This window comes from Eleutherodactylus coqui, chromosome 5 (assembly GCF_035609145.1).
Source record: "Eleutherodactylus coqui strain aEleCoq1 chromosome 5, aEleCoq1.hap1, whole genome shotgun sequence".
NCBI classification, from domain to species: Eukaryota; Metazoa; Chordata; class Amphibia; order Anura; family Eleutherodactylidae; genus Eleutherodactylus; species Eleutherodactylus coqui.
The window spans coordinates 120,928,245-121,072,423 of NC_089841.1; the positions used below are offsets into that span (position 1 = coordinate 120,928,245).

Here is a 144,179-nt window from a genome sequence, read left to right on the forward strand (position 1 = left end):
TTTATCCATAAACACCCAGACGGGAAATACAGTACACGCCCCGGGGGAGATACTAGAGACCTTCAGAACATTCTATGCTAAGCTCTACAACATCCCGCGCCCAGGGGAATCTGGTTCAGTTACCCAAGCCAACGACATCAACCACTACTTACAACAAAACATCTCCAAAACCATCCTACCCGAGGTAGCCGAAACACTCGAGGAGGACTTCACACACGCAGAACTAACCCAGGTTATGAAGGACCAGAAAGTAGGGAAAAGCCCCGGACCGGACGGGTTTACCCCGAGGTTTTATAAAAAATGCGGTGGCCAGATAGCAGAACTCATGCTAGCGGCCTTCAACGCGGTATCCCGGGGCTCCCCCTTCCCCCCTCAGGCACTACAAGCCCATATAGTGGTTATCCTGAAACCAGGAAAGGACCCCTTATCGTGTAATAGTTACAGGCCCATCTCTCTCATCAACAACGACCTCAAAATTTTCTCCAAGATTCTAGCTAATAGACTAAATCCACACATCCCTCAACTGATCCACACGGATCAGGTGGGCTTCGTCCCGGGCAGGGAGGCACGGGATAACACAATTAAAACCTCTTCTCTGATCAACATCGCTCATAGATCAGCTGTCCCCCTGTGCCTGCTTGCTGTGGACGCAGAAAAGGCCTTCGATAGGGTAAACTGGAGCTTCATGGAGGAGACGCTGAGAGGGGTGGGCCTGGGACCGAGAATCCTCTCCTGGATTATGGCCTTATATAGTTCCCCTTCCGCCCGTATCAGAATCAACGGAATATTATCAGACTCATTCGAGATCAGGAACGGAACCAGACAGGGCTGCCCCCTATCTCCGACCCTATACATTATAGTAATGGAACCTTTAGCTGAAGCCCTACGAAATAACCCCGACATACAGGGCGTAAAAGACGGAGACAGAGACCAAAGCTGTCCATCTTCGCGGACGACTTGCTGCTATACGTTTCAAACCCCCGGATCAGTCTGCCAGGAATTCTTAGGGAGCTGTCCAGATTTGGGAAGCTCAGTAATTTTAAAATGAACGCACAAAAGTCCGAAATCCTTAATATTACCCTACCATCTTTGGAAATGGACGCATTGAGAGATGCCTTCCCCTTCCAATGGAAAACGAGTTCCTTGACATATTTAGGGATACAAATCCCAGCTAAATCCTCCCTGACGTACGAACTGAACTATAGCCCCTTATTGGTAAAACTGGAGTCGGAGTTAGAGGGGTGGTCCAGACTGCAACTCTCCTGGTTTGGAAGAATCAACGCATTAAAAATGACCATCTTACCTAGAATCCTGTATGTTTTCCAGACAGTCCCCTGGGACCTCCCAAGACAGTTCTTCACTCGCCTACAGAAACTCATGGGCAGATTTGTCTGGAAAAACTCCCCCCCCTAGAATAAGCTACAAGATTCTGACCCGGCCTAGATCCTTGGGAGGGGCAGGACTGCCAGATCTCGAACTATATCATAGGGCGGCGATAGGTAGCTGTATCCTGGATACAATACATCGCACCGGCGAGAAATCTTGGGTGGCCATCGAGTTGGGTCAAAACCACTTCGATCTGTGCGGGGCTTTCTGGATCCCGGGTAGGGTAGACTGGAAAAAGGAAGGAGCCACACCCCTCGCCCTAAGCCTGATCCAAGCCTGGGCCCGCCTCACGAGAGGAGGACAAGTAGTAACGATCCCTGGCCCTCTGACACCCCTGGTAGGGAACCCGCAAATCCCTGCCACAAGATCTAATTCAAATCTGGCTTTTATGCCAAGCAGCCCGACCCCACGGGTCCGGGAGATCGTAGATGCGAATGGGATATGTCCCTTGAACGAGCTGAGGGAGGGACCTGGATCAAGGCCAGGAGACTGGATGCAGTACTTCCAGGTGAGAGATTATATTAGGACTCTTAGGGCCCCCGAGTCACTCACGGCAGAGCTCACCCCATTTGAGAAAATATATGTCGACAGCACCCCCCCAACACATGTGGTATCTCTGCTGTATGGGTTGTTGATCAATGAGCGGGCGAAAGGAGTCCGACTGAGATGGGAATCGAAGTGGGAGGAGGAACTGGGAGGCCGGCTCTCCGAAGAACTCTGGACCAAATCCTATACCCTCTCACACAAATTGTCAATATCGGCTAAAGCCCAGGAATTAAATTACAAAATAGTAACTCAATGGTACAGGACCCCGGACAAGCTTCACAGAATCTTCCCGGAAATACCAAACGAGTGCTGGAGGTGCCATTCAGAGGTAGGCACTATGTATCACATATGGTGGAGCTGCCCGATGGTTGCTCCCTTGTGGGGTGATGTGGCCAGACTGTACGGAGCGGTGAGTAGATCCCCCCTAGACCTGTCCCCCGAGATCGCCCTCCTCTCTATGTTACCAGGCTCTTTATCTCACGCCAAAAAAGGGTTACTGAGACACTTCATCATGGCTATGAGACATACCATAGCCCAACACTGGAGATGAGAGGGGGCGATGCCGAGGGTGACCTGGGTGAATGCCCTGGAATCTATTAAATACATGGAGGAACTTGCGAGATCGGACCGAGACCCGAGCCAGACAACAGATGACACACATAGAGCATGGAACGCATGGATAGACTTCAGGGGTTCGCCCGCGTTCTCCAGGTGGCTCGAAGAGGGGGTGACTTAGGAGACGAGGACGGAACCCCCCTCAGTGGACTGATGGACGGAACTTAGCCTCAGCTTTGACCTTAGGCCAGGCCTGGTACTAGGGGTAACCTTAACATAGTGTTTAGCACTTACCATAATGACACCTTAACCACAACATCTACACGAGAGAGATGTGGAAGCCCAGCACCCTACCCACTACCCAAGCCCAACATAGCTAACATCCCATCCCCCCCCCCCCCCCCCTATTCCCTGGCTTCCTTTAAGCCCCCCTCTCAACCTGCTCTAATCCACTTTCACATTCTATTCTATAACCTTCTTTATACAGTTTTTTAATTTTTCCACGCGTGCTAGGATAGCCCAATACAACAACTAAAATTTATTATGATTCTGATCTAAACTAAAGAGGGCTTTATATTCCTCCCCTCGGGAGGCCCAGCCGAGGGGGATGCAGGGCGGATCGCCCACCCGCCTGGCGGGCCTCCTCGCGCCTGATCCTCTGGAGGGGTACACTTAAAGTTAGTTGGTTTCATAGTTGAAGGTTTTATTGACCGTTTAGTTATCTGTTGGAAATTAGCAAACAATGTGTTTTTGTATCATTGCAAGATAAACACCCAACATTATTGTACGTAAACCTGCCAGCAAAGGAGATACAAGCACGTAACCTGTTACATGTAAAGTTAAGCGAATAAACATATTTTTGAAATAAATGGTAACACAACTCCTCTAATCTTTCCCCAGCCAGTCACTTGAACTTCTATGCTATATTAGGCATCCTTCCCCCAAGGAGGATGCCTAAGCAATTCGCCTCATACCTGTGTCATTCCTCCCTTCTGTGCTTTCTGACCTCAGCTCTGTTTCTGGACTCTGCTTTGTTTGCTGCCTGCCCTGAATGACAGCCCTGGACCTTGTTTATGCACCTATGCTGCCAGCCCTGACTCAAGCCTGTCTCATCACTATGCCTCTGTTTAGACCTGCAGGTACCGCGTCTTGGCCCAATGCAGCATGCAGCATCAGCTGCTACACAACCTGTGACTATCTGTACATGTAATGGCCTGAGGACCCCGTATCAAAGCTAGTAACCCACCTGGAAGGGTCAAGCTTAAAACCAGGGTTCTCCAGGTGCTGCCACCTCAGTTATTCCAAAGCCAAACCGGTGTGTTAGGGTGGAAACAGATTTGCCTGTCTGACACCCTTTCTATCAGCTGTTCAGCGCATGTCAGTACCTCCATCTAATTTGCAGCAAATTTGCAAGAAGTTTTCCTGTCCGCATGGGCTAATATTTTGCAGAACGACGTCATCATCTAGGCAGGGGAATCTATGCAACGTCAAATTGCTGCAGTTCTGAAGGCTAAAAGAAATAATATTTATTTATGTAGCACCAACATATTCCAATGCGCTACTAGATGGGTGTCTGTAATAAAGTGGACATTCAGAATATGAAGTAGTCAAGTGTTCTGAGAAATAATGGACTCTTTGCCACTTTTTAAACAGTTTTCATTATTCAAAAACGTACATTTTTTACTTTTTCCAACGTTTTCAATATATTTATGGTCAAATTTCCATGTTTTTCTGACTCTTCCAGTCCGCACTGCATTCCAATGCCAAAAGCCATAGTGATGTTGTAAAACATTAAAGGTGTTGTAGCAAGATAGTCTTTTATCACCTAGGATAGGTAATAAAGGTCTGATCAGTGGTGATCTCACCACTGAGACTTCCACCGATTCCAAAAACGTGTGTCCCATTTCCCCCATTCTCCTTTTTGCGGACTCAGTGCACCCACTGCAGTGAGGAGGAGATTTGAATGGAGCAATAATCATGCATGCGCATTATTGCTCGATTCATTTTAGTGGGGCTGATGGAGATAGTCAAGTGTTTTCTGCACAGCCATTTCCATCAGCTCTATTGAAATGAATGCAGCATCTGCATTTATGGTCAAATTTCCATGTTTTTCTGACTCTTCCAGTCCGCACTGCATTCCAATGCCAAAAGCCATAGTGATGTTGTAAAACATTAAAGGTGTTGTAGCAAGATAGTCTTTTATCAGCCTGTGCACCATTATACCGGATGTCACTGCATGTGGGAGAAGCAACCCCCTAGTGACAAGAAGAAGGGGACATGGGACCCTGGTTCTTGGGATCGGAACCTCCCCTGATCAGACTTTTGTCACCTATCCTTTGGATAGGTCATAAGGGTCTATCTTTGAACATCCCCTTTAAATCACTAATAGCAAAACTACAGTCATTTAGCAACACAACCACTTCACATGATGTCGCTATGGATGCAACATTACTGTGGCCTAGTTATTTTATCAGAGAATATGACAAAGAAGATAGTTTCATGGACATTTTTCCCTACATTTTGCAGATTACCAAAAATTTTATGAACCCAAAAAAGGCACAATATATTTAATATGGGCTCTATTGTTCAGAGCTCCAAATCATTCAGCTTCTAATGCTGGTTGCAGGCATCCAGAATCTGATCATTTAGCTCATTGTTTCCCAAAGGGGATGTTATGGAACGCCAGTGTTCAGTGGCTGGGCGTCTGGGGTTCTGCAAACTGGTTCCCAATAATGGAGTTTGGTATTTGTTAAGTTGAGACAAGGCTGCATCATCATCTTTAGAAATCCAACCTCCCTAAATCTCTAAGTGCTCCCTTATTGCCATTTACAGACCGATGTAATAACACATTATTCATAGGGTCAACATTAGAGATGAGCGAGTATACTCGCTAAGGCACATTACTCGAGCGAGTAGTGCCTTAGCCGAGTATCTCCCCGCTGGTCTCTAAAGATTCGGGGGCCGGCGCGGGTGACAGGTGAGTTGCGGCGGGGAGCAGGGGGGGAGAAAGGGAGAGAGAGATCTCCCCTCCGTTTCTCCCTGCTCTCCCCCGCCGCTCCCCGCCCCCCGCCAGCTCCCGAATCTTTACAGACGAGCGGGGAGATACTCAGCTAAGGCACTACTCGCTCGAGTAATGTGCCTTAGTGAGTATACTCGCTCATCTCTAGTCAACATGTATATTAGCTGGTCAGCCAAAAACCAACTCCTGTGATGATAATTACAGAGGCCACATCATCATGGCGTTGTCTCTCTGGAGATTACACAGGATTAGAAATGGTGCAAGAGATGCTACTAGTGGTGGTGGAGGAATAATGAGGAATTCTAAAAGTAGGTATAATGACAAAATAAAGAAATTCATGTTTTCCTTATTGATTGCAGAATAATAAAACATAATGCAGCATCTGAGGAGCGGGCCCTAGCCTAGGAGACAGCGCAGATGAGTTGTAGGCCTTGTCACTACTGTCTCCCACCCAGGGGGTAGCCAGGGTCACGTCCACCAGGGCCAAGGGCGGGCTATTAAAATAGAGGGTAACTGGGAACTAGGTAACCTAAGTTCTTTCTTAGTGTTGTCACGGGTGACATCACCGTTCTTCCTCCGCGGCAAATGTGACCGATGAATAATAAGGGATCCACATATGTAGAGTCCCACCGGGAACGGTCAGTGATACCGGTTTACTAAAAGTCCAATTAGTGCATTACAAATTTGGCAGCTGAGTACAAGTTGCACCGCTCCGCATGAGAGGGCAGGAGTGGCGCAGTCAAAGTTATCTGCGGGGTCCCAGACACGTATTTCTACTTTCCTTTGTCTTTCTCCTTCTCTCTCCCTGTTCACACTCATGATTGCAGGAAAGACGGCAGGCGCTGGACTCTGCGAAACATCTTTCTTTCACAGGGGCTTGCAGCTACCCCAGGGTCTCCTGGGATAAGAGATAACCAGAGGAGATGGGTTATACCTTTCGGCTTCTTCCATTTTCACTTCTACAGCACAGGGGAATGCTGCGTACAGCGCTTCAAAGACACCGAAAGATATTCCAAGTGTCCTGGCTCTCAGAATGGTTCTGACTAAACAAGGCCAAGAAGTGACTTGCTTGCTAAATGACTAAGGCCCCCTGTCTACGGCCAAGGCGGGGGAGAAGGGGAGAGCACTGACAGGTCTTCACGGTGAGCCTTATAGATAGGCTCACCACGGAGAATTGCGGCAATCGCAGCATGCAGCGATTTAAATCCTGCGAGCAGAGAATCGCTATAATTCTCCGCTCGTGGATGCCGGTGCTGCGCTTTCCATAGCAACCCTATGGAAAGATTTACAGAACGTGATAAGCAGCCTTAGACCAAACTCTCTTGCACTCACATTCTGCAAACATTAATATAAAGCATGGTCAGGTAACCACCAACTCCCAACACAAAACGATACATTGCTAGACATCTCACATACCAGACAGTTAAGGCCGCCTGCAGACGGCCGGTTCGGATCCCGCTGCGAGAATTCTTGCAGCAGGACCGGACCCAAGCCTCTGCAGGGACCAGTATGGCACTCACCTGCTCCCGTGGCTCCGGCTCTATGATGTGACATTTCTGTGTGGGGCTCTGAGATTTTGCGCGGACAAATCGCAGCCTTCTGCATAGGATTGCGGAATTTCCGCCTGTGTGCAGGGGGCCTAACACTTTCAGCTCTGCAGAGGTGCACCACATATACTTCATGCATACAGAAATTGATTACAACATAAATGCACATGACAAACATGAAAGACATTTTGAAGTGGCCTATGGCTCTGGGCCACTACATTAACATTTCAGACTCATTTCAAAGCTTTTTTTGTAAAACGAGAAAACCCCTTTAATGTTAAATTAGAAAAATAAAAACAACATATAATGTGATCACAATTTTTAAAGGCCAAATATTATATAACACTGTGTACTGTTTGAATATCTAAAAAGTAGGTGAATATTCTAATGAAGAATAACATTTTTGTGTATTGATCGTGTTCATTGTGGCTTGACAATTTTTGATCGTAATTGCCTAACTTGGCAAGCATGTTTGGATCTTTTGTTAGGGGACAAAAAAATTAATAAACCGCAAAATTAAACTCTTCCAGCCAAGTCAGTGCTCATGTATGCTTTGTTTTTATGTGAGTTTTGTCCACAAGGTACTTTTTGCTTCTCCACTAAGAGGAATCCAAGCATATTTTGTGATTGAAGACACATTAAAGTGGTTTTGCCACTATAAAAAAAAATTAATAGGGGAGGGGGGGGGGGGGTGTTCCATAAAATAAAAAAAGAGACAATGCTTACCTGTCTACAATTTCCCCTCGGAAACAGCTGAGCGGATTCAGTGGTTATGTATGTCCGGAAGAAGTCAGGTGACTGCTGCAGCAGAGCAGAGGTCACAGTTTCCCCATCCAAACCCCTGATGTCACGGCGCCCAGAATGTGAGTGTCTTTTTTATCTTATGGCATGCCCATTCCAATTTTTTGTTTTATAGTGGGAAACCCCTGTAACCCAAGAACAAGAGTATTGTTTTGTTATATTTGTTAATGATTACTATTAGAGATGAGATGAGCGAGCGCACTCCTCCGTGTGCATTGAACTCTGTGGTTGCTGGGAGTTGTAGTACCTCTGCATTGCACAGCCTAGCCTGCGTGCAGCCTTCATTTAGAAATATTTTTCTGTCCGCACTTCGCGTAGCGTCACTGCAGTCTGCCTCTGTACGCCAAGCAACCGCACATTTTCTACAACGCTCTGTTATACGTGTGCTGTCTCAGACGTTCACGGTCTGCCCGATGCCCATAGATTGAAAGTGCAATACACACTGCCTAGCCATAGGCTGCATTGCAGAGTAAAATAAGGAGATTTAAAAAAAATTCCTTTTTACGGCGTACGGTTACCCAGTGCCTGGGCCTGCGTGGCCTGTGGGACTTTACGTCCATCCAAACTGCATAGTTCACAGCCTAGCCTGCGTGCAGCCTTCCTTATAATTTATCTCTGGCTTCATTTAGCGTTATATTACCGCTGGCAGCCACCAACTGCGCGGCAATAATTCACAAACATTTTTACACCGCTCTGTCTCTGCTCGATTCTTAATCCAGCATGCTGAGGGGTAGGAGTAAGGGCAGAGGAGGTGGACGTGGTCGCGGTCGAGGACGCGGAGTCCCAAGTGAGGGTGTGGGCATAGGCCGACTTCCTGGTCCAGGTGAATCGCAGCCAGCTGCTGCGGGAGTAGGAGAGAGGACAGTTTCTGGGGTCCCCAGCTTCATATCGCAATTTTGGGGTCCACGTCGTAGACCTTTATTAAAAAATGAGCAGTGTGAGCAGGTCTTGTCGTGGATGGCAGAAAGTGCATCCAGCAATCTATCGACCACCCAGTCTTCTACGCCGTCCACTGCTGCAACTCTGAATCCTCTGGCTGCTGCTCCTCCTTCCTCCCAGCCTCCTCACTCCATGAAAATGACACATTCTGAGGAGCAGGCAGACTCCCAGGAACTGTTCTCGGGCCCCTGCCCAGATTGGGCTGCAATGGTTCCTCTCCCACCAGAGGAGTTTGTCGTGACCGATGCCCAACCTTTGGAAAGTTCCCGAGGTCCGGGGGATGAGGCTGGGGACTTCCGGCAACTGTCTCAAGAGCTTTCAGTGGGTAAGGAGGACGATGACGATGAGACACAGTTGTCTATCAGTGAGGTAGTAGTAAGGGCAGTAAGTCCGAGAGAGGAGCGCACAAAGGATTCGGAGGAAGAGCCGCTGGACGATGAGGTGACTGACCCCACCTGGTGTGATAAGCAAACTGAGGACCGGTCTTCAGAGGGGGAGGCAATTGCAGCCACAGGACAGGCTGGAAGAGGCAGTGGGGTGGCCAGGGGTAGAGGCAGGGCACGAGTGAATAATCCACCAGCTGTTTCCCAAAGCACCCCCTCGCACCAAGCCACCGTGCAGAGGCCAGGGTGCTCTAAGGTGTGGCAGTTTTTCACGGAGACGCTGGACGACCAACGAACAGTGGTGTGCAACCTTTGTCACGCCAAGATCAGCCGGGGAGCCACCACCACCAGCCTCACCACCACCAGCATGCGCAGGCATATGATGGCCAAGCACCCCACAAGGTGAGACGAAGGCCGTTCACCGCCTCCAGCTTGCGTCACTGCCTCTCCCCCTGTGCCCCAACCTGCCACTGAGATCCAATCGCCCTCTCAGGACACAGGCACGACCGTCTCCTGGCCTGGACCCACACCCTCACCTCCGCTGTCCTCGGCCCCATCCAGCAATGTCTCTCAACGCAGCGTCCAGCTGTCGCTAAGAGAATCGTTGGAGCGAAAGCGCAAATACGCCGCCAAGCACCCGCACGCTCAAGCTTTAAATGTCCACATAGCCAAATTGATCAGCCTGGAGATGCTCCCCTACAGGCTGGTGGAAACGGAGGCGTTCAAAAACATGATGGCGGCGGCAGCCCCGCGCTACTCAGTCCCCAGTCGCCACTATTTTTCACGGTGTGCAGTCCCAGCCCTGCACGACCACGTCTCACGCAACATCGTACGCGCCCTCACCAACTCAGTTACTACCAAGGTCCACTTAACAATGGACACGTGGAGAAGCAAAGGCGGGCAGGGCCACTATATCTCCCTGACGGCACATTGGGTGAATTTAGTGGAGGCTGGGACCGAGTCAGAGCCTGGGACCGCTCATGTACTACCCACCCCCAGAATTGCGTGCCCCAGATCGCTGCTGGTATCTGCGTCGGTGTATGCCACCTCTACTAAACCTTCCTCCTCCTCCTCCAACGCAACCTCTACCTCGCAATTAAGACTTGTCAGCAGCAGCACGTCGCCAGCAGTCGGTGTCGCGCAGCGAGGCAGCACAGCGGTGGGCAAGCGTCAGCAGGCCGTGCTGAAGCTACTCAGCTTAGGAGAAAAGAGGCACACGGCCCACGAACTGTTGCATGGTCTGACAGAGCAGACCGACCACTGGCTTTCGCCACTGAGCCTCCAACCGGGCATGGTCGTGTGTGACAACGGACGAAACCTGGTGGCAGCTCTGCAGCTCGGCAGCCTCACGCACGTGCCATGCCTGGCCCACGTCTTTAATTTGTTGGTTCAGCGGTTTCTGAAAGGCTACCCACACTTGTCAGACCTCCTCGGCAAGGTGCGCCGGGTCAGCGCACATTTCTGCAAGTCCAACACGGACGCTGCCACCCTGCAACATCGGTTTAATCTGCCAGTGCACCGACTGCTTTGCGACGTGCCCACACGGTGGAACTCTACGCTTCACATGTTGTCCCGGCTGTATGAGCAGCGTAGAGCTATAGTGGAATACCAACTCCAACATGGGCGGCGAAGTGGGAGTCAGCCTCCTCAATTCTTTACAGAGGAGTGGGCATGGATGGCAGATATCTGCCAGGTCCTCGGAAACTTTGAGGAATCCACCCTGATGGTGAGCGGCGATGCTCCAATCATTAGCGTCACCATTCCCCTGCTATGCCTGTTGAGAAGTTCCCTGCAAAGCATAAAGGCTGATGCTTTGTGGGCGGAAACAGAGGCGGGGAAGATAGTGTGTCGCTGCATAGTCAGAGCACCCTCATGTCTATATCTCAGCGCGTGGAGGAGGAGGGGGAGGAGCCTGAGGAGGAAGAGACAGCTGGGCCCACTGCAGAGGGTGCCCATGCAGCTTGCCTCTCATCCATTCAGCGTGTATGGCCTGAGGAGGAGGAGGAGGATACTCAAAGTGATCGTCCTAGTGAGGATAGCCATATGTTGCGTCCAGGTACCCTGGCACACATGGCTGACTTTATGTTAGCATGCCTTTCTCGTGACCCTCGTGTTAGACGCATTCTGGCCACTACGGATTACTGGGTGTACACACTGCTTGACCCACGGTATAAGGAGAACCTTTCCACTCTCATTCCCGAAGAGGAAAGGGGTTTGAGAGTGATGCAATACCACAGGGCCCTTGTGGACAAACTGGTGGTAAACTTCCCATCTGACAGCGCTAGCGGCAGAAGGCGCAGTTCCGAGGGCCAGGTAGCAGGGGAGGCGCGGAGATCAGGCAGCATGTACAGCGCAGGCAGGGGAACACTCTCCAAGGCCTTTGCCAGCTTTATGGCTCCCCAGCAAGACTGTCTCACACCCCCCCAGTCAAGGCTGAGTCGGAGGGAGCACTGTAAGAAGATGGTGAGGGAGTACGCAGCCGATCGTACCACCGTCCTCCGTGACGCCTCTTCTCCGTACAACTACTGGGTGTCAAAGCTGGACACGTGGCCCGAACTCGCGCTGTATGCCCTGGAGGTGTTGGCGTGCCCTGCAGCTAGCATCTTGTCAGAGAGGGTGTTTAGTGCAGCTGGGGGAATCATCACGAACAAGCGTACCCGCCTGTCAACTGACAGCGCTGACAGGCTTACACTCATAAAGATGAACAAAGACTGGATTTCCCCAGACTTCTCTTCTCCACCAGCGGACAGCAGCGCTACCTAAAGAACTTTGTCAATCTGTGTATGATATTCGTCCTCCTCCTCCGGCTCCTCCTCCTGAAACCTCGCGTAATCACCGTGAATGGGCAATTGTTCTGTGGGCCAAAAGGCTCATATAACTTTTCTAAATAATATTTATCTGTTTCAATTCTCATTAAAGCATTGAAACTTCCACCTGAACCAATTGTTTTTTAGACTGGGCTGCCTCCAGGCCTGGTTAAAAATTAAGCCACAGTACGCTAAGCGATTAATGGGTTTCACCTGGGTTGGGCATGGGTAATTTTTCTGGGGTACATTTGTACTGTCGGTACACCAATTTTTCGGGCCCTTGCCTACAATGTAATTCAAGTAATTTTTATGGGCTTCGCCTGCACTCATGGTACACCACTGTGTCTGGGGTTGGCCTACACTTGTGCTACAGAAATGTAACTCTGTTCTGCCTACCTATACTTCTGCCACTGTAAAGCTTGAGGGGTCTGATTAGACTTCAGCAACAGAAATGTTACTTCCGTCTGCCGATACTTCTGCTCCTGAAATGTTACCTTGGTTGGTGTATACTGTTACTACTGTAATTTTACTAATACTGGGCTCTGCTCATAATGCTTCAATGGAAATGTTACTGGGGCAGGTCTATACTGCTATAACAGAAATGTAACTAATAGTGGGCTTTGCCCATACTGCTTCTACGTTAATGTTACTGGGGCCTGTCTATACTCCTACTACTGAAATCTTACCAATACTATGCTCTCCCTACACTGCTGCCAGGAAAATGTGAATCTGCTGCTTTGCCCATACTGCTTCTACGTTACTGTTGCTGGGGCCTGTCTATACTCCTACTACTGAAATCGTACCAATACTATGCTCTCCCTACACTGCTGCCAGGGAAATGTGAATCTGCTGCTTTGTCCCTACTGCTTCTACGTTGCTGTTGCTGGGGCGTGTCAATACTCCTACTACTGAAATCTTACCAATACTACGCTCTCCCTACACTGTTGCCAGGGAAATGTGAATCTGCTGCTTTGTCTCTACTGCTTCTAAGTTACTGTTGCTGGGGCCTGTCTATACTCCTACTACTGAAATCTTACACTGCTGCCAGGGAAATGTGAATCTGCTGCTTTGCCCATACTGCTTCTACGTTACTGTTACTGGGGTCTGTCTATACTGATACTACTGAAATGTTACTGGTGTCTGTGTATACTGCTGCAAATGAAATGTTAGTGGGGTCTGTCCTCACTGCTGCCAATGAAATGTTACAGGGGTTTGTGCATACTCTTACCGCTGAAATGTTACTAATTCTCGGCTCTGCCTATACTGCTGCTACTGCAATATTACAGGGTAGTGGAAACGGAGGCTTCCCAAAGACATGATGGTGGCGAGGCCACGCTACCAGGTTCCACAGGCGCGACAACTTTTCAGCGTCGCGGTCACTGGGAAGGTGCATATAACCACAGACACGGGGACAGGACACGTACTGCCTCAAAAACTTTCCCGTCCTCCTCCTCCAACTATGAAAATATTCTTGGCCGAAGCCCACCTGCATGTAATCTGACGTTAGCTCTGCTGTCCAGGGCACTGCAATGGGATCTATTTATGTACCGCCGGTGGCTTCCTGGGACCCACCCATGCTGTCGGTCCACACGGAGTTGTAACTGCATGTGTCTACTTATAAAGAACCCCAGTCTGACTGGGGCAGGCAGTGTGGGCCAAAGCCCACCTGCATTAAATCTGACGTTACCTCAGCTGTGCTGGGCACTGCAATGGGATATATTTATGTACCGCCGGTGGGTTCCAAGGAGCCACCCATGCTGTGGGTCCACAGGGACTTCACATAGGGGATTTGTACCTGCCTGTGTCTATGTATTAAAAACCCCGGTCAGGTTGGGGCCTGCAGTGTGGGCCAAAGCCCACCTGCATTTAATCTGACGTTACCTCAGCTGTGCTGGGCAATGCAATGGGATTTATTTATGTACCGCCGGTGGCTTCCTAGGACCCACCCATGCTGTCGGTCCACACGGAGTTGTAACTGCATGTGTTTACTCATAAAAAAAACCCAGTCTGACTGGGGCATGCAGTGTGGGCCGAAGCCTACCTGTATTTAATCAGACGTTAGCTCTGCTGTCCAGGGCACTGCAATGGGATTTATTTATGTACCACCGGTGGGTTCATGCTGTCGGTCCACACGGACTTCACATTAGTGAGTTGTACCTGCCTGTGTCTATGTATTAAAAACCCCGGTCTGACTGGGGAATGCAGTGTGGGCCAATCTAGTCAAAATCATGACTTTATAAGTAAATAACATAATAACAACTATAGGATTAAATTAAATAATGTGCTAGGTTACTAAGTATTCATTAATAATAATCATATGCAAATATGGAAGCACAACAAAATTAAAACGTAACATAAAAATAGCCGGCGCCCGCTTGCATGATAGAACGCATGCGCTGCTCCATGTTATCCCAGTTTCCAGGGCAACGGCTAAACAAAGCTATGCAACACTCTGAAGACCTGCATTTAATCTGACGTTAGCTCTGCTGTCCAGGGCACTGCAATGGGATATATTTATGTACCGCCGGTGGGTTCCAGGGAGCCACCCATGCTGTGGGTACACACGGAATTCCTATTGCGGAGTTGTACCTGCCTGTGACTATTTATAAAAAACCCCAGTCTGACTGGGGCATGCAGTGTGGGCCGAAGCCCACCTGTATTTAATCTGACGTTAGCTCGACTATCCGGGGCACTGCATTGGGACAAACTACAGGATCAATACAGCGCTAATGAGACGTGCACAGCTACGCTAGCATAGGAGTCCGCTGTAGGCACGCGATTGCTGAGGGTTTGTGCAGAGGCCTATGTCCTTGGTGCAATGAAAGTCCGCTTCCTGCCTAGGATTGCTGAAGCTGTGGGCCGAGGCCTATGTCGTGGGCGCGGTGCAAGTCTGCCATGTTTGGCTGCTCAGATCAATTTTTGTTCATGTCTTGGGTTTACTAGGACCCACCTATGCTGTTGGTGCAAACTTAGTTCCCATTGCAGTGTTTGACCTGTCTGGCACAAAGACACTGACTGACTTGGGTAGGGGGCAGAGCGCTGACGGCTTTTCCATTGCAGTGTGGATTGAGCTATGCGACACCTTGACAGAATGAATAGTGTGTGGCACATAGGTTCCCCATTGCTATGCCCACATGTGCAGCTCCCGATGGCGGTGGCACAGGATTGGATTTCTCATTGCTTCTGTACAGCATTGTGGGCTATCGCCCCTCCCCTTTTAAAAAGGGTCGCTGCCTGGCCCTGCCAACCCTCTGCAGTGTGTGCCTCTGGTTCCTCCTCATGGCTGACGCACTTATAAATAGACATGAGGGTTTCACTAATAATTAAAATTTAACCTTCATTTATATAAGTTTAAACGAGCCGTATACGTACACACATGAAAGGATTTCCTCTTAAAACTTCTTGTCCTCAGTCTAAGATGTATTTAGACAAACAGTGGTGGTTACTTCTCTTTATTTATCCAGAACCAAAACCACTATATTCTTTTACCCGAATAGCACAAGGTGATATCATGTGTTATCCTAATGATCATGTGACGATACCACGGCGCGTACGGAATGACGTCACGATGTGATGACGTCAGGACATCGCGAGACCTCGGCGAGGGAGTGAAGGAGAGCGACCTGCTGATTGGAGCAACGGGGACAATCCCCTGTAAGTGAAAGGTGGAGCTACACATATAAAAGAAGGGGCAGTATATCCACGGACCAGCTCTGTCTCTATCATTGCGGCCAGGTCGGCTGCAGCGCTAACATCGCGGCCAGTCTGGCTGCTACCCTTACCCTTTACTTTAGGTTAGAGTACTGATTCTGTATGCCCCGTAAATGTGGGCTATCAACAGATAGTTTAGTGTTGAGCTTTTAAGACCGGCATGCGCTTTGAACTAAATACTTTACATGCCCATTTAAACAAGCTGTTACATTTAACTAGTGTCTGTCTTTATCAGCACAGACAAATTGAAATAAATCTGATCGCTCACCTTGGTGTCCTGACCAAAAAACGGACTCCAAAGGCAGTGATCCTTACTCTATTCAATAAGGGTGTGGAGTACATAAAAGTCTGTCCTCATCAGTACAGACTAATTAAATAAATGTGACCGCTAACCTTGGTGTCCTGACTAAAAAACGGACTCCAAAAACAGTGAGTCATATCCCATTGAACAGGGGTTTGGAGTATATTACAGTCTGTCATCATCAGTACAAGATAACTTAAATAAATTTAACCACTTACTTTGATGTCCAACGACTTTTAACCACTACTAATTGTCCAAATATATTCTAGACTGTCATCAGCACATAAGAGAGTGTCAATTCTCAAATAAATGACACCTTGTGCTATTCGGGTAAAAGAATATAGTGGTTTTGGTTCTGGATAAATAAAGAGAAGTAACCACCACTGTTTGTCTAAATACATCTTAGACTGAGGACAAGAAGTTTTAAGAGGAAATCCTTTCATGTGTGTACGTATACGGCTCGTTTAAACTTATATAAATGAAGGTTAAATTTTAATTATTAGTGCAGTTCTTTTCTGTGAAGGTTTAATAATAAATTTAAAGGACTTGTACGCCACTGTGACTTTCTATAAATAGACATGAGGGTGGTGTGGCTATGAGGCCAGCGTGTGGCATGAGGGCAGCTAAAGGCTGCGCAGAGACACTTTGGTGTGCGCTGTGGACGCTGGGTCGTGCGGGGGGGGGGGGGGTTGGGCAGCATGTTACCCAGGAGAAGAGGCAGCGGAGTGTCATGCAGGCAGTGATTGTGCTTAGTTGGAGGTAGTCTGGTGCTTAGCTAAGGTGTGGCTTACTAATGAGGGTTTGTCCGAAGTAAAAATTGTTAGGGGGGGGGCCCACTCTTGCCGCTATTGTGGCTGAATAGTGGGACCTGGGAACCTGAAATGCAGCCCAGCATGTTGCTCCTCGCCTGCCCTATCCGTTTCTGTGTCGTTTCCAGCACTTTCTTGGGTTTTGCAGATTTTCACCAATGAAAACCTTAGCGGAGCATGGGTGATATACAAAAATGCTCGGGTCGCCCATTGACTTCAATGGGGTTCGTTACTCGAAACGAACCCTCGAGCATCGCTGAAAGTTCGACTCGAGCAACGAGCACCCGAGCATTTTGGTGCTCGCTCATCTCTAATTACTATGAGAACATAGGTTTTTGCCAAATATAAAATACTAGTCAGACTACACATAGAATACTATGTAGAGTTTTGGTGGGCATTTTATAAGATAAGCATAACAGAGCTGGGGAGAGCTCCGAAGCAAGAGATCAAAGTTGCTGTCGGAGTGACTGGAATGTAGTAACCATAAAGATGAACAAAATTAAATCTAATTAGTTTGAAGCGAGAGCAGATTAGAAACAACCAAATTTCTTTGTACAAATATTTAAGATATATGTATATTTGTATACATAAAACTGTAACAACATCTCAGTTTTGACCCTCTGCCTGATTACCCAGCTTTCCCAAACTCTGCCTATCCTGACTTCAGCTCATTATATACCCTGCTCTGGTGCTTTTTGACCTGCTCATATCAACTTCCACTTTACTGAGACTGTTTCTTGGAAAACGACCTGTAGTCTCCCTTGAGTAAAGATCAGATTCCAGTAAAAAAGGGGGTTAAAAGGTGAAGACCAGGGATCCCTAGAGCGGCCATCAGGAGTAGCCCAAAGCCAAATCAGTCTATCGCACAGTGGGCCAACACTCACTGCATTAGGGTGCTTTCACACTTGCACTGCGGATTCCGCTACCCTACTCCACTCAGGGAGGAGAAAAGGGGAATCCCTGCAGCTAAACAGTCCCGTCTGTGGACAAAACCATGAACTCCTCTGTAAAGTGTTTAGAAGTAAATGTGAGGCTATCTATCCAAAAGCTAAAACTTGCCAAAAATATGTCCTGGAACAGGACAATGATCCCAAGTGCACTGGCAAATCTACAACAGATTGGCTGAAAAAGAAAAGAGTCAAAATGTTGTAATGGCCCAGTCAAAGTCCAGAACTCAATGCAATTGAAATGCTGTGGTGGGATCCTAAGAGAGCTGTCCATAAATGAACACCCACAAGCCCCAATGAACTGAAGCAACTCTGTAAAGAAGAGGGGGCCAAAATGCCTCCAGAATGATGTGACAGACTGATAGTCATACAGAAAATAATCACTAATCACAGAGTTATTGCTACTAAAGGTGGTTCTACAAGATATTCATCCATAGGGTGTACTGAATTTAACACTGCTTCAGTATTTTAGCTTAGTTTTTTTTTTAAATGACATGGGGTAATGTGTCATATGTTGTTCATCTGAGGTTGTATTCACCTCATTTTAAGATCTTCAAAGGTCCATTTGCTTTTTTATTTTATCTGGATACATAAAACCATAGAATTCAAAGAGGGTTACTTTTTTTTAATGAATGTATGTACATTATACTGTGTTGATGTGATGAAATGCCATGTGCTAGCTATGTCCCTTAAAGGGGTGGTCTCGCGAAACAAAGTGGGGTTATACACTTCCGTATGGCCATATTAATGCACTTTGTAATATACATCGTGCATTAAATATGAGCCATACAGAAGTTATTCACTTACCTGCTCCGTTGCTAGCGTCCTCGTCTCCATGGTTCCGTCTAAATTCGCTGGCAGCTTGCTTTTTTAGACGCGCTTGCGCAGTCCGGTCTTCTCCATTCAGCACGAGCCACTTCAGTGTGCTCCCCGCTACAGCTCTTCTGCGCATGCGCAGACGAGCTGTCACTGCTCGGGAGCGCGCTGGAGCGGCCATTCTGTACCTTCCTCTGTTAGAGGAAGGTGCAGAGCTGCCAAGCTGTCCGGAGAAGCCGCCCAGCTGTCCCGCCGTCCAGCTGTCCTGGCAAGTGATGGGCCGGGGGGGCTGCTGCTGCGCCGGACTGCGCCGGGGGGGGGGGGGGGGCTGCCGCTGCGATGGGGGGGGGGCTGTCGCTGCGCCGGGGGAACTAGCGCTGGGCCGGGGGGGCTGTCGCTGCGCCGGGGGAACTAGCGCTGGGCCGGGGGGGGCTGTCGCTGGGCCGGGGGGGCTGCCGCTGTGATGGGGGAACTAGCGCTGGGCCGGGGGGGCGGCTGTCGCTAGGCCGGGGGGGCTGCCGCTGTGATGGGGGGGGCTGTCGCTGCGCCGGGGGAACTAGCGCTGGGCCGGGGGGGGCTGTCGCTAGGCCGGGGGGGCTGCCGAAGTGATGGGGGGGGCTGTCGCTGCGCCGGGGGAACTAGCGCTGGGCCGTGGCTGTCGCTGGGCCGGGGGGGCTGCCGCTGTGATGGGGGGGGGGGGCTGCGCCGGTTACCTTCTGCCTGGCGGTGGGTGACAGGTCGGCCGTGTTCACTCCAGGGGTCCGGTCGGCATCTGCGGGGCGTCTGGTTGCCATGGAGACACAGCTGGTAGCGTCTCGGGAGCGCGCACGTCGGGCTACAGCAAGCGATGCGAAAAGAGCTGGCGGCCATCTTGGGAAAAAGTTTTATAAGTTGCTGAAACGCTGGAACTGTAAGTAGAAACCAGCTAGGAAAGTAATTTACAGGGGTAATTAGTAATGTATGTTTAATTAGGGGGACTGGGCAAAAAAAAAAATTCACTGCTTCCTCGAGACATCTCCTTTAAGGTCATGGGTTGCTTGCACTGTTAGGGCTCATTCACATTGCATATTTTGGTCCATGAACACGCAGCGTAATAACGGCTTGAAATCTGCTGATTCCTTGTGTATGTCTGCGTATTGGTATTTTTTTATTCATGTAAATAGGCAACAAATTTACAAGCGTAAACCCCTCCCACAAGAAATCCCATTGATTTCTTGCATAAATATGCAGATTTCCCGTGTATGTACTGCGCATTTACGCAAGCCTATTGATTTCAATGGACTATTTTTTGCATGCGACCAAAAATACGCAGCTGTGAAAGAACTCATTGAAAACAACGGCTTCTATTCACAGTGTATTTATGTTCCTGTGAATGAGCCCTTAGTCTCTGGAAGTTGGAGATGCTGCTATGCCTTGTCAATGTAGCTGGCAGTGAGTATGCTGGGTTCTCGGCTATCAACTAACAGGAGGAAGTGCCAGCACTGACTTAGGAGTATGCGTTGTGCCCACAATGCTTATAGGGGTATAGAGAAGAGCTGGTGAAAGAGAGTGGTGTGGTGCCAAAGGGCTAAATACAGATAGTCCTTGTGATGTATCTGGAAAATGTGTGATCAGCCTATGTAATTGTTAAGGTGCTTTTACACGGAATGATTATGGTTGAAATGAGCAAAAGCGAACGATAATCGTTTGGTCTAAATGTGACCCAACGACTGAATGGCGAAGGAGAATCCTTGACTTTGGCTCTTCATTGATTTGATGTAGGCATAAAAATCATCATTGGGTTAAACAGCTTATACAACGAATGCGAAAGACTAATCAATACTGAACAATGCTCCTTTGAATAAGCCAATGATGCGTCTGCCTCTCCAAACAGGCTGAACAAGAGCAAACGAGCTAGCGGTGTTTGCTTGTTCAAATGAGGATCAGCTCATCCAGAAGGAGCTTATGTTTGTCTATCAATGGTGTCTCGGTGAGCTGGAAGATGGAGCGTCTTGTTGATCGTGGGAGCACTGGTGGGCTGGAGGCCAGAGTAGCTTGCTGATCACAAGAGAGGCGGTGGGCTGGAGAACAGAGTGAGTGACAGAGGACTGGTTGGTCATCTGGTGTGCTTTTGAGGGACACATAGACAAGAGATGGCATCGCCTATCAAAGCCTGGAAAACATCACTGGGAAGAGACAGTGAGCTGACCATTTCCATTTTAGAGTAACAGGCTGGAATAATCTAGCCACAGGAAGGAACAACTTGTAGGACTCTGTGCAAGCTGTTGATGAAGTGGCGTGGCGTGGGCTGAGCATAATGTCAGCTATGGGCAAAGTCATTTTCTGCGGAATCTGCTCTGGCTGAGTAAAACGTCAGCCCTTAGGGAAGCCAAGGTGGGTTGGGTATTGGGCTGAATCCCAGGAAGGCTGGGTATAGGAGGGATTGTGTTGGACAAAAGCCTGGAAAGGACTGGTGACTAGTGTGTAGTGGAGGGTTGGCTGCTCTGAAACCCTGGGAAGGAAGTTCTGTTTCCATAAAATTAGGAAAATTGGCAATTGTCTGATGTGTTTTTTCAACATGATAGGAAATTGAACACTGTAGACATTTATCAATCTTGCTAGTTATGTAATTTGATAATAGAGAAAACAAAATTTGCGAGTCACCTCTTGCACTGATGAATATATGAAAGAAAGTGGTGAAGTTGAATCCTTTATTTATTACTATTCATGGCGGCACCTTCATTAAGTAAATATTGTGCTTGCACTGCACGGTCTTATCAGATGGGCAAATCACCAGCTGTTTTTCTGTGTGTCTTTGCATTACCCACTCAATGTACACCATAGAGCCGTGGTGTTTTTATCGTTTCCCTGCAGTGATTAGCTATAAGGGGATGCTAAAATCATTCACAATAAAAGTGTTTTGCAGAATAATTGTAAGCCTGGATAACAAATTTAGCTAAATGCTAAAGCAGCAATATACTCTATGTCATTTGTTGTCAGATCTTCCTGCAAATACTCAACATGGTAGGATGAGAAACATGCATAAAGGAAGAGCACAACTACCTGTTTAAACAGTTCCTCCTACATGTAACATGTGTTTAGGGTCCTATTCAGACGGATGTAAACTATCCAACCAAAAGTATGTGGACACCCTTAGCAGAATGGATCGTGTCCTGGTAACATGTCATGTGTCCTAAACCATGTGTCCTAAACCATGCTACGCAGGATGCATTTCTAGACCCATGGCATTTCCAGCTATAGATAGTGACAGGCACGTTATTGGACATATAGGTTATGCCGCTGCACGTAAGCTGTCCAACACGGAGTGCAACATATCGGGCCATCTACAATGGTGGAAGGAGCATTGTCTTTGCACAGTTGAGTAATGGAGGAACGCTCTATGGAACCATGAATCACGCATCTCCATCTTCAAATCAGGGTGAGGAGGACGCCTGGGGATGCCTTTTACCTGAGTGTGTTGTACCAATAGTTAAGTAAGCCGGAGGGTCTGTTATGGTCTGGGGATGTTTTACATGGCATGGTCTCGGTCCGTTGGTTGTAGTGACAAGAACCATAAACACGGAGGTGTACCCTGACAATCAAGACAGTAATGTGCTGCTGACAATGTGGCAATACTCTGGGAATGGTCAGCAATACGTCCAACAAGACAACACGCCTTCTTACAAATCCAACACTGTTTTATGCTGCTTTGAGGATATGGATGTTCCACAATTGGACCGGTCTGCACAGAGTCCCAACCTGAACCCTATTAAACATCTTTGGGACGAACTAGAACATCGAGTTAGGAAATACGAACAGCGTCCATCTTCTTTGCCATTAAGAGTATCCGATGTCAAAAGGGCCAAAGGAGACCCACTTAGTATTAGCAAATAAATAGTACTTTTACTTTTTGCTCAGGTGTCCAATGACTTTTGGTGGGATAGTGTATTCTGGTCAGCATTTATAAGCTACAACAATGAGTAGGTTTCATTCTTGGGTTTGGCTTAGAAATACTGAAGCAAAATATTGATGTGTCAAAGTGGCCTAGATTGCTTTAACAATTGATGATACTATTTCTCTAAACACCTAGTGTACAGCTTTGAACAGATTTTCTTGTTATTGTAATATAAATGGTCAATCAGCTTTACCTTGTGATGTAAATGGGCAGTTTTCAGTTTCTGGGAAGAAGTGATGATGCAGTTAACAATCTGAAAGAGAAGAGAGAGCTCATTATTTCTGACAGCTGTGGGTAAAGAAAACTATTACAGCACAATGAATTCATTCTAAACCTCTACATAACACACCTGGCTACTAAGCCGAAATACTAATTCCGTGCCAAAGTGACAAAAACAAGTTTGCAAAAATGGTTTCAACACAGCGTTACATTAGAGTAGAAAAAAAATTGCCTTTTCCCAGGAATAACACCATTCTTCCCCATAACGATGTCTGGTATGCAGCTAAGCCGCATTCACTAGAATAGACCTCCACTACATTGGTGAGATGCCCGCGAATAAAAGGAGGTGCTGTTTTAGGAAAAAAAACAGCTTCTTTTTAACCCCTTAGTAACGGAGCTTTTTTGTTTTTTTCCCATTTTCGTTTTTTCCTCCGCCCTTTTAAAAATCGTAACTCCTTTATTTATCCACCGATGTAGCTGTATGAGGGCTTGTTTTTTGCAGGACGAGTTGTATTTTTCAATAGTACTATTTAATGTACGATATAATGTCTCTTTTTCTGTCTCCATTTTCTGCGCACAATAACTTTTTGATTTTTCCGTCGACATAGTTGTGTTAGGTCTTATTTTGTGCAGTACGTTCTGTTGTTTCCATTTATACCATTTTTGAATAAATACAACTTTTTGATCGCTTTTTATTGAATTTTTTCTTGGAGACAAGGAGACCAAAAAAAGCGCATTTCTGGCATTCCTAATCTTATATTTTTGGACGTCATTGACCGTGCAGTGTAAATAATGTGTTACTTTGATAGATCTGACTTTTATGGGCGCAGCAATACCAAATACGTATTTTTGCTTTATTATTTTGCTTTTTGTAATTGTAAATACGGCAGAAGGGTTTTTTCCTAAACTTTTTTTTCCCCCCAAATTTGTAAGACTTTATTGTTTTTACTTTTGCAATTTTTTTTTAGTCCCCAGGGGGGACCACATCTAGCGATGCTTTGATTGCTCCTGCAGTATGATGTAATACTATAGCATTTCATCATACTGCATTCTTCGATTAATGCATTGCTCAAAATGCTGTGAAAAAAGTGAGAAAGGTCAAAGGGTGGTTTTACATGGGGCGACCTGTTGGGCACAGATGCTCGACAGGTTGTCCCACCGATGAGGATTCCTGTGCTTTTAGGCCTCCTTTACATGGATGACATGGCATCACCGCAAGAAAATTTCAGCTATATCGCATCGCTGGTCTGTGCGATATTGCTGTGTCTTCTCGTGGCAATACCGCGATTTTGTAGTGCTACAAAGTTGGGGGACTATGGCACCACATGTGGGGATTTTCAGGAGGGATTAATATATAAGCTCTATGCTGAAAATAAGCCCCAACTGCAGAATTTTATTTTTTTTTAAAAAGTATGTTTCACCCAGAAGCGCTGTCCGAGGCTCCGCTGCAGCTTCTTCTTGGTCCCCAGGATTGGTCGTTTTCTTCTCTCCTGCATGGGGATTCAAAAATTCCCGCCTCTTGGAAGCACTGACTGTGATTGGCTGATGCTTAGCCAATCAGAGCCAGCACTCAATGAATGGCTGTGATTGGTTCATCAAACGCTGGCTGTGATTTGCTAAGTGTCAACCAATCAAAGGCAGCGCTTCCAGGAGGCGGGGATTTTTAAATCCCCGGCCAGAAGAGAAGAAGCCAGTCTCGGGGAACGGGAAGAAGACGCGGCTGGGCTGACAGTGCTTCTTAGGTGATGTATGTGTATTTAAAAAAAAAAATTTCTGCATCTAGGGCTTACCGTATATACCGGCGTATAAGACGACTTTTGAACCCCCAAAAATCTGCTCTGAAGTCGGGGGTCGTCTTATACGCCGGTAATACAAAAAAAAGAAAGTGTTAAAAAAAATCATTACTCACCTCCCCCGGCGTTCTGCGGCGCTGCTGCAGGCTGTCGCTCCCTCCCGGTCCCCGGCAGAGCATTGCTTTCTGAATGCAGGGCTTGAAATCCCCGCCTCCAGAAAGCTAATACTGTGATTGGCTAACACACGCCGTCAGCCAATCACAGCCATTCAATGACATCATTGAATGCCTGTGATTGGCTGAAGGCGCACGTGTGTTAGCCAATCACAGCCATTCAATGATGTCATTGAATGGCTGTGATTGGCTGAAGGCACGTGTGTTTTAGCCAATCACAGCTTTCAATGATGTCATTGAATGGCTGTGATTGGCTGACGGCGTGTGTTAGCTAACCACAGTATTAGCTTTCTGGAGGCGGGGATTTCAAGCCCCGCGTCCAGAAAGCAATGCTCTGCTGGGGACCAGGAGGGAACGACAGCCTGCCGCAGAACGCCAGGGGAGGTGAGTAATCATTTTTTTTTTTTTTTGCTCCGCTGTATTCCTGGTGTATAAAGTGACAGTTGGGCGGTCGTCTTATACGCCCCGTTGCCTTATACGCCAGAATATACGGTAGATTATGGCTTTGACAGTAGGATTTCCTACTGTCAAAGTTGCATCGCATTGCACGAAAACCGCATTTTCGTGCAATGCGATGCAACAGAAAGGAAGGATCCATAGGGAAACATGGGCTACAAAACCTCATGCATCGCGGGCATATCGCGATGTTTTTGTGTCGGGTTGTCGCATGATACAAAACATCATACATGTGAATTTACCCATAGGAAAGCATAAGCTTCACATACATGCGATTCGTAGCATTGTGGCAAAATCACGCAACTTTGCCACCTGTGTGAACGAGGCCTAAGGCCCAATGCCCACGAATGGAAATTCTGCAGCGAGATTCTGCGTGGAATTTCTGCTGTTGCACGCTGTCATAGGATTGCATGCATGTACGCAATCCTTGGCAGACAGCTGCGATTTTGATCGCGGAAAATCCACGCAGTAAAAAAATTGCGACATGTTCTATATCTGTGCGAGCCTCGCAGACACGCTGGCTCCGCTCTGCGCATGTGCGGTGGTGCTCCAGCCGGCACATTGCAGAGCAGAGATAGAAGACACTGGTCGGGTAAGCAATAGGTCACTGCAGGGGCACGGGTCGCATCCCGCTGTGAGAATCTTGCAGTCGGAATCCGACCCAGCTATCTGCATGAGGCCAAAAGGGAGCAGAGCTGAAAGTGAGGGAAACATCCACCAATGAAAAAAATAGATGATAGATAAAGATCTCCCATGAGGAAGTGGGTTGAATATCATTTTTAAACAACAGCCAGTATTTTTCTAGAAGGGGCTCTTTTAAATCTTCGGTTATTGTTGTTCTCCCATGATGCATTTTTCTTGATTCTTCTGACCTCATGTGGCCGTTTCTAGCATTACCTTCTGTTATGTAACATGTAGAATCATAGAATCTTATTTTAGAAAGTTTTTTGAAGATGAAATAAGAATTCCAACTGCACGTGGAAGCCCTGATAATCCATTCCTCCCGTGAGGAAACACTTTGCTAAGAATATTTTATATATATATATAAAATTGAATGTATGTCTGTGTGTCTGTTTGTCCTTTATGCGCTACTACACCATTTATCCGATCGCCATGAAAGTTTGGGAAGTTGTTGAGTACACTCCTGGGAAGATTACTGGTTAAGTACATCTATCCTATGATAAATGGCGCGCGTGCGAGCGTCGTTGACAGTTACGCCCCCCCCCCCACGCAGATTGTTCGATTTCCATCATTGCCACTAATTCTCTCACTTCTCGATGACGTAGAAACATGAAATTTGGCACGAGCATTGATTATGTCAAAAATAGGAAAAGTTAATGGGTCCCAAATCGATTCTTCAGTTCTAAGCGCAAAAGAATTAGCGCCCAAATTTTATGTACGGAATCTAATTCTCTCACTTTCCAATGTCATAGAAACTTGAAATTTGGCACGAGCATTGATTATGTCATAAATAAGAAAAATTAATTGGTCCCAACTCGATTATTCAATTCTAAGCGCAAAAGAATTAGCGTCCAAATTTTACGCATGGAATCTAATTCTCTCACTTCCCGATGTAATTTGGCAGGAGCATTGATTATATCATAAATAGGAAAAGTTAATGGGTCCCAACTCGATTATTCAATTCTAAGCGCCAAACAATTAGCGTCCAAATTTTACGTACGGAATCTAATTTTCTCACTTCCCAATGTCATAGAAACTTGAAATTTGGCACGAGCATTGATTATGTCATAAAAAGGAAACGTTAATAGGTCCCAAATCGATTATTCAATTCTAAGTGCAAAAGAATTAGCGTCCAAATTTACATACGGAATCTAATTCTCTCACTTTCAAATGTCATAGAAACCTGAAATTTGGCACGAGCATTGATTATGTCATAAATAGGAAAAGTAAATAGGTCCCAACTCGATTATTAAATTCTAAGCGCAAAAGAATTAGCGTCCAAATTTTACATACGGAATTTAATTCTCTCATTCCCAATGTTATAGAAACTTGAAATTTGGCACGAGCACTGATTATGTCATAAATAGGAAAAGTTAATGGGTCCCAACTTGATTATTCCATTCTATGCGCCAAAGAATTAGCGTCCAAATTTTACATACGGAATCTAATTCTCTCACTTCCTGATGTCATCTATATATATATAAAAATGAATGTATGTCTGTCTGTCTGTCCTTTATGCATTACTACACCATTCATCCAATCGCCATGAAACTTTGGGAAGTTGTTAAGTACACTCCTGGGAAGATTACTGGCATAGTACAGCTATCCTACGATAGGTGGCGCGCGTGCGAGCATCGTCGACAGTTATGCCCCCCAGACAAAGATCGTTTGATTTCCATCTCAAGCACGAAATCAAAAGGCATTACACGCAAGCGTGTTCAACTACAAAATGATGCATCCGCCGAACATTTCGCAAGACAATTGCTGGATATTGAGAATGCGGAGGTAAAATGAAAGCTGTGCTGTGATTGGTTGCTATTTCTTATACTGCTGAGGTAACATGAAAGCTGTGCTCTGATTGGTTGCTATATATTATACTGCTGAGGCAACATGAAAGCTGTGCTGTGATTGGTTGCTATATATTATACCGCTGAGGTAAAATGAATGCTGCGCTGTGATTGGTTGCTATTTTTTATATTGCTGAGGCAGAATAAAAGTTGCGCTGTGATTTCTCTTACTGCTGAGGTAACATGAAAGCTGCGCTGTGATTGGTTGTTATATATTATACTGCTGAGGTAACATGAAAGCTGCGCTGTGATTGGGTGTTATATCTTATAAAGCTGAGGTAACATGCAAGCTGCGCTGCGATTGGTTGTTATATATTATACCACTGAGGTAACATGAAAGCTGCGCTGTGATTGGGTGTTATATATTATAAAGCTGAGATAACATGAAAGCTGCGCTATGATTGTTTGTTATCTAGATATATAAAAGCGAATGTATGTATGTCTGTCTGTCTTCGCAGCAACGTGCGACGGGTAAGCTAGTATATATATATATAATGTAACTGAGAAAGAAGGTGATCTTTTTGTGATGGAAATTCCTTAGTGCAGGCCCGCACGTCCGTAACCCTAAAACGCGGGGCTTCCATAGCGGTTTACACCATTTTTACACTTGTGAACCTGGCCACACATGGCGGAGAAATTGTACTGCGCATGACCATGTAATTGGGTAGATATGCAACAATAGAGAACAATGGACTCTATTTCATGCATATACATGGCACAAAATAGAACATGCTGCATTTTATTTTGCGCTTGTGTATTACGCAATTTTGACACGCTAATGTGAGCTAAACAGCATAAGGCAATCTAATTTATTGCCTGCAAGCTACCGCGTATCCTATGGGCTCACAGAGCCCACGTAATACGCAATTCCTATATGGTTATTTGAGCCTGGCTTTGTACAGCATTTAACAAACCTACAAGAAGAAACCTTTCTCATAAGTAAAACAAAGAAACATTTTTGGACAATGATTTTTCTCTAAAACAAAGATCAAAACTAATATTATATGAAATAGTTAAAAGTAAATCTAAAATGTTACAGGGCACTCATCACCTCTGAACAGCACTATACACTAAGATATGGTGCTGTTTAGGGAGGTGACAGGGAGCGGGGTTATACCAGAGGAATGGGAGATTATAAAAAGGACATAACCTAGTTTATAGTGCTGTTCGAAGCTGACAGGTTCCCTTTAAAATCTACTTTTCTATCAGTTTTTGCAAAGCTGGGTGACAACCTTATGGCCACCATAACAACCCCATTAATGGCTATATGAGTTGCCATCAAGCATATTTTAAATGCCTTAAAGGGGTTCACTCATGAAAACAAACCTTGTACACCGGTCATATGTATATCACAGAGCAGGATCTTTCCTCTTTGAATCAAAACTGGAAGACCTGGCCTATCCCTGCATTAGGGCCCATGAATGAGGATGTTCATGCCAGGGCCTTTTTAATACTGGAGAGGCCCAGTGTGGTACAAGGACTTATAAGCTATTGTTTCACTGTCATCAGTCCGAAGGCTGAAGCATATTACATATATATTGTACTGTTACACATAAGTATAAACGTAATTATAAGTATCTAACAAATGAAATATAGCTACTGTATACTAACTTTCCCTACTTTTAAGTTCCCTAACTGTAAGCATATTGGTTGTGTATGCAATCTCCTTTTCTCATGTATGTAAACTTTTGCTGTGTGACGTAAGTAAGTGGTAGTCAGGAAGACTGTGTAACGCAATACTAGGAGGAGGCACAGGAATTCACTTTCACAACTCTGTACATGACAAGTCTCCTATATGGAGAGTGTAAATTGGATGCTGGGTTGCAGTGACGCTGCCCCTAGCTCTGCCTACCACTACCTTCTGTACATGTAACTAGTATAAGAGATAAGATGAACCAATATGTATTAGCTTCTAATAACACTGACTACCTAATATTTAAGGCTCTGTTGTGATGTCACAAGGCAGTCTGGATTTGAGAACCTTTATGTCTCCTAGACTCATTTGTGTCGACACTGAATAAATCTTTGTTCATTTCCTATGTCCCTGGGTATCATATTGGATGTTGGCGTAGCTAATAAAATGGGCCCTCCTCTACTGTTGTTCCACAACTCTGTCACAAAACTTTTATTGTGGCAAAAATCCCACTCAAACTTACCTAACCTAGGCCCTGTAGGCTGCAGGCTTTCCTTCAGTTTCTGCTTACCTCTGGGTCCAGCATTCATGTGTCCATATAAGCATGTGACCACTGCAGCTAATCAGCTGCCTTAATGGCTACTGAGAGGGGAATTATTATTGTGCAAAGGGGGATGATATTATTGGTTTAAAATGCAGCTCTCAAAGAGGGCATTATTACTTTATAAGGGAATACTCAAAGAGGGCATTATTAGTTTATAAGGGAACGATCAAAGAAGGAATTATTACCTTCAAAAAGGCACACAGGCCATTATTAATGTTTTGGGGTAGATAGAGCGGTAACAGGAACAGAAGTGAGGGTAAAAGCAAGATAAAGAGTTTCTTTAGGTTGTTAAAGGTTTTTCAGGTACTGGAAAAGCAAGGAGCCAAAGATGTCTGTGTTACAAACTTGCAGAAACAAGTCGTGGCTGGAAGATATCCTCATGGTGCTCTGGGCTGGAAAGAAAAGACAGGAAAACTGAATGAATCCAGTCAGAATGGATGTCACCCAAGATCATTGGATATAGCAGTACTGTAATTACTTATTGAGTCTGCAGAGCACCTGTGTAGAGCTGGTATCTACTATATGGTCACTTTATGGTGGTAATATTAACTCCTTAATGGCACGGCCCTTTTTTTTTCCATTTTCCTTTTTTCCTCCCCCCTTTTAAAAAATCGTAACTCCTTTATTTGACTATTGACGTCGCTGTATGAGGGCTTGTTTTTTGCGGGATGAGTTGTATTTTTCACTGGTGCTATTTAATCTACCATATAATGTACTGAGAAACTTTTAAAAAATTCTAAGTGGAGTAAAGTGAAAAAAAAGACATTCCGTCATCTTTCAGTGCATCTTGTTTTTACGGCGCACAAACTGCAACAAAAATGACATGATAGCTTTATTCTATGTGTCAGTAGGATTACTACGATACCAAACTGGCATAGTTTTAGTTTTGCTGTATTACTTTTTGTTCAGACATTTAATTTTTTAAAATTATTTTCTGCCGCTATCTTCTGCGCCCAATAACTTATTTTTCTGTGGACATATTTTTGCCAGGGCTCTTTTTTTGCAGAATGTCCTGTAGTTTACACTGGTACCATGTCAGAATACATGTGATTTTTTGATCGCTTTTTATTGCATTTTTTCTGGGAGACAGGGTGACTGAAAAAGTGCACTTCTGTCATTATTTTTTTTTTGAGGACAACGTTCACGGGGTGAGGTAAATATTGCACTACTTTGATAGATCGGACTTTTACAGACGCAGCAATACAAAATATGTATTTTTCTTCTATGATTTAGATTTTTTTATTATAGATATGGCAAAAGGGGGGTGATTTTAACTTTTATTACTTTTGTGGGAGGACAGTTCGGTAGAGTGCGGGTTGCAGCAGTCAAAGATGGAAACAAGTTGGTAAAGTCCAAGTGCAGGCGTGACCTGCGTTTATTTCAGTCCAAAAAAATCAACACAAATTCAGCCTTAGCTTCGGGCAAGAAAATAACAGTCCAGTAATAGGTCAATAGGCAGTCCCTGTCTGACCAGGTCATGCTCAGCAGGTGTCACAGGCTGCCAGGGTCCAGCAGCCATCTTATTCCCCCCTTTGTCAGTGTACACTGCTATTTATATGCACACCTCCTGCTGGCTCAGCCTCAGCACCTCTGCTGATTGACCTCGCACACACCCTGGAGTGGAGGAAGGGGAATGGATGGCCCCACTACCAACCTGACATCCATTCCAAAAATCCAGGCCCAAAGACTTTTAAAGGAAAACCTCCAGCAACTACTTGCTGGAGATTACATTGCCCTCCTGGATTTTCATGTCTCAAACAGCAGGACATGAACTTTCTCCAGTCCCACTAGGCATAATAACGGAACCTAGGGGTGATGCAGCGACCATCCATTATCATGCCCCTCAGTACCTCACACTTTTTTATTTTTACAATTAATAAAACTTTATTGATCTTATTTTTACATTTTTTAGCCCCCCCTGGGGACCACAACTAGCGATGCTTTGATTGCTCCTGTAGTATGATGTAATGCTATAGCATTACATCATATTGCAATCTGACAGACAGTCTATCAAGCCACCCCATGGGGACAGCTTAATAGGGAGTCTGCTAAGGCAGCCCTGGGGCCTTTCAGAAGGCCCCCGGCTGCCATAACACCTGTACAGCTCCCTGCGATGGCACATGGGGGGGGTTGTACGGGACCACCGGGGGATTTAAATTATAAAATTATGCTTAATTTAAAGGGTTAATAGCCGCAATCGCATTCGTGGCCGATTGCAGCTATTGCCCGCGGATGTCAGCTGTAATAAAAAGGAAGGTTGTGTGCAAGTGTCTGTTGTAGTGGCCCGGTACAACGGGCCCCTTCTCAAAAATGAGTATGCTCAGTGTTGTTTTGTCAGTGTCCTTTGTGTTGTGTGATTGAGTTGTATTGCCTATCTGCAGCACTGAATGGATTAACTGTCTGGTATGTGAGCTGTCTGGAAAATGTAGCTGTTTGTTTGTCATGTGACCTGGTGTGATATATATGATTGCAAGGTGTGCAAGAGGTGGTTGTGCTCTGGGCTTGCAAGAGGAGAGTGTGTTCTGGGAAGATCCGCGAGAGGACCACACAGGCACCTTCAGCCTGTGTGGCCCAGAATGAAAGAGGCTGAAAGAAATACACCGCCTGCCCTGGGCCTGCTGTACCCAGGAGGTATGAAAGGACTCCTTCGTACTAAGAGAGAGAAAGTGAGGAACCGCCAGGCAGCGTACCTTTTTTACCAAATGTGAGTGTTGACCTGTAGAGTGTTGGAGAGAAAAGAGTGTGTTGTCGGGATCAGGACCTACAGATAACAAGACTGTGGTTTCTACTGTTCACCCGTGAGTCCTCCCTGTCACACCACTTTGACGTTTTTTCACTGTTTTCCTGCTGGCGTGTATTTTGAAGTTGTAATCAAATTACCTCAAGTAAAGCGACCAGCTGCCTGTCCGTGACAGTAGATAATACCGTATATACCGGCGTATAAGACGACTTTTGAACCCCTCAAAAATCTGCTCTGAAGTCGGGGGTCGTCTTATACGCCGGTAATACAAAAAAAAGAAAGTGTCAAAAAAAATCATTACTCACCTCCCCCGGCGTTCTGCGGCGCTGCTGCAGGCTGTCGCTCCCTCCTGGTCCCCAGCAGAGCATTGCTTTCTGAATGCGGGGCTTGAAATCCCCGCCTCCAGAAAGCTAATACTGTGATTGGCTAACACACACCGTCAGCCAATCACAGCCATTCAATGACATCATTGAATGCCTGTGATTGGCTGAAGGCGCATGTGTGTTAGCCAATCACAGCCATTCAATGATGTCATTGAATGGCTGTGATTGGCTGAAGGCACGTGTGTTTTAGCCAACCACAGCTTTCAATGATGTCATTTCTTGAGGCGGGGATTTCAAGCCCCGCGTCTAGAAAGCAATGCTCTGCCAGGGACCAGGAGGGAGCGACAGCCTGCCGCAGCGCCGCAGAACGCCAGGGGAGGTGAGTAATGATTTTTTTTTTGCTCCGCTGTATTCCCGGCGTATAAGGTGACAGTTGGGGGGTCGTCTTATACGCCCCGTCGCCTTATACGCCGGAATATACGGTATTTACCTGCTAATATAATAGCAGTCCATATATTGTATGACAGAGCAGCAGTATCAGGGGAGTTAGTTATGCATATACCACAAGATGATCATAAGATCAAAAGTGCTTTAATTCAAAAAATGCGTTCCACAGCACTGCAACGTTTCGACCGTTCTCCGGTCTTTGTCAAGCATATGAAGAACGGTCGAAACGTTGCAGGGCTGTGGAACGCATTTTTTGAATTAAAGCACTTTTGATCATCTTGTGAGTATATGCATAACTAACTCCCCTGATACTGCTGCTCTGTCATACAATATATGGACTGATATTTTTGGATCCTGCTGTCCCGATCTTTTCACAGAGCGTGCAACATAGTGTGAAGTTCTGCTGCTCTCCCCGGGTGGGATTAATTACTGTGGTGCCGCTGTATTTGTGACGTGTTTGAAGGTGCTAATATAATAGCAATAAAGAATTATTCTATCTGAACTTGTAGCTGCGTAAAGACAGCGATATTCTCCATAATAAAATTGTACCCTACAGATATTTATTATTGATACTTTTCTTGCTATCCTAAAACACATTAAGGGCATTTTACTAAAGACTGGCTATCTGATGCCACACTTTCGTAATAGTGCGCTGGATTAAGACAAATTTATTAACCCCTTAGTGACGGAGCTTTTTTGATTTTTTTTCCATTTTCGTTTTTTCCTCCCTCCTTTTAAAAAATTGTAACTCTTTTATTTATACATCGATGTTGCTGTATGAGAGCTTGTTTTTTGCGGGACGAGTTGTATTTTTAAATGGTACTATTTAATGTACCATATAATGTACTGAAAAACTCTAAGTGGAGAGAAATTGAAACAAAAATGACATTCCGCCATCTTTCGGTGCGTCCTTTTTTAAAATTATTTTCTAGCTCTATTTTCTGCGCACAATAACTTTTACATTTTTTTGGCGACATAGTTGTGTGAGGACTCATTTAGTGCGGTATGTCCTGACATTTCCGTTGGTACCATTTTTGTATACAAACGACTTTTTGATCACTTTTTATTACATTTTATCTTAGAGACAGGGTGACCCAAAAAAGCGCATTTCTGGCGCTTTTTTTTTTATGGATGACGTTCACCGTGTGGGGTAAATAATGCATTACATGCTAGATTGGACTTTTACGGACGCAGCGATACCAAGTACATATTTTTGCTTTATTATTTAGATTCTTTTATTGCAAATATGGCAAAAGGTTTTTTTTTTAACTTTTATAACTTTTTTTTTTTAATAATTAGTAAAACTTTGTTTTTTTTAATGCTGTCTTTCAGTTCCCAGGGGGGACCACAACCAGCGATGGTTTGATCGCTCCTGCAGTATGACGTAATGCTATAGCATTACGTCATACTGCTTTTTGACAGGCAGTCTATCAAGCCACCCCACGGGGGTGGATTGATAGGCAGTCTCCTAAGGCAGCCCTGGGCTGCAATGACACCTGCACGGCTCCCCCGATCCCACCGCGGGTGGGCCGTACGGGACCCCCGAACATTGTTAGTGGGATTTAAATGCCGCTGTCAGAATTGACAGTGGCATTTAAAGGGTTAATCGCTATTGCAGCTATTGCCCGCAGGTGTCATCTGTAATAAACAGCTGACGCCAGCACTGTATGGAGGGAGATAGCGGAGCTATCTCTCTCAATACACGTCCTGCAATGGCAGGACGTAAAAACACTATTGCGACGTCACTAAGGGGTTAAACCAGCTGTAAACTGGTGTAGATTTGTGCTATAATCTAAAGGGGTTGTACCAATATTACTAGCTATTCTAGAGAAACTTGCTGATTGGAAGGGGGTATCACTGCTGATGCACCCGCCGATCTCGAGAACACTTTTTTGCCCCCGCAGCAATGTCAGTACAAAGGAGCATGCACAGTCAGGTATCTGCGGAGTCCCATTGAAAATAAATAGAGTGTTGGTGCGCCTGCGCTCCATTTAGTTACCTCTTCATTGGAGAAGGTGCAGTAATCCTATAGTGAGGAGGACGGGGAATAGGGGATATTTTTTTCATCTTGGTACAACCCGTTTAAGCCAATTGCATAAGTTAAGGGAAATTTGTCAGGCTGTGAGTGCCCCCATCCTCTAATAAGCCCCACTTTTTTGAAAAGTAAAAATGGTGGAAACAGGCAGAAATTTGCTAATTTTTGTGCAAGTATGGCTGGTACAAAAATATGTGACTTTTTATGTAAGCCAGAATTCATTGGAGCATCTGGGAGTGGTGCATGTACAGAATCAGTGCAACTGCAATGGTGCATAGTGATAACTTGATTTTCAGCAGTATAGAGCATTATAGTTATCATAAAGGCGTGTCAAGTTAACATTTGCTACATTTGTGAATGCAGATTGGAATACACCATGGTAACTAACCCACCTATACCTCTGTTAACACTTTAAATGTTGGATTCCTGGCACTTAAAAGGGTTAACAGAAGGGGGTGGGTGGTGCACCCTGTGTAAAACTAACACCAGACAATAGCGTCAGGATCTGCCATTGCTTGCGATGCTATGAGAAGCAATAACGCATTGCAGTACAGAAGTACTGTAATGTATTATTAGTGTGATCATAGCATCTTAGGTTCAAGTCCCCTACAGGGACAAAAAATGTAATAAATATATAAATAGTAAAAAAAAATAACATTAAAAAATAGTTTTAAAAAATGAAAAAAAACAAAACCTCTGTTTAAAAAAAAAAAAATTTTAAATTTAAGAACCTATGTTTGGTATTACCACATCCGTAAAGAACTGTATAATAAATTGAACACACTTTCTATCCTGCATCTCACATGCTATAGAAAAGCAAAAAGATTGCCAAAATGCTTTATAGGTTTATTTCACCTCCCAAACCCCGCAATTAACGTGATCAAAAAAGTCATATGTACCCCAAAATAGTGCCAGTACTTATATGATAGCCTATTTGATAACTAGCAAATCTGTAAATTACTTTACCTAAAGTGATGTTTTTGTGCTAAAGAATCCCTCTAAAGTGCTGACCACTAGAGGTCTCCCTCTACCTTCCCTCCAATCCCTTGCAGCTCTCAGCAGAGCATTAGGGACTGGGGTGCTATTCTATCAAAGATGGTGATCTGCTAATAAGTATTTATTCACAAGTTGTGGTTGTCTTGTTTCTTTACTGTACTTACTGTAGAACTTTATTGCATCTTCTGAATAAACCCTTGATGTAAGGTACATGGAGTTACTTATTATTAGGCTGGTTTCACATGGGCATATTACGGCCATGTTTATGCATCCGCAGTACCAATATCCCATACACTCCCATGTTGTCGCTCACATGAGCTGCTCAAAAAATAAAATTGCAGCTGGTTTTATCTTAACACGTATTATAAGCATATATACGACAAGATAGTGAGTGTGGATTGGCGATACGCAGAAAGTCTGCATGTCATTGCATAGTTGCTGCATGCTCACATGTCTCTCAAGAGCAACCCATAGCTATTTACAGCCATGTTAGCGCAGCCTTATAGTAAGCAACTTACTATGCCACAGCTACTAAAATCACATCTACACTGCTGTAAACTGAGATGGGGTGCTATTACCACTGGGGCCACTGAGAGGGGATGTTATTACTATAGGGGCCAATATGAGGGGGTGCTATTATTATAGGAGCCACTATTATAATATGGTCCACTGAGAGAGAGTGCTATTATTGTAGGGGCCACTGAAAGTGGGTGCTAATGCTGTAGGGGCCACTAAGAGGGGGTGCTATTATTATAGGGGCCACTATTATTATAGGTGCCACTGAGAGGGGACACTAGGTATTAGTGTATCTTGACACCACCAGGAAGTCCTGGTGGAGTCAAGACTGACAGAGGGGTGATGCCCCCTGTACCTGATTGGCTCCACAGCGGCCTGTACTGCTGGTCCTTGCAGCCCACTAAGGCCAGTTGTGGAGGCAGAGAGCAGCGTGGCGTCATTTTTCATTGTTGTCCGGGATGGAGGGTTAGGGTGAGGGGTGTCACAGTTGTTCTGGATACCAATTTCTACAGCAGGTTCCGGGGTATTCTGTAGCTTCCTAATTTTGTAGTATGGCATGCGCATGCCTTATAATAATAACCAGACACAAGATGCAAGTCTCGGATCTAAAACTGGTTCTGGGTGTACAATGCTTAGACCCTCAGTTTTATTAAAACACATAATACCTGCCCTTTATGGGCGTATAACATATGACATCAATAACATATATAGATTTTCATTTGCTGGGAGATAAAGAATCCCTCTCCCCTCCCCACGCCTCTCTCAAGTCCAGTGTACAAGCCAGCCTTTGTCTCCTCAACATGTGGTCAGGCAAAAATCAGCTTCTTTGTCTCAGAAGTTGAGGGTGGGGGAAGATGTATACACTTTCAGTGTTACAGTATAGCAATGTGATTTTAACCCTTAAGAGGCTGCAGAGGAGCTTTACATTAGGCTAATGTTATAGAACACATCTTTCACCATGCCATTATCCAGCAATTACCATATTGAAATTATGCAGCCATTAGCCTCTACAAAGTTAAATCACTGCATCTGCATAATACATCTAGTTTATACAGATCAAAAGACATTTTACGCTAACTAATCATCATGTCTTCTACACAGTTAGCCTTACAGTTTCAATATAAGCCTAACTCTAACGCTTACCCCTCACCCTAACCCTCCGTCCCTGACATAAATAATAAAAGACGGCACGCTACTCTTCCCCACCCCCGCTGCCATTCTGCCCGCGGCAAAGCAGCCGGGAGCTGTGTACGTCTCCTCGCCGCTCATGTCCCCGGGTGGCACTCCTGCACCCCCAGCAAAGTTGCCTCCCCCTTGTGGTGCACCAAAGGGCCAAGCAGGCTGCAGCATTGTGAGTTGTGTCTCCCGCTCCCCCCCTGGCAGTGTCTGCTCTCGCTGCGGCTCCCCCTGCAGCCGAGGCAGGCGGGAGCAGTGTCTTCCCCGTGGCTGTCCCCTGCTGTCCCCACAGAAGTATTCTGCTGCCGCTCCCCCTGCGGCCGAAGCAGGCGGGAGCGGTGTCAGTCGCGTCTCCGCAGCTTTCCCCTCCTGTCACTCACCCAGCATCCGCACAGGACTCTTCCGCCGCCGCTGGCCCTGCGGCCACAGCATGTGGTACAGCTGCTACTGGCATTGCTGCTGCTGTTCCCGGATAGGACTCCTGCAGGACTAGAAATCTTGCAAGACGCTTTGGCTCCCCCAGCGCCCAAAGCTCCCGGCAGCGCTGTAGGTGCCGTCCCCAGGTCCCACTCCTCCTGCTGCATGACTCCCGCTTCGGCTCCCCCGCAATGTAAGTAGCGTCCCCGGCTCTTACCTCCTTCTACTACCTTTGCTTCTTGAGCCAATCGGGAGCTAGGGGTCTGACAGGGGCGTTCCTCCTGTCAAACTCCTAGCTACCGGGTGGCATCAAGATACACTAATACCGTGGCACTATTACTATAGGGACCACTGAGAGAGGGTGCTATTACTATAGGGGCCACTGAGTGGAGGTTCTATTACTATAAGGACCACTGAAAGGGGTGCTATTACTATAGCGATCACTATAATTAAAGGTGCCACTGAGAGGAGACACTATTACTATAGGGGCCACTGAGTGGGGGGTGCTATTACTATAGGGGCCACTATAATTAAAGGTGCCACTGAGAGGAGACACTATTACTATAGGGGCCACTGAGAGGGGGTGCTATTACTATAGGGGACACTGGAATAATGGAGTTAAAATTATGTCGTTTTTAACCACACACCCTGATCATGCCCCTTTTACAGCAGGGGGCAATTTTGGGTGATAAAGGTGGCAACCCTAAGGGCTCCTGCACACTGGCGAGAGCGATAGCGGCCAGGTGTTCAGTGATGAGGGGACTCCCCGCAGGGATGAAAGAGTCCCCTGCCGCTACTGTCACAGTGTTCATTGATGACGGGACTCACAGCAGAGACAGGAGATCGCGATCTTCTCCCATTGCTTTCAATTGGGCAGATGCTGCTGCCGCCGGCCCCATTGGAAACAATGGGTAATATTGCAAAAAGAATGAACATGCTGCAATTTTTTTTTCACGCAGCATCGCAGGAGTGAAAACATCACAAATGAGAATGAAGCCATTGAAATTCATTGCTTTCATAATCATGAATTCTCACACCTGATTTTCTTGCTAGTGTGAAGGCTTTTCAGCACAGGCTCCCCTGTATACACCTTGGGGGGCGATATAAACTAAGTTCTGTAAGGATTTAGGTGCAGCATCCACACAGCCTAACAATAACACCATTATTCTCATTTCTCTATGAAGCCGTTTGAGACGAGAGCTGATAAAGCCCCTCCAAGCAGCCTCTCTAGTGCAGCCCCCTCACTACTGAGCTGGCTGCAGGAGAAGCCCTAATCTAGAGACAACATTACGCTACTTCACAAGCCAGCCAACATTAATGTCTGCCTTCCTACTTGTGCGCTACACTTCCGGCGCTCTAACACTGACGTCACGAGGCCGCTGCGGCCATCCTGCTATCTCCGGCTCGCCAGCAACTAGCTGATTGGCTGGCCTCGTAGTCACATGATTGGAATGACGTGGCCCGGGAAGTGGCTGATGTAGATGTACAGAACAGATCGGTGAATTGTTGCGGGCAGCGCTGGAGACCCGGCGGGCGATCAGACGATCGGAGATCCGTCGTGGGGTGACACCCGGCTCCTGCCGCTGACACGTCACATTTCGGCGCCATCATGATTAAAGCCATCCTCATCTTCAATAACCACGGCAAGCCGCGGCTGTGCAAGTTCTACCAGCACTACGTAAGTGACGTGACAGCGACCCCAGCTGGAGGGTCGGGGGTCTGCGGACAGGGGGCGCTAGTGGGCACTACAAGTACCATTAAGCTGTGTGCATGCAGCATGCTGAGCTACTCCTCCCGTTAGTAGGGGCATTGCTGGTGGCCCCATCACCCGGTTATAAGGCTCTTTACCCCCCTGCACCAGGTGGCCGCTGCCGCCGTGCCAGTTGGACAACATAACGGAGCGTCTGATCTGGGGTGTAATGTGACATCAGGCTTCCGTCACACCAACCGCCATTTTGCTGCGCCAATTAGTGTGGCGTGTTGTTAGTTTGTCTTGGTTTTGTGGCGGCCCCCACCGCGGATGTGAGCAGAGCGTGTGTCGGTGGTGTCAGGTGGTGCTGGCGTTCATCATACTGTATGGCTGAAAGCCACTGCGCAAATGTGAGTCCAATCTGAGTACACAACCGTGTTTCTGGCGTGCCGTGTTCGAACATGCAGCAAGTATGCAGTCACAACACGTCCGTGCCGCCAATCCCCATGCAGTATCTATGTGTGAGCGCAAGATGGAATATGATGTGATTAAAACATTTTTTTTGCATGCATATTTTGCGCAGTTTGTATGAGCGGCTCAATGGAGGTATATGGGAGATCACTGCTGCGTATTACATGCCTAAGCACTGCGCCGGTAATACGCAATGAGCATACGCCGTGTGAGCCCGGTCTAGGGCGTATTCTGTTTTCCGTACCTTGCAGCATAATGCCCAGACGTCTGGTAAATAGATCCGCTGTACAGCTGGGTGTTTGCTGCGGACAGGTGGTGACGCCGCAGTGGTCTGCGTGCAGCTGTGTCACCTGTCCTTGTCTGCACCACAGGAGAGTCACATCTACCGCCGAGCGGAACACGACTGACCGCGTCCTCTGCTCTTGTTGTATGTAATGAAGGGTTTTTCTATGGAGCCTTCAGCCAGCCATAGCATGGTGGTTCTGCTGAACTGAACCTTATCTTGGGGTCCTTCTGCATGGACGGATTATTGGACCTGAACGTTTCTCCTGCGGGGCCTTTCATGCTGGCGTGAAACTCTTTTGAATGGGGTCATACACTGAGTGATGTTTTCCCACATGGCACCGCGATGCAGGAATCAAATCGCGGCATACCCTATTATGGAACGTGCTCTCCAACCGCAGCCTCCATTGTTCCCAATTCGGCCGGCGGCAGCATCACTCCTCATGCTAGGTGCGCACGATGCAATGCGAGGTCCCCTATTGGAAACAATAGGGGGGAAACTCTGCGATCCTCCTCTGCTGACGGCCGCGGCAGTGGATCGCTACTTCCCCGCAGTGATGCAAAGCTGTTTTAAAATGAAAACGCCTCTTATCTGCGGGAACTTCACATGGTGGGGAGCGCGATATGGGGGTGGGATTCATGGAGCTACATATCGCGCTCCCTGTGTGAAGCTAGCCTGACACTCGTTTGCCCAACAATTGGCCTGTGTAAGGAGGAGCAGCGATCAGCCGATGAACGAGCAAACACTTGGGTTTAGTTTCAGCATTGCTCAGTGATTGGCTGATATGGAGACGAACGGTAGTAATTCTGATCATTCGTACCTAGGGGTGCATTCCCACGAACGTATATCGGCTCGGTTTTCACGCCGAGCCGATATACGTTGTCCTCGTGTGCGGGGGGGGGGAGGGAAGATGAAAACCGAGCCAATATACGTTCGTCTGAATGCAGCCCCAAAGATGATTCTCAGCCCATGTGAAGGAAAATTAAGAGATCGTTAATCGGTGGGTTTTGATTGGTGCTTGTTAATTTGGGCAGAGAATTCAGCTGGTCTAAAATGACCTTTAGGTTCTGTGGAGATGAGTTCTGAAGAACATGAGAAAATATGACTTTTTCTTTTAATTTTTTAATTTATTTTTTTTCAACAATTTTAAGAAATCCAGACCAGTGTAAATTATTCTACTTACACGTTGGCGCACTCTCTGGGTGCATGAGCAGAGACCTGCAACAGATCCTGTTCTGCGTCATATGAATGGCAGGTGACACGTGAAACGTGACCCAATGGCATCACGTGATATGATGCATTATGGAAGTGTCCCAAGTCATGCACACAGCACCCGAGAAGAATGTAAGTACTGCCCTATTACTCCCAAGTATAGAACACTCGGACGGACTTGTACCCGGCATTACAATAAAATCCTACCATATTACAGCATATACTCTACTATATTACACTTGGGACTATCGCTCTAACCTAACAAAAGCCAAGTGAAAGCGCAGAAGACAATGCTGCCATTGATGAAGCATGCTGATAATCCAGCATGAAGTGGAAGTAATACAGAATAAAACTAACTGTCAAACCCAAATAACCCGCACCCCACCCCAAGAAAAAACTGACAAATAACATATACAGGATTATAGATGAACGTATCTATTCATAAACTACTGCAAAAACAGATCCATCCGATAACCAGTAACTTTATATAAATAATCCAGATGTGCATGTGATATCCATATAAGTCCCGATAAATGGAGAACCTGCTATAATCCAGCATGTCATCATTTCAAGGGTATTGGATGATAATAGCCCAAATAAATTAAGGCTGGGCTCACATGAACGGGTCGGATTCCGTGAGCGTATTTCCGCAGTGGAAGACCTGCATATGACTGCCAAAGCGAATTGCATATGGTTGCAGTTTTCAGCACGGATGTACATTTAAGGATACTGTATCGTCCGCATGGATGAATGAATGCAAGCAGGGAATGACATCAGAAAGTGGACCAACCCCCTGGAAACCCCCTTCTATCGCTCAGGTGACATTGCCTTGTGCTGTCGTGGTGAGATATTCTGAGAGCCTTCAGGACCAGATGCTGCTCTTGGCTCCGCTGGTTTATACTATTTATTTTGGAACTAGTACAAACCACCTTGGCAAGAAAAACAACACACTTCTTCTTGTGGAGGATTGAATGCATGCATAGAGATCAATGGGGCTCATGCTTGCGGAAGCTGCGGTAAAATAAGGCACGCTACGATTTTTCTTCCTCTTGTGGAATCTGCAATATCTACCCACAAGTGTGAGTGCAGCGGCGAAAGTCAATGCATTTGATTGACCGTGTATCATAAGTGTGGACGACGATCGCAGAATCCACAATTCGAATCTGTTTGTGTGAGACCGACCTAACGCTAGACACCCAGTGAATATATGATCTACTTTTGACGAATCCATAGGATGCACCAGATGTCAGAAAAGGAGGTTCTAACAGTAAAAATATATGAATTTAGAAAAAAATTGGCACTTGCAGGGCTTGTTTTTTGCTATGTTGTTGTTAACGGGTGTAGATGAACACTGAGGTGAAGATCATCCGCATGTGACGGTTGACCACCTCACGGCAGCGCTGCATGCACATCGCGGCAGGCGAGCGGGGCAGACTTTTTGGCAACGCAAGCAGCTAGTAGAGACGGTCCGTCTGACCGCTCTGCCTCATTTACATGCCACACGGGAGAACTGTAAACTGGCATTATTCAGCTTTTATCAACAGGCTAATAAACCCTCATGCAGGAAAGAGCCGTTATTATTATAGTGCTGGTCTTCGCCTGCCATAGTAAAAGTGCTGACAAGTTCCCTTTACTTTTCCTGTGTTGCCTCATTTTGCGGTACTTCTTCTTCACATGGTCTGTAGGGCTTGTTATCTCCTCCGGGATAGCGGAAGCACGGCTGTTGTAGCACTCGTGGTTGTACAGTACAACGCCAATTTATACTTGTCTCCCCAGGCCGACTCCTAACTCACTTTTTCCGGGATAAGTGCGCACATTCCGAGATGGCTTAGCCCTGCCTGCTGTTTCTCACATGATCCCCTATAATGTGATTTAGTGCCGGAGGGCCTGTTACATAACGAGGGGCTGTGAATGCTTCCAATAATTGCTACTCACTAATGATGACTATAGTCTGATTAGTGAAGAGGATTGTCCTCGTCGGCATGCAGCTATAGAGTTACAGGAGGCTTCAGCATCGTTTACACCCTCATTAAAGGATCTTACAAGTCTTTGTTACACCTTAGAAAACTGACTATTCAGTCATCTTCTCATCTCCTCCTATTTCCAACTACTGTGTTTGATTGGATTCAACACAATACAAGAGAGAGGATGGCTGCCATGATGGCCGTCAGCTTGTGATAACTTTGCGTCTCGTCTTGCCATTATAAAGCCTGCCAGGAAGAACAGCTGAGGGAATTTCATCTCCTTGGAGTTTACTTATCTGTATTTTGTCTGCTTGTTAAAAGCACTACTCAATTAATAGGGGTATAGACAGTATGTGTGATGACTGACTGACTGTGGAGGGCTTGGCAGTGCATCATTTGTCAGCTCTGCTACTATTGGGGTCATCAGGGTTTGGTCCTCGGTCCCCTCCTATTTTCCATCTACACAGCCCCTGCTGGACAAAATGTTGGCAGATTTGGCTTTTAGTACTATCTCTACACTGATGACACCCAATTAAGCATTTCTTGCCATAACCTCACACCCTCACTACTACAAAACAGCAGTGACTGTCTGCTGTCTCCAACACCATGGGGCTTATTCACTAATATTGTTTTAGGCCGCTCTCGCTTATGAACGCCACGATTTCGAACACAGCACTTTGCCGTGATTTTACTTTTGCTTTCATCCGACAGCGTGTTTGTGCTTCCCCCCCCCCCCCCCCATCATTGTGATGGGTGATGAGGGGCGTTAAACGAACAAGTATAGAGCAGACTCCATTCAAAAATCGCGGCGCTAGAAAGCGCTGTCCAGCGCCGCAATTGCATGCATGTCTCCGAGGCCCCATTGATTTCACGCTCCCGTGTGAGAGGGGCCCAAAAGTTAGCGTTAAAAGATTTGGTATAGCAAACTGCTGAATGCTAATTCTGTTGAATCTTAAGATCCCGAGTCCAAGTTTAGACCGCCTGTTAATTGGCTTAGTTTGCTCCAAAAATGTCAAAATTGTGATGCAATCTAGGCCAATCCCCCTTTTTAGACAAGTAAGAAAAACTGTCCAAAAGTGTCTAAAAATATAGTAAATGTGATGCAAAGCATGCAAGACTGTTTTCTGGTGTAATTTGCACCAGAAAACGGTCGTATTTTGAATAGTAAATAAGCCCCAGCCTTTACCTAAAACCTGAAGGTTTCAAAACTGAATTTATTGGGTTTCTGCCTCCAAATCCTAAGATTCCCATTACAGTTTGTGGTATCACTATATCTGCTGGGCAACACGCCCGATATCTTGGGGTTATATTTGAGTCACTTGCTCGCTCATATCACCTGCACCTCACAAACCGCTCCAGAATCTGCCTTTTTCTTATTACGGATGCATAAGAAAACCTTATTGTTGTCCTGATCCATTCTCCACTGGATTGCTGTAACTGTAAGGGGGCAGTTCCCTTTTGTGTATCAGTCGTGCTGTTCTACTGGTATAGTCTCCGTGCTGCTGAATGCTCCTGGGGCCGGCAGGACCTGCTCACCGGGGACCATCTTCAGAGGTTGCTAGTTGAAGGCTACTATTAAGCCTCCACCCTTGTTGTGTGTGAGTGCATAACAGTGTGCCATTGTGAGCAGCGAGAGCAGATCTAGAATAAAAGATTGCTATGTTTTAGGGCTTCTTCACCCCAGCGTATGTGTTAAATAGTGCGAATGAAGAAATTATGCTATCAAGTTCCGAGATTAATTAGTGCTTTCATGTCCATTCACACGGCTGGGTGCGATGTATTAGCGAAAAAATACGCCACAGCCCGGCAAAAATCCTCGAAACGACTTCAGATGCCTTAATAGAGGCACCTGTAAGCTCTTCCCTGCGTTGGCTGCTGTTAAACTCCCTCCCTCTCCCTTTTTTTCCCCAACTCCCATAAGAGTCGATGGGAGCTGCCAGCGTATATCGGTCGGCGTAAAAGCGCCTGCCGTAATCGGTGACTTATGTGCTATTTTACCCCAATGGGTAATCGTTCGCGCTGCAAAATTGCCCATGTGAACTGATGCATTGGAATGTAAGACCTCAGATGGTCGCGATTTTCGGTCGGTGTGAAAACGCGGCAAAATAGCCACTTGAAAACCCTTGTGTGAATAAAGGCTTGTATAGTACAATCGCACATTTTGTAGTGCTTTAACATATCACAAATTACTGCTTCTTTGCCGATAACACGTGACTAGTCGCTGTTGGTAACGCTGTGCTCGTTTCTTGCTCTGACCTAGTTTTCATACAGCGCCGTTAATGTGCATTCCTTTTTTTCTTCTCAGAGTGAAGACACACAACAGCAGATCATCAGAGAAACATTCCACTTAGTGTCCAAAAGAGATGAGAACGTCTGCAACTTCCTAGAAGGAGGATTGTAAGTATATAGAGAGTTGTCGCTGGTAAGATCTGCGCCGCTGGAAGGCTTACACTACTTACTACACTAAGAAGATGACCCATAAATATGAGATCTTAGCTTCAAATGTTTTTATTTGATTTTTACATAACTTTACCTAATAAAGAGCTGAAGGATGCCCCTCACAGGGGGACTTCAGTAAAAACAATCTCAGACAGATAAACATGAAACACATCATATAGGCTTCCACTCATTATTGTATCTGTAAGAAAAGTATTCTCATTTGTATATGGGATGTTATTGGTATCCTTATCTGGTGTATCCCAGGAGATTTACTCCTATGACGTCAGTAGTCATGACATATTTGGGATAGTCAGACCGTGGTTGCCAAGTCTTAAGGAAGCCCTCCATAGAATCATCCCTCATAGCAGACAGCTTTTCACAGATCATCATTTTGGAGATTCTAGCTATGATGGGGTTCAGAATAAGGGATGGTTTCAACCACTGAGATGCTGCGGTATGTTGATCCTTGCCGCCATACATATAAACTGGGAGAGTTTGTGTTGTTGATTATTATACCCGGTCGGTTTGTCCGCCAGCAGGCAAACCAAGGGGGTGAGGGGGAATGTCTTGCCCAAAACTCTTGAAACCAGACGGGCTATCTACCTCCACAGGGATATCTCCGCTGGGCATGTCCACCAAGTATGCAAAACCGAACCCACTGCCCCACAACCTCTAAAGCAATTAGGGGAGGTAGCAGCTTGTGTATGGTTCTGGGGATGTAGTGTGACCTATGTAGTATCTTGTAGGAGGTTTCTGCCAGGGTCACCTGATGGCTGCCCCTGGCAATGAATGCACAGCAGTGGTGCCATCTTGATGTTGAGAGCGATATGTTCAGGTCCTCCTCCTGGCGCATTATCAATGGGAGCTTGTCTTCATATGAGGGCTGATTCATATTATTATATAGGAGAGAGATTGTCCCAGGCTGAAGGGGGGAGGGGGGGGGGGCACAGCCTCTCAAACGGCATATTTGGTATTTTGGAGTGAAGTTGAGGAAACTTCGTCTGCAAGAAGTTATATATCTGGTGTGTGTTCAGCCACAAGTGGCCTGGAACTGAGTGTGTTTTTTTTCAAGATTTGTTGAGTAGTCATGGGTCTATTTAGTGTGATAAATTGCTGTATTGAGATCAGTCCTCTACTTCACCACCAAGCAAAACTATGTTAGCAGGCCAGGGGGAAAAGCGTGGTTTGGAATCGTACATAAAAGTTTTTGAGTTGTTGGTCAAGTTGTCTTATTCAAACATCTTTTCTTCTTTAGCTGTATCCATTCCTCGGAAAGCTGGTCTGTTTTTGATAGCACCATTTTGAAGTGGTTATCTCATCAGATACAACAGTTTTCAGTATGTGGGTTCTGTTCCTGACATAACTCAACAAGAAGTTGATTTTTGCCGAAAAAAAACACCAGCCAGTCAGGTGTTTCTGCAAGAGGAATATAGTACGACATGGTAGCCATATATATATTTTAACATCCCTGTCACCCAGGACATCATAGAAGACCTCTGGGGAACATTCACACTATCTTATTTCACAGTTTTCTACTGTATCTGGGAATCCATAGGAGCCACAGTTACAGGTGAAAATATTCCTCTAGTATGAGAATAGTCACTGTGAAAGCTGGACCTGGGGTCTCCTAAGACCCAGCTGCTCTGCCACGCCAGGGGGCACCCAGCGATCATGTGATTGCCAAATCCAATAGAGGAAACGACACTGTCACTTCCTCTATTCACTACACAGCACTCATTGAGTTGTATGTAGGCTGGATAAGAGAAGACGGAAGTGGTTATAGACTACTTCTGCCTTCTCCTCCAGGTCCTTAGCTGTTTCTGACAGCTGCTTCTGCTAGATTGCAGGAGCTATAAACCTGTGTTGTATATTTACTATGGCACGGGATTAAACCCCAGGACTGGTGATGAGCGAGCATACTCGCTAAGGGCAATTGCTCGAGCGAGCATTGCCCTTAGCGAGTACCTGCCCGCTCGAGAGAAAAGGTTCGTCTGCCAGCGCGGGTGAGCGGCGGGGGAGAGCGGGGAGGAACAGAGGGGAGATCTCTCTCCCTCTCCTCCCCCACCCCCTGCTCCCCCTGCTCACTGCCGCAACACACCTGTCATCCGTGCCGGCAGCCGAACCTTTTCTTCCGAGCGGGCAGGTACTCGCTAAGGACAGTGCTCGCTCGAGCAATTGCCCTTAGCGAGTATGCTCGCTCATCTCTACCCAGGACCAATCCCTGTATATTTATGGCGTTTGGTCTTCAACAGGTTAAGTAGAGGCAATTCATTTTATAATGTGCTTTTTAATATTTGTGTCTTCTTCATTCTTGATCACTTTTGGGATTTCTGCTTGCATTAGTTGAGTATACAAATTACAGTTTACGTCCACAGGCTGAAAATCTGTCCTCATCATTTTCAGTTTACACAGCCATATGGCTCATCTCAAGCCTAAGGTTGTAGACCTGACAGTCTTGTGGCAGCAACTTGGCAAAGATCGCCTCAAGGCCATACAATGCAGCCAAACTGACCTAAGAAGGTGTTGCCAAAGATTAGAAAGAGTCCTTTTTGTTCATGGTGTGTTGCAACCCCCCAGCTTTCAGGGGCATGCGTTTACTACTGTTTTTGTGGTCCTCCGGAATTGACCTCTGTGCTAGATGTGGGCTCTTTTTTGCACTGGCTACCAAAAGGGGGGGTCTCTGCTTCTATTCCAAAAAGTATACACTAGTAGGTAAATGGTAATAGGCACACAATATCATGTATAGGGTAGTAAGCATACATATCACAGTGCTAGAACAGTCACATGTGTGTATCTGCTGTTCCTTGCATTGTATATTTACTATTGCCGTGGTGTAGTGGCCAGGAACCTGTGCCAATTATGCACTTTAGATCTCTGAATCATTCTTTTGGTCTTTTACATAGTCCGCTTTTTCAGTAATGGGTTTCAATGACACTCAGATTTAGTTACGACAAAAGGACTTGTTTGAAAATGATATCTTGCTAAACGCTGGTCACCTCCATATTTAGGGAACTATGATAATGGGGACGTAATGAGACATGGAGTACGCGATCTGTGGGAGACCTATGGCCACTATTTACATTTAAGTCAGTTACATTGTGTATTTTCAAAAGCTTTTGTGAACCAGTCAGAGGGCCTAAGGGAGATGAGGATTGGGGATGGTGCCAATTTTGGCCAGAACGGCCAACTACCGAATGTGTCGCAGGGGCCTCCTGAACCTTGGGGAGAGGAGAATCGGGTATGTTGAATTTCAAGACTTGATCCTTTTGTATTTTTTTAGGAGGAGGGGGTGGAAGAGGGGATAAGCTGCCTTCAGAGGTGTCTGCCTGCGGCTTTCTCCACTGTTCCTCTGGAAAACACAAAAACATCCCGCCTAACCTAAACTGCCAGATATATCTGTCGGCCAAACGATGATTCTGCCAACATCTATTGCAAGCATATGGGCACATTTAGAGGATTACAATACTCTCCAAATCTGTTTTCTGATGGCAAGGGAAATAATTTTGATGAATCTTGTGTTGTACTTGGATTTTAATAGGAATCCATGTACAGTTAACGGGGTTGTCCAGTTGTAAACTATTGATGGTCATGAATTGTAGATTGGTGCAGGTACACCGCCTGGGATCCCTGATGATCAACCATAAGCTGGGCCTTTGTGCACTGAGCTGATTTGTGCAAGAAGACAGCTCCGTTCTTACTGCAGTTGCCAGGCTTGCTATTGCAGGCCATGTTCCTAGTCCCTTCAATGCCTGTAATACCAAGCCCTGCCTCTGCAAAGAGAACGGAGCTCTCTGCTTCCTGCAGAAATCACCTCAGCGCTTGAGCACTAAGGCATACCTTACAGTTGATTGGCAGGGGTCCCAGAAGTTAGACCCTCACTGCTCTACTATTGATGGCCTATCCTAAGCATAGGCCGTCAATAGTTTACAACTGGACAACCCCTTTTAAATGTTTTTTATTTGTTTTGTATTTTAAGCTATGAAGTAGCACAAACAAAAATAAAGGTGCTGATTTTGCTTATTATCATAGAATTAAAAGCGCACATGTCCCTCCTTTGACTGACGTGGAATCTGTTTTCAGGTTAATAGGAGGATCTGACAACAAGCTCATATATCGACACTATGCAACTTTGTACTTCGTCTTCTGTGTGGATTCCTCGGAGAGTGAACTCGGAATTTTAGATCTTATACAGGTAAGTAGGCCATTAATTAACAAAAAATCCCAAACCTGACTCTGCATCCTTAGCTTATACGAGGCCGGTTTCAGTGTTAGTAATATTCTATCCACACGTCCCGCACATCTAGATATTTCTGGAAAGAATCCGTGTGAAAGGCCATCCATTTTTCAAATAGGCAATGTTCTGCCATACGGTTCTCGAAGTTTTCTAATGTCGGAGGAGATGAATTCCAATGCTTTGCTATAATTGTTTTGGCCATCATAAAGGTGTGACCTATTAGGTACCTAATGGGTCAGGGGAATTCGTCAAGGTTTACCAACAACAGGACCAGTTCGGGGTCTTTTGGGATTCTCATTTTAAGTACCCTTTGCAGGAGATCAAATACATCTCCCCAGAAAGTAAGCAACTTCGGGCATGCCCAAAACATGTGTGTCGGTCAGCCTTTCTGTCCACAATCTCTCCAGCAGAGGCCATTACCCCCTTTCATATGGCTAGCTATAAGTTAGGAAGAGTAGTACCATCTCATCCGTATCTTTAGGCTGCCTGCACACGATCGGGTCGGATTCTGCTGCAGGTTCCTGTGCCTGGCCGGTGGCCCCAAATACCTGTCCGGAATCGTCTTAATCTGTACCGTGGATGGTCCGGTCGGCGCACATACGCAGTACACATTTTGTCACGCCGTCGCTAGTCAATAATGTGGGTCCCGAGACCTATCTGCAGTGATGATGCGTGTGCAGGAAAAATCGCTTTTTCCATTGCATGCTATGGGCTGTGTTTGCTGCGGAATATGGAGCCGGACGCCGGCTCTGGCTTCCGCAGTGCAAATGCGCCCGTGTGCAGGCGGCATTAGTTGTGTCTCTAAAATGACTGCTCCTCTTGTAGACTGCGATATACCTCTAAATGCTTTCCCCCACGCATCCATAAGGGATTCCTCCATTATCTTCCTAATTGAGCGAATGATATTTTTTCCATCAGATTGTGGTTACCTGTCCGTGCGTCTTAGAAACGTCTTGTATCTGCCTCGTCTAAACTTGGTTGTGTAGTTATTCTGAGTAGAATTCCGGTGGGGATTGCTGTGGTTTGTATAGGGAAGCTAATTAGGAAGGACCTGATCGTAAGGTATTTACATTTGTCGCAGCTAGGCCTGTGGTACTCTCCTTGCAACAAATCCAAAGGCTTCACCCTACTTGTAGAAATAAGATTGACTACCCCCAACAACCCCTTCGTCTTACAATTTGATACGTCCAAGTCTGGTATTGGGTGGCTTGGGGTTCCCATAGGTAGTGAGGGTTTTTGTAGGCAACCATATGATGCACGTCTTTGGGTTAGAGACTGCCAAGCCTCGACTGTAGCTGTTATAGGAGGAGAGAGCCCCCCTAAGATTTGCAGTTATCACCTGATGTATTCCTAGATTGCTGCTATGTAACAGCCCAGGGCATGTTTGGCCAAATATTTTACACCTCAGAAAATGGCGAGAGACAGAAGTGACATCACACATCCTAGTTGAGTTTCCCTTTTAATACTTTTTATTGATTTCCTTTGTTTTACATCTCCTCCGCTGTTTATTAGACATGTTGTCACTGTAGCCAAAATGTCGAATTCTTCAGGTGTGGTTTATTGGAGGTTTGGATGCCATGTCTCACAGAAGACTGATTTTCTGACTGTATTTCCTACCTACAACAGTTTAATAAATGTGACATTATCACTGTACATGCTTGCATCCGTGACATTTTTATTTTGGCACCGTGTCAAAGTCTCGTTTTATGTAAAAAAGAAAAAAAAGTCCTTTAAATGAATTCTATGTATAGTATAAGTTTAGCATAAGCTAAATGGTCAGATCAGATGACTACACTGATGGTCTGGACATATCTGTACAACATAAACTACTAGCAATCATCAGAGGCGCTCACTTTCTTCTCCATTTGTGACTCTGCTGTCTGATAAGAAGGCATTGCCGATATTTTAGCAGAGACTTGCATGTCTTAGTCAGAAATAAGCAGTCATAACACATTATGATGTTTTTACCCTTTTTGTAAAGCACTTTTATACTTTGGAGCCAACATTTTAGGGTTTTGCAGTTCGCTACACAAGCAAAATCTACAACTGCAGTTATGTTAAAAGGGTCGTCTGGTTTAAGAAAAATAAAACCTTTTTCTTATTCCGTTAGTGTTTTCCACGCTAATTGAGGGGTCTAGTGTTCAGGATCTGCATTTTCTGGCCAGAGTGGAGAGTAGTTATAAGAGTTTTTCGCTCTGGGGAACCTGGCCTGCATTACACAGACAACCCATTAATGTGACTGGGTACTCCGTAGTGCTTAAATAGGCACTTTTCACACAACTTGCATTCATGTAAGTCCTGGGCTGTTTTAGAAAACTTTTTTAAAGCTTAGGTATGCTTTAATTACACCTCTGGTGGTGCTGCGGGGAAACTGAGCACTTGGGGTGCCTTCGCACTGGTGATAAAATCGCGCAATGCAAGAGTGAGTGAGAACACCTAATTATGAAATCAATGCTTTTCAATGATTTCCTTCATATTTGCAATGTTTTTCACTCATGCGATGTTGCAAGAAAAAAAAATTGCAGCTTGCCCTATCTTTCTGCATCTTATGTTTTTTGTTTTTATTTTTAATCTCCTATGTTTCCCTATAGAGCCTCCTTTTTTCGGTAAGGTCAGTTACTCGAGCGAGGCCTCGCTCATCTCGAGTAACTGCCTTCTCCGAGCCTGCCTGGGATGGGGGCGGCGGGGGAGAGCGGAGGGAAGTGTGTGTGTGTGTGTGTGTGTGTGTGGGGGGGGGAGGAGTGAGAGCTCTCTCTCTCGCTCGGAGGAGAAGGCAGTTACTCGAGATGAGCGAGGCTTGCTCGAGTAACTGGCCTTACCGAGCGTGCTCGCTCATCTCTAGTTCTTAACATTAAAAACTGTTATTGACTTTCGCTGTTAAAAAAACGTGTGAGAAAGTCGCAAGCAGCAGTGAAGTATTTGCGAGAAAAAGTCATGAGAAAAAGTCACGTTTTTGCTGTGACTTTTCTTGCGGCGGTATCGCGATTGCTAGTGTAAAGGAGACCTTATTGCAACGTTTCCCCACAGATTACAACTGCGGGGTCCAAACAGGGTTGAACTTTGTACTGTGCTCATTGTGACGGCGAACATGCAGGGATTGTGCAAAACAGAGACGTTCTTTTGATGCCTCCTGCAAAGGATGTTTGTTGAAGCAGGAGACCTCAATTAAAAATGCAGGGGAGCGGCCGCTACCAATAATGCAGATGAAAATACGCTCAGCAGACACTTACTGTTTCATTGGCATATGGTGGGGGAGTCAATAAAAGGACATCTTATTCTGTATACTTGGTTTACGAGTCTAAAAATAAGGATGTTCCAATTTTTGGTTTCCCAGAATCTATTCATTGGTTTTAAGAGTTTCTGGAAATCAAATCTGCTGACAGATTCCCTTTTAAGCCTATAAAGGGTTACATATGTTTATTGAAGGTCTATTCTAGTTTTAGCAAATAAAGGTAATTACTTGTATAGGGAAAATGACACTTTTTCCAATATGTAGTGTATTACTTTCTCACGGGTTTACAAGATGTGCCGGCTGGTCAGACAGGATTCTTTAACTACATCTGTTAGTAAACTGCAACGTTTCTATTGCGTGTTAGTAAACAAAGCTGGTCACAACGGTAAGGAATTGGGAATGAATATTGGACAGTTGTATCATTTTTTTTCATTGCAGAAAGACTAACTTTTTAACTGAAACAGGAAACCCCCTTTAAGACCCAAGAAACCCTGCTGCATCCATACTGTAATCTATAAATCTGTGTGACATGGCGGTTTACTCCGAGGACCGTTGATTCAGTAGGTAGACATGCTCTCGGAATATACTGTCTGCTGCTTTTGAAGGTAATTATGTTGTTTAAACGCCATTCAGAAGCCGGTTATTGGTCCCAAGTTGTCATATCATTTTACTTGAGACAGAGAGGCTGAAATATTCATGGGATAATAGAAGACCAGCATGAAATATTCATGTAGGACTGACCTAGATATTTATATATTCTCACTGGTTGTGCTCTGCATGTCAGGTCCTTCAAGCGGCATTAGCCGTGTGAAGGATGATTAGCTTGCCTCTCCTGGCACTCAACACCATGTTGGCTTTATCGCTCATGTAATAGAACAGTTTATACAACTCGTTTGCAGTGTAATAGGTATTAGAATGTAAACAAAATGTGCTTGTGATGACACGTTTGTGTAGCGATTGTATTCAGGGCCTCTTTTATGTTTCTATTGTTTCCAGTCTTTATTAGTCCTGCCCTATAACCTGTGGGCTGCAGAAGGGATCTGCCATCAGACCCCACTGACATGGGCTGCATCCTGCCAGATGTGAAGAATAAACCTGCAGTGTGATACGGATGCATTATATTATGCAGATGTAGTTATGCAAAGAGCATTTGAATGAACCCCTTGGTGGAACTTAATGGATCCCCTCCAGAAAAGGCATAAATGGTTTTAAACTGTTTGCCTTCTGTTTTGCATTGTACATTCAGTAGAAGTAGCAGCGCCGATTCCTTTATAAGTCCCATTAGTCACATTACAGATCACATGATCACCGGGATGCTGTTTTATATGTCTCAGCTGTATGATCGAATTCAAGCCAAAAGTGCTTTCACAGTAGCAGTTGTCAGGACTGTCTTCTGTTAGCCCTGCAGAAAGCTGTAGTGTATTGTCATGATCCCGTCTCGTGTGACCTTTTTTATGGGGGGGTTCTACAAGAGAGAAAAAATTTTAACGATCATAAAGTAAGACCCGGACAACCTTTTTGTCTATCAATTATGCCATTAAAACATGTAACGCAAATGCAAAATGTACAATGCTGTCCTGTTTCTTTTTTAAAAAAAAGCTACTTGGAAAAATGTGACTTGTCTACTATTCTTCAAACTTAATAGGGCTGCAAGAGTAGAAATGTCTCTCCCAGCCTGGAGTCGTCCATATATAGTGAAGAATGCACAGAGACTTGTAGATCAGCTAATTGCAGTCAATTCCAAAGGAAAAAGTTCAAAATCCAGCACTAGTATTGCAGGATGGATTTTTAACTTTTTTCCTTTGGAATTAAAGGAGTTGTCCTACGAAACAAAGTTATTACCTATCCACAGAATGGATGATAACTACCCGATCGGTGGGCGTGCAACAAATATGTGGACTACTACTCCATTCATTTCATTGGGACTGCTGGAGATAGCTGAGCACATTAGCTACAGTATCTCCAGCAGTCCCATTGAAATGAATAGTGGCAGTGCACATGCTGCTGTATTCCAGGACCCCCTTCCAGGGATCGGTGAGGATCCGTGTGGTTGGACCCCCACCGATCAGATCCTTATCTTCATTCCTGTGGATAGGAAATAACTTTATTTTATGGTACAACATTAAGCATAATAATATAAAGGCAGAGTATGCATAAATAGGTTTATAGAGGACTCTCCCTCTAGGACTTCTTAATAAAGAATATGGATGAGTTGTTTTGTTGCTACTTTGCAATTTTAAGGCGAAAAATATGTCATCAAAAACATAAAAGGTCCTCCAGACTGTGGTAATTAAGACATTCTTACTTGTCCGCAGACAGATTCCAGGGTGTATGTTCTGTGGGGCACACATAATTTTTGTCTGTGAAATACATATTGGGCAGTGCCGCCTCTCGTTCTCCTGGCATTGGCGCTCACATTCTGAGTGCCATGATGCCAGAAGCTTGGGAACATGACATTACAGCCTCCATAATGTGCCAATATATGCAGGTATCCAATGGGACTGCAATTTTGGTGTAGGAATAGGAATCCTGGGGAAGGGGTGGTTGTCTTCCCCCAATATACTTATCAATTTACCTGCATACTTAACATTACAGGTACACAATCACTTCTGGGGGTTACGTGTCTATTGAGCATGTGATTACACTAGTTTTGTGAAGTAATCTACTAATCCTGTTTTCTGACTACTGTGAGGGGAATAGTATTCTGGCCTCTTGTGTCCTGACTAGGAGTTGTTTGCAGGCGTAAAAAGCCTTCTTCAACAATGTACTTGCCACTTCTCCCTCAGGGCGCTTGTGTAATCATATGCAGGAATCTCTGTACTCGCACACAATAATGTTTTGAGGCCGTATCTATGTAATATAGATGCGGCCTCAAATAAAAAGATGCCTGAAATAAAAAGATGACAGAGTTCCCTCATGAACAGTAACTTTATTATATTCTTGATGGTCCGTGAGTACCACATACTGAGGCCCTGCGGTATTGGGCTTCTTCTAGTGGAATCTATGTACATCCTTTTCATATTGGATATGCATTTATATGCTACTGGATTACCCGTCGCGCGTTGCTGTGAAGACAGACGGACATACATTTGTTTTTATATATATATACATAATTATATAACCAATCACAGCGCAGCTTTCATGTCACCTCTGCGGTATAATATATAGCAACCAATCAGAGCACAGCTTTCATGTTACCTCAGCAGTATAATATATAACAACCAATCACAGCGCAGCTTTCATGTTACCTCAGCAGTATAATATATAACAACCAATCACAGCACAGCTTTCATGTTACCGCAGCTTTATAATGTATAGTATACCCGTCGCGCATTGCTGCAATATCTGAAGAAAGGAAGTTCAAGGAAACTCGTTCTGATAACATTAAATTAAATTAAGTCATTTTTATTGAAATTTATTAATTTTCATATGGAAAACATTTCAAAGTGTCATTTTAATTCTACTTATTTATTCGTGTTCTTGTGGATCCATGATATTTTTTGTTTTTCCGTCTGGTGCGTACGCGAATAAATCTGAAGCTTTTTCGAGGCGTGAGCTGGCCACATACAGTTGTCCATGTGAGAGCCATTGTGCATTCGTCCCATGTGATAAGTTCACATGTTTGGAGAACTTCGCCTATTCCGGAATTTTTGGTGCAACATGCGCCACCTGTCGTAGGAGAGTTGTACTATGCCAGTAATGTTCCCAGGAGTGTGCTCAACAACTTCCCAAAGTATCATGGCAATTGGATGAATGCTGTAGTAATGCATAAAGGACAAACAGACAGACAGACAGACATAAAGGACAAACAGATATATATATATATGATTCTGAGGTTTGATGTATGTGGACCAAATGTAGAAGACATATGTGGTTTTGTCTATATTTTGGGTCAGATGTTTTTAATCAGATGTTTATAAACCCCATTAAAATAATTGTATTAAGCTTGGTTCAGCATCTCTTGCAGATTCCATCAAAAAAGCCAGAAAAATTATCGCAGCATCGGTAAAATACTGGACACCATGACGGAAAACCACTGTACCCCATTATAGTCAGTGGGGTCCCTGAGGTAGCATAGTGTCTGACTCATCTGGCACCACAGTTAATATCCTTGTTTTGCTTCTATAATGGCGCAGAACAGCAGGGTGTGTGCAAGTGTTAATGTGAACAATAAGTGAAAATGTGTCATGTGGTCATCTATGGTGTGAACAGCAGATGGTGCTAGCATCTCTATTAAGCTACATGCTACAATATATACTATTTTCCTACCAAGGACTTATTTTGGATCCATGCTGATGCATAGCTGCCAATACGGGAAAAAAGTCTGTTGCAGTGGAGGGACGGGGCAGCAATCAGAGCTGCTAAGATAGTAGGAGGTGGGTTTCCGACTACCCCAGATTTCCATTAAACAATACAGCTAAACTGCATTTCCATATAATACTTATGAACAAACGGAGCAGCTCTAAGAGGTGTCCAAGCAACCAACTATAACACAATTAATTGCAATTAAAGCGTTATTCCCATTTAATAAAGGGATTGGTTAGAGTGACCCCTGGCACCCCAAACGATCCTGAGAAAGAGGCTTCAGCACTGATTTAACTGTGTGTCCCCTTCAAAGTTTTCCCTGCACAGCAGCAATAATGGCCGCCGATTTGTTCAGGGGTCTGCGGCACGGCTCCATGCATTTGAACATGCAGGGAGCAAGAGAAAAGGGGCTGCAGCGTATACGGATCAGCAGAGAAGAGGCATCTGGCTGAGAATTGTTACGCCCCTTACATAGGAAACCCTGCCTAACAAGAAAGGGAGCCTGGTTATCTTGGCAGCTCATGATTGAGCATGACTCTTCTCAGCCTGATGACTCTTCTCTGCTGATTGGCATATGGCACAGAAGAACTTTGGAACCTAATTGCGCAGGCACGTGGGCTCATTGAAAAAGAGAGGGCATTAGAAGTGATGGAATTGTTTACCCTGTGCCAGCCAGTGCAGTTAATTTAAGGGGTGAGATGGTGGTGATTGCCTTTAAGCTACTTGTAGACAGTAGATGAATGTTGGCCAAACCCAATGATTTGGCAGGACTAGCTAACCATCTAATTGGTATAGGGGTATCTTCCCCCTACGGAAGATGTCAGGTTGGGCATTTTTAAATGAAATATGCTAAACTTTTTTGTTTTTAGGGGAGATGAGCTGTGGCCCGAGGTGTCCGTAAGGACCATACTCTCCTTTCCACATTGAGAACATATGTGCGGTTAGCTGGCTGACCATGCTTGTATATGCGGTGTCGGAAGGAGTAGCTGTTGGCCCACAGCTTTCTAAAGTGTATGGGGAACTTGAGGCTGTAGTTGCATGGGTGATTTTATTGTGCGACAGGTGTGCGTTGCAAGATGCACAAAACTTGCACAGAAATAGAACCCATTACTTGCGATGGGTATTTTTTTTACATAAGGGATTTTTTTTTTCTTCTTGCAGCATGTTCTTTTTTGTGGCAATATCGCTTGGAAGGCAGAAATCACAGTTGCATGCCACGTGCGAATGCAGTACAATTTTTACAATTAAAAATGCTGCAGCATCATGCGGTGTTTTTTATATATATATATATATATATATTTTATTTTTTTTTCATTGTGCTTGGCCATGTAAATGTAGCCTAAGGCTGGGTTCTCACACGCCGGATTCCCGTCGGAAATCTCGCGGTTTGGCTGCAGCGAAAAACTATGAGATCTCCACGGGAAAGCGCTGCTTCTAAACCCACGGCACTTAGCCACGGGTTTTGAAGCTGCCTGGCTGCACGCTTTTCTGTTGCAGATGGCGCTCCTATAGAGGAGAGTGCAGCCGTAGCTGAATAAAAATGGACACGATGCAGCCAGCAGCTTTGCCGCAACAGATTTGCCGTCCCGTGTGGACGAGATTTCTGAGAAATCTCGTCCACAATGCTGGCTAAACCCGGGATTAGCGGACGTGGGCGGTTTCGCTGCGTTGAAATTTCGGACAGAATTTCCGCGGCAAAGCCCTGTGTGAAATCAGCCTTATTTTGTACAAATTTGGGTTGAGAGCCTCTGTTTCCAGTTCTACCAGCCCTTTTTAATCTTTTTGTCAGCTAGTATAACACAGTCTATAGGCTGAGAATAGTATACAGTGTGGTGGTCAAATCCACATCAAAAAAGTTTTTTCTTTTTAAGAAAAAAATATGATCTGCTAAATTAATACAAACTGGGACTTTTTTACTATTCAAATTACAAGAGTTTTCTGGCACAAATTGCATCAAAAAATTGCTTGCTTGCGCCACATTTATCATGTTTTTAGACCCTTTTGGACAGTTTTGTCCGACTTGCCTGAAAAAGGGGGATTAGCCTAAATTGTGCTTTTTTATTTATTTTTTTTTGCGCAATTTTTGACAGAAACTAAGCCAACTAGGGAATGGTCTAAACTTAGGCTGGACAATTTTTAAAATTTCACAGATTTATCACGTAGTAATAATTCTGGTACATTAGGCTGAAGTGGATGGACGGTATTGGTTAATAAGCCCCTCTGTACAGAGCTGCCTGCCCAACTGTATACGTTTATATGTATGTAAGGTGGGCTTTTTATATGTATATAAATAACACCTTGTGAGCATTACGGACATTTTATTATCAGACATTTTTGATAAATGGGCTCCACAAACCTTACTGCCAGGTATGTGAACTGCGTAGGGGAGGCTTTAGGTTTGCTTGGTGCCAGGATCTTCCTTTTTACTTGGCAGCAGCTGACGGACATTCACATTCAACTGCACTTCTAAAATCTAGTTGCTGTGCATCTTGAAAATGGCATTACTGACTTCTCTAAACACTTTTTCCATTAACGGAGACGCTCACATTCCGCACCTTTTCCTCGTAAACCGTGTAATACTGAATGGTAACTTTCAGTCCTTCTCTTCCGTATCTATCAGAAACCCCAGTAAATCTTTTTGGCAAGGGCTGCAGCTGGAATCATTGGTAGTAACCAGAAACATGCTGCCAGCACAAGACTTTTTTCACGTAATATAGGGAGAAGAATACATAATTGTGCGCCATTCATTATTAGGGATGAGCCATACAGGGGGATTCAAAGAGGAGCAGGTTTGGTGATTTAATTACAGAAGACAATCCGCACTTCACTGAAAAGAGGAAGGTTCAGAGTTTTTTCTGACCTATATCAGTAAGCTCCATTTTCGGCCACACCGCAGCGCTGTTTCTTATTGTTTACAATTAAAAATGGGGACACCGCAGGAGAAAATATTTTGTGTACTTGAGTTTGCTGTGTGTGACTTCCATTGTTCAAGTACAACATGAATTCTGGCGCTGATTCCAAAAACGTCCGCCTTGTCACAAGCAAATTTATGAGTAGCACAGAACATTTGTTAAACTTTGTTCCATATGCAAACAGAAAAGCAGTGGTCAGGGACCATGAAACTGTAAACCAGACATCCAGCGCTGCGATGTGGCAGAAAACGGAACTTACTGGTATGTTATAAAAAAACTTGGACCCTTCGGCCTCATTTCCACGGGCGTAATTGAATTGCGGAATCCACGTGCGTCACCTGCACAGATGATTCACGGTTCAATATGCCAATAGACTATCATTGGGAATCTGCAGGTATTTAAATACCTGCAGATGTCATTTTTCTTCCCAGTGCGCGGATCGCATGCTTCATTTTTTGCCTCATGTCTGCGGGCACGGCTGGAATTCGCTGCGGGATTCTGCACTCAGAATCTGTGCGTGCCCGTGGCCATGAGGCCTTCCTATTTTCAGTGATCTGCGGGTTGTCTACTGGTATTTTGTTTGTTTGTAATTAAATCCCCAAATTTGCTTCTCCTTTTTGAATAACATGATATATTTGGAGACACGGCTTCTAACTCTCTGAACAGAGTAAGGGTCATGCATGCGTACATAGAGCTTGTATGGCTCCGTCATTACATAACCGAGTGATTCAGGGTGTACAGAGAACTTCTTGGGCGAATATACCTTTTGTACATGCACTATCATAACAAAAGTATTTGTATACCCCTATCAATAGAATGGATCACGTATCCTAAACCATGCCACATAAGATGCATGCCCTTGGAGGTGTCCGCCAGAGTTTGTGATGGACTTCCGGGTATTGCATATACAGGTCATGCTTTTTTTTTTTTTTTTAAATCTTCAAATCAGATGTAGGTACCTGGGTGTGGAAGATGAATGGGGAACGGCTTTTACCTGAGTGTGCTGTGCCAACAGTTAAGTATGGTGGTGGGTCTGTTATGATCTGGGGATGTTTTACGTGGCATGGTCTCAGTTTGTTGCAGTGACAAGAACCATGAACACGGAGGTGGACCCTGATATTCTGGACACTAATGTGCTGCCGACAATATTGTGGCAATACTTTGGGAATGGTCAGCCATACTCCCAACAAGACAATGCATCTGGTCAGAAATCCAACACTGTTTTTACATTAGTTTGAGGATATGGATGTCCCACGATTGGACTGGCTGCACAGAGTCCCAACCTGAACCCTACCGAACATCTTTGGGACAAAAAGGAATGTCAGGTCAGGTAGTATGAGAAGCAATTTCTTTCAGAGAACTCATAAGACATTTGCAGAATGAATGGAGGGAAATTCCAACTGAAGTGTATCAGACGTTAGTAGAAAGTGCCATGGAGACTATCCAATGTTATTAGGGCCCAAGTAACCCCACTAAGTATTAACCTATGGACATAAATACTATTTATCGTTTTTGCTCAAGTGTCCAATAGCTTTTGGATGGTGTATAGTGTTTGACGGAGCATACGACATGTGCTGTGTGTTTGTTTTTTTTCTTAAACTGTCTTCTGTCAGATTTATATCAAACCTGACAAAAGCTCCTCTGTATGTCTGCATATTAAATATTAGACATATGGAGGTACAGTAGAAGGCTCACAAAACTGTTAGCCCTGTTTTGACGCTCTGTATTGTAGCATATGGACTCTTTGTGGTTCCATATTATGGACCCCTACGCACCCTGTGCCACTCCTCTGTTACCTCTGTCTTCTGGAGAGGATACCACTTTAATATGAAAACCTGTGGAGGTTCACCATGGGTCCACAGCAATCTATGGCCTCTGTGTTATGGATTAGCACAGAGCTGTAATACTGCAATGTGCTTGGTTCCGGGAGATCACAATACAATCTGTAGGCCACACATTTATGTAAATGGAAAACAAGAAAAGCCGCCTGTAGGGTTTCTTCAGACACGAACTCGCATACATAGAGGTCGTATATTACAGGACACATTTCTTTTTATCTTTAATACTGTGAAGCTGGGTTTCTCAGATCTTGGTATCTGACTGGAGCTGAGGGCTGTCACAACCATGTTGTTCTCTTCACATAGCTGATAAGCCATGATTCTCCACCCCTGGCTTGTTTTGTTGAGATTTGTCCTTTTGTACATCTGCACTGAATTAGACTTGGATTGAATTTACTATTACAACAAGCTGTGATTTTGCATTCTTGTGGGGTGATTGATATTCTAGTAATGCTTTGAGCTGGATTGAGTGGTCATTCATTTTCCTCTGGTGCCTTCTTTGTTAAGAAAAAAGTTTTACCAAGTGTATTGAAAGTTTTTCCGTCTTAAGTAATTGTCAAGCTACAAATGAAAAAACAAACAGACCCAGGCTAAGATTTCTTAAATATATACTCTACCTTTTGGATTGGATTTGGCTAATGTACAATTTGGCATCTTTACAGGTTTTTTTTATTACCTTGTTGTGCTGTTTTCACTTAATTTCCAGTATGAAGTGGATCTAATATGTAGCCTTTAACAAATGCAACATAAGTCTGAAGAGCTAGTGTGACAAGCTACATGGTTATATTGTATAGTTTGTCTTCTGTGGCTACCATGTCTTAACAGCGGGAAATGTAGGAAGAGGGGTATCATGGGAGCATTTAGAAATCCCTCCCCCAGTGTGTGTTTGTGAATAGGGTGGACTCAAGGACATAAATCAGCGTATTTGTATTATTCTGTAGTAAATGGTACTATATATTTTTGTGCCATTTTGTCATTTACCCTTAGGGACGTACCATCTATAACACTGACCATACGTAAGCTGGTATACTTTACTGGCAAATCCACTTTAAAGCTTGAGTCGGTAACGTATGAAGGTCTAATGCACATGAACACCCGAAGAGGGATGGTAACACATGAGTATCTGATACTTACATTGGGGGTCATGTGCATAAAAAATTATCATATAACTTCTATTTGTAATGTCAACCATTTATCACAAAGAATAGATGTTTTCATTCCACTTGGGAGCCACAAAAAAACACCATTATGCACCCACAGCGTTAAAGAGGTTGTCCTATTGTAAAAAAAAAATTAAATTGATGGCCATGACCTAAAACAACAAAAGGGATACTCTTCTCACCCAGTCCCGGTAAGCAACGCAATGGGTTGCGCGGCTTTTCTGGTCTGTGTTTACTATGGAAGTCGGGTGACTGCTGCAGCCAATCAGAGTCTGAAGCATACCCATCTGTTCTGGCATCAGCACTCACATCCTGGGCGCCATGATGCAAGGAGGTTGGGATGGTGTCGCTGCAGCCTCTGATTTGACTTCAATGTTAACTTGATGTATGCTATAATCACAAACTAGATGGGCTGTGGGGGCCATTGCACTGTAGACCAGGGGAAGAAGAGGAGAGTATTGCTTTTCTTTTCTTATGTTAAGGCATAGCCAGCTGTTTACTTTTTTTAAAGTGGGACACCCCCTTTAACCACTTAGTGACAGCACTATCGTGTTTTTACGTCCTGCCATTGCAGTACGTGTATAAAGGGAGATCTCCCTCCATACATCGCAGGTGTAAGCTGTTTCTTACAGCTGACACCTGCAGGCAGAAGCCCCCACACGCTGCAAGGCCTATTGGGTCTGTAAACCCTTTAAATGCCGCAGTCAATTCTGACAGTGGCATTTAAATACCCTGAACAAAGCGATCAAAGCATTGCTAGTTGTGGTCCCCCCTGGGGACTAAAAGAAAATGTAAAAATAAAAGCAAAGTTTTACTAATTATTTAAAAAAAAAAGTAATAAAGGTTCAAGAAAAAAACACTTTGGGCATATTTACAGTAAAAGAATCTAAATAATAAAGCAAAAATACGTATTTGGTATCGCCGCATGCGTAAAAGTCTGATCTGTCAAAGTAACGCATTATTTACTCTGCATGTTGAACGTCGTCAGGAAAAAAAAAACGACAAATGCTTTTATTTGGTCACCCTGCCCCTAAGAAAAATTAAAAAATGGTACCAACAGAAATGACAGGATGTACTGCACAAAATGAGCCCTTGCACAACTATGTCGACGGAAAAATAAAAAAGTTACTGTGTGTAGAAAATGGAGACAGAAAATTAAATATCTTTAAAAAAAACAGCAAAAAAAAATGTTACTGACAGAATAAAGTTATCAGGTCATTTTTGTTGCTGTTTGTGCATTTTAGAAACAGGACGCACCAAAAAAAAGGCGGAATGTAGTTTTTTTTTCCCCCCCTTTTTCTCTCCACTTAGACTTTTTTTAAAAAGTTTTTCAGTACATTATATGGTATATTAAATAACACCATTGAAAAATACAACTCGGCCCGTAAAAAACAAGCCCTCATACAGAGACGTCGATGGATAAATAAAGGAGTTATGATTTTTTTTTAAAAGGGAGGAGGAAAAAACGAAAATGGGAAAAAAGCAAAAACGCTCCGTCACTAGGGGGTTAAATAGATATGCATTGAGTGTAGGGACAGAATTATTCCTATTCTTTGAAGAGAGGTCAAAGAAACTGTTAAGTGAAAACAGCCAGAGAGATGAAACCTAATAGATTATCCCTCTTGTTGAATTATTGCAGTACTGTATCATTCGGAAATGTATCATGGGGATTATGCAATCAGAGGGTTTGGATTCTAGTTCTAATCCCCTATGAATGATGTCAATTTGTTAATACGAAGTTGTACTTGGCTACAAGTTAAGTAATTGTATTGTTATCTTATTTATCTAATTTCACAAATATTTGGTAGAGCAGTCAATAGCAGTTTTCTTTTTGCATATAGCTTCATTTAGCGTTATGTAGTCATTTTAATGCAATGTATAAAAAACATTGTTACCGCCATTTACTCGGTACGTGACCTAGATGACACTATTTCACACCTCTTCTTGTTGAAAGTTTTTTTTTTTTGTTTTTTTTTAATTAATAAATAATTATATTTAGCCCTGAAATGTAAAAATTAAGTGATTTTATAATCAGTATGCAGCTTTTTTTTTCTGATTTGCACCATTTTCCAGTTCCCTGATTGCAACCAGCAATGTAAGCAATGAATGTTTTATTGTAGTTGTTATGAGTATATGTACGTAAAGGTTTATTCTGACGTGCGTATATTGGCAGGGTTTTCACGCCTGGCTGATATACTCTGTCTCTCTCTGCAGGGGGAGGGGGCGAGACAAGCCGGGAGCAGTGCCTTGAGCTCCCGCCCCCTCTTCACCCTCTCTCCGCTCCTCACCACTAGTTGCAATGGGAGGGGCGGGGACAGAACTTAGTTCCGCCCCAGTCCCACCTCTCCCATTGCAAACAGTGACGAGGGGCAGAGATTTTTCGGAAGCTCAGTGCACTGCTCCTGGCACGCCTCCTCCCCTTGTAGAGAGGGACAGTGTATATCGGCCGGGTGTGAAAACCCGGGCCTATATACGCACGTCGGAATAATCCCTAAATGTGCAGTCTCTACTTGATAAATTGCCCAACTATTTATGGATTATTTTATTTTATAGTTGCAGTTAAAGAGCACATTTTAGGCACAATTTTTTTCTTTTAAACGAACTGGACATGGGATAAAATGACAAAAAAAAGTCGTACGTAATTTTTAAAATCTCGTACCACTCCAATACCAACAGTTTTGTGGTCTCCCATCAGCCTTTGGTTATTCTACTTCAGTGATGATATGTCGTTCTGTACGTCCAAGTGTTGAACTTATTAACTGGCCGTATTGGCGATGTTGCGTGAATAAGTTACAGTTGTGCCCATTGATTTGATGTCGCATGTCTAGACCACAAGGTTGGTTTCAAATGTGGTATTTGCACTTGAAATCTGTTGCTATTCTCTCTTAAAGTACAGAAAGGTGTCATAGCCAATAAAGTAAATCCTCATTAGTTTTGTTTAAAAAAAAATCAAAACAAGCCAGTCTGAAGGGTGGCTTCACACGAGCGTGTTTTTGTACGTACATAGGTGCGCACCCCTGTACGTGCAAAAACACGTGTGTTTAAAGGTTTATACATTGCCTTCAATGGAGCCGCAGATGCTGCCGAAGGCTCCCTTGAAGGCAATGGTCTGCCGGCACCCCTGAATTGTTTTTCAGGGAAGAGCTTTACATATAAGATGTTTCCTTCATCCCTGCAAAGAAAAAGAATTCCCTGCTGCACCTGCCACATCTGTGACAGATGCAGCAAAGGAATTCTTAATACCAGGGGGGAATAAAGAATTCCCTACCATAGCTGTCACAGATGACAGCTGTGGTAGGGGATCCAGCTGTCGGCATCCTGTAATTGTTTTTCAGGGAAGGGCTTTAAATATAAGCCCTTCCCTGAAAAACAAGGAAAAGGGGTGTTGAGAAAAAAAAAATCTTTCTTGCCTTCCTTCAGCTGTCGGGGCTCAGCCACGTTCTCTCTGCGCTGTCCCCAACTCTGTAATGCAGTTCTTTCAGCAGGCAGGGATTTAAAATCCCCACCTGCTGAAAGAGCTGCTTCTGATTGGCTGAGGCGCTCAGCCAATCACAGGCAGCTCTCTCCTGTCATTCATTCAGCGAGAGCTGCCTGTGATTAGCTGAGATGCTCAGCCAATCAGAAGCAGCTGCCTGTGACTGGCTGAGCGCCTCAGCCAATCAAAAGCAGCTCTTTCAGCAGGCAGGAATTTTAAATCCCCACCTGCTATAAGAACTGCCTTGAAGAGCCGGCGGACATCGCAGAGAGGACGTGGCTGAGGCCTGGCAGCTGAAGGAAGGGGAGTATGATTTTTTTTATTTTTTTTTTATTTTCAACACTACTTTTCCTTGTTTTTCAGGGAAGGGCTTATACCAGTATTTAAAGCCCTTCCCTGAAAAATAATTATAGGATGCCAGCAGCTGGATCCCCTACCACAGCTGTCATCTGGGACAGCTGTGGTAGGGAAGTCTTTATTCCCCACAGGGATTTAAGAATTCCTTTGCTGCATCTGTCACAGATGTGGCAGGTGCAGCAGGGAATTATTTTTCCTAGCGGGGATGAAGGAAACATTTGTCGCATGCGGCAGATGTGTTCTTCATCCCTGTGGAGACACAGCAGCGACGGACAGGTAAGTATTTTTTTTTTACACTAAAATTCTTCTTTTTCAGGGAAGAGCTTATACGTAAAGCTCTTCCCTAAAAAAAAAAACCAATCCAGGAGTGCCGGTAGACCATTGTCTTCAATGGAGCCACCAGCAGCAGCCACGGCTCCATTGAAGACAGTGTGTGCATTACCTATGCTGCACGCATGTCCTATCTTTACAGGCATGCACCTGTAAAACACGGACATGTTCACACACCATAGGGAATGCATTGGTTCTAATACGAGTGTTTTTGTGCACGCATATGCTCGCACAAAAACACGCTCGTGTGAAGCCACCCTGAGGGAGCAAAAATGCTAAGTGTGGCCAAACCAAAATTTGGTGCATTCTAAGAACTCTTTGAAACACATTTCACAGTTACTACTTTGGGTTCAAATCTTGAGGTATGATATAACCATAAAATGGCATAGTAAGCTAAGGAGGCTTGAACAATCTTGCTGTTGGGAATTACAAGTGTTCTACAATGAATAGTATGTGATATAGATGTTCATTGTTTGATTTTTATTAATACTTTTGATTAAAAAAATTATTGAACAAGAAGTCTTTAAAAACACAAAGTTAGGGAAGACCACAGAAATCCACTATGGTGGGTGATTGGATGTCATTGGCAAGCCGCATAAATAGGTTACATCAGTATACAGTCGGTTGGGGAAAAGCTATGCAGTCCTGGAACAGCCTTTACCAGCATGATGAGAAGAGAGTATTTAGAAGGGAAGAACTACTCTTTATCCAAGCTATATCCAAAGCATATAACTCCATCTGTCAAGCATGGTGGAGGTATCCTTGATGTGGGAATGTAAAGCTGCCAAAAGAACAGTTCTCATGTTCTGCATGTATTAATGGCATGACTGCTCAGAAAAACAAGGATGAGTTCCAAGGTATATTTGATTTCGATTCATCTAAATGCTTCAAAGCTGTTCTATTTCTCAAGACTTGGATAACTTTTTCACTCTTGTCAAGAAAGTGGATCCTTAGATTACAACTGGTTTTGCACTGGCTAGAGTAGGGTACAGAATCTTAAGTGATGTCCTGAATTTCACCCTTGACCCTTGTATGGAGGTAGTCGCAAGACGAGCTTGAATTTGGTCACCAGACTGAAGGATCGAGTCCTGCAACAGACTAGGAACTTTCACCAGGAACACGGAGAATAGATTAGAAGTTGGATCAAGAAACATGGAGACCAGAAACTGGAATTAGAAGTTGCCAGGAACAAGGTCCAGAGATAGACTAGGGTGGGAAGCAAGAGGTACCAGAAGAAGATTTTTGGACTTAGAGAGTGGTCAGGTGGAGCCAAATCACAACCAGGAAGTTAAGACTGGAGCAGGGTGAGGCAGAGCTGGATCAGAACCAGGAGTAGAGTATGGTGAGATTAAGGCCTCATGCTCATGGCTGTGACTGACTCTGCCAGCGGACTATCGCAGCGGAGTTTGTCACGGCGCCCCCCAAAAGACCCCATACTCACCTCTCCGGATCCAAGGTACGCATCCCGCCTGGTGGGCCGGCACACATGTGCAGTACATTGCGGCATGCGCCGGCAGTGCAAGATGACGCGGTGAGCTGGGACGATACTTCTGCTGAGCTACAGCGGAAGTATAGAGTGACGGCCAGCTTCCATTGACTACAATGAAAGCTGGCTGCGCGTATTCCTGTGGCAATTATAGCATGCCACGGTTTCTTTCACGCTGCGGAATTTCATGGTCTAATTCCGCAGCGTGAACATTGAGCTATTAGGTTCAATAGAACCTAATAGCTGCGGCATAAGGCTGCATAAAACGCGACAGAAATCCAGCCGTGGGCATTAGCCCTTAGTCAATGGTCGTCATCAGGAAAGCAGTCTGGATGCACAAACCCTCCGGGGATTATACAATTGCCTCAGCAACTGTACCATAAAGTGGATACCCTGCATCTATCTAGCCCAATGCCCATTGAGACACAAGAATGGAATGTCAGCTCCAATGTGTGGTGGTAGACAGCTAAAGTAACCAGTTCACCCCTGTCTGAATATTTATGGACCTAACTGTACATTGTTGCATTTATGATGTTTAGTAAACTTGTAAATGTTCATTTCTAATAAAATATAGATAAAAGGATTGCAGTACAGAGATTTGCTTCAGGCTGTGGCCATCAATTTTTTACATTAGTTGGTTGCATTCACAGAATTGTAAAACGGAGCACAATAGAAGCAGAAAAAGTTTTACTACAAAACCTCAATGGCTTTATGTATGACAAGTTTTGAATGACTTAAAATTCTAAAGGAAGTCTGTGTCCCCCAAATTGGCAGTGTCTTTAGCTTCTAACCTTTTATATAAAGTTTGGAGGCTGAGCCTCGAAAATAATTTCAAATCGTATTATTGAAATGAGATCAATAATGGAAACCACTCAAACGGAACAGATTCAAACAGAAACATTTCCATCATTGACTTTAGGCTTCATGCACAAGGCAGGTCCGAATTCCGGCTGTGGAATCCCGCACGGAATCCACACTTGTCATCTTCACTGGCGTCCGCGCGGACCTGTCTTCCGGCTTCTCTGTGCTGCTCACAGTCAGGCATGCGCAGTACAGATTTTTTTTTTTAAACTCCTGCTTGTCAATTGCGGACACACCACGAGTCAGACGGCTTCCATTGACTTCAATGGAAGCCGTCCATTGGGAACCACAGGAAAATGGAACTTGCTGCTATTTTTCATCCGCAAGCGGATACCGGGATGGGTTTCTAATCGTGTGCTTGAAGAATTATTTTTCCATAGCATGCTACGGAGGGTCATTGCTGCGGAATCCGAAGCGGAACGCCTGCTGCGCATTACACAGCAAAAATCTGCCTGTGTGCATGAGGCCTAAGTGGGGAGATCTGGTTAAATTCAGTTTAACTTCACTTTCTTTATTACAAAAACAGAACAGAGAAACCGAAAGCCCCACGGAGTCCAACCTCAGATGGGAATGAGGCCTTAGTTTTGTTTTGTGCTTTTTGTTTTTTAAATCTTACTGAATAACTTCACATTGTATCCAAAAGTTTTTTAAACATAGGAAAACCCACTCTGAAGGCTGTTAGAAGTAGCTGCATTAGGGATTCCTCACACTGCTGTTGGGCTCAGTAAAGCATTCCTGTTTCTCTGTTCCTTTTTAAGGAACAGAAAAGCAAAAATAAAAATGGAATTAAACCTTTCTGCTTTTGTTCCACATTTTTTCAATGGGTTTTCATTAAAAACAAAAATATTTCCATTTCTTTGCTCCTCAAGTGGAACAGATAAATGGGAATGCCTAACCGCAGTGTGAACATGCCCTTGCTGACCGTTAAGTGATCTATTAATAATAATCTTTATTCGTATAGCGCCAACCTATTCCGCAGCGCTACTTCATTGGATGTAGGTGTGTAAAGCACATGCATCAGTACCCAGACGTTCATTTCTTGTGTATGGAAGTATAACCTAGGCTATTTGTATTTTTTCCCCCATTGACTTCTATGAGGGAACAACATTATCTGCCATTCCTTAGAAGCAGTTCCCAGAACAGCACTTTTCATAGGAGCTGTGCTTGCTTTTTCCCCCACTGGTATTATGGCACCATTGCAGCACTATTTACATACCCTCCAAGGGTGCATTCACACACCGCTGACTTGCTGCAGATTTTGTTGTAGATCTGCAAGAGTTTTCACCCCTTCAGCCTTTATTCAATTGAAAGTGTGAAATCTGCTGTAGCTTTGTGCCAAAATCTATTACAAGATATGCAGCGAAAAAAGTTTGGTACGGTGTTAGTCAGTAGAGCATAATGTGATTGCTATCAGCATGAGAAACCAAGCAATCTTGTAGAAATGAATGCATGTTTCTTCAGATCTACTCCATAAGCCTGAAGAAGAACCCTGCGTTGGTTCCGCTATAACATCATATATTTTTGTTAGCTATTAAAAGGTATCATACCTACAAGATTACGTGGCTTCTCTTGCTGAGAACCATCACAAGCTATTCAGCAAAACGGCTACACGGGAACACACCCTTAGGCCTCTTACACACGACCATAGGCGTTTTTACATGTGCCCACTGGTGCCAAAAAATGCGTGAACAGGCGCACAAATCTAATGTTTGAGCACCCGCTTAGACGGCACAGGCCCCAGTGCATATACTCCAAGGCTGCAATGCCCTCCACTCGCCGACTCACCTCCTCTCTCTTTCCCTCCCGCTGTTTGCAATGGGAGTGGGGGGATGGGGTGGAGCTAAGCACCCGCCCCTTATCAGAAGCCAGCAATAGAAGGGGGTGGATTGAGCTCTGCCCCCTCTCATTGCAAACAGCCAGAGGGGAGGAGAGAAGAGGGTATACTCCCTCCCACAACCCCCATCTCTGGCCACTGTCATAGGCTCCCATAGGAGCCCATGCAGTGGCTGATGTATTCTGGCCAGAAAGATAGTTCCAAGATTATCTTTTCGGCCCAGCGTGAAAGCGCCCGGTGCTATATGGACCCGGCCGGACGCTTTTACATTGCGGGAATACGGCCATGTGATCTGATGCATTGGAATCCAATCCATCAGATCATAGCGTACATTGGCTGGCCTTGAAAACGGCGGCCGATATACGCTTGTGTGAAAGAGCCCCCTAGGCTGGAAGTGATGGTTGGTTGCCAAAAAAGTGTCTTGCACAGGTGTGAAAATGCACATTGGCAATTGCGCTCGACCTTTTGTAGGTAGCCTAAGGGTGTGCTCACAAGTTGCTAATTTGCTGTGGAATTTGGTGCAGATCGGCAGCAGATTTTATCCTTTCAATTGAAACCAAATTAAGGCCTTAGTCAGACGGGCGATTTTTCACGCGATTTGCGCATGCGCATGCGTCCGGCAATTTTATAAAACCATTGCTTTGCAATGGTATCGGACACATGAGCGCTTTTTATGCGCTCGTCCGATAAATTATAGAACAAAAAATCGCAGATCGCACCTATCTGCGATCTGCGATTCCTGTTCTCTTTTCTATATGCGCTCAATGGGGCCAGCGGCAGCAGCGCCGACCCCATTGAGAACATATAGAAGACAAATCATTCTTCTCTGCCACAGCTGTGACAGAGAAGAACGATGTTTGCCCATTGAATTCAATGGAGCGGCAATACAGCCGCTCCATTGAAAGCAATGGGCTGCCGGCGTGCGCGGGGTGAATTGTCGGGAAGGGGTTAAATATGTAAACCCTTCCCTGCAATTCATTCTAAAATGTGTTAAAATAAAAAAAAATTCTATACTCACCTTTCCGCTGCAGCCTGAGTCCAGCCACAGCCGCTGTCAGTTCTCCTGAACTGCTTCTTGGCACTATTCAGCCGGCGGGGCTTTAAAATCCCCGCCTGCTGAATGATCTGCCTCTGATTGGTCACAGCCCTGACCAATCAGAGGCTGAAAACACTCACACACCCATTCATGAATTCATGAATGGGTGAGTGACTGCTGCCTCTCAGCGCTGAGCCAATCAGGGGCAGGTCTGACTCACATCCATTCATGAATTCATGAATGGGTGTGAGTGAGGCATGCCTCTGATTGGCTCAGCGCTGAGCCAATCAGGGGGCAGGTCTGACTCACACCCACTGCAGGACGGCCGTGCGGAGCTCCGTCTGCCGGGAGAAGGTGAGTATACAATTTTTTTTTATTTTAACACATTTTAGGATGGATTGCAGGGAAGGGCTTATATATTTAAGCCCTTACCGACAATTCATCCCGGGCTCGCCCGCAGCGAATTGCTTTCAATGGAGACGGCTGTATTGCCGTCTCCATTGAATGCAATGCGCTGGACAGCTCCGGCCCGTTTCTAATGAAACGCGGCTAGGAGCAGATTTGCGGGCGACTTGCGCGCACCGGTCACGCGATTTGCGGATGCGCATCCGTCATGCGATCCGCAAATCGCGCGAAAAATCGCCCGTCTGACTAAGGCCTAAAAGGGTAAAATCTGCTGCAGAACTGCAACAATATCCACAGCAAGTCAGCGATGTGTGAACTCTCTCTAAGGCCGGCTTTACATTGGTGAGTAAATCACACAATTTTATCGCAATGTGACAGTGACTGAAACAGCATGATTCTGAAACCAGTGATTTTCAGTGGTTTCATACTGATTTGCGATGTTTTTAACGCCTGCAAAGCTGCATGAAAAAAAAAAATTGCAGCATGTCCTTTCTTTTTATATCGCCCATTGTATTTAATGTGACAGTTGCGGCAGGATATCCCTTCATCCCCACAGGGATGGGAGGCAGTTTCTATATGGAAACTCCTGCATCTAGGGGTTTCCACATGTTTTCAATGGGGCTGGCGGCGGCTGGTACCATTAAAAACAATGGGAGAACATCGCAGTTCCCTGCTGCAGCCGTGACAGCCTTGCATCTAGAGATTTCACGTGCATTGCGAGAGCGATATCGGGTCATTAATCACGGCCAATATCGCTCTCGCCAGTGTGAAGTTGGCCTTAAAGGGGTTGTCCCGCAGCAGCAAGTGGGTCTATACACTTCTGTATGGCCATATTAATGCACTTTGTAATGTAAATTGTGCATTAATTATGAGCCATACAGAAGTTATAAAAAGTTTTTTACTTACCTGCTCCGTTGCTAGCGTCCTCGTTCCCATGGAGCCGACTAATTTTCGCCCTCCGATGGCCAAATTAGCCGCGCTTGCGCAGTCCGGGTCTTCTGCTGTCTTCAATGGGGCCGCACGTGCAGAATGCCGGCTCCGTGTAGCTCCGCCCTGTCACGTGCCGATTCCAGCCAATCAGGAGGCTGGAATCGGCAATGGACCGCACAGAAGAGCTGCGGTCCACGGAGGGAGCAGACCCCGGCGGCCATCTTCAGCAGGTGAGTATGAAGACGCCGGACCGCCGGGATTCAGGTAAGCACTCTCCGGTTTGTTTTTTTAACCCCTGCATCGGGGTTGTCTCGCGCCGAACGGGGGGGGGGGGGTTAAAAAAAAAAAAAAAACGTTTCGGCGCGGGACAACCCCTTTCAGCTCCTTCACTAATCGTATTAAATCCCAGTTCAGCCAGCTCTGTCTTCCTGGTTTCATTGTTCTCTTACCAGATCTCTCATCCTTACCTCGCAGGTATTCGTGGAGACCCTGGACAAGTGCTTTGAAAACGTCTGTGAATTGGATTTAATTTTCCATGTAGATAAGGTATTTCTTTTATACAATCTACTAAATGTAATTTCGAGTGAATATGGTATAACGTTTATCTGATTGAACTAATTCTTAGCTCAAAATATAATTGAGCTGGTACTGTAATAGTGTAGATCCTCCACACCCTCTATGGAAAAGTCGTTTGTGTTGTTTTTTTTCTTTCCTTTCTGACTACACAAAACCAATTTAAAATGTACTTTATAACATGACGTTTTCTCTCCAACAGTCTTGCTTCATGAAGCCAATTTTAGTGTAAATGATCAGTGGTAGTTTTTTTTTTTTTTGAGCAACTAGTTGTAAAACCTTATGAAATAAACTTTTATTTCAATAAGAGCAGCAAATTACTACTAAGGCTGGGGTCACACAGGGCGGATTTGCCGCGGTTTTGCCGCAGCAGATCCGCCCGCGGCAAAACCGCCCGCGGCCGCTAAGCCCGGGATTAGCCAGCCATGTGGACGAGGTTTCTCAGAAATCTCGTCCACACGGGACGGCTAATCCGCTGCGGTAAATCCGGTTGAAACCGCGGCTGCGGCGGCCGCAGCCGCGGTTTCAAAAGAAGCAGCATGCTCATTCTTTTTTGCATTCCGCTGCGGCCGCGCTCTCCTCTATGGGAGCGCCGGCCGCAACGGAAGAGCAAGTGGCCGGACCGCTTCAAAGCCGCCGCGGCTTAAACCGCGGCGGCTCTGCCGGCGGAAATCTCGCGGTTTTTGCTGCGGCCAAACCGCGAGATTTCCGACGGCAATCTGCCCCGTGTGACCCTAGGCTAATAATATTTTACTATTTTTAAACACTTCAGTGTTTTTGTATTAATTCATTATACAGCTATTCCCCCAGTATATATATGTGAGCTAGTGTTACCTTGGTTGGTTATTTCTTTCTTTCTGAATCTCCCAGCCTGCTTGTCCTCAGATGGTCATGTGATCTCAATTTTGAGCAGCTTAGATCTACTTGGGGGTTATAGATTTATTTTCAAGTTAGGGCTTATTCAGACGACCGTATATCGGCTGGGTTTTCACGCCCGACCGATATACGGTGTCCCTCTCTGCAGGGGGAGGAGGCTGGAAGAACTGGGAGCAGTGCGCTGAGCTTCTGCTCCTCCAGAACTTAGCTCCGCCCCCATCCTGACCCCTTCCATTGTAGATAGTGGCAAGGGGCGGAGAGCGAGCGGGAGCTCAGTGCACTGCTCCCGGCTCTTCCAGCCTCCTTTCCCTGCAGAGAGGGACACCGTATATCGGCTGGGCCTGAAACCCCGGCCGATATACGGTCATCTGAAGCCGCCCTCAGTCTGTGTGATGTTGTTAAATGGATCTTCCAAAAACAAATTGTTTAAAGTGGGTATAGAGGCACCCCTATCATGATTACTGGTGATGATCTGACAGCTCCACACTTATAATAGAGGAGATCACAGCTCATCCTCCTGACTGTACTTATTTATGGTCTATAGCTTAGTTTACACTTTCACCCCAGCAGACAAAATTTAGATATGATATAGTCTTAACCAATGTTGGGCTGATGCATTATGGAAGTGAAAATAAAACCTCCTACCAAAAAATCAAGATGGTGCTGGACAAGCATCAGACAGGGGGCTCCACAGGGAAGTGACTAGAAAACACAGAGACCACTTCCAGACAATCAGGTGAGGGAGGGCAGGCATGGAAATATGTGTTTTCACCAGTGTAGCCCCTTTAAAGATTTTGTTTTCCATCACTTTAGCATTTAACATATCGGAACGTGTCCTAAAACACTGATCAGTAGGGATCCAGCTGCTGGGCCCCTTGCAATTCTGACAATTGGCCAGGATCAGTCCCATGTGCTGGTGATGAGCAGACAGCTCTATGAGCCCCATTGTCTGCGTTGGAGACACCATGCACGTATGTTACTCTTTTCCCTGGCACCCAGAAGGAAAACGAATTTATTTTCAGGCTTATGGGGTATATCGACCCGAGAGCAGGCTCACACGAGCGTAATTGCATTGTGCAATATACACACATATAATACCCAGTGAATAGAGTCAATAAAACTATATGGATTTTCATTGATCGATTCACACTTGCGTATATACATTGCATAAAAAAGAATGGAGAATATTCTATTCTACTGCATATTACGCATGATAGAGCCCTATTCTCTATGGGCGTGTAATAAATGCTGTACATGCGCAGTTACATTGCATATGTGAGGTGTTTTGTACACATATTGCTGGGAAACAAGACAAGGAAAGTGGAAGAAAAAAAAGCCAGTGCGTAATTGACCGTGTGTTAGGTGACCCATAGACATGAGATGGTTGTTGGCTGAATGCCCATTCGTTCAGCTGACGGCTATCTATCTTCATCGCCCCATATACCTGGTCAGCCGGCCGGTCCAGCGTGCAAGTGTAATGAGAGGAGAAAGTTGTTGCCAAACACTTTTGGCGGCTGCTTCTTCCCTGAGAGTAGATTGGGTCACCTGACATGCCCCATTTTTATCTGCTGTTGGGGCAGAATTCGGAGGTGTCATACAGTAGATAATCAGCCAGTCCTGCCACAATTGTCACGTTCACCCAATTGTTGTATCTAATATGGCCAGCAGTACATATGTGGACATTTGGTTGTGACTGCATTGGCACTGGTAACATGTTGGCACAGCTTGGTGATACCCTTTCATCACCAATCTGTTTCACATCCAAATATTCCATGACATGGGGTGCAGCATTGTTTTTCTAGCATATACATTTTTAGTTCTTCCTTTATCACAGACATTATAACTTTTCCCTTTTTTCCACTTAACTTCCCTATCTCTCATGCTGCCTCTTGTGACACAGATGTGAAGTTCTTGTTTATAGTGAAACTTTCCACCAGTCATCAGTGGAGCCAGTAGTTGAATTTAAATGAAGAGATGCCAGATGGCTCTATTTAACTTGGATGTGCAGGAATGAAGTATAATATTGTTCTCTTCTTCTTTTTCTTTTTTTTTTTTTATTCTGCTCTTGAATCTTTAACCCCTTAGTGGCAAAGCCTGTTTACGTCTTAATGACCAACTAATTTTTCCGTTGTTTTTTTTCATCGTCGCATAATGTTTTAATTTTTCCTATGACATGGCCATATAACGGCTTGTTTTTTGCAGGAGTGGGGTGCATATAATACATTTACATAACTTTTATCACTTTTTTTTTAGGGGGGTTGGGGAAAAATAAAAAATTCCATTTTGTTTTATTTATTTCATTTATTTATTTTTTTAACTTTGCTATTTTTGTACACTGAAGATTTGCTTTTGAATCACCATATTCCAAGAGCCATAGAAATTTTTTCCCCCATTGACTGAGCATTTTTTTTGGGATGAACTCTAGTCTTCATTTATCCAATTTTTGGGACCTGTAACATTTTGATTGCTTTTATTCCACTGCAAAATTTTTTTTTCTGCAACACGTGAACAGGATTTCTCAAATTTCCGTGCACTTTGCTGCTGCTATAATTTGCACAAAATCCATAGAGGGTTTGCGATGTTTGAACATAGCCAAATAGAGAACTACCATGGGTTTCAGACTCTCTGAAGCGGTTAGTGGCCACATCCTTGGTGGCTTAAGGCAGGGAAAGGGTTAATAGGCACACCTATGACACACCTTTGGCAGTCTAGCATAGGAACATCTTAGCTTAACTTGGGGTGCATGTCCCAGTTGCCCCACCCCGTAATAAAGTAAAGTACTACAACTTCGAGCATATGTAGGACAGTACAGGTTAACAGAGGAAGTTATAGGGGAAGCATATGAGTGGGAACTATAAGTTCCAGCAAACCCATGCTGTTATGTGATGTTAGAAAACATTACAAGGGGGCAGTGTGTAAAAAAATACAAACAAAAAAAAAAACCCTCCAAGCACATCCAGACTATTATAATGGGAAGTTAGAAGGTATAGGCGGAAAGAACTACAACTCCCAGCGTTTCCCTGGCTATAAAAGCTAACCTAAAAATCCATTACAGGACCTTCACTCCACTGCTGAGCCCCCCTTGTAACCTCATTGCAGGTCCTTCAGCTCTAGCATACAGCCTAGCCTCCACTACTGCGATCATCCCCTCATGACCTCCTCACAGGTTCTTGATCCTCTCCATCACCGCAGGTCCTTCACCTTTTCACTCCTCTTTTTTACCGCAACTCCTTTCTGCAAGGTGGCACTGCCTGAGGCAGGAGGCTCCTCTTGCCTCAAAGTAGTGTCCCCTGTATACATGATGATGTAAAGACATAGTAATATACCGGCATGCATCAGACCATTCACATGTACTACAAACCTTATTCTGTTTTAGGTTATATTGACACTTCTGTCCTTTTATGCCAGGTTTACATTACTTTGACAGTCAGAATAACCTAGCTGCACTACTTAGAGTGACTGTGAGCAGAGCAGAACACTAACACGTTGACAGACTTCTATATTTTTAGGGTCCTAGTGACATTAAAAAAAATGTATTCCCTTTTTTCTGTGCCACCCAGCACTCTGTCATCTTTCGTATTTTTCAGACAAGTTATCTCCAACCAGCCACCATCCAAAAAAGTTTAAATTGCTCATTCTGACCAAATCTATGCAAGCTTGATCTTCTATAGGAGAACCAGTATCTTCCAAGAGCTGCTTCAAAGGCATCTTATCCAGCCAACTAGAACCTGGATGAGACAGTATCTACAGATAGGTGTCTGGTTTGGCTGATATTCCTACTCATGTTTAAGGCTTTTTATTTGGGTAGTTACCTATAGGTGACACCAGAGAGATGTTTTTCACCTTTCTGAGGAGTGCTAATTTGCATACTTCTCCCAGAAAGCATTGCTTATAAGACTTACTACAGCAGATACATCTGATCAATACCTTCCAAGAGCTGAAAATATTGTTTTGAGAGTAATAGGGATGGACAAACTACTGTACAATGGAGTCCAAAGCCCAGAATGAGCAGAAGTGTAAACAGCAAGTTATATCATTTTTATCAAAAAGATTAAAGGGGGTTTTCAAGTTAAAAAGCATTGGTGCCATTGGAGGGATGAGCCATAAAAAAACAAAACAGTCTTGCAGCTGTCATGCTGCTCCCCCACTTCCAGTTCGCATAGGGTCGCATGGTTTAGTTGCATGACTGCTGCAGCCAATAGGAGGCCTAACAGATGCGGTTGTGCTGGAGCCCCGAAATGGCGCTATGGCAAGTATACTGTTTTTATATAGTTTTGGGTATAAGGTGCCCAAAACTTCATAAAAGAAATAAGTCGGACAATCCCTTTAATTATATGAATTTCCTCTCTTCCTGCTCTATACAAGCTGCCTGCAGACTCCACTGAATTCTCAATGTTACAGGTTCTCTTCAATGGACATTAGTAGCTGCCAATCCAAAAGATTAGACCTGAGGACTTTGACTTCCTGAGTCCATAAAGGCAAATGCCGTATGTTGACAAAAGTATTGTTATACCCACCAATTCTGTGCTGTCAGGCAAAGGGGATATGCCGATTGATTGGTAAAGACTAGCACCAATGTTTATAGTGAAGCCCACCCCCCACGCTAATGGATACAGAGACAGTCTGGCCAATGTGGCATTACCTACCATGACGGAATACATTGGTATAGCTCCATGTCGCTACTAACCTGACCGAGCACCATGTCATATAGCACGAAGTGTTGAGGCTTAGTTTGAGGAGCAGAATGCCTGCAAACTTCACTGGCCAGCCTAAAGTCCGGATATCAATCCCATCGAGCATCTTTGGGACGAACTAGAACGCCATATCCATCCACGCCCAACATTCCCTCATCACTCTCCGAAGCTCTCCTCAAGGAATAGAGGCAAATCCCTCCATACATCTATCAGAATTTGGTGGAAACCATGCCTAGGAGGGTTACTGCAGTCATTGAGGCCAAAAATTTTGTAAAATATGACTAAAATTGAATTTAATCAACTTCTGTGTGTGTCCAAATACTTTCAGCAACATGGTGAATATAAGAGGGAGCAGGTGAGGCATTACCAAACAGTTTCTGTATAATATCTCATATATTACCTCTGTTTTCCTGTTAGGTACACAACATACTTGCAGAAATGGTGATGGGAGGTATGGTTCTAGAGACCAATATGAATGAAATTGTAACTCAGATCGATGCTCAGACAAAATTGGAAAAATCTGAGGTAAGATCTTATATCTGTATTGTTATTGTACTTCATCAACAGACCTCCTAATATAATGCATTGAAATGTCATAAAGTTGTCATCTAGAACCATCCTCTTTCCTCAGGCAGATGGAACCCCCAATGATAAGCTCTTATCTCAGGGGAGAGCTTCTGGGGCATCAAGTGTAGTATTGCATAGTTCCCCACTATAGACTACATGGCTGCACCAAGTATCGCAGAGCAGTAGCCACTCATGGCTACGGCTAATAAAGGGCTACCTAGCAACAAATGTGCTGCTAATTAATCCTGTGCCTTAATGGGCTTTTACAGTAGATCTGCTAGCTTTATGGGCAGCATACTACAGCTGCAGATTTGTACTTGGAGTAACCAAAATTGTGGCGAAAAAATACAGTAATGATATCAGTGTTTTCAAGGTGGGAATGTTCTCCCGTATTATTCCAGCACTCCTTTTACCAAATGGCGCCCATTTTATTTTTTTTTTTTTGGTGCAATTTTTAGCAAATAGGTTGAAAACGCTATCTTTTCTTCTTAGGGAGAGCACCTAGATGGTGAGTGAGGAGACTTTAAAGGCAATTCATGCTTCTCTGGGTAATATGCAAATAAGGGAGATGGAACAATAGCTCCACAGTGCCACCCATTGGCACTGGAGTTATTGTTCCATCTCCTTTTTTAGCAAATAGGAATACAGATCTGTAATATGCTGCTTTTCATGGAGCAACATATTCAGCCGCGAGATCCACTTTAAGTAAATAAATGTTCATAGCAAGTTATTTCAGTCCAAGAAAATATTACATGTAATCAAGAACAAGTATGGAGCACATTGATGGAATGAATGAATCTACCATATGTACTGTGTATGTGGACATGGGAACATCCTTTGTAAGTTTTTATCCTCATTGTTCTAATAAGATAGCAGAGTTTTAAAAAATCCATATAAAATTATACTTTTATAATGAAACTTTTGCAAATATCATGCACTTCAAAAAAAAAGCACTTTTTTATTTTCTTCACAAGTGACTTAACATTTTTAGAACTTTGTTAAACTTTGTATTTTACCATGCATTTAGCTATAATAGTTACATCTATAATACCTGTCATTAGAGACCATTGAACTTATATGTCACTTGAATCTTACATAGTCTTGTAAGCTGTGGACAAGAAATAAGGTAAGTAATTCTGTACTTCAAAGATTCACAGACAGTGCTAGTCATGTATAAAAAAAATAATACTGAAAAGTTTCTCACCCTCCACCTTCATCTCCTAACAGAAATATTGCCATGCCATGCACTTACCAGGAAGCTTTCAGGGAATAAAGATTATTCATTGCATGATGAGAAGGACAATTTTCCACTATACTTTCCATGCCAGTGCCTTGCAATTTTCAAGAACACTCATTGCAGCTATGGGAACCTTATTGAGATCACATGTTGCAGATTCTGCATCAAAAATCATGTACACATTGTAGTGTATAAGGACATCAGTTCTTTACGCGGATTTTCACCAGGGGATTCACCTTTGCAATATACATAAAGTGCAGATTTGTGGCAAAATCCACAGTGGAAAGGTTCTGCCATGACTAGCTTTATCCTTGTATACTCTCAGCCCAGGGGCGTAACTATGGAGGATGCAGGGGAAGCGGTTGCACCCGGGCCCAGGAACCTTAGAGGGCCCATAAGGCCCCTCTTCTCCATATATGGAGCCCAGTACTATGAATAAAGCATTATAGTTGGGGGCCCTGTTACAGGTTTTGCATTGGGGCCCAGGAGCTTCAAGTTATGCCTCCGTCTCAGCCATAATACTTTTAAGGGCTACAATTCTGTCCCCGTCTGTGATGAATCACTACAGGTATTTATTAGTTTGTGGAGCTCTCTTTTGTAATTAACCGTGCACTTTCGCGATCATCTCATTACCAGAACAGAGTTTGATACTCTGGTAGTAAACGGTGAAGGTTCCCATTGAGAAGAACTGTAAAGTATTTTGGCAAATCAAAAAACTTTTCATTACACAATAAATGAGCTTTATTTGCTGATACTCTAATACCATTTAAAGTTGGGCATACACTAAAGAGTTTAGATGTCTGTAAATATGGAGTCAGACCAATTTCTGCCGCCTTTGTGCCAAACAAGGGTGACAGATGGTGACCAAAGGGCGAGATCTGTGAAAATAATAGTTTGTTGGCAGATGCAGTTGTTGTCATACTTGACTAGTCATTTGAGAAGCGGATTTCTAAAACCTCTAGAGTTTGGGCTGCTTATACATACACAAGGCACAGAGGGGGAGCAGTCATTGGGCATCTTGTGGCTCCTGACATCAGCAATAAAAATAGTATGTTGTCTGCAGAAAATCTGCAGCATTTCACAGTACAAGCGATCTAGACAAGTGTTCAATAAATCTGCAGCATCAGTTTAGCTGCGGTGAGGATTTTGAATCCACAGCATGTCCATTTTTGCTGCAGATTCAGTGTGGATTTCACCTTTTCAAATGAGTGGATGAAATTCACAGAGACTCTCCACTGAAATCCATGAGAAATCAGTGATAAGTGCAGATTGTGCTGGAGATTTGTTGTGGATATTTCGGCAGATCCAGTACATCCCGTGTGAACATACTCTGTGTTTCCTAAAGGGGCTTTCCAGGCAGAATACCATTAATGACCTATTGGGACCCCTGACCGATCAGCTGAGTATGCACATACTGTCAGCGCCACAAATTCACATAGGTCGGAGCTGAAGCGTCCGCGACTACCTCTGTGTAGTGGCCGGTGCCTGTAACTGCAGACATGCCTCCCATTGAAATCAACGCCAGCTATGGCTGCAGTTACAAGTGCCAGCCACTACACAGAGGTTGGCATGGAGACTTCCTGTGCTTCAGCTCTGACCTCTGTGTATTTGCGTCGCTGACGGCATGCACCTGCTCAGCTGATCGGTCAGGGTCCCGAGTGATGGAACCCAGCCGATCAACTATTGATGACCTATCCTGAGAATAGGTCATCAATCGTATTCTGCCTGGAAAACCCCTTTCATGTAACCAATCTGGATACTGGGGTGAGGGTGCTTACATCTGCCGAATTGCACCATCCACTTGTTTCACTGGTGAAGCCATGTGGCCAAAAACTGGATTGCGAAAGTATAGTAATTTAAGGCAAAACGCGCATTGTGTTGCCAAGTGGCAATTTATCATCTGGCAAAAGACAGTGCCATTCGGCACGGGTTAAGCACCCTTATGGTGTATATATAAGGTTCACTGAACAGTTGGAAGAGGTCTTGCATTGCCAATGAAGCTTTACATTGCTCATTGTTACATGACTGTTTGTGCACACCATAACTAAAACCACAAAATGGGTTATCTTCAGGTAATTTTTCACATTAGATACAAAATTTCAGGCAACATCCAAATGTATAATCAACCATAAACATGTATAATTTTATCTGTACTGTCACATTAAAAATGTTCCAAGTGTCCCTGGGAGAGTAGATGCTCATAAATGCCGCGGCATTTCTCCATGATTCTAATTGGCTTGTCAGTTTTAATTTTGTTGATGAATGTAGTTATTTACCTTACCAGTGATCGGCTAACCACAATGCTTATCGCTTGGGTGAACTGAGCCAGTATAATTGAGTGATTAGAGGAAGAGATATTACCGGTGAGACACTGAAGAATAGAACACATTAACATGCATGGCCACAGTGGTTGAAATAAGCATTCTTCATGGTTAAAAACTATTAAGCAGATTGCAGCATTTATAATGATGCTGAAGAGCAAGGAGGTATGACCAGTAGCATGCAACCTACTGACTCTACATTATGGATGCCTAATATCCATATTTAATGTTCAGTCTTATGTGGGAAGTGATGACCAGCCCACGTGGCAGAGGTTCTCCTTTTAGACTGGCACCTTCATAAGTCAGAGGTACCTCTAACAATTACAGTCAAGATCTGAAGATCTTTTCATGCCATGCCGAAATTGAAGGGAACCTTTCAGGTCAACTAAGCTGTCCAGGTTACGGGCATAGTGACTGATATGCTGACTTCAGCTGTCCGTCACTTATACCAATTTGGTTTAGTGGTTTTGCAAATCTTACTTTTTGAGCTTTGCAGGGCTGGACTGGGGATGAGTCCAATGAAGCTCATACATATTTATATGGGCACGCTGTACTTTCTCTCTTCCTCCCTCTAGATGCCGATTGGCAGGTCTCCCCATATGCATAGTAACACAGAAGGTAGCATAGGGAGCTTGGGGGGCCTGATGGGTTCCCTTTAAAAGAGAACACTGGGCAAAGCTTGTACTTTGTATTATGCTTAGTGTAGGTCATGAGCAGGTGGTGCTTGACACAGGGAGTCTGTGTATCATGCTCCACCCCTAAGACCTTGCACAATGCATAGCATAGTATAGAACTGCTTGTTGATCCAGAAAGTAGGCTTTGATGTTCTTTGTTCTACTTTGCATTTTCCTTTTGAATTAATCATGTCCATGTGGGCTACAACTGTAATATTAAGGTAAGAATAGTTGGTGGGAAGTCTTAAAGGCTTGTCTCATGACCGGTTTTATCTGTCATGCGGATATCCCAGCCATGGCACGTCTCAAAGTGTATGATAGTGGGTGGCCGCACATGTGCACCGCTGCTCCATGCACTTTAATGGGACCAGCAGAGACGGCCGAACCAGCTATCTCTGGCAGTCCCATTGAAGTGAATGGAGTGGTAGGACGCATGTGCGCGGTCACCTGGTGGTGCCATACTCTTCAGCATGAGTCACAGCTGGGGTGTCTGCATGACAGATAAAACCTGTTGTGAGACAACCACTTTTATGGTAAATAACAGGGTTAGAAAGACCAACAAATTTAATGTTTTGCTTTTTTTTTTTATTATTATGGTAGTTGTAAATGGGAACCGGTGTGACATTGTCACACTGATTTATCGCATTATAAAATCCTAAATGTCAAAAGTAACCCTTGTAATTGAACGGACATGGTCATGGGCTAAATGCTATAGGTTTAATGGTTTTACCTCCTTGAAACTTAGTTGTTCCTTCAGTCCCATTATGAGATGGCAAATAACAGTACTGCGCAAAAGTTTTAAGCAAGTGTTGAAAAATGATGCAAAGTAAGAATGCTTTCAGAGATAGAAGTGTTTAATAGGTTTTTTTTGTCAAATAACAAATGTAAAGTGAATGAATAAAAGAGAAATCTAAATCAAATCAATATTTGGTGTGACCTCCCTTTGCCTTCAAAACCTCATCAATTCTTCTAGGTACACTTGCACACAGTTTTTAGAGCAACTTGGCAGGAAGGTTGTTCCAAACCTTTTGGAGCTCTAACCACATATCTACTGTGGATGTAGGCTATGCCCAAATCCTTCTGTCTCTTCATGTAATCCCAGACAGACTCAATGATGTTGGATCAGGGCTCTGTGGGGCCACATCATCACATCCAGGACTCCTTGTTCTTCTTTACGCTGGAGATAGTGTTTTTTTTTTTTATGACATTAGATTTATATTTGGAATTGGTGTCCTGCTGCAGAATAAATTTGGAGTCAATAAGACTTTTATTTTTTTTACAGCATTCTTACTTTGCAGCATTTTTTTTTTGCGCTTTTGAAATGAAAAATCTTATTTGTTATGCACCAACTTATTCTGCAGCACTTTCAGGTAATTTATTTGGTAGAAGAGCCTCTGGGAATTGGAATTTTCTTTCGATCAGTAGATTTCTCCTAATATAGGAAACTTTTGGGGCTATCTTCAAAGTAGCTTAAATAAACTGAATAATAACACTAATTGAGGGTCTGAACACCCTCTTATATTTGGGGATTTGGTTGTGTTTAGAATTAGCCAATCACATTTAAGCTCATGTTAAATATTAGTCCCTACTCCACTACCATTATTTACAGGGATTCTGATTTACCCCTTATAAAGTTCTGCTTTTCTAGTTGGATTTTCCAGACATTTTCTTAGTTGCACTTTTCAGCAAAAGCTGTAAAACGCTTACAAGACATTAAAGGGTTCTGATTGTTGAGAGGTATCTGTCAGAAAGGGACCAAAAACTTTCCAAGGCATTACATATACCATGGAACACAGTGACAACGGCCATCAAGAAGCGGGTTAAATTTGGCACGACGGTAACATTGCCAAAAACTGGACGTCTCTCAAAAATGAGGAATTTCTGGCAAATACTGGCTGTGTAGTGCATGTGACAACCCGTATTCTTCGTATGTCTGGGCTGCTGGGTTGGGGGGCAGGGGGGCAAGACGGAAGCATTTAATAACCAAAAAAAACATCCAAGCCCGGCTATGTTTTGCCAAAACCTAAAGCAAGTCTGTGGGAGAACGTGTTATGATCTGATGAGACCAAGGTTGAACTTTTTTGGCATTCATTCTAAAAGATATGTTTGGTGCAAAGCCAACACTGCACATCACCAAAAGACCACCATACCCGCAGTTAAGATGGTGGAGGCAGCATTATGCTTTGGGTCTGTTTTTCTGCTGCTTGAACTGGGACTGTAGTCAAGGTGATGGAATTTATGAACAGTTCCAAAAATATCAGTCCATTTTGGCACAAAACCTTCAGACCTCTGGTAAACAGCTGAAGTTAAAAAGGAATTTCAACAACCTGAAGCATACTTTCAAATCGAAAAAAAAATTTTGCCAGAAGAAGATTATAGTTTTGGAATAACCCAGCTAGAGTCCAGACCTGAATCAATTCAAAATCTTTGGGCTTACCTGAAAAAGGCTGTTTACACAAGATTCGCGCCAGATCTGTCAAGATTTTGCAAGGAAAAATAGGCAAAGATCGCCAAGTCAAGATGTGCCGTGCTGATGGACATCTGTCCAAAAAGAATGAATGCTGTCATAAAGTCAAAGAGTACATCAACAAAGTATTAGTTTTAGGGTGTGCATATTTATGCAACCACATTATTTTCCTACCCTAAAAGATTTGTTTTTTTAATGGAATTGTACAGATAATGGGTCACACTGAAGGTGGAAATAGATGTGAAATGATTAATCTTCGTCAGATTTTTTAACATAGCAACATTTTAAGAGTTGTGTAGAATTTTTATATCCACTGTAGACCCTGATCAGTCACAACATAGAAAGAGTTGTCCATTGAGGAGAAAGTGTCCTAGTCCTAAGATCGTGGGTAGCATTAAAATAACAAACTAACTGATATTCGCCCTATTGATGTCCTTGATGCGCCAATCTTCCACCATTCTAAACCCTTCTGGTCTCCTGAGCAAGTGATTTTGCTGCAAAGTTCACACACTTAGAACTTAGATGGCACAAGGTCACACTACCCAGAAGCAAATGGAGGTTGGGGGGCATTGAAGCACCTATTTTTGAATCAATTGTGGTGGTATACAGGGCTAAATTATGAAAATTGTTCAAAATAAAAATAAATATATAATTTATTACACACATCTGTAGCACATGCCTATTTAAAAATGGAATACAAAATTGTAGAATCAATGCATCTTATTGTAAAGTGTTAGCTTTATGCCATTCTCTTTCAGCTATAGATTATGTAACTTTTTCATGATTGTCGCTTGTGTATGCTATTTATTATGTTATCTGTGTCCCGTTCGCTGTAGTAGTATAAAGGACCTGTGTCACGGGTGGAATAATTGTACCGGTATGCAGGGCAATTTGGTGCTGGGGAATTTGTACCAAAATCTACAGGGCTGTTAATTTTCATGTGGAATTGCAGGCTGATTTAAAAGGGTTCTGACATGAAAAAAAAAAAATTGTACTCGCCTGGCCTGGCCCGATCGCCAGGCATGTACCCTCCAGCCAGCATCATCTTCTGTGCCTTTAAAGCAGAGCAGGAGCGGTCAAAAAGACCGCTTCCTGCTCTCGTCCGTCCGTCAGGACCGCACAGTGCTTGCTGTGGGCGGCCTGTCCGTCCTGCTGAACTCCGGAGTGCTGAGCATGCGCAGTGGAGACGCGGCCCGTCCTGACTCCTGTCAGAGGGCACCTCTCCACTGCGCATGCTCGCGATCCCGGAGCGGCGCGGCTGCTGGAGGAAGAAGACTGCCTGCCGGGAGGCATACTAGCACTTTCTGCTTAGGTTAAGCAGCGCTGCTGATTAGAGCCACCTGATTGGCTCTTCGGCACCACGTGACTGCACAGCATGCACCAATCAGGTGGCTCTAGTCAGGCTGCTTAACCTAAGCAGAAAGTGCTAATATGCTGCCGGGAGATGACCCCCCCGATGTCAACAACAACAGGAGAACAGGTAAGTATAAGATTTTTATGCTTTAGCAGCCATTAACCCATGGGTTACCTGGGTCCATTAGGCAGACCAGGGAACAATGGCTGCTAAAGCATAAAAACATTATTCATGTCAGAACCCCTTTAAGTCCTTTTCTTTCCGCATCAAAATCCTCACTGAGCTGTGCAGATTCCGAAGTGGAATTTACTGTGACTTGTAACATAGTAACATAGTATGTAAGGCCTAACAAAGACAATGTCCATCTAGTTCAACCTGTTTAACCTCCTTGTAGTGCGGATTGCAGAAAATTCCACCCATGTAAAAGGTACCGAAGTGTACCTTCAACTATTGCGAATTCTTTGTTGCAGGACTCTGACTTTTTGGTGTCCTGTCAACTGCTCATTCATTAACCATCTGTGCTGATCAGTGCGCTCCTTATCGAAAGGATTACATGAGAAATTATCATCTGAATGTGATACATCTATTGATTACAAATTCTATTTAGCTATAGTTATAAAGGACTTTTAAGCACAGACATAGCTAAGAATCTAGATTTGTCTAGAATATGGCTTCCACTGTTGTAACCTTACATATATTTACTTATATTTCTGTCTGTAATTTGGGCTGCAGATCAAGAAGCTGAATTCACAACAATGTAACCTTTCCAGGGTTTTCCAGGCATAAATACTATTGATGACCTATGATTATGATAGTTCATCATAAGTTGATTGGCCGGGGTCTGCTGTTCGGGAGCCTGACCGATCAGCTGTGCAGGCGCATGCTGTCCGCGCCGCAGTAACAGAGATCTGAGCAGAAAGCCTCTGCGCCAACCTCTGGCTGGCGCTTGTAACTCAGACTGGTAGAGTTGGAAGGGACCTCCAGGGTCATCGGGTCAAACCCCCTGCTCAGTGCAGGATTCACTAAATCATCCCAGACAAGATATTTGAACTGCAGGCACGGCTCTCATTGAAATCAATGGGAGCAGTGACTGCAGTTACAATCACTGGCCACTACATGGGAGGCTGGCATAGAGACTTCCGCTCCAAATACACAGAGGCCGATCAACTACTGATGACCTATCTGATGATGGGTCAAAAATAGTATTTATGCCTAGAAAACCCCATTTTAAAGAGGTTTTATCCACAACTTAAAATTGCTTCACAACCCCTCTACGTCATTCCTGGTTGCTGCTTACCAGGACATGTGACTGCTGCAGCCACTCAGAGGAAGGCTGTGCACAGTCAGGCATTTCCCCTGAAGTGGTCGAAATATAGTATTACATGACGGTCATTTAGCACAGCTCGAGTCTGCCAAACAGAACTACCGCACACAACCAGCTCATAGAGAGTGGTCTACAGTGGGGGATCCCCCCGCATCCTTCTGCTGTAATAGGGGAATAAATCCCCTGTAATGCTGTTCAGCAGTCTCCTCTATAGCAATTACTTAAATTGGCACTGCACGTTTGAACTAAGTTGTACCAGCCAATATGATAACTAGAAAAGTGCTAATCCTGTTGTTTATTAGGAAGGTCTTCTTTCCTTCTAACTTGCTGCCATTGTTGTCATGTGAAGTCTGTCCTAAGTAATGAAGTACAGAAAGAGGGAGGGGGGTTAATTAACGTTGTCTCGTGCTAATAGAAGTCTGTGTTGCTGCTGGAGGGACAGATGTAGAAAGCTTGACAGATCTGCAGCTTCTAGTAAGTGCTTTACTTTCTCACAGTTATAACAATCACATCTGCACTGCTCTGTACTGCTCTATTGTATCTCAGAGCTGCTGATTCTGATGAGCAGGTGTTACTCAGAGAGAAGATGATATCCTGCTTCTATGTGTGCAGTGTATGGGATGTGACATAACTAGTGTAACTCCCCAGCTCAGGGAAGGCTAAGAATTGGAGATGGAGCCTGCACAGGGAAAACTGGTGCTAACATGTCATATACTGACCAGAAATACTCCTCCTCCTCCTCCTCCTCCTCCTCCCCCTCCTCCTCGTGTACACACATGATGGCTTATTCTGAAAAGTCACCTCCAAAGGTGGATATGCCTTGATGTTAACTCCATGCTGTTAGTTTTCTAAACAATATAATATCTCCCCCTTTTCTTCCCCCCGCACTGGATCGTAGAGCCGTGTAAGTATAGGAAATGCCTCAGATTTTAGGGAACCTGCCCTATGAGCACCATAACTTAGTTTACTGTGCTCATACCTGGTGACAGGTTCCTTTTAAAAAAAAAAAAAAAAAGTCTAGAAGGAAGCAAAGCTTCAACTTGGAAGAGAGAAACCTATGTCTCAGAAAAACAGTAACTAAAATTAGGTAGTATAAGGGCTACGTTTAGATCAAACTTTTTTTTCCCACAAATCCTAGTGTATTAAACCTTTGTAGTCATTAGTTCTTTGTGTGTACATAAATGCTTTTGGATGGCTAGTACCATCTGAATATTCACTCCCGAAATGTAACATTAGCTCCCCAAATAGCATTCCCGCATGTTGTGAAAATATTTTCCACTCCTCATCAGATCTTATTTTTGTAGTTTCCTGTGTCTTTTTCAAAAGCATCACATGCAACTAAAAGTAAAAAAAACAATTGCAAGAATACAAAAGAGAACCAGTAATAAGATTGTAAAACCAATTCTCTATATAAGTCCCCTTTCACATATGGATTACAACAGATAAACCCACTGTCCAATATAATGGAGGTGAACTGAAGGACAGCGTATGCTTCCAAATATATAAAGTGAAACCAGCTCAGTCAGTGAAATAGTTTCCATCTGCACTTCATATCTTCATTATTTTGGTGAAACATCTGTCCTTGACCAGACCAGCCTGTGGATTCCAGCATGTTATTTCCCTGAATCTAAAGCCGAGTCATATGTTTGTCTTTTGGCTCCTTTATTTTTCTCAAAACATGGAATGCAATTCCTGATACTTCCCTTTATTGCATGATGTTGTGGGAGATGATCACTATTTCAGCTGCTTGTTAAGGAAATGGTTACAGTCTGAAAATCGTACTCCGAAGAAGACCAAGTACAAAATGAGAATTATGTTAATTTTTAATTGACTGAATTCAAGATTTCGTGTTACTGTGCTATACTAATGACACATTCTGAAAATACCTGCTGACAGTAATATTTCCTGTAACGTCGGTCACCTCGAAATTACAAGGTCCCCCACAGATGGATGTTGGTGATGGACAGAACCCTTTTCTTTGACTTAAAATGTTCTGAGATCCTCATGTTTAACTAGATACAGAGAACCCACTGAATAAAATAAACAGATACTCAGTAGATTCAGCAGAAATTTGGAGGCCCTGTTGTCGAGGCACTTGATGACTCTGGAAAGGTCTCCAGCAAAGGTCCTACTATGGCCAATTTTACATGAGCATATTATAGGTCTATTTATGTGTTCATAATTCGGATGAGAGTTCCTGCCTGGCCACGGGTCTTCTGAACAAAATTCGAAGCAGCATAGAGATTTCAGAGTTTGAGTCATTAGACCCGTGCCAGTCCAGGACATAAATGCACCTATAATATGCTTGTGTGAAACTTGCCCAATTATGAGAGAACTTTTTGAAAAGGAGGCTTCCAGCTTTGTATGAGAATGTTGTCAACAGAATTTCCACTATGCTGGTTGCATCTCCAATTGTCGATCTGCCTGATATTTTATTGGTGAAGCCCATTATTTTTAAATTGATTTTCTAACTTTGTTCCAACAGCCTTGGATTGAGGCATGTGATGTGGTTTTTCGAACCACACTTTCCATGTAGGGCGGTGTTCCTGAGCACCTGGTATCCTCCTTTCTCCACATACTTCCTCCACTAGCTCCGCCGAATCCCAAAGCAGAAGGAAGTGCCTATCATGACAGTTGTGCTGCATACAGAGAGAAAGGAGGGCACCTGGTAATACCACTCCCCCTACCTTTTCTGGTACTCTGACAGACTTTGTCCCTGGGACTGAAGCGTCATGTATGGTACCTAAGCCACTTCAGCACTATTCAGAGTTCACAGCATTCTAAATAAAGAGCCAATTATAAAAATGAAAGTTTTCATGGAATGTCCTATTTCTAACAGAAATCTTTGAGCAGTGCCAATAGATTTGGCATCCTAGTCTCCCTATTTTCTTGTAAATCAGAGGCAGTCCAAGATGAGTTCCCCTGTGTAATATGTTCTAGGTACATATGAGAGGATCATTTCGACACTGACAGGACTAACCAAATTAAGACTTGATTCTGTCATTAACACTTGGATTCACGGATTATGTGAGAGACACAAATTAAATTTTTTTTTAGACTCAGATCTTTGTGTTGGATCACGTTGATTGTTTTCTGTATGAACAATTGTATTCTCATGTTTTGGGTTCTCTCTGTATTTTATGACCTTATGATACTTCAAGAGCTGTTTTGCTCATTACCCCATGGTTTTCATTTTGTATATATGTTTGATACTTTCCCTTCTCATTCCTCTTTGGTTATTGGTGTTTAGTTCTTGCAAATTTAGTTATATCTTGGTCATAAATTATATTGCACTTCATCTATACGCATGATGGCAGCCATTTTTGCACTGAATCCGTATTAGTGCTTTGGGTTATATTGTTTTTCAGTAAAAATAGGTTCGATTCTCAAGAGTACAGACCTACACAGAGGGAAAAAATGGCTGCCTGTTGTGTGTTTGGATGATGAATATACTGTAAGGACTCAGTTTACTAAAGCACATGTTGGAAATGGTGACCCTAGGTTATTACCTTTTTCTCACTTATTGCTATAAGAAACAGAGAAATTTTTGCACAATATGCAGCCTAATGGTTGTTTCCTATTTTTTGTAAGTTGCAACAAATTTGTTTTGAGTCCTGTCAAAATATTCATTTCAAAACTTGAAAAGTGAAAAAATCCTGGATTTCTCGTTTCCAATTAGCAAGCTTTAGTGACGCAGTCCCATGGATTTACACTTTTTTTTAACTTCTGTTGTTCTTTAGCTGACTCCAGGGAAAGAATTGTACATATCATTTTTTTTAGTTTCTTCCATTCTTCTCTCTTGCAGAGTTTTATCTTTCAATCTCCCAGACAGGACAGGTAGACTAAGGTACCGCTGCAAAAATATACTTGATGCACTGAGAAAGGCAAAGCAAAATGATGTCAATGACATTATATTTAGGCCAGACATGCTAGTATGACCGTAACTTATAACATTGCCAGCCACACAGCCGTTCTTACTGCTGATTTTATTTCCGTTTTTATTAACCTCTGTTTTACTAGATATTGCAACATTTCATTCCTTTTTCTTTTGTTCATCGCCATGGCTTTTTTTCCTGTTTTTATTTTTAGACAGTCTTGTAGACTTGGGTAACGCTGCAATTTACTTATTATATTTAAATATCAGTCTAGTAGGGTTGGATTTAGATAGTTATCACTTGGCTTTTGCCCTTTAATTAAGACTCTTTGTTCTTGCATCAGCCTCTTTAATGTCTGAGCATAGAGGATATCATTAGGCATCCTGTCAAATGTAATGAATGGGAAGATATACTAATAATAGTGGTGAAAATATACACTGCCACACTATTAAATGTCTAATGTGTCAGTACTTAAAACTATACATCATATTTTTCAATATTAGTATTTGCAAATTACATATGTTAATATGGCTTTGGTGGGAATCCATCTTTTGGGACTTTACTTATCATTAGAATAATGGGTCTGTGCCCCCTCCAGCTGTTCTTCTTCAACCTAGTGCTCATCACATAAATGGAAGAAATGTGTGTGCGAAGGACAGTGCTTTGGAGGTATAAACAATGCAAACAAATACTGACAAGTAGAAAAGGGGACTCACCTGGTATGAACAGCTGGACCCAAAAACGGGAGCAGACGTCACAACTCCAGTCACCATAAGCCAAAACTAGAAGGAGCACTCTGGAGACCTGTAGTTTCCACAACTGGGAGAGCATCTAGGAGAATACGAGACCAAGGAATGGTTCAGTATAGCAAAGAAAAATGAAGAATGCCTGAGGTAGGCAAACCAAAATTCAGAAGGTCCTTCTTAATGTCAGTGTATAGACAGAACATACCTTACATGGAGTTATATATATAGGAGTTTCTTGTAAAGCAGGGGGCTCCCACACTCAAAGGAGGGGATGGGTCCACACCGTACTCCCAATGCTGCGCTCCTAATGAGCGTGTGTGCTTGCGTAACACCGGTCTCAGACGCAAGGAGAGAGGGGAGGTTGGATTGGAAAACTCCATTATGTAGCAGCATATATTGTTGGAGTGAAGAAAAGGATCAGTGGAAGCCAACTTGTATTCAAATCCTAAAGAAGTAGTAAGGGTACTACGTATGTGTCAAAGACTTTACATATATTGCACAAAAAAGGAAAGCAAAACACACATAAGGAACAAAAACCAATTTAAAATGGCTAAAAGCAATTGAGAATAACCGAGATCACCTATATAACATAGAGTAAGCCTCTGAGCAGCACAGAATGAATGGTTCTATATAATGAACAGCATCCAGTTGATCCTCTATCCTACAGAGAAATGTAATAAGTGTCAAATTCATAATGTAACATTCCAGTGCTAATAAGAAAAAAAAGATGGTAAAGTGTATGATGGGCGATATGGCATCTAATGTAGAAACACTACCTCGTTTTAAATTGACATGGAAGTTTGCAAAAAATCGCCATCCTACAATTAGAGTCCTAGATGCATCCAAATAAGTGTGCCGCAGAAGACCCTACATGTATATCGCTGCAAAGTCCACTTCCCCAAGAGAATAGTTAATTCTCTATTTACAATGGAGGGTGATTGGCATGTTATTTATTATATATAACCATTCATCTTTGCAGTCACTTTTTAGGTTTTTCCTGATTGTTTTAGCTGTGTTTAATTCGTTTTTGTTCTCCGTTAAATAATGCACGTATTTTTTTGATTTCTTCTCTTGGGAGAGCACAACTCTGTGTCGCTTTCCTCTTTATGACAATGCAGCACATACTTTTGGCAAAGTTTTCGAATTTGATTCTAAGTGAATCGGTGATCATGAAGCTATACAGTTTATAGCATGCACCATATATGGTGTGGTGTGTAAATAAGTCCGTATCCGACTCTTTACCATGTCTGGCAGAGATATAAACCAAACCAGAGTCTCCTCCATAAGGAAAGGACACCCATCTGCAGAAAGCTGGCTGTCTGCACAAGGAGATACCCCACTAGAGTCACATATGGTGTAAATACAATCCTTAAAATTAAAGCACCCCTTCTTAGAAGTGCTCATTCACATCAGCAAAACGGATCAAAGACTAAACAAAACGGAAACCTTAGTTTCCCGTTTTCTTTTTTATTTCACAGAGTAGGCAGAGCAAAAAGTCTCCAAATTTAACTTGAGTAGCCCTTTCGCAGTGGTGACTTGAATTAAAAAATATAATTTTTATTTTGAACTTTTTAAAAATGCACATATAGGGGCACAACACATAAAACAACAAAAACAAAAAAAGTAAGTAAGGGGCGTGGTAAATACCATCCAACCACACCATCACTAAAGATGGGCATCCAATTGTGCTGTGTGTGTGTGGGTGTTTGTGTGATCTGGTCACCGGCGACCACAAAGTTTTTTTGTCCTGCTTAAAGCCGGTAATGTATGAGGCAGGGGTATATTGGTACTTGGGGTTTGTAAGATTATCCCCAGTTGTTTTGGTCTTTTTTATTTATAAAGCCCACACACCGTAGATGGATGCAATTTTTAGTGATTTGAACGTTCGTTTCTTCACAATTCTTTTTTGCCCCCCCCCCCCCCCTTTTTTTCAAAGGAGGGTAGAGGTACCTGACCAATTCCTAAATGGATAGTCGGAATTGGCCTTGGCCGTAGGGATCATCTCCCGAGGTTGCTAGATATGTATGATGCCAACCTCCAGAGAGAGTCTCCCGGTTAGTATAGGACGGCCTCGCCTCTATAGATAAGGGTCGTAGTGTAAATACTTGACCCAAGCGTATTCGAATTTCCCTTTTTAGTATGCTGATTCTCGTATTTAATTGCTCTACGCGTTTCACCACTTCAATTCTCGTGGATCATCAGGAGCATTATAAATCGGGATTGAGTAGAGACAGTATAGATGATATCATGAGGTCACCAATAGACCAATTGATAAAGAAACGAATATCTTAATTTTTGGAGGGCCTGTTCATGCAGCAGGTTTCTCAAAGGATCGGGTCTAGCCTGGGTAGAAAGTTCGATACTCAAATTTCTCTTATTGACAAAAGCAATAATTTGAGATTTGCCAGAGATAGTGTATCCTAATGACCCAAATCAGCCTTGAATGCGAATGTCTGGCGTGGGGTGTTCAGGACTGATACGGGAATGTTCAAGCTGCTACTACTCACAGAAACATACCATAGGGATGCAGTATTATGCTGTGAGTAAAGTAGTATTGGAGCAATCCGTCTCTGTCCAGAGATTGGATAGCCGGTTCGTCCTATGCAATATGCATACTGGGACGCTAAGCCGGTATCGCAAGGGTTTTTGTGCCTGTGCTTATTCAGGACACATATCCCCAGGTGAGGAAAAGGAGAGAAGCACTAGCCCCCTGCTTCTCTATAGCGAACACCCCGTTCACCAATCTGCTGCTTCTTTAGCTATCACATAAACAGACTAGTGGTTTACTAGCCTGTTACGTGTAGGAGCTTATCTAACAGAACCCGCCCGAGTTTCTTTTCCCAGAGTGTCAGAATTGACAGAAGAAAAGGATGGATACAAGATGAAAATAACAAACGTTGGTGTCCATAGCCCAGATGGTAGGCTAGGGAATGAGCTCTGGATGCAAGGTGCTTGCCTTATATAGTGCAGTGCCCTCCTTCAAGAGGGTGTGATCAATTTGTCCACCTATCAAGATAGACTACGCCCCCTTGTGTACCATCCAACCACACCATCACTAAAGATGGGCATCCAATTGTGCTGTGTGTGTGGGTGTTTGTGTGATCTGGTCACCGGCGACCACAAAGTGGTGTACACAAGGGGGCGTAGTCTATCTTGATAGGTGGACAAATTGATCACACCCTCTTGAAGGAGGGCACTGCACTATATAAGGCAAGCACCTTGCATCCAGAGCTCATTCCCTAGCCTACCATCTGGGCTATGGACACCAACGTTTGTTATTTTCATCTTGTATCCATCCTTTTCTTCTGTCAATTCTGACACTCTGGGAAAAGAAACTCGGGCGGGTTCTGTTAGATAAGCTCCTACACGTAACAGGCTAGTAAACCACTAGTCTGTTTATGTGATAGCTAAAGAAGCAGCAGATTGGTGAACGGGGTGTTCGCTATAGAGAAGCAGGGGGCTAGTGCTTCTCTCCTTTTCCTCACCTGGGGATATGTGTCCTGAATAAGCACAGGCACAAAAACCCTTGCGATACCGGCTTAGCGTCCCAGTATGCATATTGCATAGGACGAACCGGCTATCCAATCTCTGGACAGAGACGGATTGCTCCAATACTACTTTACTCACAGCATAATACTGCATCCCTATGGTATGTTTCTGTGAGTAGTAGCAGCTTGAACATTCCCGTATCAGTCCTGAACACCCCACGCCAGACATTCGCATTCAAGGCTGATTTGGGTCATTAGGATACACTATCTCTGGCAAATCTCAAATTATTGCTTTTGTCAATAAGAGAAATTTGAGTATCGAACTTTCTACCCAGGCTAGACCCGATCCTTTGAGAAACCTGCTGCATGAACAGGCCCTCCAAAAATTAAGATATTCGTTTCTTTATCAATTGGTCTATTGGTGACCTCATGATATCATCTATACTGTCTCTACTCAATCCCGATTTATAATGCTCCTGATGATCCACGAGAATTGAAGTGGTGAAACGCGTAGAGCAATTAAATACGAGAATCAGCATACTAAAAAGGGAAATTCGAATACGCTTGGGTCAAGTATTTACACTACGACCCTTATCTATAGAGGCGAGGCCGTCCTATACTAACCGGGAGACTCTCTCTGGAGGTTGGCATCATACATATCTAGCAACCTCGGGAGATGATCCCTACGGCCAAGGCCAATTCCGACTATCCATTTAGGAATTGGTCAGGTACCTCTACCCTCCTTTGAAAAAAAGGGGGGGGGGGGCAAAAAAGAATTGTGAAGAAACGAACGTTCAAATCACTAAAAATTGCATCCATCTACGGTGTGTGGGCTTTATAAATAAAAAAGACCAAAACAACTGGGGATAATCTTACAAACCCCAAGTACCAATATACCCCTGCCTCATACATTACCGGCTTTAAGCAGGACAAAAAAACTTTGTGGTCGCCGGTGACCAGATCACACAAACACCCACACACACAGCACAATTGGATGCCCATCTTTAGTGATGGTGTGGTTGGATGGTATTTACCATGCCCCTTACTTACTTTTTTTGTTTTTGTTGTTTTATGTGTTGTGCCCCTATATGTGCATTTTTAAAAAGTTCAAAATAAAAATTATATTTTTTAATTCAAGTCACCACTGCGAAAGCCCGTTTTCTTTTTAAACTAATCTGCTCTGGTAGACTGATCTGTCAAAGAGCAGGCAGTCTCTATCAGTTTGTTTCCATTTCATTTAATACACATCTCTAACAGCACCATCGTGTGTTCTTTTGTCTTTCTAGCCTTCTGTGCATGCTCATTTAAGCGGACATCAAAAACTGAACCAAAAGAAAACCTTTCTGTTTAGTTCCCTCACTCATTAATTATAATTTTTTTTTTTTTTTGTAAAGTCTCCTTTCTGTTAGATTTCACACTTTTCCGCAGAAACAATACCACTGCAGCCTACCCTATTTCCATTTATAAAACGGAAATCGAACAGAATTGAACTTGAGCATAACTGAAGCTCAGAAAATCCCATTGAAATCAATAGGATTTGAAATAGAAGGTTTTTTTTTTCTTCTCCGTTTTGCAGCTCCTCTGGCAAAAATTCAAAATTGAAAACAAAATTGCTGATGTGAATGAGCCGTAAGCTTTGGCCAAGAAGTCTTCGGTTATATCATTCCATTATCCAAAGCATTACACAAAATATCAAATATTGGTTTCATAGTCATTGTTACCATAAGCAATAATGTCATTATCAGTCTTAGGCCTCGGTAACACGGGCGGTTTTTGCCGCGATTTGCGGATCGCATGACGGATGCGCATCCGCAAATCGTGTGACCGGGGCCGAAAAATCTGCTCCTAGCCGCGTTTCATTAGAAACGGGCCGGAGCAGTGCAGCGCTGTCCAGCGCATTGAATTCAATGGAGCCGGCAATACAGCCGGCTCCATTGAAAGCAATGGGCTGCGGGCGATCTCAGGATGAATTTTCGGGAAGGGCTTAAAAATATAAGCCCTTCCCTGAAAATCATCCAAAACTGTGTAAAAAGTAAAAAAACATATATACTCACCTTGTCCCGGCAGACGGAGTTCAGCCGCGGCCGGCAGTTCTCCTGAACTGCTGTGAGTAGTATTCAGCAGCCGGGGATTTAAAATCCCCGCCTGCTGAATGAGCTGCCTCTGATTGGTCACAGCCCTCACCAATCCGAGGCAGCTCTCACTCACCCATTCATGAATTCATGAATGGGTGAGTGAGTGCTGCCTCTGATTGGTCCCTGCGCTGAGCCAATCAGGGGCAGCTCTCAGCTGTCATTCATTGAATTCAATGTGCAAACATCATTCTTCTCTGCCACAGCTGTTACAGCTGTGGCAGAGGAGAATACTTTGTCTAGTATATGTTCTCAATGGGGTCGGCGCTGCTGCCGCCGGCCCCATTGAGCGCATATAGAGAAGAACGGGAATCGCAGATAGGTGCGATCTGCGATTTCTGTTCTATAATTAATCGGACGAGCGCATACAAAGCGCTCATGTGTCCGATACCATTGCAAAGCAATGGTTCTATAAAATCACCGCATGCGCAAACCGCGCGAGAAAACGCCCGTCTGACCGAGGCCTTACAGTGTATATGATATAATACATGACAGAAAAACTTTCAAATAGTTAATTTCCCATTATCTATCATGCCATAGTGGCAGTGCGAGACACTCTATTATATGGTGTTTTTTTGGGGGGGTTCTATACACTATCGTGGGTGACCGGAACCTGTCATCAGATTTATGCTACCCAAACCACGGGCAGTTATGACCCTGGGACAGGTATGCACGATGCCCCATGTAAGTGTTATTCTGAACACTGGGGTGTGAACCTGGTGGCAGGTTCCCTTTTACGTTCTTAGTTTTTTGTTTTTTTTTAATCAACAGAAATTAAAGCAAATTTTTTATTTGGAAGATGCTTTTAGGTTCTCCCTTTTCCCAGATTGATTGCTTTTGTCTTATTTGTAGATGGATCATAAGATGGAAAATGTAAACCTATATAACTGCTGTATTCTGAAACTTTCCTTATACCATATATATATTCTATGTACTTTGGTGACCAATTTGTGATTAGTTCAAAGCCACTTCTATATTATATGCCTGCATTACAAGTATGTGCATGATCTCATAATAAGGCCTCTTTCAGTAGGGCAGATTGTACCTATGTGAAATTGTCTGCATTTCAGATGTAAGACCCGTACCCATCACGGTTCTCCTGCTCCCTATGGTATTGCAGGTTAGGTTCACTAGAACTGCTGAGAGTTCGCATGGTATATGTTAGTATACAGCTATTTAAGCACAGACACAATAAGGCCTTATATTTGTTTTATAGACTTCGGCCAAAAAGGCGCATTGTTAGAAATGGGCATTTCTGATTAGGATCCAAAACCCCCAAAAGAAGATGGAGACGCCACATCCATATAAAAATACCTCTTTATTTCACTGTTTGCAATGCTTCATTCCATAGAATCTATCTCAAGCAAATCCATGTTGCAAGTGCATTATTCACTCGTATATATGTAAAGTGATTCTAGTACCTCCATGCTACTGCTGCAGGATCTTCTTTTCTCTGTAGTGTAAAGGAAATATCAGAACAGCTATTCACCATTTACTAGTTAAAGGGGTGGTCTCGCGAAACCAAGTGGGGTTATACACTTCCGTATGGCCATATTAATGCACTTTGTAATGTACATTGTGCATTAAATATGAGCCATACAGAAGTTATTCCACTTACCTGCTCCGTTGCTAGCGTCCCCGTCTCCATGGTTCCGTCTAAATTCGCTGGCAGCTTGCTTTTTTAGACGCGCTTGCGCAGTCCGGTCTTCTCCATTCAGCACGAGCCGCTTCAGTGTGCTCCCCGCTACAGCTCTTCTGCGCATGCGCAGACGAGCTGTCACTGCTCGGGAGCGCGCTGAAGCGGCCATTCTGCACCATCCTCTGTTAGAGGAAGGTGCAGAAACTGGAGCTGCCCAGCGGAGAAGACCAGCCCAGCCCAGCAGCCCCGAGAAGCCCCGAGAAGCCTCCCAGGTAAGTGATGGGTCGGGGGGGGGGGCTGCGCCGGGCTGCGCCGGGGGGGGGGGCGCTAGGCCGGGGGGGCTGTCGCTGCGATGGGGGGGGGCTGTCGCTAGGCCGGGGGGGCTGTCGCTGCGCCGGGGGAGCTGTCGCTAGGCCGGGGGGGCTGTCGCTGCGCCGGGGGAGCTAGCGCTAGGCCGGGGGGGCTGTCGCTGCGATGGGGGGGGGCTGTCGCTAGGCCGGGGGGGCTGTCGCTAGGCCGGGGGGGCTGTCGCTAGGCCGGGGGGGCTGTCGCTGCGCCGGGGGAGCTAGCGCTAGGCCGGGGGGGCTGTCGCTGCGATGGGGGGGGGGGGCTGTCGCTAGGCCGGGGGGGCTGTCGCTAGGCCGGGGGAGCTAGCGCTAGGCCGGGGGGGCTGTCGCTGCGCCGGGGGAGCTGTCGCTAGGCCGGGGGGGCTGTCGCTGCGCCGGGGGAGCTAGCGCTAGGCCGGGGGGGCTGTCGCTGCGATGGGGGGGGCTGTCGCTAGGCCGGGGGGGCTGTCGCTAGGCCGGGGGAGCTAGCGCTAGGCCGGGGGGGCTGTCGCTAGGCCGGGGGGGCTAGCGCTAGGCCGGGGGGGCTGTCGCTGCGCCGGGGGAGCTAGCGCTAGGCCGGGGGGGCTGTCGCTGCGATGGGGGGGGCTGTCGCTAGGCCGGGGGGGCTGTCGCTGCGCCGGGGGAGCTAGCGCTGGGGAGCCGGGGGCTAGCGCCGGTTACCTGCTGTCTGGTCGGCGGCTGCGATGCGTCCGGTCGGCGGCTGCGATGCGTCCGGTTGCCATGGAGACACAGCTGGCGGCGTCTCGGGAGCGCGCACGTCGGGCTGCAGCGAGCGACTGGGAAAGAGCCGGCGGCCATCTTGAGGAAACTTTTATAACTTGCTGAAACGCTGGAACGGTAAGTACGAACCAGCTAGAAATGTCATTTACAGGGGGGCTTAGTAATGTGTGTTTAATGGGGGGGACTGGGCAAAAAAAAAAATTAACTGCTTCCTCGAGACATCTCCTTTAAGCAAAACTGGTGACAAGTTTCATATATAGGTCATATAATGACCCAATGTACTGTTATTCCCCATTTACACACATGACAGCTTACGCTGGGTTCAAACCAACATGAAAGGATCAGACTTGTCAAATGCACCCCATTGACTATAACCGGGTCTGTCTGGCTACCATCATGACATTCTGCATTTCCCCATACAAAATAGCTCAGGCTATTCCATATGGGATTGTATTCCGGATCTACTCCAGAGGCTTCAGCGCAGATGTGCACGGGGGCTTATTATGAAAAGTCACCAAAAACAAGAGTTCTGCTTTAAGCCTGCCTGGAAATCACCATGAACTTAATATAATTCTTTTATTTCTTTTGGATTTACACTCGGCAATTTGATTGTAGTCTTGTTTTAATTCCTTTCATTTTTTGCATATCATCTTTTTCTTTTTTCATTTTGTGGATCTGGCATATGAATTTGATATTGTATACGATCATCTCCCTACATTACTATCCTTGTGACTGCATAGATACAAATCAAACAAGAGTGTTGTACAAGTCTCTATTGGTTTGGCCTCATTTGGAGATAACGGCAGACTTCATTTTGTTTTCTTTCTCAAATTCTCTTCATTGTTGAGTCCTTAAGGTAGCTTAGCTCTTCAACTTTTGAACCCATTCCCATGCTCATTTCACCCAAGCTTCACCAGTCCATTAGAACTAGTTGGCACATGCTTGTTGTCTATGTTAGTGATGTGTTGCTTAATCCGATTTCTTTAAAAAAAAAAAACTGGTTCAGAAGAGTTTTTTTTTGCTGTAACGCAATGACTTTTGGCTACATTGGCAACCATGTACAGCCACTGATGTTTCATCAGAAATGATTTTTTGATATCCTATTCTCTTGGGTTGTGTGTCTAATAAATAATCATATAAATATTTTTGGTATGTTTTATATGCAATCAATAATAACTGCTTTGATATCCTTTAAACTCATGAAAATATAGCTGGCCATATATAATGAACGGTCCAATATTTTTTATTATTAAAGCAGTATAAATTAAACATTTGAAGTGGTGGGAACCATGTCTCACAGATGCATTTGTTTCTTGCCTAGCAGCTGACTCAATATTAGAATTGTAGTATCCTTTATTTTAAATACTATTACTTTTTCCTTCAGTCTCAATTCTGCACACTTAGTGCCATATAGAATAAATATCCGCTATGGTCGGTCAGTGATTATCATCATGACTGCAGCCATCGTTGGTCATATCAACGTGTGTTCTCTCTTGCATCTTTTGTAACATGGGGAATTTTTTACTGTGAACAGGCCCATTCTGGCCTTCTGGTTTGTTCTATACCAACTTTCTACCACCTTAGAGAAGGATTTATAGAGATGGTTACATTTATCCAGATTATTGTATTTTATTTGTATTGTAGGCCCTTTCCTTGCAGTAGCATTACAGGTAAACTATATATATAGATGTGTTAACCTACTTAAATGATAACCTTATTAAATGGTTTCTGCTTTAGCTTATTGTATGGTCCTGTTTTCTGCAGTTTACTAGTGATGGTTCCAGTTTTTATGTATATCCGGTGTATTTACTAAAACTCTAATTGTTAATTCATGTATCCATTATAATTGTACGATATTCTTGCGTATGACATAACTATCTTTTTCTCCTCAACATACAAAAGTTCATGTAATAAGGATAAGAAATGAATGTACAGGCTTGCTTGGTAAACTTGCCTTACTGGTAAAGTAAACTTTTTGGTCACTTAACAAGTCAATGAGAACAGTTTGGGCAGAAGTTAGATGGTAGTAGGCAGGGACAATACTTGACACCAGAGCACCTCCTAAGCCTTCTCATTAATCACCTTTAATGTTCAGTTTGACATTTCATGCGTCTTTGTGCCATGTCTAATCCGAAATTCATATTAATCCATTTCATGCCATCCAGGTGACTCCCTGCAAATGTTAAGACTTTAAATGAAGTAAACGGAGTGGAAAGAAAATGACATTAATTTAGTTTTTTCTATGTTTTTTTTTTCTTCTACTATATACACAGGCCGGATTAGCAGGTGCTCCAGCGCGGGCCGTGTCTGCTGTAAAGAATATGAATCTGCCAGAGATCCCGAGAAACATTAATATTGGTGACATCAGTATAAAAGTACCAAACTTGCCTTCTTTTAAATAGCATTCCTTTTGTCCTCCTTATTTTTCAAGCTGAGATATGTTTACCAAATGAAAACGCATCGAAGTGAAGGATCTGCTAGGGTTTTATGCGAATTTGAAATGCTGGATGTGAATGTTGTCCTTTACTTAACATTGCTAAAAGAAGAAGCTCCTAGCTGGCTGCAATGTGTTTCAAAATGGCATAACACCAACTATTTAAGGCATGTTTTGTGTCTTGGCTGCTGCCATGTTCAGAGGAAGTGTTAATATACCAAGAAAACCAACAAAAAAAAACTTTGTTAAATTTCCAGTGTTGCTCTGTTTTGTATCCTCTTACAGTACAGCCTTTCTATTATTCTAGAAAGAATCCTATACGCATCATTCCTGTATGTTCCTCTGTTGTTGCCTCGATTATTTATGACCATATTTAGAATGAATGGAATCATTACAAATCACGGTTTACACCATAATGTTGTTCTTTTGGTTCTTTTGTTCATTGTGTCGGAAGTGTCCGATTCTAATGTTATCACTGGAGTGTTTTTTGTTTCTTTTTGTTTTAGATTTTGGCTGAAATAAAAATTAACTATTTTAACACTGTAATAAATTGCTGAAGTTTAATGTTATGGTCTCATGTGCTAGATGTTCTGTCAAATAAATAATTTATGAATGATGAAGTACTTGTGGTGCAAGTATATTGTGGCTGGTGCAATATAAAATGTCAGCTCTACAGTTTTACTTTTTCAGGCTTGTGTTATGTATTTTAGAATGTGCATGGGTAGACATTAAATCCAAATAACTTATGGAACTACTATTATACTTTTTTGAAAAATCAGTGAGTCAAAAAAATTTATATAAACTCTTGGGCAGAAAATGAAATTTCAGCCCTTGGCCAATGTCATGGAAATATATACTGTAGGGGCTGCCACAGTTTTATCAACCTGAATGGTTCTATTAGAGACCCCCTGCTGTCCCCTATCAGGCCTCGGCTGAAACCTGTGTTACCATATGGCAGTGCTGTGGCAAACAATTGGGTAGTTGATTTAGAAAATTATACTTCATACAACATCATATATAATGATGAGTATTCCCCTGTAGGACCCAAATGAGGCATCAGTGATAAGACCGTTCTTTTTCTGTCCGTGGAAAAGTATAGATATTTACAATATAAGGGTGCGTTCACACGTAGCTCATGTGCTGCTGATTTTGGTGCAGATCCACAGCAGATTTCACCCCTTCAATTTTGAAGGCATACAATTGACTGCAAATCTGCAACAAAATCGATAGTAAATAATCGGCTACATGTGAACACGTCACGCCGTTTTTTGTTTTTTCTTCTTTATAACCCCTTTTAAGCAATATCTAATATGTATGCCCAGGAAGTTTTTTTTAAGTTTAGAGTATCAATTTTACTTCCATCAGACCCTATAAAATGGTGCATCATATGGTGCAATCCCAAGCAAAGAGTATCTGGAAAATTACTGTTTAGCCCTGACACTATACACCTATATAAAATGACTGTTCAGACAGACAACTGCTTCGGCTGCTTTAATTTCCCCTACAGTTTAGGACAAATTCTGTTCATTCTGCAGGAAAAGGACATTACCGTTTTGGACGAACGGAGCTCGTTCAATATCAAACAGCTGTAGCTCCAGTTCTATCAGTGCTACTGAGTTGCTTTTGGTGTCATTTTAAAGCCAAAATTGTAACTAGTTGTATAATCTTTGCTTTAAAATGACACCAGAAGCTTGTCTGTAGCAGTGATAAAACTGGAGAGACAGAAATTTGAAGTGCGATCAGGAATGCTGACTTTACAGCTGTCTTTTTCAGTGTGTATTCCGAGCAGAAGTGGAAAGGGGGCAGTGGCCAAGCAGGCATCAGAAGACCTGTGATTCTCCTGCCTCTTCTTCTGTTCCAAAGGAGTGCTAACATGGAAATCTGTTTATTTCCCCCCACTCCTATCAATCGGAGAACATATATTTTGCTCTCTGAATGTTACATTTAAGGGGATCTTTTTTTCTATTTTAGAAAAGGAGTGGGAAGATAAGCACTTGCTGACCTAATCAGTACACCCCTCAGATGCCACAGTCGTTTCGCACCACTTCATCTAAATGTTTTTACAGAGAAATTAATTTAAACATTTTTTTTCCCTTAGAGAATGCTTAAAATATTGAAAAAATAAAAAGATCAAGACATTCTGAAAATGATGTTTTTTTTCATTACCCCACAGCCAAAAATTAATTTTAATTTAGCAGTTGGGATGCTATAACTCGACCCCTATTTATACCATGTAGCTATCCAAATTAAAGAATAATTTATACTTTTCTCTTGACATCACATGGAAACTGGGCAATTTTGTTTTTTAGTGAATTTTTATTTTTTCTTCAGCTATGGCTCAGTGTTTGAAGGTGCTCATAAACATTACATGTAAGTCAGCTGTACCTGTTGATCTAGGCAAGAGGAACCAATGATGTAATGTGTATGGTGGTGTTTTGACTCTTCTTTAATGGTTGTGGGGTGGGGGGGAGCATTGGGCATGTTGGATCTCAAGATGCTTAATACTTTGTTCCCTTTGGAGGATAAGCTGCTACAAGAGCAGTGTGGCAGTGGCTTATTCCCCTCACTATTGAAAACTGGTGCATAGCAGATAACTGTCTAAGGTGATAGCTTTCTTATGAAAACCATGTTGTGTCCTCTTGGTTGCTTTTTTTTTTTTTTTTCCCCTTCAAATCCATCCATGTAGGTGATGGTGATATGGAGTTGCACACATTGTCCACCAGAGAAACATTCATGTGAGAAAGTAATGAGGCTTCAGTATAAAATAATTTATGCCTCAACTGAAATTCCCGCATTTGCACACATTTTCTTTACCCACATTAAGCTTTCTCCTATGTCTACATTTTAAGTGGAAGAATATTAAATCCTTTTGAAAAATCTTGAAGCGTACCTATATTTTACCATTCACAAACCTTTTTGCAAAGTGGAACTTGCATTTATCTTGTAAAGATATATTAATGTTTCGTGTATAGCTGGTTTTACATGGTCTGTACTAGAGATGAGCGAGCATACTCACTGAGGCTAACTACTCGAGCGAGTAGTGCCTTAGTCGAGTATCTGCCCGCTTGTGTCTAAAGATTCGGGTGCCCCCTGCTCACCGCCGCAACTCACCGCTCTCCCCCGCCGGCACCCAAATCTTTAGAGACGAGCAGGCAGGTACTCGCATAAGGCACTACTCGCTCGAGTAGTTAGCCTTAGCGAGTATGCTCGCTCATCTCCAGTCTGTACCTGTTAAGAAACTCTACACTAATTAAACCATCTCTACTATTAAGGCCCTTTAAGACAAGCCAATAATTGTTAGAACATTTTGTTCACCTGACCATTGTCTCATGTAAACAGGCCAGCAATTGGCCAACAAACTGTCAAACTGCTGGTTTTTGATTGATCATATCCTATGTGCACAATTGTTCTTGGCAGCATATTCGAAAAGTAGATATGCTGCTGATTACAATTAAAAGAAGCACTCTAGATTCTCCATGGGGCTCTCCCTTGTATCCTATGATAAGTAGTGCTGGGCACTCTCTTAACCCTTTGCAATCCAATTTTGGATTCAGGGTTTCCTAGGGGGCTTTCTCTTTCTGTCATTATACAATGGCGCCATCTGCTGGCTAGAGCCAGTACTGCAGTATGTGACATGCCGGAGAGGCCCCCCGACAACAGTGGCCGGCAATATACAGTAAGAATACCCTGCCGGACATTTTCTGAAATCAGAGCTGCATAGGCTTCAATCAGAATGTAGGAAGATGTCAGACAGTGGATTGGAAAAGGTTAAGACACATTTTCACGTAACAATTGTTGCTCAAAAGAACAAAAATTCATGATATAATTGTTACGTCTAGACGTGAGCAATCGTGCACTTTTTCGTTCAAAGAAGAAAAAAAAAAATCCAGAGTTCTCCAACGGAATGGGGGATGAAAGATTATATGAGCAATCATTTGCACCCCATGTCTGTGTAAAAGGCTAGTTGACCAATGCTAATCGTGTTGATTGGCGATCACTTAAAGGTCTCACCACTAATCATGTAGCTGCTGAAACTGTGTGAGGGAGGAAGTGAACTTGTCTACATACTTAAATGTCTTCTGGAGGCGAGCTATTTTGCCTGCTGAACAGATCATCTAGTAATTATCTCACACCAGTACTTGATTAATACCAGCACTGCTCAGTCTTTTCCATGTAAAATCTTAGTTACATGCTAAACACTGATACAATTCTATGTAGCACAAGTAATGCAGATTGTTTTTACACTCCTTCTCATCTGTAAATACTTTAAGAAACAAGACACTCATTAGCAGCCTGGCATTCTGAGTTTAATGTTTAGATGATGTGTTAGAGATTTTGGAACATTTGCTCTATGTTTATGGCTCTTGTGCAAAAATTGTGTTTGTAAGATATAATAAGAGTAATTTCATAAAAACACAATTTTACAAAATCCCTGGCTTTTAAAATTGATCTCTTAAGTAACGTTACTCTGTAGACCAAATGAAATGTCAAGCAGATTTGATAAGGTACATACAACTTATACATGTGATGCATGACATGAAAGGTAACAAGAGGGACAGGAGAGCATTGTGTACATGGCTATATGTCTCAAGAAAGCTATAAGGTAATTCCACTCTTCCATCCTTATTTTGATAGTTCTTGTGAATGCCATGCTTACACACCTACTGCATTATTTTCAACACAAGAAATCCATCTCCACACATTTTCAGCATGATAGAAGATGCCATTCATCAGGGTCTGTGACTTAGGACCACTAATGATTCCTATTTGGCAAGAAAAGCAGTACTCTGGAAGCGTCTGGACTATCTCAGTACTCAAGTACTTTGAACTTTTGAAATGTGACACATTTTTATCTACTGTACTTTTGGCGTATCTTCTAAAAGGCAACGGTGCTGCACACAAAGTCCTTTCTTCAAAATTAATGCTCTCTGTATAAGAGCCAGTCCTGATGTTGTATGTTGTCAGAACTACTTTATCTATATAAATGTTCCAATGAAAACCTTGATCAGTCTCGAGCAAAAGTCATTAGAATCACAAGTGACCATCACCTCTATGGGGAGTCTGAAGATGATGTAATAATTTCCTTTTAAGAGAATTCTACAAATAAAATAGATGTTTCTAAACGGGAAGTAGCTAGACACCTTGTAGTTTTGACATTAGGCACTCTTGCACATTAAAAAAATAATTCTCAAAAACCACATTCTTTTCCATGTCTTTTGGGACTGTGACCTCATCACTCCTTAGTGGACCCTGATGCGACATCTTATCATAGATGTTCTGAAACGCTCTATCCCCTTGAAACCTTAGCTGCTCATCTTGTTGCCTCGTTAGGGCTCTTTCACACGAGCGCATAAACTGCATGTTTTTGCGGGCGACTGATATATGCGACCATCTGTGGCATTGGTTTCCAATGCAGTCGTTCACACAGGCAATTATACGTGAAAAATGGAACATACGCGACCAAAAAAATGCACCAACGCATACAAGTTGAGCAAAAAGATCTAACAGAGAAAAAATTATTTTAGATTTGAGATTATCACACTGGAACTATGTTTTGGCCAATATATGCTGGCGGGTCCCATACACTCTCTTATGGCAGCAGGGGAAAAAGGGAGGAGAGGTTGCGAAAAGCTTACAGGTGCCTCTATGTAGGCATTAGAAGTAATTCAGAGGAATAAAGCCAAGTGAGGGTTTTCCGGGCTGCAACATATTTTTTTTTGCTAAAAACAATGCTTAACAGTCGTGTGAATGGGCGACAAAACGCTAATTACCCTGGAGGAAAATAGTCCTTTCACGCATTTTTATGGCGCGGGTGAAAAAACATAAAAACGCATATGCTCGTGTGAAAGAACCCTAAGGGTTTATTCAGACAGGCGTAGATTGGTTGGGTTTTACAGCCTGGACGATATACGCTGTCCCTCTTAGCTAGTGCACGGAGCTCTCACCCCCTCTCCACCCTCTCTCTTCCCCTTGCCACTTTTTGCAATGGGAGAGGGTGGAACTTAGCCCCGCCAATGTCCCACCCTTCCTATTGCAAGCAGTGGAGAGGGGGCGGGATCTCAGTGCACTAACTCCCTGCCAAGCCTGCCTTCTCCCCTTGCAGAGAGGGACAGCGTATATTGGACGGGCGTGAAGACCCGACCGATATACGTCTGTCTGAATAAGCCCTAACATTGATAAATGTAGGCCCCATCTATTCCTCCACTTAATTACTACTGCTAATTGTTTAATCTGGAAGCAGACCTCTTCCATCTGCATATGATTTAATTAATAGAATTAAAGGTATCCAAAATACAGAAGATGCAACTGCTCGTCTTAAAAGGGTATACTCGGGAATCCTATTTCAATGTGTTTGAAATTGCAAAACTGTGCACTCACCTATAAAATGCTCCGTTCTCCAAATATTGCAGATATTGATTCCTTTGCCTTTGGTTGTTTACTGCTGGTTGCCAGGAAAACAGACCACTTCTAATTCGTAAAGAAACAGCAGAGGAGGTTGGTGCTTGCGCACTTCTCTCGTCCAAATCTGATGGCCAGGATCTCAGGAGTGCATGCGCAATAGCTTTCGGCCTGTTGTGCTTTGCTAATTCTTTCCACAGAAGACGTTTCCCTGGCAATGAGCGGTAAACAACCAGAGGGCAGAGGAATCAATAGCTGTAGTATCTAAAGAATGGAGCATTTTGGAAATAAACATCTTAGGGGTAATGTACTAATTTGCAATTTCCAACACATTTAAAAAGGATTCCCAAGATGGAATACCTCTTCATTCAATCTATGGCCCGATTCGGTTTTATTTGGGTGATTTATTAGACCTCTCAAACCTAATTTCATTGGCATGCTGACCGGTATTAAGTTGTCTGCGGTTGATAAACTGATAGCTTCCAAAGATGTGTCCTCCTCTATCTCTATTTTATCCTCTTCTTTTTTTTTTTTTTTTTTTTCAAATAGTTTTTATTGGGTTTTACAAAATACAGTTGTGTTACAAGTCAAATCTTTTCTTTGAATTATACATTGTTAAGGATCCATATATCTTAAAATGCAAGGTGTAAATTAGTTGTTTTTCCAGCAACAATGTAAATAGCAGGTAGTATGAGCATCAGATTCCATTGACTTTACATAAGTAGTGTTTATAACGCCAAACAGAATTATGAGGAAAAACTTTGAAACAGTTTTACATTTATCTTATTTTATCCTCTTCTTTTTTTCTCTTTGGGTTCATTCGCATCAGCATTTCTGTTTTGAATGGATTAGTGTTTTTAAAAGTGAGCGAATAGCTAAAACTGATTTTAACCAAAGTTGCTGAGTTTGTATTTTTTTACAGAAACTTAATGGATCTCTACTGGATCTATCAGCTTATTTCTGTTTGCTTCCTTTGTTTTTAAGGAATCCGTTTTTATTCTTCTGTCTCTTTAACCTTCGCATGCTCATTTAAAAATGGACATCGAAAACAGAATGAAATGGATACTTTTCTGTTCAGTTCCATTATCCATTGACTATAGTGTAAAAGAAATCAAAACTAATAGCAAAGACTACTGCAGTATTGTTTCCATGAAAAAACTGACCTGATCATAACAGAAGCTCAGAAAATCCCGATAAAATCAGTGGGACTTAAAACCGAAGCTGATGAAAATGGAAATGAAAAACAGTGACGTGCATGAGCCCTAGTTCTTTACTTTTTCTTTCGTCCCTCCATTTCTTTTTCTTAACTGATTTGTTATTCTTGCGGTAGGGATATATTGCAATCTCTTTTATTTTCACATTTGTAGTTACATAGCCGTTCCTTTGCATGTTTTTATTCTACTAAAAAGGCAGCTATAAAAACAAAACCCCACATTTTTACACCAGATTGTTCCAATGTTTTATTGCAAACCTTAACATAGTTATGATAGGGCATCTATATCCCCTGGTACCCTAGTACCGTTGCCCATCATCTGAAGCAGATATCTCTGCACACTGATGATCGGACTAAGCATAGGATACTCCATGGGAAACCATGTAATGCCTTATTGGGTGACACAGTTGGGAAACTAATGTTTTGGCTTTGTCTCCTGGCAATAACGGCCTGTCCTCTCCTTAGCAGTAGATCTAGTATGTAGGAAGGGGGGTTGTCCACTTTAATTAGCTTGCCCAACCCCCCCCCCCCTCCCCCTACACACACCACTCCTTCAACCTGAGACTATAGCAGCCAGGTGTTTTCATGTTTTTCTAGCAATTTGATTTAAACCGCAATGTGAAGAAAAACATGTTTGCTTTCTTTCCGATATTTTTGCACACAACGCAAGGACATTTGCATCGGCTGCTATGAAGTTCTTACAAAACCTGTAACTTTTTAAACATTACAGGCTGCCAAGTAGGAAAATTGAGACATATGTCCACATAATGTTCCTTGAAGTGTAAAATTTTGATCCCTATATACTTTGCTTTTTCTCCCACTGTGGTTTTGCTGTCTTTGCTTTATTCCCTGTTGGCCTTTCACAAGTCTTAATCTCTTGGATAACCTTTTTGGAAAACCACAGCTAATGTTTGCTGACATTGATGGTTTTGGCAAATACATAAACGTCCATTTCTCCCCTGTATCCACAAGGTAGTGGCATACTGTGGTGATTGTACTTTGTAAGGTTAATTGAATTATCCAAATATCTGTGTGCCCACACTGCAGGTTACATTCCCCAAAATGTGTTTTTTGCATCAGATTTCCATTTGAGTACTACAAAACATCATGTACTTTAGCAGACTAAAATACCAGTAAAAACCAAATGTTGGACAAAATTAGATTATTTTTGCTTTGGTTGGCAGTGCAATGTCTATTTAGTCTCCTGTTTAGTGTTCCATTGAGCCACTTTAGGACATTTTACATTGGACTAAATTAATCTAAGGTGGAGTCTATCTTGGCTGAAGCTTCGATGAAAGCTTTGACTGATCACATTTAGGGTTTATTCACATGAGCGAGATTATCGTGCAAAAACTAGCACAAATATGAAATACATTCTTTTGAATGAATTTAGTCACGCAAGCAATTTATTTCTTTTCTTGCAGCAGAGCTCCGAGGAAAAAAGAGATAGTAGCATGTTCGTTAGTTGGGCGTTCCCTCGGAACTAATCGCCCATTGTTTTCAATGAGACCTTGAAAGAAATTGCATGACATGCTCAGGACATGCGATTGTGATGCAATTCTTCTAATTGATGTTAATAGGAAGCAGTTGCTATCTTTTCATGTGTGGCAATGGGAACTTTAAGCAAAGACTCATGGTGAAAATTGCACATTCGCAAGCGCAATATTGGGCCGGAGTTTTTACCTCGCTATCACTCTTGCCTGTGTGAATATAGTCATACTGTTGCTCAGTAGTGAATCATGGATTACAAGTGCAGCCACAGGAGGAAGTATTATGAGGGAAACTCCCTTCCTGTTTGCCTTTAAAGCATAGGAAAAGCAGGAGCATATAGAAATATTGTGGGCTGCGACTAATAGTATAAGTTCTTCTCAGTCTTTTTTTTTTTGGGGGGGGGGGGGGGGGAGTGAGAAAAAAATGTAATATCCAGAACATGATGCAGTATCAAAACTGGATGGACCAATAAAATGCACCGAAAGTGATAAACCAAAATGGTACTACAAAAAAATGCAGTTCCTGGTGAATTTCATAATACCTTATTGACCTGAAGCCTTTTTAGGGGAAAAAAGATAAAAATACAATAAGTCATGTATTTTCAAAATGGACTGTGTAAAATCAGCCTAAGGCCCCCTGCACACGGGCGGTAATTCCGCGGCGGAATTTCCCGCAGAATTTCTGCACGTGCCCGCTTGCATAGGGTTGCATTAGATAACGCAATCCTAGGCAGACGTCCGTGATTTGTCCACATGAAAACACACGTGGAAAACAAATCGCGACATGTCCTATTTCTGTACGGGTCTCGCAGCGGGCCCGCACAGAAATGCCAGTGGGGACGGGCCAGCTCCTCTCTGCGCATGCGCCGGCTGGGCAGCCGGCACACAGCACGGAGAGGAGACACCGGGAGCAGGTGAGCCGCAGGGCTGTGCTGGGGCACGGGTCTGCATCCCGCTTCGAGAATTCTCACAGCAGGATCCGACCCGGCCGTCTGCAGGCGGCATAAGGGAGAGCAGAGAGACAAGTGACTTACCCTCTAAAGGTGGCTTTGACTGTTTCTGTGCCCCTCATAACAGTAAGTGGCACATAACAAAATTTGAGAGCTAAGAGCTATGCAGATTTGGTTCTAATCATTAAACAATGTAAACCTAAGTAAATACATAACATATTATTGCAATTCTTCTCCCTCCGGACAGTTTTTTACTGGTTGGACTTGGTAATCGGAAGACAATACAGAGGCAGAAAAGATCCTGAAGGGATAGAGGGTGCTACAGCGACATGTATTGAATGAGGTGTGGAGAAATGTCCACTTTTGCATCATCCATATTGAGTTTTGCCTTTATTCTACCAGACAATGCCTGATTGGTTAACTGCCACGAATATAAAACTGATCGATTTAATGCCCTGTAGACCTGTAACATGGCTAGGCAATTTTGGGACTAAATCCAAGAAGTAATTCACTGGGGAACAAATTTTTGTTGCATCCATAAAAACACTTGTTCTTACTCAATTTGAGTGTGCTGATCTCAAATCTGGAATTAGTTTTTCTCTGTAGGCTACAGTTTTTTTGCAATTCAAGATTTTAGGTTTTCATCTTCATGTCAAATTTTCAACATTCAGTTTAACATAATGAAGTAGAATGTCTTCTTGGGCATCATCCTGGGGAGAATATAATAATTTATGTAATACAGTTAATACACTAAAACATATTGCATCAGAATTTGTCTACAATTTTGAAATAGAACAAATTAAAAACACGCATAAAATTTGTGCAAAACTCATTTAGATTCTATTCAGACAAGAATTTGCATTTGTAGCTCTTGCGTTTGTGTACCTGCTGAGGACAATCTCGTTTGATGCTCCAGCAGTAGTCTGCCATCATATTCCTGTTTCATCGCTCCTGATAAGCTCTTCTATCGTCTTCAGATCTTGATGAAAGTGTTCTCCATGCTCATCACCAACAGCTCCAAGGTTTTCGGGAAACTTATTAAGGTGGCTGTTCAGGAAGTGAATCTTAATGCTCATGTTACATTTAATGTCGCGGAAAGCCAACAGCATCCTTTGAACCAGAAGTTCATAGTTTTCAGTTTTTTTGTTGCCAAGGAAGTTCTTTGTAACTGCCACAAAAGATAGCCATGCTGCTTTCTCCTCCTTATTCATCTTCCTGGCAAATTCCTCATCATGTATGAGGGTTCAAATTTAAAGTCCATCGAACACACCTACTTTTATCTTCTCGAAAGACAAGGCAGGAAAAGCAGAATTAAATATGTTGAAAGCGCTCACTTTCTCTATTCAAAGCCTTAACAAACTGCTTCATTAACCCCTTGAGTGGCGGGTTTCCTACCACCCTGTCGTGCCCACCAGGGCAGGTTTTTTAAAATGGTCTAATCATTGCATTTCAACTAATTTTGCAGTAGCGTCTCAAGAGCCATAACTTTTTCATTTTTCCATTGACATGGCCATATACGGGCTTGCTTTTTGCGGGACAAGTTGTGATTTTTTAAACAGGGGGGAGGAAAAAAAGAAATGGGGAAAAAAGAGAAAAAGGGGCCATGTCATTAAGGGGTTAAATAATGTATTAACTTCTCTGGGTCATTACGACGCATGGATACCACATGTGTGATTATATTTTTGATTTTTTTACAAAGTAAAGGGAGACAAGTGTTTTTATAATTTTTTTTACTTTTTTTATTTTTATTTTTTTTTGTCCCTTTAGGGGACTTCCACAGGGACCCATCAGGACCCCTGATCACATTCCGGGGGTCCGATGGTGACAGCCCTTTACATGCTGCAGTGACAGCCCTTTACATGCTGCAGTCACATAGACTGCAGCATGTAAAGGGTTAACACAGCAGAGATCGGAGGTTTTCTCTGATCTCTGCTGCAAGAGCTAGTACCTAGCTGTCCTCTGACAGCTAACAACCAGCTCTCCCTGCCACAGAGACCATCGGCTTGCTTCTGACAAGCCGATGGTCTCTATGGCAACCTGTAAACAAAGCAGTGCAGGAGAGTGCCGGTACATCGGCAATATCTTCTGCTGGTTTTTCAAAGCCCTTGCTTTGTTCTCTCTGGGTCTGTTCAGGCAGAGCACACTGTCACAGCTTGTGGCATTGTGCTCTGCAGCTCCCATAGTGATACATAGCCCGGAAATCTTCCGGGCTATGTTGCTATGAGCAGTGGAGCTCGTCCCGGAAAATTTCCGGGCGTGCCACTCAAGGGGTTAAGCCAAGTTTGATGTAAAGCGAGGGGAAAATGAACCTGCCAGGTTCATTCATAATTTTTGGCATCCCTACTTCCAGAGCTTTATGTTTTGGCCACTCCTTCTGTGTCCAGTGTTTCTCCCGAGCTCGGCTGTCCCACAAACACAGAAAGCAAGGATACTTCGTGAAACCTCTCTGTTGTCCAAGGAGGAAATTTACCATTTTAAGGTCCACACAAATGATCCAGTTATGCTCCTGATACTTCCGTAAGTTGAGGACAATTTTTACGTCATTATAATCTTCTCGCAGATGAACTGAATGACCAGTTGGAACTGCTGCATAAACATTCCCAGTGTGTAAGAGAACACATTTCACACTCTGTATTGAGCTATCAAGAAATAGCCGCCATTCTGTTGTACTGTAAGTGGTAACACCTAACTGGCTGAGAAGACTACTGATATTATGACAGTAAACAAAGTGTTTGTCTACGGAAAAGAACTTCACAAAGATTTGTTCACGCTTCCTGAAATGGGATACTTTAGCTGACCAATGAAGTACATTCTTTTCTTCTTGAAGCCTGGAGGCTAATAACTCAGCTGCCTTCTTTGGTAGGCCCAAATCCCTTACTAAGTCATTCAATTCCGGTTGGCTAAACTGCTGAGGGGTTAATGATTGCTAGGCATCAGAAGACGATCCTTCAGATTCTACAACCATTTCCTCATGCATCTTATCAAAATCCCCTTGATCACCATGTTCTCTTTCTTTGTACATAGAAGAGACAAAACCATTGAAAACTGGAACTGGGAGTGTCTCAGAGTGTAGGATAGGTCAGATTACTGAAGATATATTAGGATATGTGATCATATGCCTTTTTTTTCTTGCTGATGGCCTTTGTATTGGTCAGGCAAAAATAACAGTCACTGCTGTGGTCCTTGGGTTCACGCCACACCATGGGAATACCAAAAGGCCTTTGCGTTTTCCTTTTGTCCAGTCACAAAGCATTTCCTCACAATTATGACTGACAGTATGAGGAGCCAATTTTTGTCTTGATCACCAAGGGGAACTTGAAAATAAGCAATATATGCACGGGTCACAAATGATGAAATATTGCACCTCTGATGTTGAAATGTGTAGCAGCCACATATATAACAGAAGGTGTCAGGAATATTCTTACATTTATGCCTACTCGAAGAAGCCATGATTCAATCAAAAAAACTCGAAATACCAGGGTCTTTTTATCAGATGATAATTTTTTACACTTAAAAACAACTACAATTATGTAAAAGTGATGTTTGTAAAACATGAATTACCTTGTAGTTATGTTCAATCTAAGTGTCGTTGCCCTATAACTCCAATTTAAAACCAATGTGTGCGATTAACTGTAACAAAAATAAATTAGAATTGCATGAAATCTAGAGTACACACAAAACAACAGGTTTCAGATTTGGAATCAGCGATGCAGAAATATATAGAAATCGTTCTAAAACCTCATGCAACAAAAAATGGGGAAAAAAATTGTTTCCCAGTAATTAGTCGATTGTGGAGTCTTGTAATATCCCTTAACCCCATAACGTCTCTTTTCCTTTACTGTCATTTGGGTGAGTTATTTTGTTATACGTTTTTTTCATAATAGTGCGTTTATTGACTAATTCTGCCTTTCACTCTTACAGAATGGTTTTTGATAGAGATTATTAGAGGGACTCTGGGTGGATTAAAGGTATCTCACTGTGCCAATTGATATGTATAGCGATATAAGTTTGTAAGGACACATTATGTTGTTGCCTCAAGGCGACCTTGAAATGTATATTTTCTGTTGAATGTTGGTTCCTTTTTGTTCTGTTTAGGGGCCTGTGAGTCCCATTTCCTTGCTGTTTGTTTTGTCTATTGAAAGAGAATTTATTCTCTCTACTTTGTTAGGCATTTCTATGGTTTAATATGAAAACAAAGAGCTTGATAACGAAGACTAAAGGTCTATGTAAGCTTTTCATAGGACTAATTACACCCCAAATTTATAGCTGAGGTTCGCAAACCATTTCTACCTTGAGTGCCACATTCAACTTTTAGTGATGGTTGGGAACCACAAAAATAGAGGGGAGAGATTAAATGTGGAGAACCAAGAAATCATGAATTTGCAAATATTTGCTGTTCAAAATTGGACTCTAGTATCATGCTATGCAAATTTGCACTATTTCATGGTTAGTATATGGTTGAAATATTGTAAATTGGCAGTGCGTGTGGTCATATGGATACTTGTGTCCTGCCCTAAGGTAAAGAAATGGATGCATTTTGCACTAAAATAACTGCCATGGGGTGCTACATCATAATCATAGCACGCCTACACTATTTCTGTAACCAGGCAGTCAATGGATTGCAATTGGCTATGCAAGTAGCATAAGGTGCTTAACATTTGTTTAAAGAATACATCTGTAGCTGAACTAGAGCGGGAACAGGGGCGGGTAAACAAGATAACTAACCATGGCGGCCATCCCATACACCTAAAGCAAAGAAAGTTTCCCTATCATCACAGACCTTCTTTACTGCAAGAACAGTAAGATTATGGAACTTTCTACTACCAGATATTGTGATGGTGGATTACAAAAGCACACTTATGGAGCAATTGGCATCTTCCTTATATGGGCTTCATCTTCCTATGGATCCACGCGGTAGGTTGTACTTGTTGGCCTTCTAGCCTTGTTCAACCTCATCAGTAAGCACTTATCCACACTAACACATTTGCGCTACGTATTATGCATGGAAGGTTTGTAAACGCAATATGCAGTGAATGGAACCCATTTATTTCATTGAGTTTGCTCACATGAGTGTATTTTGCGTGCACATTTTGTTCACGCAAAAAAATATGCAGCATGTTCTATTTTTGTATATATTGCGCACAAAAATGTTACATTTTAAACTGAATTGCCCATTGAAATCAATGGGAGTATCCTTGCGTGTTTTGTTCTGTATGCAAACAGGCAGGGCATGCACGCACAAAAGATACAGTAAAATACACATGCGCAAAAATGCACCCATTACACGCCTAAATATGCTTCTGTCCATGTGAAGCTGGCCTAAAGGTACATGTACATGGGTGGTTTAATAGCTGTGCCCGCGGTTCTTGGGCGCAACTCGCATTGGGCAGCACTTGGACATCCCGTGTGTGTGCTGTCCGATGTGCTGAACACTGCATTGATATGTGCTGTTCGAAAATAGGACAAGAAAAGGACATGCTGTGATTTATTTTTTTACTCCAACTATTCGTTCAAGTCAAAAAACCCTGTGAGCATGCACCAATTTAAAGAAATGGGTGCTATTTTTGTGCAATTTTCAACCCAATTTTCGGTCCAAAAATCAGACGGCAAACACATCAGTGTGCATATACCCTTATGTAACTATGACTAAGTATTCCTATGGTTAGCCACATACGAGGGGTCATGAACCACATGCAGATCCCAAGCCGTTGGTTGGTTGGTAGCCAATGCTGTATTACATGATCTAAAAATCTCCATACATACTGGTTGGTGCACCTGAGCTATTGAAACTATATAACAGAAAAACAGACCTTGTTACCTTAAGGCCGGTCTCTCACAGGCGATTCGGATTCCAAATGCAGTATCTGTCAGTGACCTCGTCCAGCGACCCTGCTTACCTTCTTTTCCTATACTGCAGTTGACCATGGGCGCTCGCCGTTGGTAATGCGCAGTACAGATTTTTTTTTTAAATATTTGTTTTTCCCACACTGTCGCTAGACCCATGGCCTATCCGACATTGGGGACGGGCTGCGGGTCAGTTGGCCTCCATTGATTTCAATGGAGGCCTTCCATAGCAAAATAGAGCATGCTGCGATTTTTCCTCCATTTGCGGAAATCACAAATCGTTTCTGTGAGTGTAAAGGAAAAAGCATGCTTTTTTTTTTACATACCTTCAATGCATGCCATTTGCTGCAGATCCTCTATGCGGACTCCAACTGCGGATTCTGATATTCAAATCCGGCCTTGGCAACCAATTACTGTGCAACTTTAATTTTTCCAGAGCTGGAACACTAGTTATTGCTGGGGGAAACTGGATATGGCCACAAATCTTCCCTGTGTGAGTTCAATATTCAACCAATGCTGTACATGATGGTAGCAGGTGTTGCTTACAGCAGCTCTCTGCTCTGACTTGTAGTGGGAACTGTCCTCTATTATGTCCATATGCTATAATCAAACCTCTATCAACTTTTATGGCTGCATTACATGGTGTCCATTAGTATTACTAAATGCCTGCAGACCTCCAGACCTGGGCACTGCTCTGAGTGAGAGATCACCACTATTTCCTCATCAAGCCCCAATATAGCCTATTAATACAAGGTGTATAAGCAGAAAAATTGTGACCGGTCTCATAGGCATTTTTTTTTTACTTTCATACTGTTAATATGATCCAAAAATGTATCACAAACAATATTCTTAAACAGATATAGTGAAGGGTTTATGGCTTTTTCATCATTAAGGTCTCTTGATTTTTTTTGGCACTTATTGTGCTTTATAACAGGAACTATTTGTAATGCTGAATGATGAGAAAATGAAACAATATCTCAGCCTCCACCTAGAATTCCTGCGGCGCTGATAAAATTCTTCTTTGTTTCTTTGGAGTACAGATGGTTGTTATAAATGAGTTATGACCACATGGATTCTCTTTGTATTCGAGTATGTTATTATTTAAAGTTTCCCAAACATTCCACAAGTTATAAGTATCAAAAGACTCCGACGACTGGTGAGTACAAGGACAGATAGGAGTGGAATTGTCCTTGGGCTACTTTATCCTTCTAAAACTTATTTGTGAAATTATTTTCATGATCTTTACAAATCCAGGGGGTAAGAGCAACCCCAATTCCAAAACAATTGGGCTGCTGTGTAAAATGAAACGCATGTAAAGAAACAAATGTAATGATTTGAAGATCTCCTATAACCATATTTTATTCATAATGGAACACATATCTAGTAGAGATGAGTGAGTATACTCTCTAAGGCACATTACTCGAGCGAGTAGTGCCTTAGCCGAGTATCTCCCCGCTCGTCTCTAAAGATTCAGGGGAGCGGCGGGGGAAAGCGGGGGGAACGGAGGGGAGATCTCTCTCTCCCTCTCTTCCCCTCCGCAACTCACCTGTCACCCGCGCCGGCCCCCGAATCTTTAGAGACGAGTGGGGAGATACTCGGCTAAGGCACTACTCGCTCGAGTAATGTGCCTTAGCGAGCATACTCGCTCATCTCTAATATCTAGTTGTTTTTGATTAGTACCACTTACTTTTCTAGCCTTTTGTTACCCCTGTCCCAACTTTTGTAAGACGTGTTGCTGCCGTAAATATCTAAATTAGTTAATTTTTCAATGTAATTTACAAAAATGATCACTTTTCCCATCTGATATGTGTTTTATGTACTATTGTGAATAAAATGATTATTTTCAAATTTCCAAAGTACTGCATTCCATTTTTCCTTTACATTTTTTACGTTTTACACAGCATCCCAACTTTTTCTGGAATTGGGGTTGTAGTACAGCCAGTCTCTATCTTATCCCTAGTTTTCAAATGAGCACATATTGACTAATGGGCCATTGATTGTATAGTCCCCAGTGTTCAGTGCCTTGTAAGCAGTGATGGTTCACTGGCCCAATAGAGCTTGGATGGATAATATTTCACACCAAGACTATAGTGCATTAATGATTTATAAACCACAAATCTCTCAATGTGCTGTATATGCTATAGGATTTAAAGTTACCCTCCGCTCCTGGACAAACAAAGAGGATTGCACTACTTTTCTAACTACCTGATGCACACTGTGCATTATTATGCATCATTAGTCTGAGACACTACACACTGCGTTTAATTAGCCAGTACTGCCCTCATGAGCATTTTATTTTCCTGCTGCATTGTGTGTATTGTACAGGACCCTGGAAAAGCTATTTTCCTCTACATAGTAAGTGATTTACAGGGTGATAATAAGTAACTAGAGGCGTTCAGAGGTCTCTAGCAAGAAAAACTATGGGCAATGATATGGCAAATGGTATGACGTTTATATAGTGCAGCTGCTGACAGGATTATGTAAATCTACTATTTCGATCGATACAGTACAACTGCAGTACTATGACAATCACATCACCTGAACGTGTCTTGCTGGTTCAGCTTTGTTATCATGGAACAAATTCATGGAACATGTGCAAGAAGCACACATTAGACCATAGCTATAGGTTTTTCCAACAGGACAAATGAATGAACCATTGTACAGTAACCATAATCCTGCCCCAAACCACAATGGATAGTTCTTAGTGATGTGCTCCTAAATCTTACACTTTAACAGCTCCACATATTCTCCTAGTGGCATTTTTTGGTACTGCTTAAACCGTCCTGCTAGGCGGGGTTTGGAGATTACATCACCTATTAATTTTAAGGGGAGACTAGGCGGATCAATGGCAGATTATAATAAGGGCAATTTGGACAACCGCCTAGAGCTTCAGACTCTGGGGGGCCCATGGCCATTTAAAATGCCCTTAATAAAATTAATGTGTAATTGCACAGCCCCACCATCTTCAGTGCCCTTGGCTCAGCTCCACACTCCTCTCTCAGAGGTGACTTCCACCACAAACACACGGGGAGAGGAATGTGATGTCAGTTGGGGAAGGGCTGTCAGAGAAGCTCTCTACACGCCACTTCAGTCAGGCAGTAAAACACATAAACTTCCAACAGGACAGCACTCATCAAGTCATAATGAAGAATTATTATCCCACTGGCAGCCTGTCCCAAGTGCCTGCCGAGAGCCAGTAGCTGCTTTCCTCCAAACCACCAAGGATAACCTTGCTGCTTTCTCTTCAAAGACATGACAGCAGATGAGGAGAGAGAGCTGGAGAAGGACCTAGGGATCACAGCCAGGAATATCAGTGGTAAGCCTGGTAGGCCTTGTTCACACTGTGTATTTTTGCCACAGATTTGAAGCAGAATGCACATCACATCCATAGCACGTTTGAGCCCTCATTACGTTTAGTTGGAATCCACACTGTAGTCTATATGATAGGCCCCCCCTGCACAAGGGCGGAAATTCCATAAAGGTAATTTCCCGCAGAATTTCCGCCTGTGCCCGCCTGCATAGGATTGCATTAGAGAACGCAATCCTAGGCAGACGGCCGTGATTTGTCCGTGTGAAAACACACGCGGAAAACAAATCGCGGCATGTTCTGTTTCTGTGCGAGTCTCGCAGAGGCCCGAATAGAAATGTCACTGGTGACAGGCCGGCTCCACTCTGCGAATGCGCTGGCTGGCCGGCAGCCGGCGCATAGCAGAGAATGAAGACACCGGGAGCGGGTAAGCTGCAGGACCCTGCAGGGGCACGGGACCGCATCCCGCTGTGAGAATTCTCACAGCGGGATCTGACCCGGCCATCTGCAGAAGGCCGTATGCATATTTTTTACACACAGATTTCAAATCCGTGTGCAGAAAAAAAAGTGACATGTTCCTGCCTAATGCTGATTCTTTGCTGGGAAATCCACACATGGATTTGCCTGTTGAAAAGTGCTAAATGCACGTGTGGATCTGCAGGCATACAAGTGCATAGCCGTGGCAGAATCCGTGTAGAAAAATCAGATGCGGATTCCACTGCGTGAACATACCCATGCTGTAACTATGTAACAAGCTGAGCTCTGGACCCATGTCTATGTAGTAACTTGGTTTTGTTGCCATGTATACAACAAGTGCTGCGGTATAGGTAATAATAGACGTATTATTATTATATATGTAGCAAGTTTGGTTGCAGTACTGGTATGTAGCAAATTTAGTTCTGGTACTGTACGTATGTAGTAAGCATAATGCTTTTACTTTATCTATGTAGTAAGTTTTGTTTTATTATCGTATCTGTGTACTAAGTTTGGTTCTCTTATACTGCCTATGTAGTAAGCTTGGTCCTGATACCGTATCAGTGCAGTATGTTTGTCTCTGGTACCGTATCTATGTAGTAAGCTCTGTTCTAGTATTTCATTTATACAGTAAGTTTCAAATCATTAACTCTTCAGACTGGTGGAGAACCCTTGGTAGACTTAATCGACGCCTGATGCAGTTGATAGGGTTACAAATATCTCAGCACTGCAAAGGGATGGGGCCGAACTCTCCATGGTAGATAACATCGCCGATGAGCATTCATCTCCAAGGAGGACATTTCAGGAAAGGGAATTTGTAAAACTTTCCTCTTGTTATTTGTTGGGTGTTTATGTAGACAGTATCTACAGTATTTCTGCAGTATTCTAGTTTCCAGCACATAGAGTGTAAACCGCATTATATTCCCTATATAAAACCACTTCTTTTTGCTCAGCTACCAATGCTTTTCTTATATTTGAATCCACACAGTTAAACTAGATGGGGTCCTATACTTTAAGTAGCTTTCTTGTCTTCAGAGTTATGATAGCTCCAACTATTCCACTTACAGTAATTTACAATACATTTTTATTGTACAATAATACATGCAAAGACAGAAATTAGTTGCAATTGATGCTTTGGAAGGAAGTGCTGCAGAATCCATACTAAGAGCATATTTTGTTCACAATATGTATTGAATTGGACAATATACAGCGATATTTTTAGTTTTTAACTACGGGAAATTTAGTGGAGAACCAGTAAAAGCTGGATAAGTCATTTGAAGCTCCATTCTGCTTCTACTATAAAACTTGAATTTTATCATTGTAGTTACTATTCACATTAAAATGTTTTATTGCTCTTTGTTCAACTGACTTTAGCTCATTAAGGCACATTATCTAGGTGAAGAAACTCAATATTTAACATAGACTTTTCCATAGCAATTAAAGAAATTGTCAAACTGAATAGCACTATATGTGTTCCTCTCTCAGCACCAACATGTAGAATAGTCAACTACTGACCTCTTAAAAATACTCTTTCTTAGCTGAACCAAATAATAGTGATTAGCTTCTAATAGAATAGATACCTGCAACAAAGGGGGTCTGCGACTGCGCTCATTATTACCGTAGGAACAGATGCAATATCACAGCGGCAGCGTTGGGCCACATGCAGGTTGTACCAGAAATCATTGTTCTTGTGTAATTTTCCTGCTCCTCTCTCCTATTATTGTTCTTCACTAAAGACTTATATATTTTTATGGCATCCATTGATATCATATATTATTACATTTGTCTGAAGTATATAATAACTTTTTCTAAAATATAAATGGGAGTCAGAGATAGGCTTTTCTTCACCTGGTGAAAAAATTCAGTTTCTTACCTTGAACTGACGTGTTTTCGTAAAGGCTTACATTCCCCTTAAAGTAGAGCAGCTTTTCATAGAACTCCCTATTGTGTCATTTCTTTGTTACTCCTGCTGGAAAGGCCATGAATATCTGATTGGTGGTAGTCCGAGTCTCAGCACCCCTACTGATCAGTTATTTGAAGGGGCCATGACATTCGGATGAGCGCTGAGGCCTCTTCAATGTTCACATTGGTCTGAGAAGCCGTTTGTACTCAGAATATTCCCTTTGAAAAGTACAGTGTTCTAAATATTGCAGCATTGTCCTTCAAATAAAATAAACTTAAAGTTTAAAATTACTTAAAAAGTGATAGACCATCAGGGAAACACACTAAAAAGGTAATATTGGTCTGCACTGAATTGTACTTTTCTAGGGAGTTCCTATATAAGCTAGTAGGAAAGAAAGATCTGTTTAGTGACTAGAGCTAGTTAAACGCTAGTCTGGCTTAAAGGGCTTGTTCCATCTCCAGCTGCTTTGCTGCAAGAAGCAGACAGCTCCATACATTGCACTGTGGCCCGGGTTGGTATTGCAGGCCACGTTCCATACACTTAATAACCTTTATAGTGCTGTACCAATCAACAGCACTAATGGGGTTTCAATCAATTTTATCCTAAACCCCTGCTCCGATGCTAATTGCTAGCCTCTTCCTGGCTCATCAGGAAGCTGATACAGAGTAATGTGGAGAAGGGACCATGTGTATAAATAGATTAAAAGAGGAGAGGAATACAAGGATATACAGCACTGCTGGAGACATCACCCAGTTCATTCTGACAGTTTTATTCAGGATAACATGTTTCAGTGTCACATTGACACCCAATGAAGGTGTTAGTCTGATACCAAAACACAAGGACCTGAAAAAAACTGTCACTGTGAACTGGGTTCTGTCTCCAGCAGCGCTGTATATTCTCATTTTCCTCTCCCCTTCTTCATCTGCAGTACAGCGGTCTGGTAACTGATCCATCTGAGGAAGCTTCCTGTCAAGTGGAAGTAGTTTGGACATTTCCCCCTGACCTCCCCATTCGACAAAGCATTTTTGCCCAGAGAACTGGAGCATAGAGGAGGTTCTTGCTTTGAACACCATTTATACAAATGTAGAAAGTGTTGTGGATGAAAAGTCCATAAGGTCAGGAATTTTTAAGAAACTTGAACCACCTGAACCATCACCAGCATTTTTGTTTTTGAAAGACAATGACTCTCTTGACATGTTGACATGCTTTTATGCATCAGGGTGCTGCCATATGGCTGTCTAATGTAGTATTTGACCAAAAAAACTGGCCATAATGTGTATATTTTCAGCTATATATTTTCTGCTATTGCTCGTTTCTGCACAAATTGCTCTTTTCCTGCAGATTTCAGCTCTAAGATTACATTTTCCAACACATTCCTGATGTTTTACTCAACAGAATGAGAATAGCCATCATAAAAGCTATGAGTCTGAATTATCCTTCGACTCCTACACTCTGCCACATTGTCAGATTAAATGGAATTCTTATTCACATTTCCAGTAAACAATTTACTCTCATATTATACCGATTCCTCAGAATGATTTCACCTTAAAAAGGGTTCAGTTGAAATATTCCCATGTTTCATCTGTTTATTTTAACATGTTTTATGCAATAAATCACACAAAAACTATGAATAAATATGCTAGAAGATAGGACACTACTTGTTGCAATTGGAAGACTATGAAAACCTTCGACATGGATAAAATGATTTTAACATATGGTAGTTGTTACCTTGAGTTAAAGAAAAGTTGCATGAAGTTTCAAGTTGCAAGCTTAATTCATTCATTCACTCATTCATTGTCAGTTGCCTGATAAGTAAATTTCAGATAATTTGCAACTGAAGGTGCTTTTAGATGGAATGATTATTGTTTAAATGAGCGAAAGTGAACAATACTGTTCACTTTTTGCTTGCTAGTCATTTCGCACAGGCATAAAAATTCATCGATGCCTCGTTCACTTATCATGCGGTTTAAGCAACGCTCATTCAGTCCTTCTCATTCACTTATACAGTGAATGTGAAAGACTGAACGACTCTGAACAATTTCTCACTTGAACGAGCCAACTGTCAGGTTTGCCCTAAACGTAAGACTTATCATGCCCAAGATGGACGTATGGTTGTGTTCACACAGGACTGCAGAACAAAGTAAAATATCATATAATCTAAACAAAAGGAAGGGACAACCTCACCCTGACTACTAGGACAAGAACCACCTTTATTGTATTGATAAAGGTGGCCTCACGCCCCGTTCCTCTGCCACTAATGCCTAATACCCACGGGCAGATTTCCGCCGCGTATCACAAGGATTTATTTTTTTGGGGGGGTGGCTTGAAATATAAGCCCTACCCCTAAAAAGAGCCCTAGCAGCAGAAAAAAAAATGCCTTACCTAGGAAGCGCTGTCAGCTCTGCTGCATCTTCACCCCATTCCCCGGAACTGGGTTTCAGCATCTCTTCTGGCTGGGGATTAGAATATCCCCACCTCAAGGAAGCGCTGTCTCTGATTGGCTAAGTGCTGTGATGCTCAGCCAATCAGAGGCAGCGCTTCCTGGAGGTGGGGATTTTCCAATCCTCGGTTAGAAGAGATGCTGAAGACCTGTGCCAGGAAAAAGACGGGTCAGAGCCGGACAGCGCCTCTTAGGTGACGTGTGTGTTTTTTTTACATTTTTGTCTGCAGTTCGGGCTTAGTTTAGGGATTTCCTACTGTCAAAGTTGCATCGCACCGCTCGAAAGCTGCGTTTTCGTGTGATGTAATGCAACAGAGAAGGAGACTTCATAGGGAAGCATGGGCTACAAAACCATTGTGCGTGATATGCATAAATCGCGTTCATATCATGAAACCTGCAAGGTTTTTGACTCGCAATGTAGCATGCAACAAAACATTGCAAATGTGAAAGAAAGCATGGGCTTCACATACATGTAATTTGTAGCCTTCCCTAGCGATCTTCCGCGGAGGTTTATTAAAACACCATTTACTTACATTGTTCTGTACATTGTTGCAGAACTTCAGCACCCCTTCCCTAGCCAAAATTGTTCAGCAATTGCGCAGTGTGTGAACTCATCCTAAGGGTTGACACACTGTTCTTGTTCAGAGCTCTGATATCGGTCTGTACTGCTACCTAGAAAAAATCCAATAGTCTAATGATTGATTATTTGCAAATATGTCGCTGCGGCGGTAAGTCATTGGCAGTTGTGGTCAGGTGTTATGGAAAATATGTCTTTGCAAACTCCTGTAAATTTTTAAAAATGTATCGGGGGAACGGAATTGGAGAGGTGTCAGGTAATTATATGTTTTTTCATATTTTGCTCCAAATAACCTTTTGAAGTCATCCATTAAATGATAGTATGAGTAGACAGGGTGCTACAAAGTTGCATCAAATTTTTATTTCCTGGGGGTCTCCACCAACTCTAAAGCAGTTTTGCTTGGACACTGCAAGTCATTATAACGCGTATGTTTTTGTTTTATTAATGGTGCTACTTTGATATATTAGTTGCTAATCATAAAAATATAGTGTTTAATAATGAGAAAAGTATTGATGTGAAAACTCATAGGCTTGTGTAACTTAAATAAAGGATTTTTATTTCTTACTTTTTTGGTACCAGATTATGGGGGAATCCTTAACATTTTACGTGCCTCAGAATTCTGGCGGTGAAAAGTGGCATTTTTGGCAGGAGGGCTAAAACTGCAACTTTTCTGACATTTATGCTGCTACTTGCCCCTTTTAAGTGGACAGTGCCTGGCTTTAGTGGGCAAGGCTGCATGTGCCTTATCATATTAACTATTAACACAGGTGCTGCAAGATGAAACAATTGTATTAAGAGGTTCGCACCTCTGAATACATAGTCAGTTGCAGGCATTACTTAAACTGGTGTGTGAAACGCAATCTAAGGCCTCATGTCCACGGGCAGGTCGGATTCCGCATGCAGGAGCCCACAGTGGAATCTAACCCTGCCCGGGGCTGAGGACCCTGCTTACCCATCTGGGCCTTCTTTTTTGTGTATTGTGGATGTGTGCAGGGGCGCCGGCACACATGTGCAGTAGAGTTTTCTTTTTCAAACTCCTGCTTTCCTGTAGAATCTGCGGCCTAACTACAATGGAAGCCGTCCGTGCGAGAACTGCACTGAAATGGAGCATGCTGCGATTTGATTTCCGCACACAAAGGTCTACAAATCAAATCCACATGCTTTAATTTAGTTGCAGACGCCCATAGTTCTCTATGAGTGGCTAGAACGGCAGATCATCACCCGCACGGATTCTGCAATACAAATCCACCCATGGACATTGGGCCTAAGGGTGGTGTCACATCTGTGTTCAGGGTTTCACTTTTGTGCTCCGTTCGGCACCGTCTTAGGACAGAACTGAACAGCACCGAATGGACTCCATTGACTACAATGGGGTCCACCCTCTTTCCACTCAGTTGCACTTCCAGAATTCTCTGCCAATTCTGCGCAGTTTCTAACGTATATATGAAACCATCCTACCACCCTAAATAAGCCCTTGTAAGTATACAAATATGCATGTGTGCTTAGAGCACTTGAAATTGTTACAAATGCTGTTTACGAGCAATTTGAATAGCTAAATCCATTATACACTGTACAAGTAATAAATAATAACCTAATTAACCTCATGTTCCTGCTAAAAAAATGCTAAAAAGAAAAAAACTACAACATAATATGAATAAACAACATTAAAAAGCTAATGGGGTGAAACTAGGTCACTGAATTCTTTGTAAGTAAAATCAAAAACCTCTGCTCCAGTAAGGTGCAGGATCAAATGTCTTTTCCTTTAATCCTATTCAGATTTCATATTTTGTAAAGAGAAAAGTAAAAATAAACATTTTCCTGCAGCAATTTCCCTCTCAGCATTTTCAGATACAGTAAAGAAAGCTAGCGGAGAACAGGGCCAGGCATGCATGCAGGCAGATCATGCTGTGTAAGCTTTCCCACACAACGCTCCCGAAATATGTCAACCCTGACCTACATTACTTCCAGATCTGGGCCCCTCAGTACAGACAGGCGATTGTGCGGCCCGGTGTTGTAACACTGGATTATGATAAACATTGACTATCTTGTGGCTGTCAAGTTTTCTTTCCTTACCTGAACTTCGGCTCGAGGTGCTAAGTGCAGATTTTTTGCTTACTGTCTTCATCAAATGGAAGTGAATGCGACCATTAAACAGAAAGTATAAGGTGAGATAATAAACATCAACATTAATTAACACTTGATAAGTGTAGCATATGTCAGCAATGCTTCCGTGACTTTCAGTATTTTTCTCTAGACTGCCTGATATACTAGGAATTGCCCTCAAAATATAGAAATGAGTTATTTACAAAATCCTATCGCCTTCAGATTCTTCTAGTACTTCATGGTCATTGGAGAGACCTCTGGAAGCCTATTCTGATCTTAGTTATTTGGAGCCACATAAAAACCTGAAATATAAGACGAGGCATCTCACCAAAGTCCATCCAATTATTAAAAACTTATTTTATTTATTACTAGAGATGAGCGAGCACCAAAATGCTCGGGTGCTCGTTACTCGAGTCGAACTTTCAGTGATGCTCGAGAGTTCGTTTCGAGTAACGAACCCCATTGAAGTCAATGGGCGACCTGAGCATTTTTGTATATCGCCGATGCTCGCTAAGGTTTTCATTTGTGAAAATCTGGGCAATTCAAGAAAGTGATGGGAACGACACAGCAACGGATAGGGCAGGCGAGGGGCTACATGTTGGGCTGCATCTCAAGTTCCCAGGTCCCACTATTAAGCCACAATAGCGGCAAGAGTGCCCCCCCCCTCCCAACAACTTTTACTTCTGAAAAGCCCTCATTAGCAATGCATACCTTAGCTAAGCACCACACTACCTCCAACAAAGCACAATCACTGCCTGCATGACACTCCGCTGCCACTTCTCCTGGGTTACATGCTGCCCAACCCCCCCGCACGACCCAGTGTCCACAGCGCACACCAAAGTGTCCCTGCGCAGCCTTCAGCTGCACTCATGCCACACCACCCTCATGTCTATTTATAAGTGCGTCTGCCATGAGGAGGAACCGCAGGCACACACTGCAGAGGGTTGGCACGGCTAGGCAGCGACCCTCTTTAAAAGGGGCAGGGCGATAGCCCACAATGCTGTACAGAAGCAATGAGAAATATAATCCTGTGCCACCGCCATCAGGAGCTGCACAAGTGGGCATAGCAATGGGGAACCTATGTGCCACACACTATTCATTCTGTCAAGGTGCCTGCATGCCCCAGTCAGACCGCGGTTTTTTGTAAATAGTCACAGGCAGGTACAACTCCGCAATGGGAATTCCGTGTGCACCCACAGCATGGGTGGCTCCCTGGAACCCACCGGCTGTACATAAATGTATCCCATTGCAGTGCCCATCACAGCTGAGGTAACGTCCGATTAAATGCAGGTGGGCTTCGGCCCACACTGCATGCCCCAGTCAGACTGGGGTTCTTTAGAAGTGGACACATGCAGTTACAACTCCCTGTGGACCCACAGCATGGGTGGGTGCCAGGAAGCCACCGGCGGTACATAAATATATCCCATTGCATTGCCCATCACAGCTGATGTAACGTCAGCTTTAATGCAGGTGGGCAAAAAATTAATTGGATTACACTGTAGGCGAGGGCCCCAAAAAATTGGTGTACCAACAGTACTAATGTACGTCAGAAAAATTGCCCATGCCCAACCAAGAGGGCAGGTGAAACCCATTAATCGCCTTGGTTAATGTGGCTTAATTTGTAACTAGGCCAGGAGGCAGCCCAGTTAAAATAAAAATTGGTTCAGGTGAAAGTTTCAACGCTTTAATGAGCATTGAAACGTATAAAAATTGTTTACAAAAGTATATGACTGAGCCTTGTGGGCCTAAGAAAAATTGCCCGTTCGGCGTGATTACGTGAGGTTTCAGGAGGAGGAGCAGTAGGAGGAGGATGAATAGAATACACAGATTGATGAAGCAAAAAGGTCCACGTTATTGATGGTGATAGAGAACGATGCTTCCATCCGCGGGTGCAGCCTACGTATTGCTTAGGTATCGCTGCTGTCCGCTGGTGGAGAAGAGAAGTCTGGGGAAATCCAGGCTTTGTTCATCTTGATGAGTGTAAGCCTGTCGGCACTGTCGGTTGACAGGCGGGTACGCTTATCCGTGATGATTCCCCCAGCCGCACTAAACACCCTCTCTGACAAGACGCTAGCCGCAGGACAAGCAAGCACCTCCAGGGCATACAGCGCAAGTTCAGGCCACGTGTCCAGCTTCGACACCCAGTAGTTGTAGGGGGCAGAGGCGTCACCGAGGACGGTCGTGCGATCGGCTACGTACTCCCTCACCATCCTTTTACAGTGCTCTCGCCAACTCAGCCTTGACTGGGGAGCGGTGACACAGTCTTGCTGGGGAGCCATAAAGCTGGCAAAGGCCTTGGAGAATGTTCCCCTGCCTGCGCTGTACATGCTGCCTGATCTCTGCACCTCCCCTGCTACCTGGCCCTCGGAACTGCACCTTCTGCCACTAGCGCTGTCGGATGGGAATGTTACCATCAGTTTGTCCGCCAGGGTCCTGTGGTATAGCATCACTCTCGAACCCCTTTCCTCTTCGGGTATGAGAGTGGAAAGGTTCTCCTTATACCGTGGGTCGAGCAGTGTGTACACCCAGTAATCCGTAGTGGCCAGAATGCGTGTAACGCGAGGGTCTCGAGAAAGGCATCCTAACATGAAGTCAGCCATGTGTGCCAGGGTACCTGTACGCAACACATGGCTATCCTCACTAGGAAGATCACTTTCAGGATCCTCCTCCTCCTCCTCCGGCCATACACGCTGAAAGGATGACAGGCAAGCAGCATGGGTACCCTCAGCAGTGGGCCAAGCTGTCTCTTCCCCCTCCTCCTCATGCTCCTCCCCCTCCTCCTCAGTGCGCTGAGATATAGACATGAGGGTGCTCTGACTATCCAGCGACATACTGTCTTCCCCCGCCTCCGTTTCCAAGCTCTAAGCGTCTGCCTTTATGCTTTGCAGGGAACTTCTCAGAAGGCATAGCAGAGGAATGGTGACGCTAATGATTGCAGCATCCCCGCTCACCATCTGGGTAAACTCCTCAAAGTTTCCAAGGACCTGGCAGATGGCTGCCAACCAGGCCCACTCTTCTGTAAAGAATTGAGGAGGCTGACTCCCACTACGCCGCCCATGTTGGAGTTGGTATTCCACTATAGCTCTACGCTGCTCATAGAGTCTGGCCAACATGTGGAGCGTAGAGTTCCACCGTGTGGGCACGTCGCACAGCAATCGGTGCACTGGCAGATTAAACCGATGTTGCAGGGTCCGCAGGGTGGCAGCGTCCGTCTTGGACTTGCGAAAATGTGCGCTGACCCGGCGCACCTTTCTGAGCAGGTATGACAAGTGTGGGTAGCTTTCCAGAAAGCGCTGAACCACCAAATTAAAGACATGGGCCAGGCATGGCACGTGCGTGAGGCTGCCGAGCTGCAGAGCCGCCACCAGGTTACGGCCGTTGTCACACACGACCATGCCCGGTTGGAGGCTCAGCGGCGAAAGCCAGCGGTCGGTCTGCTCTGTCAGACCCTGCAGCAGTTCGTGGGCCGTGTGCCTCTTCTCTCCTAAGCTGAGTAGTTTCAGCACGGCCTGCTGACGCTTGCCCACCGCTGTGCTGCCACGCCGCGCGACACCGACTGCTGGCGATGTGCTGCTGCTGACACATCTTGATTGCGAGACAGAGGTTGCGTTGGAGGAGGAGGAGGAGGAGGGTGGTTTAGTGGAGGAAGCATACACCTCCGCAGATACCAGCACCGAGCTGGGGCCCGCAATTCTGGGGGTGGGTAGGACGTGAGCGGTCCCAGGCTCTGACTCTGTCCCAGCCTCCACTAAATTCACCCAATGTGCCGTCAGGGAGATATAGTGGCCCTGCCCGCCTGTGCTTGTCCACGTGTCCGTTGTTAAGTGGACCTTGGCAGTAACCGCGTTGGTGAGGGCGCGTGCAATGTTGCGGGAGACGTGGTCATGCAGGGCTGGGACGGCACATCGGGAAAAGTAGTGGCGACTGGGAACCGAGTAGCGCGGGGCCGCCACCGCCATCATGCTTTTGAAAGCCTCCGTTTCCACAAGCCTATACGGCAGCATCTCCAGGCTGATCAACTTGGCTATGTGCACGTTTAACGCTTGAGCGTGCGGGTGTGTGGCGGCGTACTTGCGCTTGCGTTCAAGCAGTTGCGCTAGCGACGTCTGGACGCTGCGCTGAGAGACATTGCTGGATGGGGCCGAGGACAGCAGAGGTGAGGGTGTGGGTGCAGGCCAGTAGGCACTCGTGCCTGTGTCCTCAGAGGGGGGTTGGATCTCAGTGGCAGGTTGGGGCACAGGGGGAGAGGCAGTAGTGCAAACCGGAGGCGGTGAACGGCCTTCGTCCCACCTTGTGGGGTGCTTGGCCATCATATGCCTGCGCATGCTGTTGGTGGTGGCTCCCCAGCTGATCTTGGCGCGACAAAGGTTGCACACCACTGTTCGTCGGTCGTCAGGCGTCTCTGTGAAAAACTACCACACCTTAGAGCACCTCGGCCTCTGCAGGGAAACAGTTGGTGGATTATTCGGTCTGGCCCTGCCTCTACCCCTGGCCACCGTACTGGCTCGGCCTGTGCCCACACCCTGACTTGGGCCTCCGCGTCCTCGCCCGCGTCCACGTCCTCTAGGCCTACCCCTACCCCTCAGCATGGTGTATTACCAGTAGTGCAGAAACAGAACGCTATAATTAAATGTGCCGCTTATTGGCCTGTGGTTGGAGGCTGACTTCGCTTATGGAACACACAGCAAAGGCAGGAAAGAATTTTGCGCAAGCCTGCTGTAACACTTAGCTGGCTGCGTATGAATTAGGACAACTACCCCCAGCAGAGACCCAGTACACTGAGGACGGTCAAAGGCAGCCCAAATAGATTTTTTTTCCTAAATGTTTTTGGAAAGGCCCACTGCCTATATACACTAAATATGTCTTCTGTCCCTGCCTCACTACTACTGGCCCTGGACAATGTAAAATTACTGCAGACTGTTTCACTGTGGACAGGAATACAGCGGTGATGTAACAGGCAACACAGAGGCAGGAAAGAATTTTGCGCAAGCCTGCTGTAACACTTAGCTGGCTGCGTATGAATTAGGACAACTACCCCCAGCAGAGACCCAGTACACTGAGGACGGTCACAGGCAGCCCAAATAGATTTTTTTCCCCAAATATTTTTGGAAAGACCCACTGCCTATATACACTAAATATGTCTTCTGTCCCTGCCTCACCACTACTGGCCCTGGACAATGTAAAATTACTGCAGGACGCAATGCTCTGCACGGCCGATATACAAAAAAAAAAAAAGTGCAACACTGCAAAAAGCAGCCTCCACACTACTGCACACGGTTAGATGTGGCCCTAAGAAGGACCGTTGGGGTTCTTGCAGCCTAAAATAACTCCTAACGCTCTCCCTATAGCAGCTCCGGCACCAGCAGCACTTTCCCTGAACTATGTCAGAATGCATCTGTGGCGAGCCGCGGGAGGGGCTGATTTATATACTCGGGTGACACCTAATCTCGCCAGCCACTCACTGCAGGGGGGTGGTATAGGGCTTGAACATCGCAGGGGGAAGTTGTAATGCCTTCCCTGTCTTTCTATTGGCCAGAAAAGCGCGCTAACGTCTCAGAGATGAAAATGAAGGTAACTCGAACATGCTCGGCCACTGTTTCATTTCAATGGGAGCACCAAAAAAAACCGAGTTCAGGCGCTCAGATATCTCCAGCACTCTCACTAAAAGTAATGGAGTGGCGGACGAGCATGCACACAGCCACTCCATCCATTTTGATAGTCTCTCAAGGAACACGGGACCTCTGTTCTAGCAATCGAAGGGCATCCCAGTGGTCAGGCCCCCAACAATCAGCTATATATTCTTTGTCCTGCTGATGGGGAATAACTTGATGACACTGAAATACTTCTTTAAGGCGTTTATCACACATGCAGCTGTTGACGTAGTGTTTTTTTAGCTGGTTCCAGAGGCGGATCATAGGAAAGAATGCCACACTTTTCCAATATTGCATATCCACTACTGTATTTGGCTAAAAAAATGCACCAAAATTAGCATGTGAGAAATAAGCCTAAGTGCTCATGCATACAGCAGAGCTCTGTGCAGGTAGGCTGTAAGACAATGCACAGTGGCTTTAGTATGGAGCTGTACAATGTCCATGTGGTACCATACAGGCTGCATAAGATGCATGGAAATCCTTGTGTACATATGGTAACCAACAGGGCATTTTGTAATTTTTTTCCTGTATGATTTACATAAGAATAGACAAAAATAACCTCTGTATACCTTATTATGAAACCGGAGACATACAGAGGTACAGTAGTGGCCTAATGTCCCTTTCTGGAAGTCTTATTACTATTTGACAAGTTGACATAAATGATAAAGTGCTTAAAAAGTCAGTGAATTGCCTTACACTTGTCACCAATGTCACTTATTAGTTTTCCTCTGCTGGACTGATACTTAAAGGATTCCCGGTATTGCTGAAGATATTAACAAATATTATTTGTTTCTTTGTGACCTTACTTTTAGTTCTTAGTTTGTAAATCTTTTATATAATGTTGGATGAGCTCTCTGTGAGCGTATATGGATTGCTTCACATGAATATCATCTGCTTGTCCATCTATTGATCAAGAACAGATTTTACACAATGGAAACAGAAGGAACAAAGTGCAGTTGTGCTAGGGAGTCATGGGCTTATTCCACCAGGATCAACAATTGCAGCAAGTAAGTTCAGTTGGTAGTTAATGTACGGATGATAAAATCTTTCTTTATATTAAGCATGGCAGATTACAGTGATTAATACTCATGGTAAGACAGCTGGAAGAACAATAGTAAAGTATGTAAAATCTCTACATCCAACTCTACCATAGCAATGATCAAATAACTAGTATTAGGTATTAGGCTTGACGTATAATAATATTAGAGCATAACTTTTATTAATGTAAATCCAAAACGCCAGCTCACCACACAGACAGAATAATCGTCGGGTGCACGGCCAGGTGCAAGCACACCCCACAGCAATAGAAAACAGAACCTCTGGCATTTCCGTGGATACCAGAATAAAAACAGTATTTTATTTAGACATCATGGATAAAAAACATCTTCCAAAAAAAATTTGCGCTCACATGTTTCAAACAGAGTTCTTATTTATAGCATATAACAAGCTATGCTATGAATAAGAACTCTGTTCGAAACATGTAAGCGCAAAATTTTTTTTGGAAGATGTTTTTATCCATGATGTCTAAATAAAATAGTGTTTTTATTCTGGTATCCATGGAAGTGCTGGAGATTCTGTTTTCTATAACTTTTATTAGATATATGTTAAAATAAAATGATGGCAGTGCTATACCGGCATATTGGTGATATAGAGCCGCCATTTGCATTGCTTGTTATAGTGAGGTTTACGTATCTAGTTTTGTTTCACACGAATCTTATTAATTTTTTGTATAGAATAATGTTACATACAAAAATGATTAAACGCAGCAGGCAATATTAGGAGAGCCTCTGGTATGAAACATATCAAGGAAGATACTGGCCCTAAGAGAATGTCGTACGTACCCAGTGAGGGTGTTAAAGACAAAATACTTCTTTACACCATTATGGAATTAATGTATGTAGAAATAATTTCCTAAGCTCATGACTTTGGTAATACAAAATGGGGTAAATTGGGGTCAAAACACAAAAGGAAAATGGTGAAGGGGGTGGGTAGGAGTTGAGTGACTTCCTGAACCGTAGAATTCTTCCGACCTCATGGTTTCACTTGGCCTTAACCCCTTAGTGACCAAGCCTGTTTGCGCCTTAAAGGGGTTGTCCCGCGCCGAAACGGGTTTTTTTTTTCAACCCCCCCCCCATTCGCCGCAAGACAACCCCGATGCAGGGGTTAAAAAAGAACACCGGAGAGCGCTTACCTGAATCCCCGCGCTCCGGTGACTTCTTACTTACCTGATGAAGATGGCCGCGGGGATCTTCTCACTTGGTGGACCGCAGGGCTTCTGTGCGGTCCATTGCCGATTCCAGCCTCCTGATTGGCTGGAATCGGCACGTGACGGGGCGGAGCTACACGGAGCCGGCATCCAGCACGAGCAGCCCCATTGAAAAAAGAAGAAGACTGGGACTGCGCAAGCGCGGCTAATTTGGCCATTAGACGGCGAAAGTTAGTCGGCTCCATGGAAACGAGGACGCTAGCAACGGAGCAGGTAAGTGAAAAACTTTTTATAACTTCTGTATGGCTCATAATTAATGCACAATGTACATTACAAAGTGCATTAATATGGCCATACAGAAGTGTATAGACCCACTTGCTGCCACGGGACAACCCCTTTAATGACCAGTCCAAATTTTGCAAATCTGACATGTATCACTTAAACATGGAAAAACACCAGAAAGGCTTTGCATATCCAAGCGATTCTGACATTGTTTTTTCACCACATGTTGTACTTCACTTAGGCGGAAAAAATAGACTGATAGAATTTGTGTTTATTTATTAAAAGCGCCAAAATTGGGAAAAGTTTGAAAAAATCGTCATTTTTTCACATTTCCAACTGCAATATCTTAAATATGTGCAAACATAATATAGAAATTTTTGCTAAGATTTATATTTCCACCCGTTTACTTTATTTTGGGCGCACATTGGAAAAACTTTCGTTTTTTTTAACCATTTAGGAGACGTACAAATTTAACATTACTTTTTAGCATTTTGAGGAACACTTTGTTTTCCTACACCAAGCCAAGATTGGAAAGGCTCATGAGTGTCAAAATAATAGATACCCCCCAAAATGACCCCATTTTAAAAACTACACCCCTTAGTGTATTCGCTGAGGGGTGTCATAAGTATTTTGACCCCACAGTTTTTTTTCAGGAATTAATTCAATTTAGAGGAGAAAAAGTAAAATTTCATATTTTTGCAAATCTATCATTTTAAAGACATATTTTTTTCCTATAGTTTACATGAAAATGAGGATTTACACCCCAAAATGGATACCCCTGTTTCTCCCGTGTTCAGAAATATACCCATTGTGGCCCTAATGTTATATCTGAGTCCACAAACGGGGCACAAAATGAAAGGAGTAGTCAGTGTCTTTCAAAACAAAAAATGTTGCTTGAAGTCCTTTTAGACCCCATAGCACACATGTAGAGTTCTTGAGCGCCCAAAACCATAGAAAACCCCCACAAATGACCCCATTTTGAAAACTAGACCCCATAAGGAATTTATCTAGGGGTGTACTGCATATTCTGACCCCACAGTTTCTGAATGAATTCAAGCCAAGCAAAAGGAAAAAAAATTGTGATTTTTGTTTTTTTGGCAATTCAGTCATTTTGAAAACAGCTTTTTTTGTACAGCACACATATGAATGAAGACTTGCACCCAAAAATGGATACCCCTGTTTGTCCCGTGTTCAGAGACATACCCATTGTGGCCCTAATCTTATGTCTGGATGCACAACAGGGCCCAAAATGAAAGGAGTAGTCAGTGGCTTTCAGAACATAGATTTTGCTTGAAGTCTTTTTAGGCCCCATTGCCCACTTGTAGAGTTCTTGAGCGCCCAAAACCATATAGAACCCCCACAAATGACCCCATTTTGAAAACTAAACTCCTTAAGGAATTTATCTAGGGGTGTACTGTGTATTTTGACCACACAGTTTTTGAATAAATTCAAGCAAAGAAAAAAAAAAAATTAGGATTTTCGCTTTTTTGGCAATTCTGTCATTTTGAAAACAGCTTTTTTTGTACAGCACACATATGAATAAAGACTTGCACCCAAAAATGGATACCCCTGTTTGTCCCGTATTCAGAGACATACCCATTGCGGCCCTAATCTTATGTCTGGATGCACCACAGGGCCCAAAATGAAAGGAGTAGTCAGTGGCTTTCAGAACATAGATTTTGCTTGAAGTCCTTTTAGGCCCCATTGCCCACTTGTAGAGTTCTTGAGCGCCCAAAACCATATAGAACCGCCACAAATGACCCGATTTTGAAAACAAGACTCCTTAACGAATTTATCTAGGGGTGTACTGTGTATTTTGACCCCACAGTTTTTGAATAAATTCAAGCAAAGCAAAAGGAAAAAATTAGGATTTTCGTGTTTTTTTTTGCCAATTCTGTCATTTTGAAAACAGCTTTTTTTGTACAGCACACATATGAAGGAAGACTTGCACCCCAAAATGGATACCCCTATTTGTGCTGTTTTCAGAAATATACCCATTGTGGCCCTAATCTTATGTTCGCATGCACAACGGGGCCCAAAATGAAAGGAGTAATCGGTGGCTTTCAGAACATAGATTTTGCTTGAAGTCCTTTTAGGCTCCATTGCCCACTTGTAGAGTTCTTGAGCGCCAAAAACCATAGAGAACCCACACAAATGACCCTATTTTGAAAACTAGACACCATAACGAATTTATCTAGGGGTGTACTGCATATTTTGACCCCACAGTTTCTGAATAAATTCAAGTCAAGCAAAAGGAAAAAAATTGTGATTTTCGTTTTTTTGGCAATTCTGTCATTTTGAAAACAGCTTTTTTTGTACAGCACACATATGAATGAAGACTTGCACCCAAAAATGGATAACCCTGTTTGTCCCATTTTCAGAGACATACCCATTGTGGCCCTAAGGCCGCCTGCAAACGGGCGGAAATCCTGCGGCGGTATTTCCCGCGGGATTTCCGCCACTAAAAGTTTGCATAGGAGTGCATTACAATACGCACTCCTATGCAGACGGCCGCGGTTTGGCCGCGCGAAATCTCACGCGGCAAACAAACCGCGGCATGTCCTATTTTTGTGCGGGGCTCGCACTCACCCGGCCGCCGACTCCGGTCTGCGCGTGCACCGGCTGCGCGGCAGCCGGCACATGAAAGAGTCGGGGCCGCCAGGCGCGGGTTACTACGCGCTCGTCCCTGCAGGCTCTCGGGTCGGGTCCCGCGGCGAGAATTCTCGCTGCCGGATCCGACCCGCTCGTCTGCAGGCGGCCTTATCTTTTGTCTGGATGCACAACAGGGCCCAAAATGAAAGGAGTAGTCAGTGGCTTTCAGAACATAGATTTTGCTTGAAGTCCTTTTAGGCCCCATTGCC

The 144,179-nt window shown here is 43.7% G+C and overlaps 1 protein-coding gene across 1 annotated transcript; it reads left to right on the forward strand.

Annotated features, from left to right (window-relative positions):
* Positions 1–40,007: 40,007 nt before the first annotated feature.
* Positions 40,008–107,043, forward strand: AP3S1 (adaptor related protein complex 3 subunit sigma 1). The gene is made up of 6 exons (XM_066603088.1): positions 40,008–40,235; positions 46,483–46,574; positions 50,697–50,808; positions 75,486–75,557; positions 81,572–81,679; positions 106,319–107,043. The coding sequence occupies exons 1-6, from the start codon at positions 40,167–40,169 to the stop codon at positions 106,445–106,447; spliced, it is 582 nt and encodes a 193-aa protein (XP_066459185.1). The 5' UTR covers positions 40,008–40,166; the 3' UTR covers positions 106,448–107,043.
* Positions 107,044–144,179: the final 37,136 nt, after the last annotated feature.

Excerpts from the sequence above, each read along its gene's own strand:
- AP3S1 (XM_066603088.1), top strand. The coding sequence starts at position 40,167 with ATGATTAAAGCCATCCTCATCTTCAATAACCACGGCAAGCCGCGGCTG. Across the intron at positions 75,558-81,571 it reads TAATTTTCCATGTAGATAAG|GTACACAACATACTTGCAGA; the intron begins GTATTTCTTTTA and ends TTTTCCTGTTAG. Across the intron at positions 81,680-106,318 it reads CAAAATTGGAAAAATCTGAG|GCCGGATTAGCAGGTGCTCC; the intron begins GTAAGATCTTAT and ends CTATATACACAG.